The sequence below is a fragment of the Peromyscus eremicus genome, chromosome 1, assembly GCF_949786415.1.
Source record: "Peromyscus eremicus chromosome 1, PerEre_H2_v1, whole genome shotgun sequence".
Lineage (NCBI taxonomy): Eukaryota > Metazoa > Chordata > Mammalia > Rodentia > Cricetidae > Peromyscus > Peromyscus eremicus.
Window position 1 is genome coordinate 159,373,302 of NC_081416.1, and position 119,186 is coordinate 159,492,487.

Here is a 119,186-nt window from a genome sequence, read left to right on the forward strand (position 1 = left end):
GTCATTCCTTTTAACTCTGCTTCCTACCCAGCTGAACCTAAGCCTTTCCAAAGCCCTCCTGCCAGTCAGGTGCACCTGCTTTTTTTTTGGGGGGGGGGGTGTCTTGGAACTCGCTCTGTAGATCAGAGATCTGCCTGCCTCTGCCTCCTGAGTGCTGGGATTAAAGACGTGTGCCACCACTGCCCGGCATCAAGTGCACCTGCAATCACACATTTACCACAGCACAGGCAAGAGGCTGTGCCTAGCTCCGCCCCCACCTCCGTCATCCAGGCCACTCACCCACGTCTGGGTCCTTTGCTAGCTCCTCGTAGGAGCCATATGCCTTGGGGATGTTGTGTTTCTGGGCAAACGTCTTCGCCCTCTTCAGGTCCCTCGCAGCCACTGCTACCTGGTGTCAGATTCAAAGGCTTGAGGTGGGACCATTGTAGAGATAAAGTAGATGGGAGGCAAGCATGGGAAGAGGCTGAAACAGGGAGGCTAGAGCCTCCTCCACGACAGCTAGGGAAGATATTCCTGTCTGGAAGGAGGAGGAGGTGGATGGTGGAAAAGCCAGACTTACGCTGTGCCCAGGTTCAGGCCAGCCTCGGCTACAGAAGAGTCCAAGACCATCCTGGGTACATGGCAAGACTCTGTCTGAACAAGACGGGAGAGGAGGGCCCAGTCCCTGACTGCGCAACAGCTTCTCCTCCCTGTGGCTAAGATCCACCTCTGCAAACCTCGAGCACCTCAGCTTTAAGAGACTGGGGTGAAGAGGAGCGAGCTGAAAACAAGTCCCTTCTCCTCGCAGAGTCGCCCACCACCCGTCTCTGACCTAGGGACTCTCCACCCTCAGACTCTCATCCCTCAGACCAGGGACCTTGCTAAGGGCCCCCTCTTCCCTTAGACCGGGGTCTGGCACCTGATGCTCCGAGGGAGGCAGGGAGCTCAGCATGGTGGTAAAGTCGCTGGCGATTAAGCCAGCTGACACGATGCCCCAGCACAGCGCCGTCCTCACCACTGCCTGAGGTCTTCCGTCTGTGAGGAGCCGCCCCCGGTGGCTGTTAAAGACAGATTAGGCTGGACCTTCAGAGGAGCAGGACTTCACCTCTGCGTGTCTTGACTGAGACTTTGACCTTTAGGGACACAACTGAAGAGTTGTCAGAGAGAGAGAGAGAGAAGCAGGCATTTCTCCAGTGCTGGGCTCTGCTTCTCTCTCTCTCTCTCTCTCTCTCTCTCTCTCTCTCTCTCTCTCTCTCTCTCTCTCTCTCTCTCCAGTGCTTTACTCAGTTGCCCAGGATGGCCTGGAATTACCAATATAGCCCAGGCTGCTGACCTCAACTCAGGGCATTCCTCCTGCCTCAGCTTCCTGAGCGCAGGGTTACAGACGTACATCACCATACCTGTTTTTCAGGTGTCCTATCATTTTTTTTTTTTTTTTTTTTTTGTTTTGAAACAGGGTCTTGATATTGCTAGAAATTAGTCTGGGGTCTCAAGAAAATGATCACAGGATCCAAAGCATTTTTGGCAAGGCAAACCCTGTTGACTGGGGCATAGCTGTGCCAAGTCAAGCAGCAGACACTCCCAGCAGGGACTCACTGGGTTCATTTTGTTATTTAAAGTGTGTTAGTTTCATTTACATTCCCTGACATAGGGATCACAGGCTATGCTTGAAATAATCCTCTTGCCTCAGCTTCCCAAGCCTGACAGGCCTGGACCACAGGTGCTCCCGCTTCTTATGACTCTTAAGAGTTAGGGACAGAATCCTCTTCCATGTCCCTCTGTGCTTCTTCCTGGCTCAGGACTGGGAGGTCACAGTTCTGTTCTGGAAAACAGAATTACCCACAGTTTCTATTTACAGGAAATTCTTAAGAGAATTAACTGAGTTCTGTGGACTACTATGTAAAATATAAAAACTTATTCTCAACTGGTTGGCCAAGTCCACCTTCAGCAAGACGATATCCAGTTTCTCTTGCCTTGTAGACATTTATTTAAGACCTTGGTAGCTGGGGCCTGGAGAGATGCTCAGTAGTTTAGAGCATGTGCTGCCCTTGCAGAGGACCCGGGTTTGGTTCCCAGCATGCACATTGGGCAGCTTACAATCACCTCCAACTCCAGCACCTCTCTGAATTCTGTGGGTACCTGCTCTCCTGTGGCATACACACAGACACATACATACTAGGAACTAAAAATAAACCTTTTTTTAATGGGGGGGACTTGGTGGCACACACCTTTAGTCCCAGCACTTGGGATGCAGAGGCAGATGGATCTCTGTGAGAAGTGGTCTACAAATTCCCAAGCAAGCCAGAGCTGCGTAGTGACAGCCTGTCTCAAAAACAAACAAACAAAAGCAAAACAAACAAATGAAAAAGGCCTTGGTGTGGGCGGGACCCACAAGGCCCCGCCCCTCCGAGGATCTCTAGGCAGTGAAGGTTGCCAAGGGAGGAGAGGTGCATTTCTTCAGCAGTGTAGCTACTGTGTTGTATGGTGTGTGTTTGTTTTTTCTCTCTGAATCATTATTATTCATTTATTTATTTATTTATTTTATTTATTTTTTTTTTTTGGTTTTTCGAGACAGGGTTTCTCTGTGTAGCTTTGCGCCTTTCCTGGATCTCACTCTGTAGACCAGACTGGCCTCAAACTCACAAAGATCCGCCTGGCTCTGCCTCCCAAGTGCTGGGATTAAAGGCGGGCGCCACCACCGCTCGGCTACTCTGAATCATTATGTGGTACCATCTTGGAGAACAATGCATTGGCCCAGAAGCCGCGGTCTATGGTAAAGGAACTACCTGCACTCCCTGGTAGATAGAAGAGGGACAGTCTCAAGACTGGTTCCTACGATTCCGCCATTACTCCTTCCTGCGCAACCCCAACTTCAGGTGATCTTGAGAGGTGCTAAAGAACATGGACAGTGGAAGCTTAGCTGAGATGCTCTACGATGTGGTTCCTGTGAGGCCATCATCTGTGTGTGGTATGGTGAGACTCGGCGGAGCAGCGGTTGTGCGGGGAGCGGGGTGGGGTGCCCTTACGCTAAGTGATGACCCTTTCCATACACTAGTTCATCAAAGAATGTCCCCATTCCAGATGAGGACAAAGCACCACAGGTGGCCACCGTCATGGTGTTCTCATGACCAATGGGACATGAGTGGGAAGCTGCATGGGAATGGGCTTTGGGGAGCAGATTCTCCCACTAACAAAATCCAGACTGGATGTTGGTGCAGACGCGTGTGGTATCTGGAGTTCTCACAGCCATGTGTGACCATGAAGGGAGTATAGTGTCCCAGTAACTGAAACTGATAATGCAGATGGGAGACTGGAAAATTCCCTCATAATCCTGGAGCTAGTGTGTCTTAGCCATTTGTGTGTGTGTGTGTGTGTGTGTGTGTGTGTGTGTGTGTATGCAGGCCAGAGAGCCATGTTGGATGTGTTCGACATGCTCCAGTTTTACTGACAGTCTCCCTGAGGCTTGAGGTTGCAGAACTGGCTAGGATGTGGACCAGTATGGGACCCTACAACTAACTTAGTTTCCCAGTTTGAATCTGAAGTCTATTCTGAGTCAATAGAGTTCAAGCGTGCTCCAGGGCTGTGAGAAAGTCCTCATTAGCCCACAGAGTCCCCTTAAAGGGCTGTGAGAAAGTCCTGATTAGCCCACAGGAAGGAACACACTATCTAGCTAGACACAGGCTGCTGATGCCAGCTGGAGGTACATTGAGATAGAAAATGAAACTGCCTGCTCCTTGATGCAAGGCAGGATAGATAGTGGTTGAATGCCTGTGCTGTGCATTGTTCTACCTCTGTCCTTCAAAACTGTACATAAGCTGGCTGTGAAATAAACTCAGGGCTGTCCGACATTGACTGGCAGACCTCTGGACTCTTTTCTGTCTTCTTCATTGTCTCTACCATCCACACATCCTCACCCAGATACTCAGCTGACTCTTGGCAGGCTCTGACAGACCAGCAACCTGAAGGGGCCCACCTGTCTCTGCCTCCCCATTGCTGGAGTACAGATGTTTTATCCTGTCTCTGCCTCCCCATTGCTGGAGTACAGATGTTTTATCCTGTCTCTGCCTCCCCATTGCTGGAGTACAGATGTTTTATCCACGGGCCCGCAGGCTCACAGAAACACCTTTCCAACTGAGCCGCTTCTGTGGACAGGTTCTCACTGTGGACTCTTGGCTGCCTGAACGCAGGGATCTGCCTGCCTCTCTCTGCCTGCCCAGTGCCGAGAGTAAATAGGTACACAACCTGCCTGACTTTTCCACACACACACACACACACACACACACACACACACACACACACACACACTGTGCCCGCCCCATTTGGACACAGGGCTTCATATAGCTCAGGCTGGCCTTCAACTTGTACAGCTTAGGATGACACTAAACTCCCAAGGGCTAGGATTACAGGCATTCACTCAGATTCCCCATTTAAGCGGCCTGTGGGACACAGGGCCTCATACCTGCTAGGCAAGCATTATACCAACTGATCCACAGCCCCTTAATAATATATTTTTAAAATTATTTAAGCTATTTAATTTTTTTTCAAGCTCAGGCTTGGGTTTTCTGTCCCCAAGGCAAAAATGAAGCGATGTTGAGGCTATGCTGCCATGGGCACCCCGCCAAACCTCTCAGAAGTGAGTTTTAAAGAGCCCACAGGATGCCGAGGAGTCAAGTTGCGGCATGTAGGTTGGACTTCCAAGAGGGCAATATGTACACACAGACACACTAATGTTTATTTGTGCCAGGCTATATTTAAATGGAACTGGAGCATAGAGCAGGACATCATAGTGTGGCATGAAGCCAGGGTGTACCAATTTTCAGGAGCACCCAACGGGGGCTGAGGGTGGTTGAATCTCAGCTAGGTGTGCAGTCATATCTGGGTACCTTCTGGAGCCATGGGGTAGGTATTGGGCCCAGGAGGTCAGGGTATGGCTGGTGAGGTGGCGATGGAAGCCCAGGGTCCAGACAAAGGTGACGTTTATTTGAAGGACACCCCATGTCCCAAGCCTCCAGCCACTGAAAGGAATTGAGATCTCTGGCCCCACAGAACACAGAGAGTAAACGGGACCAAGCCAAGCTCCTGGGACCCTGTGACACTAGGCACAGGATGCAAAGTGGCTAAGCCTGGAACAGCCAAGAGCAAACCAGGAAGGCAGGCAGGCCTGGAGCAAGCACTCCAGGTACGTGAGGGTCTCTCTCAACTCCAGCTCCTGCAGTGAGTCCCTGACAGAGTAAAGAAGCCAGGAGACAGAAGGAAGGACCGGGACCTGGAGGCTGGGAGAGCTGAGAGGGGCAGACACAGGCACCTCTAAGGAACAGGGGAGCCCTGTTCTCCCCAGGAGACCATGCAGGCTCAGGCCTCCAGAGAGGCCGCAAGGACACTTCATCCAGCTTCCGTCGCTGTCTGTAGGAACTTGAGGGCTGGGGGGTCACTGAGAGATCATAAGTGCTGAGAATCCAGCTGGGGCGGCTCAGAGGGCTGTTCTGGGGCCTTCTTTTCAGAAGCAGCCACATCTTTCTGGTCACCTGCTGGAGCGGGGACAGGAGCATCATCTGCAGAGGAAATAGGAGAATATGTTAGACATGGTGTGGAGCCCACTGGGTTTCCTAGCGGCTGTACCCGGCAGGACTGCATGGGAGGTTGACTGGACCACAGGCCTGGGCACCAGGGGTTTGTAAGGGTCTAACTAGCAAGGGGGAGGTCTTTTGCTCCACCCCTTGGCATTGTTATAAATAGACCTTTGGAATAAAGTTATGGGCCCGTCTGGATAAGGATCCAGACCCACCGGAGTCTAACGTGTGTTTTCTCTGTTTCTCTCCCTCTATTTCTTTTCTTTTTCCATCTTTTTTATTTATTTATTTGGTTTTCATCTTATTTATTTATTTGTTTGTTTGTTTGTTTGTTTGTTTATTTGGTTTTTCGAGACAGGGTTTCTCTGTGTAGTTTTGGTGCCTGTCCTGGATCTCACTCTGTAGCCCAGGCTGGCTTCGAACTCAAAAAGATCCGCCTGGCTCTGCCTGTCGAGTGCTGGGATTAAAGGCGTGCACCACCACCACCCGGCTCTCCTTCTATTTCTAACTAAGTCTCTTATCCCCCAATCCTCAAGAGTTCCCGGGGTTAATAAGTGTGGGGGCTGGTCCCCCACACAAGGAACTTCCTAAACACAGAAAACAGGATTCCCCAACATAAGGCCCAGGTCCATCCCTCCTCACTCAGACTCAGGATCATAGTCATCAATTCTCTGACTCTGATTTAGGGGCCTGGGCCCTGCTCTTCCTCCTTCAGACCCAATGTACCTGTGTCTGCCCGGAACTGCAGCTGCCCATCAGGTTTGGAGGGCGGAGCATTCTGTTCCCGCTGCTGCTGCTGCTGCTGCTTCCTTTGCTCCATCTGCAGAACAGCCTGCAGGAGGTGGACAAGTGCACAGACAGGAGCTGACAGCCCAGAAAGACCCCACAACTGCCAAGTGGCCACAGTCCCTTTTCTTCCCCATGGCCTTGGTTCCTCTGCCACTGAGCTGGGATTCACACCAGTTAGCATTCAGTTCTCTCCTGCTGTGGCTTCGGTGTTCCCACACTGAACCCTTATCCTCTCCTCCTGGGCCTGACATCCTTCACTGGCCTCATGTAAAATAGCTGCAGTAGCATAGTCAGGCATGGAAATCCTCTGCCCTTACTAATGATGGAAGCTCCCACCTGCCCTTACTAATGATGGAAGCTCCCACCTGCATATATGTATCTACTATTATTAACGTGGGAGCTACAGGCCATCCCACCCTGAAGCCATCCTTTTGGCTAAAGACAAAGGCCCTATGAGATCCAGACGACGCCCCGATTCTCCAGCTGGTCACCTGCTGCAGCCCTCTCTTCTGAGCCTCCAGACGGTCCTGGGAGCGCCCCAGGGCCTCAGTCTCCTGGCTGAGGCGCTGGGCCTTGGCATTCAGCTCAGCCTCCCTGGCAGCAAGCTCTTCCTCAAATCGCCTCAGCTCCTCCTCTGTGTAGGCTGGATCCATTTCCACTGTCTGCAAGACACAGGACACAGTCAGTTGACGAAGGGGGCAACCCCAGCCCCACTGAGGTGGGGGGAGGGTGAGAGGCTGGAGTGCGTGTGCGTGCGTGTGTGTGTGTGTGCGTGTGTGCGTGCACGTGTGTGTGTGTGCGTGTGTGCGCGTGTGTGTGTGTGCGCGCGTGTGTGTGCGTGTGCACGTGTGTGCGTGTGTGTGTGTGCGTGTGTGTGCGTGCACGTGTGTGTGTGCGCGTGTGTGCGTGTGTGTGCGTGTGTGCGTGTGTCTGCGTGTGTGTGTGTGTGTGTGCGTGTGTGTCTGTGTGTGTGTGCGTGCGTGCGCGTGCGCGTGTGTGTGCGCGTGTGTGTGCGTGCACGCGTGTGTGCGTGTGTGCGTGTGTGCGTGCGTGTACGTGCACATGTGTGTGCGTGTGTGCGTCTGCGTGTGTGTGCGTGCACGTGTGTGTGTGCGTGCACGTGTGTGTGCGCGTGTGTGTGCGTGTGTGTGCGTGCACGTGTGTGTGCGCGTGCGTGCACGTGTGTGTGCGTGTGTGTGCGTGCATGTGTGTGTGCGTGTGTGCGTCTGCGTGTGTGTGCGTGCACGTGTGTGTGCGTGTGTGCGTCTGCGTGTGTGTGTGCGCGTGTGTGTGTGTGTCTGCGTGTGTGTGTCTGTGTGTGTGTGTGTGCGTGTGTGTGTGTGCGTGTGTGTGTGTGTGCGTGTGTGCGTGTGTGTGCACGTGTGTGTGTGTGTGCGTGTGCGAGTGTGTGTGTGTGTCTGCGTGTGTGTGTGTGTGTGTGTGTGTGTGCGCGCGTGCGTGCGTGCTGCTGGCACATACGCCAGCAACCTGACTGGCGGTGAAGTGTTTGATAAGACTAGAGACGGAAGAACAGAGGCCTAGAGATGAGGAGTGGGGGAAATGGATATGGGGAACCAGGAGGAGGACAGAGACCCAAACCGATCAGGACAGAGCCAGAGGCGCTGAAGGAAAGGCTGGAACTGGAAACTAGTATTAAGGTCGGAGAGTCCCCATGTCCTTACCTTCCATCCTTCCGCAGTGTCCCCAAACTCCTTCCTCTGTGTGGATGCCAAGAACTCCTCCAGGGTCACAAGACGGTCCTGGTTGGTGTCCACCTGGGGAGCCAGATCCAGGTTAGGGACTGTGCTGCCCACTCCGCCCACACCCCCAGCGTGGCTTCTCTCACATTCTTCATCACGTGCTCCCTCATCCGCAGCCGTTCCTCCTCCATCTCCCTCATGTCGTCCTCTTCATTCTTTGGGTCGTAAACCTTCTCCAACTGCAGTTAAGGGAGAAGCATGACGTGCTGAGAGGCTCAGGACAACCCACTCCTGGTTACGTTCTTCGCCTCCCAGAGGACCTTGGGGCTTGATGCTACAATTTGTTGTTTTTCGAGACAGGGTTTCTCTGTGTAGCCCTGGCTGTCCTGGAACTCGCTCTGTAGACCAAACTGGCCTCAAACTCACTGAGATTTGCTTGCCTCTGCCTCCCAAGTGCTGGGATCAAAGGCGTGCACCACCACCAGCTTGATGCTACTACTAACAGCTTTTTCCCAGGGTCTGCTGGGAGTTGTAGTTTTATCCTGCACTGTCACCGACAGGGATCTCTTAGGGTACGTGAGGCTAAATATGTCTAGCCCAGTAAGCTTCTAGCACACTCACCTCCTTGGTGAAGAGGGCTTCCAGCTCTTGCTCATCTAGGACACCATCGCTGTTGATGTCTGCAGATGAGATAAGATACATTAGGGGTCGGAGGGGTGGATGAGTCTGGTCCCCACAGTAAAAGCTGGTCAAGGAATTGTGGGTGCATGTGAGGTTTCTTAGCAGAGAACAAACACCATGGGGTCAGTATCCTGCAGGGCCTGTTGCTCTAAGAACCCATTCTGGGGCTGGAGAGATGGCTCAGAGGTTAAGAGCACCGACTGCTCTTCCAGAGGTCCTGAGTTCAATTCCCAGCACCCACATGGTGGCTCACAACCATCTGTAATGAGATCTGGTGCCCTCTTCTGTGTACATAAAAAAAAAAAAAAATTAAAAAAAAAAATAATAATAAAGAACCCATTCTGGTTGGGTGTAATAGCACATGCCTTCAATCTCAGCATTCCTGAAGTAGAGGCAGGCAGATCTCTTGAGTCCGAGGCCAGCCTGGTCTATAGAGTTCCAGGACAAAAGAGCTATACAGAGAAAGCCTACCTCAAAAACTAAACTAAACCAAACCAAACCAAACCAAAAATCACTCTGTAGCCAACAGGGGCCTAAGAATGGAGTCCAGGGGCTCTGAGAATCAGGCCCACACCAACTCCAGTGGCCTCCCTTGGCCAGGGAGGCCCCTGCATCATGGGCTGTCGTCCTGGCTTGCCAGCTTGCCCCTCAAGGTGATGTCTGACTCAGACCCACTTCTGTCTCCTACAAACCAGCCACCAGCGTTTCCTGCCATTCACAAGGCTCCTGGGTTTGGCCCTCGCCTGACTGTCCGGAATAATCCAGACAGATTCTGTTTAGCCTTGAAGGTGACTGCTCCTGACCTTCTCTGCAGGGCCGGCGGGGCGCGCGGGGCGCGGGGCCAGCGACCCCACCGCCTCTGCTCTAGTCCTTCCTTGCGCAGTGTGCACGGCAGCCCAGGAAACCCAGTGTCTGTGTGTGCCTGAGTTCCACTCAGCTGGAGAATTCTTCCCACGTGGCAGCAAGGACAGACCCGTCATTTCGGAATTCCTTGCTTTTGTTCTTTCGGAACCTGGGGCCTCGTGCAGGCTAGCCAAGCCCTCCACCACACACTGTATCCCCACGCCTCACTTCCCACGTGTGTCTACATGCTCTCTCTGGAACTCTTCTAACTCAGCAGCCATTGGTCATGTGACTAAAGTTACAATGACACCAAGTTCTGGGGCACAGGTAGCATTTACTCAGGGCACCTGGAGCCAGAATCAGAGCCAGGAAGCACAAGGGAAGACATTGACAGGGAACTAGGGGCTGGGAGGTGCGGTGAACTAGGAGCTGTCTGGTGGGTACAGAGGTCTAGTTCATTCATTGTTTTGAGACGGGGTTCTCTGTGTAGTCCTGGCTGTCCTGGAACTCCATATATCAGGCTGGCCTCAAACTCACATATCCGCTTGCCTCTGCCTCCCAAGTGCTGGGATTAAAGGCTTGTGCCATCATATCTGGTTTTTTTCTTTGTTTTGTTTGTTTTTTCAAGACAGGGTTTCTCTGTGTAGCCCTGACTGTCCTGGACTAGAACTGCCTCTGTAGACCAGGCTGGCCTTGGACTCAGATCTGCCTGCCTCCTCCTCCTGGGTGCTGGGATTAAAGGTGTGTGCCACCACTGCCCGGTGTTTTTTTTTTTGTTTGTTTGTTTAGATTAGGTCTCATAGAGCTTAGATTGGCCTCCAACTTGCCATATGGGTGTGGGTGACCAGAACTCCTGAGCCTCCTCCACATCTGCGGAGTGCTCAGGGGTCGGCTGTGCTTCACTGTAGGTGGCTCAGAGTCCCAGTTTTTAAGACTGAAAAGTCTGAGGGTTATGTGCACAGCCGCAGTCAAAGGTCAGGGCTACCTTTGCACTATGTAGTTTTCCTTATATTAGTTATAACTCTTTTGTTATTTTTAATTTATTAGAAAAAAAGGGAAATGTGGTGATACTTTATTTGTATGTTAATAAATAAAGTTGCCGGGAGATCAGAGGTAGCCAGCCATAAACAGAAGTCAGGCAGTGGTAGCACACGCCCTTAATCTGATCACATGGCAGGCAGAGTCTCTGTGTGTTCAAGGGCACAGCCAAGCGTGGTGACACACGCCTTTAATCCCAGTACCAACCACAGAGACCTGGAGGTCTGTACAGACAGGCAGTGACAAGGAAGTGAAGTGGCTGGGCTTAGAGCCAATGAGAAGGCAGAACAGCAAGGCAATAAAGGCGCAGGTTAGACCGGAAGAAGTGCTCTTTGGCAGCATGGTGAGCTAAGGTTAGCTGGTGGCTCTCACCCCTATATTTGGCTGTGTTTCTTATTTAATAAGACTGTTTAGAAATTTGTCTACAATTTCTGGTACCAAACCAAGCCAAATCCACTACTTGCTACAGAAATTCACTTAAAATTGTTACTGTGGGCATCTGAGCCTCAGACGTTTCCCCAGCTCTCTGGGTCACCCCTGTTCTTGGCACAGCATACCTTTGTCTTCCTTAATAAACTTCTTTCTTTTTTTTTGGTTTTTCGAGACAGGGTTTCTCTGTGTAGCTTTGCCCCTTTCCTGGATCTCACACTGTAGACCAGGCTGGCCTCGAACTCACAGAGATCTGCCTGCTTCTGCCTCCCAGAGTGCTGGGATTAAAGGTGTGTACCACCACCGCCCAGCAATAAACTTCTTTATAAATTAAAAAAAATGTTTTAATTATGCGTATGTGTCTGCATGTGGGTACACACATGAGTGCAGGTGCCTTCAGGGCCAGAGGCATCGTATGTCCCTGTGGCTGGTGTGTGACACACCAGGGGCTGGTGTGCGACAAGTGCTTGTGAGCTGCTGATGTGGGTGCTTTGTGTGCACTTGTGGGTGTGAATGCAAGCATGCGCAGCACAGCTACGGAGATCAAAAAGAGAAAAAAAAACAACAACAACAACGAAAAAAAACCCACATGTGCCGGGCAGCGGTGGTGCCCGCCTTTGATCCCGGCGATCGGGAGGCAGACACAGGCAGATCTCTGTGAGTTTGAGACCAGCCTGGTCTACAGAGCAAGATCCAGGACAGGCTCCAAAGCTACACAGAGAAACCCTGTCTCAAAAAACAACAAAAACCCCACATGTCTGTGGTCATTTTCTTGCAAAGAGGGCCTCTTATCGGTCTGGAACTGCAAGTTGGGCAGGCTGGCCGGCATGTGAGCTTGAGGGACCTGCCAATCTCTGCCTGTACTTCACCATCACTGGGTTATAGGTAGACACTACCTCACCTGGCTTATTGGGTTCTGGGGATCTGAACTCAGTTCCTTACACTTGCAAGGCAAGTGATTTACCAATTGAACCATCCCCTATTCCCCAAATTTAAAAAAAATTGTAAGCTGGGTTTAGCGGTGCACACTTTAATCTCAGCACTCGGGAGGCAGAGGCAGGCGAGTCTTTGTGAGTCTGAGACCAGCCTGGTCTACAAAGAGAGTTCCAGAATAGCCAGACCCTGTCTTCTTCTTCTTTTTTTTTTCTTTTCCTTTACGTCTCTCTATGTAGCTCTAGCTGTCCTGAAATTCTCTCTGTAGACCAAGCTGGCCTCAAACTCAGAGACCTGCCTGCCTCTGCCTCCCTAGTGCTGGGATTAAAGGTGTGCGCCACCACCGCCCAGCAAGACCCTGTCTTAAAGAAAACAAAACGAAAAAATTACATTTTGTTTAAATTGTGGGCATGTGTGCGCCTGGGTGTGGGTGCAGGCGTGGAGGTCAGAGTTGGTTCCCTCTTCCCATCATGTATGTTCCACAAACCAAACTCAGCTTGCCGGCCCTATGGCAGGACTCTTGGGAGGCCCAGGCTTCTGGGCTACTGTGGCAGCCAACATACTTCATTTTCTAAGGTCTAAGAACTTCAATTCCCAACAGTCCTGTGGCAGATTTAAAAAAAAAAACCCAAAAAAATTAATGTACATGGGTGTTTTGCCTGCAGGTATGTATGTGTACTATGTATATGTTCTATGTAATGCCCTCAGAGGCCAGGAGGGCACTGGATCCCCTGGAACTGGAATTAGAGAGCTGTGAGTGCCACACAAGTGCTGGGGTCCTCTGCAAGAGCAGCCAGTGCTCTCAACTGCTGAGCCATCTCTCCAGGCCCCCTACCTCCCATGCCACCTTCATATAGGCACTTTTTGTCTCTGTGGCTCTTGGGAGTTGTAGTTCTTCTGTATTCCTCAAGCCTGGTCTGCTCAGTTAGAGGACATGGCCATTCTTAGAATACAGAGGAAAAGAATATTGAAGAAGACTTGGCCCTTCCATGGAAGATCCCAGGCTTAGCAACAGGAAGTGGCAGCGTCTTTGGCCAGTCAGGATATGAAGGAGGCCTGGTAGGTTCACAAAGCCCCACTGGGAAGGGTAGACTTCCCATGGCATTCAGGCCCCAGGATCGTCAGGACCTCTCAGGTTCTGGAACACCCTCCCCATCTTACCATGTAGTATGAAGAAGGTCTTGGGGTTGAATCTATTAGGGTCCAATCCATCCAGCTCCTCCCACACCTCCTTCAATTGGGCTTGGCTGCCCTGTGGATAAGAACAGCAGCAGCTTGTGAACAGTGAGTATCAGGTCAGATAGCCCCATGTGGCCATCCAATAAACTTTAATCTTCCTCACGCAAGAACTACAGTTCCCAGCAACCCTTGGAGCAGTTTCATATAGGTAGATGGACTTTTTGCTTCAAGGCCTCTTGGGAGTTGTAGTTATGCATCTGCATTTTGTTTGTTTGTTTTTGTTTTCCTGTTTAGGAGTTGGACATGGTAAAGCATTCGTGGGGTCCTTACAGGGACATTGACTTTGGGGTGTTCCCGGTGTCTGCGCTGTTGCTCTTGTAGTTTCCTCTCAGCCTCCTTCCGCTGCTCCTCTCCCAGGGATTCCAGGTAACGTCTTCGCTCATGTTCCTTGAGCATCTCGTAGCGTTTGAACTCTTCATGATGTGCAGCATCATACTGGGCAAGGTCTCGGGTGGCCTGTGGAGAGGCAAAGAGGGTCATGTTCCTCCTGTCTTTCAAACACTTGGCATAACTTCACTTTCTTGGTCTCCATGGTTGGTCCCATCACAGCAAACCCTGGGCTGCTTTCCCAAAGTGATGATGTTTATGCAGTAGCGGCTTGGATGTGAATCTTCAAAGTCCTCCTTAGCTCGGCATTTCAGTAACGAGCAGGGGACGGCCCGTGAGGTGGGCTTAATAAAAACAGCAGCATAGCTTGGGTAGCCGAGAACATGTCAGGCAGAACCAATCCTGCAATCTCAACGCTTGGAAGGCTGAGACAGGAGGATGGCAAATTCTAAGCCAGCCTGGGCTACATATCAAGACACTGGCTCAAAACAAATCTCTCTCTCTCTCTCTCTCTCTCTCTCTCTCTCTCTCTCTCTCTCTCTCTTCCAGACAAGGTTTCTCTGTGTAGCTTTGCGCCTTTCCTGGAACTCACTCTGTAGCACAGGCTGGCCTCGAACTCACAGAGATCCGCCTGGCTCTGCCTCCTGAGTGCTGGGATTAAAGGCGTGCGTCACCTCCCCCCCCCACCCCCACCCCCCGCCTCGAATTCACGCTTTCTCAAGCTACTAAGTTGGTAACTAGCTATCACTCCGCAACAAGGCACTAACAGTTGTTAGAGGACAGCCGCTCTACCCAGGTGCCCACACACCAAGGACAGCCGTCAACGCCAGACAAGCTTTGCTCGCTGCATCAGGAAGTCTTAGGCATCTGGGGTAAAGCCCGGGACTGCTGCTGAGCACCTCACAGTGCAGAGAGCAGACTCCAGCACAGCCCTAGACACCTGCTTTCCTGTGGAAAAGCGGGAGGGCGTTGAGAGCTGACCCAGCCCCAGCCTCACTGCTCTCCTCCAGAACACCAGGAGGCAGGACCCACATCTTGACTCAGTTCCCTCCTCCTCCCTGCTGAGCACCTCAGCTGGTGTGGTCCTCACCCTACCGTCTGGATCAGCAACTCTAGGTCCCGAGCCTCAAATGTGTGCTGGTTCTGCGGGTCCAGGTGTTCAAACTGCTTCAGGAGGTTCAGGTGGTCCACCTGCAAGTCTGGATAAGGGAAAATCGAACAAAACAACACCCATCACGGCTTTCTGTCAGAAGCCCTGACTCAGGGCGGAGTGCAAAGAGGAAAGTCATGGAGGGCCAAGGAGGCAAGGAGAATGGCCCACGGGCCTGGGACAGTGCCTGAGGATGACGGAGGAGGTGAGCCCTCCACTGACTGTGATGCTTAAAGTAACAGTAACCATGACAGCGATGCCAGATGCTGCTCTTAATAGATCCTTAATACAAGTCCGCCCCGCCACTACAGCCTAATAACATGAGCCCCCTGAGTAGCCCTGATTAGTCTGTGGCTGTAGTGGTGGTGGTGAGTGTGCACATGTCTCATCCAGGTTGTATGTCTCTCATCAAGATGTTACTAAGGCTTGGGAGCAAGCATCTTACTGGCTGAGCCATCTTGCCAAGCCCTAAACCATTCATTCAAAGCATACAATTTGACGGTTCTTAGTACATCCACAGGTACGTGCAAACGCCGCCACCGTGACTTTTAGGATGCTGCTGTCATACCCCAAAGAGCACAGCCCAATCCCTTAGCTAGCACCGTCTTTTCCCATCTCCAGCTGCTGGCAGACACTCATCCCCTTCCCTTCTCTGGATTCGCCGACTGGGGACATTCCATGTGTTTGGTCGTCTCCTGTGTCTGGCTTTGTACAGCACCCTATTTCCAAGGGTTATTTCCCTTGTTCTGTACCCCAGCTTCCCATACCTTCTTAGGGCCGACTAATGTTCCATGGTGCAGTGCTGTGGGATGGTCTGTATGTCAAATGTGTTGCTGATTGGTCAATAAATAAATCACTGATTGGTCAGTGGCCAGGCAGAAAGTATAAGCGGGACTAACAGAGAGGAGAATTGAGAGAACAGGAAGCTGGGTGAGGGAGACACTGCCAGCCGCCACCATGACAAGCCACATGTGAAGATCCCGGTAAGCCACGAGCCATGTGGCAAGGTATAGATTTATGGAAATGGATTAATTTAAGCTGTAAGAACAGTTAGCAAGAAGCCTGCCACGGCCATACAGTTTGTAACCAATATAAGTCTCTGTGTTTACTTGGTTGGGTCTGAGCAGCTGTGGGCCTGGCGGGTGACAAAGATTTGTCCTGACTGTGGGCCAGGCAGGAAAACTCTAGCTACAGTGCAGACAGGCCACATTTGATTTATCCACCCCACAGCCGGTGGATATTGGAGCTACTGGTTCCTTTCGCACACGGGTGTACAGGAAGGAGCATGTCACAGATTTCATGTGATGGACAGAGGTCAGCTTTGTGGCGTGGGTTCTCTCTTCCTCAGCACGGTTCTGGGGATCGAACTCAGGTCATCTTGGGGGCAAGTGCCTTTACCCACCTCACAGGCCCTTATTATAGTTAAATAAGGATATTTAAAAGAAAAAGCAGCAATGTGTGGTGGCCTACACTAGCACTCTAGAGGTAGATGCAGAAGGGTCAGGAGTCCAAGGTCATCTTTGGCTACATGGTAAGTTTGAGGCTAGCCTGGCTGCATGAGACCCTGTCTCAGAAGGGCAAACTCACCACAGACCCTCCAGAAATAAACAAAAGGGGGAAAAAGCAGAGAGAATAATGTCAGTGAAAATGTGTCAGAGAGAAAAGAAAGAAATCCCAAGAGCCCACAGCGCCACCCGCCCGGCACAAAGCCACCCACGCTCACTGGGCTCCTGCTTTGCGTCCATCTTGGCCTTGAGCAGCATCCTCAGCCTCGATACCTCTTGTCGCTTGAGCTCGTCCAGCTTGGTGCGGACATGGTGGCTGACGAAGTCCAGCTCTCGGCTCAGCTTTCCACTCTTCAAGGACAGGGAAGGGGGCACCCCAGTCAGGCGGTGTCGGAGGTGTGTGTGTGGGGGTGTGTGCTGGGTAGTCCCACTCTATACCCGATACACCCAAACCCCCAAAGCTCCACTGTGCTCCTGTCTTCCTTTTCTGCAGCCAGCCCTGGTACCTGGAAGCCCACAGGACCAGGATGCAGCCCGAGCTTTGCAGAGAGGCCCAGCTCACCTCAGACCCAGCAGTACTGACTGGGAGTGCCCATGAGTATGTCAGTTCTCACCACAGGACCTTTGCCTGTGGCCACTGACTCGCCTGCCACCTCTTTCCAATCAATTCTGTCTTTCAATATTCACCTGAGGTGGCACATCCCCCTTAGGAAGTCATCAGACACCTCCGTCTCCCACCCACACAGAGGACTGAGTCTGTTGCTTCCTCTGGGCCTGGCATGCCCGATATCATCTTGACTCTGTATTCCTCCATCAGAGCTGACCCTGGCCTCTCCTGCTCACAGCACTCCAGGGCTCCCCAGTGTCTCCACTAGGTACAAGCCCCTGCGACCCTGCCCAGCCACCAGTGCCAAGGAGCTGCCGGCAAAAGCTGAGGCACCAAGAGGGCTTCTTCTGCAACCCAGATCTGTCACCGGGAATGCTCAAGACCATCAAGTTGACCAGATCTAGAATTATCCAGAGGACAAACATTTGAGCACGTCTAAGAGGGAGTTTCTAGACCGGGTTAATGAAGGTGGGAGACCCTCCCTAACTGTGGCGGTATCCCATGAGCTGGGCTCCAGAGCTGATAGAACGCAGAAGGGTAGGTGAGCCCCTATGCATCTCTTTGTGGACACAGCACAGAAGCCGTCATGCTCCCGATGCCACCTCTGTCTATGGTGGCCTGTGCCTGGGAACCGTGGACAAGTCCTTCGTTAGGTTGTTTTATTCAAGGACTCAAGGGGACCAGGGCTACCTCTTGCAGATGGGAAACTGAGGCACAGTAAACTGAGGTTCCATAGGTGGGGAGTGGAGAGCTGAGAACGCATGTCTATGTTTAAACACATCCTTGGGGGTCCCCAGACTCCTTCCCAACTGTGACCCCGAGAAACTCCCCTGAGCACGCCCTCCCCACAGCCCATGTCCAGCGCACCTTGATGTCCTCAGCGTTGGCGGCTTGCAGCTTCTCCCGGAAGTGCCCATCTGTCTCTAGCACATTGATGACCTCCTGGAGGTACCGGTGGTAGTACAGGCCTGTGTCCTGAGGGACAAGGGCAGACAGAGCAACACCTGCCTTACTCTCTAAGTTTCTTTCCCCTGGCCGGGACCAGCTTTACTGGCTGAGTACTCCAGAGCCATCCAGTCCAGTTCCAGCCCCTGACCTCCTGCCAGTGTCCACCCCCTGGAAGGGTCTATGGCACACAAGAAATGACCATCATATGGAGGAGCTGAAGAGATAGATGAGTAAGGGGTAAAACGCTTTCTGCCTAAGCATGTGTTAGAGTTCCAAAACCCACTTAACAGAAGAGTCAGGCACGGACTGGAGATGGCTCACGAGGTTAGAGCCCTGGCTGCTCTTGCAGAGAACCCGAGTTCTGTTCCTGGCACCCAAATCCGGTGGCTCAAGGACCGTCTGTAACCCCGGCTGCAGGGGATCTGACGCCCTCTTCTGGTCTCTTCAAGCACCTACATACATGACATACACATACACACACACACACACACACACACACACACACACACGAATATTTTTATTTATAAAAGCTCTAGAAAACAGTAAAAATAAATCTCCAGAGGAAGGCCACATACGGCAGTGCCTGCTTGCCTTGCCAGCTGTGGGGCTGAGGCAGAGGCATGTCTGGAGGCTCACTGGACCCACAGCCAGACCTACTTTGAGACTGTATCTTTTTTTTAAATGATTTATTTTAAATTTATTTCATGTGCATTAGTGTGAAGGTGGCAGATTCCCTGGAACTGGAGTTACAGAGCTGCTATGTGGGTGCTGGGAATTGAACCTGGGTCCTCTGGAAGAGCAGCCAGTGCTCTTATCCACTGAGCAATTTCTCTAGCCCTGCCTGACCTACTTTGAGAATTCCAGGTCCAAAGAAAAGACCCTGTATCGAAACAAGGTAGACAGCTCGGGAGGAGGGAAATCAGAAGCTGACCTCTGACCTTCACGTGCATCAGTACACACGTACATATGCATAAAAATCTGAACATACACATTTACACAAAAAATGAAAAGAAAATCACTGGGAGATGCCAAGCTTGTGATCTCAGCACTAAGGGCCTGAGACAGGAGGACTGCTTCAAGTTCAAGCACCTTGTAACCTGGGTTACAGGGTGAGATCTTGCCTTTAAAACAACCATAGAAATCTAAAATAGGGGTTGGGAATTTAGCTCAGTGGTAGAGTGCTTGCCTAGAGGCCCTGGGTTCGGTCCTCAGCTCTGAAAAAAAAAAAAAAAAAAAAGAAAAGAAATCCAAAATAAAACAATGAAAATCAGGACTGGAAATAATGGAAAGAGGCTCACCTGTGCCTTTTTGTGTTTGCAAAAATCCCGCAGAGCAGCAGATGCTCACAGACCTTCACCTTTGAGCCTGCTGACAGTCCTGAGTTCTCACTCAAAAAAGCACAACTTCTGGGGCTGCAGAGACGGCTCAGCTCTGGCAGAGGACCCACACTGGTCCCTCACAACTGCCAGTGCCAGAGGATCTGACCCCCTCTTTGGGCTTCCACATGAGGACCCGCACTAACATGCACATACCACACACATACAAAATAAAATAAAATAAAAGCCGGGTGTGGTGGTGCACATTGATGTCCGCATTCTCAGCTCCACAGGAAGGGTCTCCTTCTATACTACCCCTAACTGAGGGGCTTTTTTATTAAAAAGGGGGGTGGCTATTCTCATGCAATATCTGCTGGGAATCTCCATGTTATTTCCCTGTGATAAGGACCTCCATCGTGGGTTCTTCTTTCAACATATTGTGGCCTGGATAAGTAAGTCCTGAACAATTCTCTTCCCCTTCTGGGTTTCTTTTCAATCACTCGAGATCTTCACAGGAAGGAAATTAGTACAATATGAGAGGGCAATCCTACCTTTATTAAGCTTTATTCTATTTTAGCGACAGGGTCTCTTTACATGGCTGTCCTGAAGCTCATTATATAGCCCAGGCTGGCCTCAAACTCACAAGGATTCACCTGCCTCTGCCTCCCAAGAGCTGGGACTCAAGGCTTGTGCCACTGTGCCCAGCTGTTTACCTTTATTATTATTATTATTATTATTATTATTATTTAAGCTTCCTCCTCAGGGGCTGGAGAGTTGGCCGCATGGTTAAGAGTATTTGTTCCTGTGAAGAACTGAGGTTTGATTCCCAGCACCCACATGGAGGCTCACCAGTTCCTCAGGCACCAGGCATGTATGTGGGGCCCATACATATATGCAGACAAAGCACTCAGAGGAATAAAATAAATCTAAAACAAAGCTTGATCCTCAGGAACCAAGGAAACTTGTGGGTCCTGAGCCCCTCAGTCCCCAACAACTAAGGTAACTCCTGATCCCCAGGCTCCTGATCATTAAGTCTGTTGATTCCTATTGACTCAACTTCAGGATGTATTCTCCATTACTGGGAAAAATCTGATCTCCAATTTTTTGTTTGTTTGTTTGGTTGGTTTTTTTTGTTTTTTTTTTTTTTTGAGACAAGGTGTTATTGTGTAGCTCTAGCTGTCCTGGAACTCACTTGGTAGACCAGGCTGGCCTCGAACTCACAGAGCTCTGCCTACCTCTGCCTCCCGAGTGTGTGCACATGTCAGTATCTGAGTGGAAATTGAAGAACACCGTGCAGCACTGATTCTCTCCTTCACCATCCAGGTCCCAGGGATTGGACCTTTACCCAACTGAGCCATCTCATTGGCCCCACCATGTTTTTGGCAAACGGCTTTGGAATTAAATCTATGGATCATGGTGGAAATGGTTCGTGTCTATTATCGTCTAGGGAGTGAACCTGTTAACCTTTGGATATTTTATATTGAGCTGCTCTCTTAATTTTGTCTCCTGTCCTACCTTCTGATGATTCTATGAGGTCTAACTCCATCCAACCGTTTCCTTTGACCTTACTCCAAGGCCCAGGTCACTGTGAATGGAACCCCCACTTCAACTGTAAGGAGTCAGATCAACTCTACACTTAAACCTAGATACATAAACACTAAAATCTAAATGGTCTTAGGTTCTCAATTCTCGATGAGGGAATCAGGCAGGCTTAGGGGTCACTGAAGATAGACCCCTCCTTCATAACTGGCTTTACATCTTTAACATTTAAAACACCATATGAAAGGGAGCAGAGTGGAGAGAGAAGGACCATTAAAGGAAGCTACTTCCTCCTGGTCAGAACAGAATCTGGATTCGTTCTAAACAGCCCAAAACACTGTATACTTCTGTTGTCCCCTCCCTTAAGAGTCCATCCAAGGGCAGTAGTGGCACACGCCTTTAATCCCAGCACTCCGGAGGCAGAGGTAGGCAGAGTTTGAGTTTGAGGCCAGCCTGGTCTACAGAGGGAGTTCCAGGGCTACACAGAGAAACCTAGTCTCAGGGGCAGGGAGAAGAGTCCATCCAACTAGACCTGCCAGTCTAAGAGCCCATTGCTCAAGAATGCTGATTCACCTCAAGACATGCTTGATAGGAGTCAAGGCCATCTTCTTTCCAGGCCAGAAGCCCCTTCCCAGGTGTAGCTCTTCCCAGATCTTCACTGCTGAACCTGCCACTTTTCAGAATTCTCATTCAGAAGCGTAACATTTCCTTCCCTCCCCTCTCTGGGTATCAGCAAAAATCCTAAGCACGCTTGTCCCAACACTCAAGACTCTCCTGGATTTGCAGCTGCTCGTTGATCTACGTTGCTCATCCTGCTGTCTCTTCCACCCTATCTCAAAAAGCCTGGCTATCTCTTCCCTCAACCCTCTTCTTGGAACCTGCCAAGACTTACAACTTGACTGCCCTATTATTTTTCACTGAAACGCTAACAAAATGGTATTCAAGCTTCAAGATTCCACAGAGTACAGTACTAACACCTTACCGGAGGCCAGGCCACACAGGGGCTTGGAACCACCTGTCTCAGGAGCCAACCTCAGTTAACACTGACAGGGAGAGCCTTAGGAGAACTAGGCCCTCAATCAGGTACCTGGACTTTGAAAGATCCAACTCTCTCCTAAGACGAAAGCTTTCACAAGGTTCAATAGATATTTGTAGGAATGAGTAAATCAGCAGTCCCCCCAAGTCCTTTTCCCATTTAAACTACACCTCCCATGAGCTCTGTGAAGCAGGAATGCCCCAGCTAAGTAGTAGCATCCAACTGCCTATGGTGCTACTGGGAAATGTAGTTCTTCTTTTGGTTTCTCCATTCCTCGATAAGGAGAATCTTAAAGATCAGAGGAGTTTAGGGGAGGGAGTGACACGGGTTTTCATTTGGGATCTATCTTGATTTCCATATCTCGATGGCCAGGGTCCCGGGTCTGCTTGTGTGTTTCACCAACACACTACTGCAAAGGAAGGCAGGTAAACCGGAAGTCTCAGCGTGCTAAACAGGAGATCCCTGGAGTTTTCACCAGGGCCTTGGGGACAGCAGGAACTGCACCACTGCAAACACGCCAGAGCACAGGGCAGGGTTACTCACCGGGCTCTCAGTGGCCTGGCTGTCCTCCTGATGGGGCGCCGCGCGGTCCAGGGGCACCGCCAGCACAGCGGACAGCATCAGTAGAGGTGCTAGGAGAAGGAAAGGGGTCCCGTGGGGCGCGGAGGTAGGCATCGTGGCTGCTCTGCGCGGAGAGATGGAGAATGGGTTTTGGTTGTTTTGCTACGGTTTTTTGAGACAAGTGTTAAGTAGCAAAGGCTGGCTTTGAATTCCTGATCTTCCTGCCTCCCCCCCCCCCAACCCCCCCAAGCGACTTGTAGGCGCGCATTACTACGCAGTCTAGGGATGTCCTAACCCTGTATCCGGCTGGGCAAACGAGTGTGCACGCCATCCTCAGTGCCATTCCCATTTGCAAAAATGAAGACTCCACGCGTTTCGTCACCTGGAACCCAGGACGCCAGGCCTCCAGCCTCCCTTTCCTACAGCGCAGTCCGCAGACCTTCATCCTGTCGCCCTCAAAGTAGGGAATGTTTCCCGAACCGAGATCCTAGGTCCCTAGACTCCCTTTCTCACGGGACCACGGAGACCTGAAACCCTGCAAGTACCCGGATCTCCAGTCCCCTGCCCTCCGCTATCCAACGCCCCTCACCTCTCCTAGCGCAGAGGGCGTTTTCCCACGCTGGGACCTCTGCCGGATTTCTGGTGATTTCCCTCCTAAGTCACTCCCACTTTTCCACCCGCAGAGGACCTGCCCCCAGGATGCTGATTGGTCCACGCTGACTCCGAGCTTCCGCCCGCGTTTGCGGCCCCGCCCATTTCCGATGAGGTTCCCTTAATTTCGAAATTTCTCCTGCTTTAGTGGAAGCTCACATTTTTAAACGTGACGTTTCCTGCGTCGTTTTCTGATAAAAATCAAAGTCCTGCATGAGGGTGGGGGTGGAGAGGGCAACTTTTTCGGACACCATGCCGCTGTGTCTTCTGGGAATTGTAGTTTTCTCACTTATTATTGCTCCACAAGTTCCTGCAAGTAAGAGCTTTGGTGATAACCAACTGCATAGGATAATATCACTACTTTTTAGAAGGATCTCATTATATAGCCCTAGTTAGAACTGTATGTAGACCAGGCTGGCCTCAAGATCAGAGATCTCCTGCCTCTGACTCCCAAGTGCTGAGATTAAAATACCCCAACTCCCAGCCTCCTCCCTTTTTTCCCCCTGAGAAATGGCTTTATGCATCCCAAGCTGACCTTCTCCGTGATAGGAATGCTTGCAGAGGAGGAATGCCTCGATTCCTGGCACTCTGGTCTGCACCTCCAAGTGCTGGAATTACAGGCATGAGACACTAGGCTTATAAATTTCTTAAATGCCCTGTATGTAGAACTATATTGCTAGGTAGATACTCTTGGGTCCCTTTAAGGAATGCTGGCTTGCAGTTCCAATTCAGAACCCCCAGAACAAGGGATCAGTCTGCTTCAGTGGCCTGGAGGCATTACTCTGTTGGACATGGACCTTGAGGGGCCAAAAGGGCCAAGAAGAGGGCAAGTCCCTGTGGGAATCCCCCTTTCTAAGAAAGTGTTTGGCTGTCTTTAGAGTTCCAGCATCACAGCAAGGCTGTGAGAGCTCCAAGCTGGTGCTAGGGAGGGGTGGTTGCCTTGGGATTCCAGATAGGTGGATGCTGAGGAGTTGGGATTTGTGACCCTGAGCCACCAAGTCCCAATACTTAGAAGCAGGACCAGCCTTACCTGCTTGGTAGAGAGCTGGATTTTTGTGTTCCCAATAGTGCTTAAAGTTCAACACAGGCTACTAAGTCTCAGGCGGGCATTGGGGTTTGGGTTGTTAGGGTTCAAAATAAAAACGAAGGCAGATGTTAGGAATTAGAGGGTGGTTTCCATTTAGAAGTTGGGTCTAGGTCTGATTATGCCTTCCTAATCCTCTAGACTGTCTCAGGAAAATGAACCGTGGAAGAAAGAGTGAGTGAGGAAACCTAATGGGCAGCGGGTTGGGGAGAGGGGACCTAGATACCGGATATGCACAGCTTCGGGGCTCAAACTGTCTTCAGGATCAACACCATCAATCATAGAAGGGGGGGGGGTCTGGACTCCAGTGTCGGTGGCTCCCAAGAGAGCTAGGGCCTGGGGCCTCTGGTGGGGTCCTAAAGGGGAGGGGCTGGGAGAAAGAGTCATAACTGACCTAGAAAGCTCAGGTCCCTCACCTACTATGACATCACTGGCGCTCAGAAGCCAAATCGGTCAAGAGGAGGGGCTCTTGAACAGACAAAGCTGCCCTGCTGCCTGTTGTCACCAGCCTGTGTTTCTCTCAGAACCTTGGAGGATGAGTTCTCCGGTGTGAGGCTGCAGAAGCTGGAACAACAGGTATGGCCCCGATCCCACTCTTCCATCTTCCCAACCTTCCCAGGATGCTCAGAGACCCCAATCCCATGTTCCTTCTCTCTGAACTTCAGGTTCTCGAATTAGGAAAAGAGAAAGTAGGAATTCTGCTTTCATTTGAAACAAGACCTTGCTGCCTAGCCCAGGCTGGTCTCAAACTAGGATCTTGGGTGCTGGAATCACAGTTGTGAGCGATCACACTCGCTTTGTTTTGTTAAAATGCACTTACTCAGGGGTCGAGGACACGCACGCCATGGCGTGTATGTGGGGACAACTTGCAGGCCCGGTGCTCTCCTTGGAGGATTTGGGTCCAAGGGCTCAAACTCAGGTTGAAAGGCCTGATGGGAGCACAAGCGTCTTTACCCACTGAGCCCTCTCTCAGGCCCCAATTAGCTGCTCTGTAACCTATGCTGACCTCAAACTGGCTTCCACCCTCTTACTTCTATTTCTGGACTTACTGCACGTGTGAGCCTTTATACCCACCTTTGTATTTGGAAACAGGGTCTCACCAAATTGTCTAGGCAGACTTAAGTCCTTGTGCCTCAGCCCGGATGGCAGCCCAGGCTGAGGAAATGTTTAAACAATTCTAGAGGGCTGGACTCCTAGTTCTTGGAGGAGAAGGTGGAGATAGATCGGATCTGGCGGGCAAGGACTGGGTATCTGGGACCCTAATGGAGGAAGGGTACCTGGACTCTCCCAGGCCAACCCCAGCCCTGTGCCCACCTCACATCCCCTCTTGATCCTTCAGCAACAGCTACTTGAGAAGAAGCAGCGCAGGAAGCGCCAGGAGCCCCTCATGGTTCAGGCCAACCCTGATGCTTCCCTGAGGCACCGGCGACCAAGGCGTCGGGATGTTCGCTTCCACTGTGACAGCAGCTGGGGATTTGGTCTGATGGAAGGGATTTATGGGGACTCGGGGGCGGGGCCTAGTGAGCACTGGAGGGTGGAGCCTGGTGAGGCCCAGGGCAGGAACTGGGTGGATGGTGCTGGCTGCCAGAGGGATGGCCTTGTAGATGTCAGGAAGTGTCCTAATGGGACTGGAGGGGCCTAATTGCATCCAGATAGGGAGTTTGTGGTAGAGGATAGGAATGGGACTTGAGTGTGGGCCTTTATGAGGGAACAGGGGTGGGTTCTGGCGGATCCCCAGGCAGAAAATTGATTGGGCTGGGGATTTCTCAGGAGCCATTCCAATAAAGCTGGGCCCTTGAGATTACCCAGTCCTCTGACAATAAGCAGGCAGAGCTTAGACTAACTGGAGCACCAGACCCAAAAGATACCGGCGACTGGGTTTGTCAGAACCTAGTAGAGTCTGAGGGAACTCGGAGTGCCCAAAGACAGAAGTTCTGCGGGTAGAACAGGAGTCCATGTTGTTTGCTTTCTGTGGTGATAAGAGTCCAAACCGGGAGGGGGGGAGGGGAGATGGCTCAGAGGTTAAGAGCACTGACTGCCCTTCTAGAGGTCCTGAGTTCAATTCCCAGCAACCACATGGTGGCTTACAACCATCTATAATGAGATCTGGTGCCCTCTTCTGGCCCGCAGGCATACATGCAAGCAGAACACCGTATACATAATAAATAAATAAATCTTTAAAAAAAAAAAAAAGAGTCAAAACCTTGGGCTACATGCAACCGATCTTTCCTTACTACTGAGTTTTTGTTTAGAATTTTGGGGGGTGATGGTCCCCTGCTCTCAGAGGCTGGAACTTGTTATGTAGTGGAGGGTTTGAGGCAATCCTCCTGCCTTACTCAGTAGATCCTTTTAAAATGGGCCTCTCTGCACTCTCTCCCAGGTGCTGGGAGTCCTTTCCTCCAGGAGAATGTACCACAGGCTCATCTGCCCTCCAGGCCCCCCAGTGCCCTGGGCTCCATGAGCTATGTCAGAGATGGTGGTGGCCAGCGGGCCCCCCTTCTGCCACCCAAAGGAGCAGGTAATCTTAGGCCACTGATATTTAGGGCATGCGTCCTTAGAGGTTCAGGATTGGGTGCTTCTCCTCTGACATTGGGGTCAGGTCCAGAGCTTCCTCCTCTTGTACCAAAGGACCCCAAATCTGAAAGTCCTTTTTCTCTAGTGTATACTCAGGGTGATGGCGCTGCGGTCCACCGTCTGTGCTACCTCCCAGACAGCTCAGATTCAGATGTGGAGGAAGTGACCATGGAGGACATCCCGGTCATTCCCCCACCTCCCAAGACACATCTGGCAACCCGTTGCAGGGGCTGGTTAGCCTCCCCAGGACCTGGTAATTTCGGGGACAGGGGAGTGAAATCTGGCCCCTGGTTCACATGACACTTTGTCATTCTTGCTTTGTTAACAGCTTCATGTGGGATATCATAACTCGTGGGTCTCCCAGGTCATCTGTCAAGGTGTCTAGTCCCTGTCACACAGTGTACTCAGATGTAAAACCATCACCACATCAAATGCATGTGTTTAAACTGAGTTTAGGAAGGATGGAATGGATATCTATGTATCCCTGGGCTGGCCTTGAACTCACAGAGATCCACTGACCTCTGCCTCCTTGTGTGCTGGATTAAAGGTTTGTTGCACCACACCCAGGTTACTTATTATGGTTTTGTTTTGTTTTGTTTTTTCTTTTTCTTTCTTTCTGGGTTTTTTTTTTTTTTTTTTAACAGGGTTTCACTGTGTAGCTTTGGGGACTGTCCTGCAACTTGCTCTGTATACCAGACTGGCCTTGAACTCACAGAAATCCACCTGCCTCTGCCTCCTGAGCACTGGGGTTTAAGTCGTTTGCCACCACTGTCCTGCTATTTTGGTTTATTTTGGTTATTTATTTATTTAGTTTGGTTTTTTAAGACAGGGTTTCTCTGTGTAGACCTCTCTGTTCTAGAACTGGCTTTGGAGACCAAGCTGGCGTTGAACTCACTGAGATCTGCCTCCCTCTGCCTCCCAAGTGCTGGTATTTAAGGCATGTGCCACCACTGCCTTGATCAGATTATTTATTTAAATTCTTTTTACTTTGTGTATGTGCATCTGTGTATGTTTGTGAATGTGAGTGCAGTTCCCACAAAGACCAGAAGAGGAAGTCAGACCCACTGGAGCTGGAGTTGGATGTGTCTGAGAGCCATGAAACTTGAGAGCTGGGAACTGAACTGGGGTTCTCTACAAGAGCAGAATGTGCCCTTGACTGTTACTCTATCCCTCCAGCCCTTTAATTTATTTGTTGTTTTTTTTAACTTGTTTACTTTTGACCAGGAATTGTGACACATGCCTTTATTTCCAACACTGGAGGCAAAGGCAGGTGGATCTCTGTGTTCACAGGAAGCCCTGTCTAGAAATCGGTCTCAGGGGAGGCCAGAGCCACACAGTGAGACATTGACTCTGGGAGATGAGGACGTAGGTTTCATCTCTGTAGGTTCCATGTGCATAGGAAGTGCACAGAGGGTGGTCAGTGGAAGAGCCAGGCAGAGCCGCTGGGAACTGGAGTTCCTGTCCTGTCTAGCTGACAGTGCTGATCCTCCCCTAACTCCAACTCAGATGTCCTGACCTGTAACTGCTTCTGCCCCTTAGGGATCAGTGAAGAGGAAGAGGTTGAATCCAAGGATGCTGCCTTTGAGGCCAAGGCACCCAGTCCGGCCCTGGCCGCTTCAGTGAGCTCTGGTAGGGTTCAGGGACTCTTGGAATCCTGTGAGGAGGAAGAAAACACAGCACAAAAGGATACAGAAATAAGGAGACCAGCCTCTGGCCTCGGGGTAGGTGGAACTCAAAATCTGCAGCCCAATCTACAGGGCCTTTGACTGGCTGAAGGAGCAACAACCGTGGTGAAAATCTGTGCCCAGCAGTGCATGCTTGCATTTCTTGCAGTCAGGAGGCTGCCAGGGGCTGAGAGTTCAAGGCCAATCTGGACTCCATAAAGAGACTCTCTCCCCTAAAAAACAAATACCCGTGGACAGGTGCCAACTTATAGAGAGTATAAAGCAAAATTTCGAAGATCTTCTTTGTAACAGCCCTAGCTGTCCTGGAAATCACTCTGTAGACCAGGCTGGCCTTGAACTCACAAAGATCTGCCTGCCTCAACCTCCCGAGTGATGTAATTAAAGGTGTGACTTGCAAGGCTCATTTTATAGTAAACATGGTCAAATACTTTGCTAGGATCAAATACACCTGATCCCCTCAGTGGGAGAGTCTAGGCAGGGTTGCTATACTACTCAGTAATGCCCCAACAACCTCCCTGGCATGTTTTGGCAGGATCTCTGGGTTTACAGGTTCTAGAGTATGATCTCACAGTTCATGTGAGCTAATGAGGTTGCACATTTGACTCATCAGCAGATGGGCCAACTTGGTTGGGTGGGTTTGCTGACATGCTTGACCAACAAGAAGCCATGGGTCCTCAAGGGTCATCCCTTAGCTGACAGCCGATCAGTCTGCAGGGCCAAGCTGACTGTCCCTCCCTCGTGGATTTGCACTTGAGCTAGGATGAAGATCTGGAGAAGAAAGAGGGCCCCGAGGCCTCCTCCACGTCTACAGGGACAGACAGCGCCCCAGGGGCGTCCAAGGTCTTGCAAGACAATAAGGACCCATGCAAGCACAGTGCTTGTAATTGGACCTGCCCCCCGCCCCGGCCCCCGGGCCCTCGGCTGGGGGAGGACATAGAGGCTTATGTGCTGCTCCCCGCCCCTCGAGACCACGTGGTACAGTGTCGCATCATCCGGAACAAGCATGGCATGGACAAGGGCTTCTTCCCTTCCTACTATCTCTACCAGGAGGCCGAGGACGGTGTGACAGTAAGCTCCAGCCCTGGTGGTGGGGAGCCTTCCCACTGGGGTGACAGATGAGGAAGACAAGCCCCAGTTTTGAGCAGCATGTCCCTCCCCTTTTTGGACAAGGTTAAAAATTGCTGGAGCCAGATGTGGTAGCATCAAACTGTAAACCTAATCATATATGGGAATTGGCGGCAGAGAGGGTCAGGAGAGCAAGGAGGAGTTCCAGGCCAGCCTCCTGACCTAACTGGAGACACTGTTTCAAACTAAAAAGAGCCAGGTGGTGGCGGCAGATACCTTTAATCCCCCACACTTGGGGAGCAGAGTTGGAGACCTCTGAGTTGGAAGCCAGCCCTTTCTAAATAAGTTCCAAGCCAGCCAGGGCAACACCGTGAGACCCTTTCAAGGCTTTGTTTCCCCCTGGACTCGGGCCTGTGTCACTTACTTAGGACCTGTCAGGTCTAAGTCCTGCCCACCTCAGCACTTCAAACATTTTAGAACACAGTAGCTCAGGTCCTTCCTACCCTATAGCCAAGCCTTATCCATTCCACCACACCTCCCTCCCACTTGAGTTAAGTGAGTCTCTTCTCTGTCCATACAAATGAGTCTTCTTGGTGGCCAAACCCCACCCAATCCTGGTGTAAACTGGGACCCTCAAAGCGTTTCCATTCTATAGCTAAGCTACACCCCTCTCCCGCTGACCTGTCTCCTCCCAGTGCGGCCTTCTTCGCCTCCACAAATAGTCCTTCCCTTATTCAGAGCTGGGTTCAGGACCTTGGCTCTAGACAGATGTCAAAACTCAATCCTGAAGTCTCTTCTCCGATCTGCAGCATTTCCTTCTGGCTGGGCGGAAAAGGAAAATATGCAAAACCTCAAATTATCTCATCTCTCTGGATCCCAGAGATATGTCTCGCAACGGGAACAACTTTGTGGGCAAAGTTAGGTAAGTGAAGCCTTCTTGGTGCGTGGCGCTCCTAGTATGTGGAGAGGCAACAGGTGGCAGGAGCCAAGGAGAGACAGGCAAATGGACTTCATTTCCCAAGAGGCCGCAGTGCACAACACAGGACCTGCACTAAAGCCTGATGGGTTTTGTAGTTCTGCAGGTTGTATTTCCACAGGTGGGAAAGAAAACACATGAAAGCTTTGGATGCCAAGAATACAGGCTGGCATTTAAGATGTTTAGCTTTTTGATAGGCAGAGAGCTGGTACCCCTCAGTTCCTGTGGGGAAAGAGGTCTGGAGTGTGTGAGTTCTTGCTTCCTAGATGGAAGAGGGTTCCCAAGGAGTCAATGTAGCATGCTAGAAAGACACAAAAATCAGAGGGCTGGGACTGTGATTTCTTAGAGGATGGTTTGAGAAAGCACTGAACACACAGTAGCAATCACCATCTCGGTTTCTGTTACTCTCCCTCCTGCCCTCCTGGGGCAGATCCAATATGTTGGGCACGAAATTTACCATCTTTGATAATGGGATGAACCCTGAGAGGAACTACTGGATCCCAGACAGTACCCGGATCAGAGAGAAGCTGGGAGTTGTGTGTTATGTGAGTATCCTGGCAGGGGCCTAGACGAATGGGGGTGCCAATAGGTAAGAAAGCACAGGGAGCTCTGCTAACTGCAATATAATCTAATTAATCCTGCAGGAAAGCAATGTCTTGGGGTTCCGGGGACCTCGGAAAATGACTGTGATACTTCCAGGAATTGACAGGCGGAAGCAGAGGATGAGAGTCCAGCCACAAAATGTGAGTCTTAAGGTTGTGACTAGCAATACTAAGAGAGGAGAATGGGTTAGAACCCATGACTTGCAGGTCACATTGAATGGCTTTGCCAGAGTCCCTTCAGGAAGTAAAGACTAGAGACTCAAAATTCTGGGTCCAGGGCTGGAGAGATGGCTCAATGGTTAGCAGAGCATGTATTGCTCTCCCAGAGGGAGAAGAAAGACAGACCATGTAAGCTGGAGGCTAGCCTCATCTAATTATCAAGTTCCAAGATAGACAGGGCTAGAGAGTGAGACCTTGTTTTTTTTTTAAAAAAAAATTGTTTTTATTTTCAGCACTTGGGAGGCAGAGACAGGTAGATCTCTGTGAGTTTGAAGCCAGCCTGGTGTACAGAGCAAGTTTCAGGACAGCCAGACTACACAGAGAAACCCAGTCTAAAAACAAAAACAAAAACAAAACAAAACAGTTTCTGGAGTTGCTTCCCAGACCCATGTCAGGTGGCTCACAACTGCCTGTAACTGTAGCTCCAGGGTACTTACTGCCCTCTTCTGGGCTTTGAAGACAACTGCACTCACAGGCACATAATCCTCATATACCAGCACACATATATTACATCTAATTAAAAGAATTTTTTTTCTTCCAAGAAAGGCGCAAAGCTACACAGAGAAACCCTGTCTCGAAAAACCAAAAAAAAAAAAAGAATTTTTTTTCTTGTTTTGTGACAGTTTTTGTGTTGTAGCCCTGGCTATCTGGAAATCACTCTGCAGCCCATGCTGGCCTCAAACTCAGCGATCCTTCTGCCTCTGCCTCCCAAATGCTGGGATTAAAGCCATGCACTACCACCAACCAGTTTAAGCTTGGCCACTTTCAAACTGTGTCTAACAATGTATGCATAACAGATTATACATAATGACCTGTATGTCTTTATGAATAATTATCAATAATTTTTTTTACCTATCAATAATTTTTGCAAATATGTATATGTAAAATTTATCTAGGGAGTAACATACATAATATTGGAGATATAGAATCAGCACGGAAAGAGAGGTGAGAATTTCCAAAGCTCAAAGGTGAAAGAAGTTTCTTCTGTCTGCTCAGTACTCTCATGCATTCTTCTCTAAAGTCCACCAAGGAGAATCAAGTACTGACCACAGTGTTGAAGTCAGAACTCTCCCTCAGAAAAGTCACCACAATCCTGATAAAATCTTTAAGGTCTCCATTCATAGTCATAAACAAAAGGTAGATGGTAAACAGCAAGTACCAGCTGCAAATCGAAAATATAAAATACCAATTACAAGTAGGTGGTGGCACACTCTTTCAATCCCAGCACTTGGGAGGCGGAGGCTCAGGGCTCACTCCTTTATCAAAGATGGTGACTTCCGTGTTCAAGACATTGGATCTGCCTCGGGAGGGCAGTGGACAGAGTAATAATAACCGTGATAGTGATCGTTACTCTGTGTGAAGTGCTTTCTCAAACCCATCCTCTAAGAAAAGAAATTACAGCCCCAGCCCTGTCTACAGAGCTAATTCCAGGACAGGCAGGGCTACACAGAGACACCGTCTCCAAAAACACAAAAGGGTAAACCTGGCAATCTAGCGACACTGTTCTCAATAAATAAGTAAATAAATAAAATAATACGTGCATCTGGACTTAAAGGCAGGCTGCAGGTAGGCTAACAAACGATGCCCCTACTGTATCTCCAAGGATCAGGATTCGATACCGAGTCGTCTACAAAAGGGTGCAAGACAAGGGCCGCTCCTACTGCACAACAAGGCCCCATCCTGGAGCGACGAGAGCGGCGGCTACGTGCTCAATTTTCACGGTCGCGTCACGCGAGCTTCGGTCAAGAACTTCCAGATTGTGCACCCCGATCTACGTGAGCTCTAGCAACCCGAAGACCTGGCCTTGGGGGCGGAAAGGGGGCATTAAGAACATCTACTCCCACTTACGTCTGTGGGCCGGTCCCTAAAGAGGGCGGGAGCCTCGCTGCCGCAAGGTCTATTGGGAGATGTAGTCTCTAGGCTCCTTGAGTTTCCTAGCTTGGTAAGTGTGCAGCTGCGTGGTGGCGCCATAGGACGGAGTTTAACTAAATCCTATTTCCTGATTTTCTCATCAGCGGACTACCTGGTGCTCCAGTTCGGCCGCGTGGCCCCAAACATATTCACTATGGATTTCCAGTATCCTCTTTGCCCGCTCCAAGCTTTCGCTATCTGCTTATCCAGTTTCGATGGGAAACTGGCGTGTAATTGAATAAAATATCATCCCTCACCAGCTGTCCTGTGCGTTTGCAGAAAGCTTCACACCATGCTTCCTTTCTTTTTAGTTTTTTGATAGTCTGATCTCCAACAACGTAGCTGACCCTGGCCTCGAACACCCCATCCTCCTGCCTCCACCTCCGGGGTGCTGGGATAGCAAGCGTGCCCCTTTGTGCCTGGCCTTGTCTTTTAATAAATCTTCTATTTTTAGTGCACATAATAGTGGGCTTCATTTTTAGTCCTGTCGTCGGGCTTGGCTTTGCTCCATCTACCACCCTCCCTTTTTTTTTTTTTGAGGCAGCTGTCCTCCATGGGTTACGCCTGCCAGTCCTTGGAACTCATGCCAATCCTCCTGCCTCAGCTTCCAAGTGCTGGGACTAGTTGTGTCACTTTACACTATGTAGATCAGGCTGGTCTTAAACTTCGGTTTGGACCCAGAACTCATTTTTGCCTCCCTTGAAGATCCAATACACCCTGACGATTTGATCACTATAAATCAAAAGGCTTTATTTCTTATTAAAAATAAATAAATAACAGGAAACTACTTGGGGTTAGCCACGCCTTCCACCGAAGTCCAGGCTGGCAGGAGGGGCCTCACTGGGAAGGGCAGAGGGTGTGGTCACAGCTTGGCTCAAGGGCGTGGCCTCAGAGGAGGAGCGAGGCCCGGGCTGTGGAGGAGCTGGGGTGAAGGCCTGTGGGAGGGGTGGGTTTCCAAGGCGTGCCCAGGCTCTGGCCCGGAAGGCAGGGGTGAGGTAAGGACCCAGCTTCTCCTCCACCTGGGCAATGCGGCGGGCAAAGCGGCTCCGATCTCGTGCGAGCTGCTCCCAGGGACCTCGGCGGGCAGCCTGGGCTGGTCCTGCCCAGACAGCAAGGAAATGGATGGTGACTCTCTCAGAAAAGCGCACCTGGACAGATGGGCAGAGGCCAGAAATAAAAATTAGTCCTGCAGTAACACTTGGTATTGAACAGTCATCTGCCTGCCACCTGACTGCCCCTGACTCACCCTGACACCAGGAGCCACAACTGCCACTATCCCTGCCTCTTACAGGAGATTGCAGCAGGGTGAACGCAGCCTTCCCATGTAAGAAGTTGCAACACACGGGTCCCTGGAGTGCGCACCTCCAGCACCCCACTTTAGGGATTTCAGGTCTCAGGCCCCTCCTCCTAACTCAGAATATAAGCCCTTTGTATGAATAATATATTATGTAAAAAATAGCACTTTGGAATCTTATTGTAGTCCCAGCACTATGGCTGCAAATTCCTGAGCTACACGTTCTTAGAAAAGGAATGCAGCCCCCTGGCCCTCACCTTTCTGGTGTGTAGAGGAGTCTCGGGGTCCTGATCCCGGGTGGGGGTTCTGAACAACCTGAGTCTCCTTTGCAGTCGAAGGGGCAGTTTAGGTTCAGGCCAAGGTGGTGCTGGCTTCTCTCCAGGTAAATAGAAGGCCACCTGAAAGAAAGAGGGGTCTGCTCCCACACATCCCTGTGTCTGTTCTCCAGGTTGACAACCCTGGGCCTGAAGGCAAGGACTCCTGCCTGGGGCAGCTGCTTCTGAATCATCTGGAACCACACTCTCCGAGTCATCTTCCGTGTCCTCTCCTGGGCAGTACACCCAGGCCTTCAGAAAGGCACTTGTATGGGGGGTGGCACAGGTCTGAACTACACTGTCTTCTCCAGCTGACCCCCAGTCACTGTCATCCTCATCCTCTGTGTCCTCTCCTGGTCGACACACCCAGGTATTAAGGAAGGCATGTGCAGGAGAGGTAGGGGAAGACAAGGCCTGGCCTTCTTCCTCTTCTCCAGCTGACCCCCAATCACTGTCATCCTCATCCTCTGTGTCCTCTCCTGGTCGACACATCCAGGTATTAAGGAAGGCATGTGCAGGAGAGGTAGGGGAAGACAAGGCCTGGCCTTCTTCCTCTTCTCCAGCTGACCCCCAATCACTGTCTTCGTCCTCGGTGTCTTCTCCTGGGCAGTACACCCAGGACTTCAGGAAGGCCTTCCCACTACAGACAGACAAAGATGAAGCCTCAGGGTTTCCCTCTTCCTCAGCGTCTGCATTCTGACAAGGCTGATCCTGCCCTGCCCTGTGTGCCTCTGGGTCGGCTTCTCCCTCCTGCTTAGAGCCCTCTCCAGAGTGGAACTCCCAGACTCCGGAGTGGGAGCCTAAAGGAGAGCTGGGCGGGTCAGCTTTATCTTCTGTTCCTTTTCCCTCCGTGGCTTGAGGTCCTGCCTCCCCTGGGCAATACTCAGAAGTGCTGGGCTTGTGTCTTGGAATTAGGTAAGCCTTCTTCGCAGTTTCACCATCCTCTTCATCCTCAGCGGGACAGCCCTCCCAGTGTGAAGTGGGATAAGCCAGCTCAGTCACTGCCTCTCCTCCGGCCCCCACCTCCCCAAGGCTCTTATCGGCACCTTGCAGGCTAGGCGGCAGCACAGGCAGGGCTGCTGTGTGTTCCCTCTCCTGCTCTCTAGGGCCATCCTGTTCTTGCTTCTCACAGTGTTCACCATCTGAAAGCCCCCAAGTTTCAGGAGGGGAACTGCTGGCTTGCACATCAAGGCAGGGCCCCTGGGCTGCTTTACCCTCTTGAGGAGCTCCAGTTTCTTCGGCCTCCCGCCGAGGAAGGTGGTTCCCAGGGACGAGGGGTGGGGTCAGCAGAGTCTTAGCTTCTGTCTGCTCTGCTGCTGTTAGTGTTTCTGCCAGCCAGGGCTCTGGGGTTTCTGGGCCCCTCAGGCGGCTCCAAGCCCGGCTGAGGAAGCCCATCAGTGGAGACAGGAGGTAGAAGGAGTGAGCATCCCTCCAGTGCAGGGTATGCTGGGGTCTTGGGCTTGGGGCCATGTGTCTGGGCTATCAAAAGGAGAAATTGTTTAGAAGCCACTCTGGGAACATATCATGCCACAGCCATGAGTCATGGTCATATAAATAGTCACAGTAGCAACATGAGATTCCTAGTAGCACTGCTCACACCCACCCGCGTCACCTGCTTCCATTCTCTCAATACCCCACAGTCTGGGCCCCGGGGTCTACAACCTTACAACCAAGAGCCCACCCTCCTGGACCTTTCTTCAGCCCTGTCAACCATTCCTGCCCGGCCCTCCTCCGACTTGCGAGTCTGGCGTCTGAGGACCCCTCTCCCCTCCGGCTTATGCGTTCACGCCCCTAGTTCCTTCTCCTGCCTCCCTCTGGACCCCGGCCACTCCTCCTGAGTCCTTCCCTTGACTGACCCGGCTCTACACAGGTCCTAGAGTCCTAGATCCGGCCCCCTTCCCTCCAATCGTCGAGTTTACACTTAGACCCGGGGTCGGGGTTTTTCCCAGCTTCCCTCCCCCGAGGCCGCCCCATCCCCCACGCACCGGCGGGCTGCGCGTCACCCCGGGGGCAGGAGCGCCGGTTCGGGCTGCCAGAAGCGGTCGCGGTCGTGGGTCCGGAGGTCTCGCAAGGCCGGCGCGTTCATGTCGCCCTCAGGCGTGGGGCTCGGGGACGCGAGGTGTCACAGGCTGCGGCAAGCAGTGTCCCGACCAAGGGATGCGGGGTCGAGCGGGGTCTGGCATGCAATCGTCACAGGTCGAATCCGGGTCAATCTGCGCAGGAGCCCCACCGCCGCCTTTATAGCCCGACCGCCGCCGTGTGACGTCACCGGCGGGGCGGGGCTTCGGAAGGCCCGGGGAAGGGTGGGAAGAGGAAAACAACCCCAGACTCTCGCGGACTTTCCGGGCGCCGTGACGTCGCCGCCGCCGCTTTCCAGGCGTGGCCTTGGCTCAAGCCTTGCGAGCTGTCAATCTTAAAATAACTTCTGAGCACGCGCCTGGACTTCCTCAGTCACGCACACGTCTTCCCAACCCAGTTCATTTCTTTTCTTTCTATTTCTTTTTATTTTTTGGTTTCTCGAAACAGGGTTTCTCTGTGTAGCTTTGCGCCTTTCCTGGATCTCACTCTGTAGACCAGGCTGGCCTCGAACTCACAGAGATCCGCCTGGCTCTGCCTCCCGAGTGCTGGGATTAAAGGTGTGCGCCATCACCGCCCGGCTTCTTTTGCTTCTTTTTAAAAAGACTTATTTCTATTTCCTTTGTTTTGTTTTTGTTTTTTGACAGGGACCCATTTTGTATTCCAGGATTGCCTGGAACTTACTCTGCAACCCAGGCTGAACCCCACCTCTGTAGCCCAGGCTGTCCTGGAACTCTCAACAGCCCTACCTCAGCTTTCCTGATACAGAGGTTACGAGTATGACCTCAATAAATACTGTATGGAGAACACTGCTAAACAGACTTCTGCGCCTTCATAGGCAGGCTTCTGCATCCTTCACTGCTTCAAAATTATATGAAGGCTCTGTTTATGCAATTTGACATTCTGATTGGGCTGCACTCTGGTGGGGGTGGGGCTCTCTTTAAATCCTGGATCTAGATCCAGAGACCCAGTTCCCACCTCCCCTCCTCTCCCTACTTAGTGTGTTGTGTGTGTGTGTGCTGTGGGTATGTGTGTGTGCTGTGTTGTGTGGTGTGTATGTGTGTGTGTGTGTGTGTGCTGTGTTGTGTGGTGTGTATGTGTGTGTGTACTGTGGGTATGTGTGTGGTGTGTTGTGTGTGTTGTGTGTGCCGTGTTGTGGGTATGTGTGTGTGTTGTGTGTGCCGTGTTGTGGGTATGTGTTGTGTTGTGTGTGTGTTGTGTTGTGTGTGTGGTGTGGGTATGTGTGTGTGTGGTGTGGGTATGTGTGTGTGTGGTGTGGGTATGTATGTGTGTGGTGTGGTGTGTGTGTGTGTGGTGTGGGTATGTGTGTGTTGTATGTGTGTGTGTGTGTGTGGTGTGGGTATGTGTGTGTGCTGTGTTGTGGGAGGTGTGTGTGCTGTGTTGTGTGAGGTGCGTGTGTGTGGTGTGGGTATGTGTGTGTTGTGTGTGTGTGGTGTGGTGTGTGGTGTTTCTGGGGATAGATCCCAGGGCCTCACATACCCTGGGACAATGCTTTCCTGGAGCTACACTCTGAGCTCTGGTCTGTAGTTTGTTCTTCACAATATACAGGCACCATACCTCCCTCCTAATAGGTTATCAGTCTGCCCTGAGGGAAAAATTTCAAACTGGTCACTTAACTGTGTCCTTGCCAGACCCAGTACTCTGGGACTGCCTTCCACCCCTTCCAGGACCAGTGCTGACCATCACTGCCTCGTCTGGTCCAGGCCACACTTGTGGACTGTGGGTACACAGTCCTGACTTCCAGCTCAGACCTCCCTGGCACCCACCAGCCAGGCTGTATCCCAATTTCCCAAGGTTTCAGGAGTTGGAGTCCCCATTCTTCCAAAGACCCAGGACACCTCTCTTGAAGGTGCCCAGAGCTCAGAACCCCAGTAACAACAAACCCATGTATCCTGGTGTTCAAGTCTCTGCTCCAAACACTGAGGAGTTCCAGCCACAGCTTAGGGGAGCCAGGAGTTGGGGGAGCCCAATCCCTCCCCTTAGCTGTGGGGGCAGCTGAGCCAGGGGTCAGACTGTAGTGGGGAGGCCAGAAGAGGCGGGGACAGCCAGGATTGGGAGGGGAGGCAGCAGCGTGGGCGGGTGAGAGGGAAAGCCCAGCAGAGAGGAAAGAGAAACCGGGAGAGGGAGGAAGAGAGAAAGTGAGGAAGAGCACTTGAAAGAGAAGAAAGGAAACAGGGGTCTGGTCAGGGAGAAAGAGGAAGACTGGGTGTGGAGAGAGGGAATAACGGAGGGAGATAAGACGGAGGGGGGGTTAGAGAGGAGCAGTAAGGTAAGGAGAGGGACTGGAGAGAGGAAGTGACAGGCAGACCAGGGGAGAAGAGAGAGAGAGAGGAGGGTGAGCAGGCAGGAACTCACAACCAGGACAGGGTTAGGTGAGGAGAGACACCTGTGAGAGGCAGTGTCTGAGACACAGAGGTGACAGACCCTGTCACTGGGACACCAGAGCTGGTAAGTCCCTGCCTGGGCTGGGAGGAGCTTGTCTGTGTCTGGATGCTCATTCCTGGAGGACTTGTCTCGGGGAGCTGGCAAACATGGTTTGGGGGTTCATGAGAGAAGAGAGGGACAGGTAGCCCAGGGCACCCTGAAGGAGGCAGGGAGTAGAATCCCTATGCATAGAGGGGTCACATTCCTAGGCAGAGTTCAGTGGGCAGGAAGAAAGGAGCCCCTATTCTGACGGCCTGGCTGCAGACAGCTGCCCCCTCCCACAGCTGCCAGAGCCGCCCACCTCCCTTGGCACTGCTCTTGGTATGTGATCCCTGGCCATGGCCTCCCCCAGCCCCTCAGTCCCCAAACAACACTTTCTTTCTCCTCAGCGTTCTCTGACCTCCCACTCCTGACCCCAGCTCTGTCCTCAGCCCCCATCAGTGGAGAGACACAGCCCCTTTCTCTTTCTCCCAGAGCTCTCGATGGAGCAGGGCCGACCCCGGAGCCGCCTGAGTCTGGCCAGCAGCACCTCCACCACATCGTCCCTGAGCAGCCCCAGCACCAAGGTCCTTGAGCTCGAGATGGGCTAAGGGAGGAGGGGGCGAAGGGTGGTCCTGGCCCGTTCCTAACTGTGGGGTCTGTGCCTCACAGGGACCCCGGTGGTCAACGGCAAGGTTCCTTACTGATTGGGCCTGCCAGACCGGTCCCTAGTTGAGCATCAGCTGCAGCTGGGAATTGAGAGACATTCCCGCTCTGTCCCCACCCTTCTTAGTCTCTCCTAACTTTGTCAGGAGAATAAACGTAGACTGAGAGAAGGTGGCTGCTCTTGACTGGACTAGGGGACTTCCTCCCTAGTCTATAACCCTCAAACCCACCCACTAACAACCAGGCATGGTGGTTCACAACTGTAATCCAGTACTGAGGAGGTGGAGGCAGGAACACAGATCGGGCTAGCTGAGACCCTGTCTCATGCAAGACAACAAAATCCCAAGCCAGAGGCAGCACTGGGGAGGCAGAGGCAGGTGGATCTTGGTGAGTTTGAGGCCAGCCTGGTCTACATAGTGAGTTCTAGGACAGTCAAGGCTACAGAGTGAGACCCTTTCTTGAAAACAACAACAAAAACACCACATGACAGAACAAGCCAGGTATGGTAGCACACACCTCAAATTCCAACAGTCTAGAAGTAGAGGCAGGAGGATCTGAAATTCAAGGTCAACCCTGGTTACATAGTGATTTGAGGATAGCCTGAGCTACATAAGTGTCACCTAGGACAAAATTCACTATACTCCCTTAAGTTCAGAGCCCAGACAGAGATTTGGTCCAAGGCAGCCTGTGTTTCGACAGGTGCCCCTTGTGAGGGAAGAGAGGGATGAGAAGCTCCATCTCCACTTGAACTTGCTTGCTGAGGATCTCTCTGCTGCAGCATCAAAGCTATCCTTCTGTTCTTCCATTTACTGGGACTTCTGTTTGGAAGGTGCTCCTGTGGAGAACTCCCGGCCCACACTCCCGGGTGGATTGCAGAGGTTCTTTGGCATCCCTGGCTGTGATGGCCAAGAGCGTGTTCTTGCTGGGGACGCCTCTACAGGGTCTCATGGAGCCCAGGCTGAACTTGAACTTCCCATGTAGCCAAAAAAATGACCTAAAACTTGTTGTCGTCAGGGTCTCACTCTCTAGCCCTAGTTGTCCTGGAGCTTTCTCTGTAGACCTGGCTGATCTCAAACTCAGAAATCTGCCTGTCTCTGCCTCCTGAGTGCTGGGTTTAAAGGTGTGCACCATCACCTTGACCTTCCAGTTCTGCCTCTGCCTCCAGAATGATGGGATTAAGGTGTGAACAACCACCCTTGGTTTATGCAGTGCTGGGATTTGAACTCACACTTCATGTATGATGAGGAAGCGCTGTGTGAACAGAGCTAACTTGTGTTGTTTGTTTGTTTGTTTGTTTGTTTGAAGACTTGGTCTCAAACAGCAGACTGTCCTGGCACTCACTATGTTAAGTCCTGACCCTCCTGTATCAACACAACGCTGGTTTTACAGCCGTGTGCCATCATCCTCAGCCTCCTTGCCTGGCTTCTAGCCAGTGCCAGGAGAAGCCCTCATTCACTTCTGTTCCTATTGTACCTCAGAAGCCTACTCGTGCCGTCCATAAGGTCCATGCCTTTGGGAAAAGGAACAACGCACTTCGGCGCGACCCCAACCTGCCCGTGCACATCCGTGGCTGGCTGCATAAACAGGTAAGGCTGGAGGGAAAGCTGTGGTCCCTGGATGCTGAGTCCTGCTCCTGAGTTTCCTTCCACACTCCCGACACGATCCGCTTCTTCTGCCTCATCCTCCACCTGCTGCTGTTCCCTCCACGCCTTAACCATTCATTCCCCGTCTGTGTTTGAATATTTCACGTTCCTGCCCCAGGACACAGGGTATACACATATAAGATGAACAAGTATCTAAGCCATATTTAAGATCATCAAAGTGGGACGTAGAGCATGAGGGCACGCGCCTTTAATCCCAGCACTCCTGAGGCAGAGGCAGACAGGTCTCTGGGAGGCAAGTCTGGTCTACATTGCAGGACAGCCAGAACAACATAGAGAGACCCTGTCTCCAAAAAAAAAAAAAAAAAAAAAAAAAAAAAAAAAAAAAAAAAAAAATCAAAAGATAACAAGAAGATGATCAGGGTGAGGCAAGAATTGTGTAATGGATTAGTAAATAAATAAATGGACATGCCTATAATCTCACTACTAAGGATACAGAGGCAGGAGGACCTTTTAGCTACAGAGCAAATTCAAAGCCAGCCTGGGCTACTTGAGACAAACAAAATTCACAAAATTTTGAATAGGTTGTTAGGAGTTTGTAGAGAAGGAACAGCACATGATAGGGAACCTTCTTCATCTTAGACTTTGAACATTTGCACAAAGTTCCTGTATATGAAACCTCTGTGGTGAATCACCTCAACCAAACCTTCCAGAAATTCCTAAAACCTCCATGGGAAGTCAGGTCCTAGTAGAGGTATGACTTTTCTTTTCTTTTCTTTTCTTTTCTTTTCTTTTTTTTTTTTAGACAGGGTTTCTCTGTGTAGCTTTGGAGCCTGTCTTGGAACTTACTTTGTAGACCAGGCTGGCCTCAAACTCACAGAGATCCACCTGCCTCTGCCTCCCGAGTCCTGGGACTAAAAGTGTTCGCTGCTGCCACCACCACTCTTCGAGGTAATACTTTTCTAAGGTATAGTTTAAAATTGGCCAAGCTTAAGCCGGGCGGTGGTGGCGCACTCCTTTAATCCCACCACTTAGGAGGCAGAGGCAGACAGATCTCTGAGTTCGAGGCCAGCCTGGTCTACAGAGCGAGTTCCAGGACAGCCAGGGCTACACAGAGAAACCCTGTCTCAAGGGGGAGAAAGTGGCCAAGCTTAGAGCCAGATGCCCCCAGCTTTCAGCTATATGAATCCATCAAACCAACACCTGCCTATGCCCTGCCCCCCAGTCCCTCTGCCCGCTCCCCCTTTCCTCTCCCCCTTTCCTCTCTCCCTCTCACCCGTGTGCCTGCCTCTCTCTGGGTCTCTGCCCCCCATTTCTCTTTCCTCCGGGCTCTCTGGACTTTGTCCCCGTCTCCCCAACCCCAGTCTCTGTCCCCCGGGTCACTTTCTCTATCTAGCTTTTTCTCTGTTCAGCTTCTCCCTTGTCTCTCTCCCTAGGATAGCTCAGGCCTTCGGCTGTGGAAACGCCGTTGGTTCGTCCTCTCCGGCCACTGCCTCTTCTACTACAAGGGTCAGTGTCCCAGCTGCCCATTTCCCACCAGTACCTCTCCCTCTCAGGCTTCCAGCTGCCCTGACACCTGCCTGACCTCTGCCCCCAACCCCTCTCTGCAGACAGCAGAGAGGAGAGTGTCCTGGGCAGTGTACTGTTGCCCAGCTACAGCGTCAGGCCAGATGGGCCAGGAGCCCCACGTGGCAGGCGATTCACCTTCACAGTGAGTATGTTTGTGGCTTCTTGTTAGGTGGTAGGCCCGAACTTGAGGTGACCATGCCTTGGGGCTTCCACATTTGAAGAGGTCTTACCATGCCTGCTCTGAGTTCCAGTCCCCAGCCTCTGTCCCTTGCAGGCGGAGCACCCAGGCATGAGGACCTATGTCCTTGCAGCCGACACATTGGAGGACCTAAGAGGCTGGCTGCGGGCTCTGGGAAGGGCCTCTCGTGCTGAGGGGGAAGACTGGTGAGTGAAAGCCAGGCTTGTTCCCCATCAAGCTTCTCCTTTGTAGGACAGTCATTTAAATATGCAATTACTAGTTATCTCCTAATAGACCCTACCATTAAAGACACCAGCCCCCCAACACACACACACACACACACACACACACACACACACACACACACACACACGCAAGGAACTTCCTCCAACAGCAAAAAGTTTTTCTCTTTTAAGATCTGCCCACTTGCAGGCTGGGTGGCTGTGCCTCACGCCTTTGATCCCAGCACTGGGGAGGCAGAGCCAGGCGGATTTCAGTGAGTTGTGAGTTTGAGGCCAGCCTGGTCTACAGAGCAAGACCCAAGACAGGAACCAAAAGTACACAGAGAAACCCTATCTTAAAAAACTGGGGGGTGGGGGGGAGATCTGCCCACCTTCTTGTCCAGCCTGACTCGCAACTGACATACTCAGTAGACATTCTCAGCTCTGCCCAAGGAGTTAGAAACATTTTCCACTCTCAGAACACCAAGTCTTGGCTAATAGTGTCTACTAAACAAAGTCAGCTTGGAGGCCATGCCACATTTTTAAAAAGACTAGTTTCTTTTTATTTCATGTATGTGTTTCTTAGCATGAATGTATGTGTACCACATATGTGCATGGTGCCCTCAGAGGCCAGAAGAGGGTGTCAGATCCCCTGGAATTGGGATTACAGTTGTGAGTTGCCTCAAGGGTGCTAGGAATTGAAGCCAGGTCACATTTAAAAATGTCTGTAAATGAATTTATTTATTTATTTATTTATTTATTTATTTATTTATTTATTTTAAAGACTTATTTATTTATTATGTATACAGAAGAGGGTGCCAGATCTCATTACAGATGGTTGTGAGCCACCATGTGGTTGCTGGGAATTGAACTCAGGACCTCTGGAAGAACAACCAGTGCTCTTAACCTCTGAGCCATCTCTCCAGCCCCGAAATTATTTATTTATTTTTACTTTTTTTTTTTTTTTTGATGGAGGAGCCATATAGTCCTGGTTGTTCTGGAACTCTATGTAGACCAGGTTGGCCTTGAACTCACAGAGATCTGCCTGCCTCTGCCTCTGGATTAAAGGCAGGCATGTACAACCACACTATTTTTGTTTTTTGAACAAGGTCTCGAATAGTCCAGACCAGCCTAGAACTCGCTGTGTAGTTGATCACCTTGAACTTCTGACCAGGCTGGTTCCACTTTTCAAGTGCTCGAATTCCAGATGTGGGCTGCCACACCAGTGCTGTAGGGACTTGTCCCCAGGAATTCTTGTATACCACTAGGCAGGCACTCTACCAACTACGCCATACCCCCAGCCCTGTGTGAGTTTTTGTTTGGTTGTATGCCTGTGTGGGTCTGTACACTTGAGTTTGGTTGCTGGTGGACGTTAGAGGTGTTGGGTCCCTCTGGAACTAAAGTAGTTAGAGGTGATTGTGAGCTGCCCAATGTAGGGGCTAAGAGCTGAACTTGGATCCTCTGAAAGAGCAGCAAGTACTCTTAATGGCTAGGCTACCCCTCCAGTTCCTGCTTATTTACTGGGGATTGAAGCCAGGGTTTCATACTTTAAGCAAGCTGTCTAGTACTGAGCTACCTCCCCAGCCCTATTTTTGAAGGAAGTAAATGTGTGTGTGTGTGTGTGTGTGTGTGTGTGTGTGTGTGTGTGTGTGTGTATGTGTACAACTGCATATGCCTGTGTCAGTGCATGTGGAGGCCAGAGCAGGGCATCGGGTGCATTTTTCTGTTGCTGTCCATCTATAAACAGGTCTCACTGAGCTGGAAGCTTGCCTTATTAGGCTGGCTGGCCCATAAGCTCGCAGGGTCTAACTGTCTCAGCTCTCCAGTTTCCTTGGGTATTGACACACAGAGTCATGCCTAGCTGTTTGTTTGGTTGGTTAGTTTTGGGTTTTGTGACAGGGTCTCACAGTATAACCCTGGTTGACCTGGAACTCAGATCCACCTGTCTCTGCCTTCACAGGGCTGGGATTAAAGGTGTGCACCAACCTTACTCTGATTGATTTGATTTTTTTTCTCTTTTCTTTGTGGCGGGGGGAGGGTTCCATTTGTACTCACCCACGATGGCCAAGTTTTAAAATTTAAAAAAAAAAAAAAATGTGTTCCTGACAGTTCTTGGGAGACTAAAGCTGGATAATCACAAAGAATTCCAGGCCAGCCTGGGCTATAAAGATGCTTGCTTCAAAATGACATCACCTCACCCCCCAATTCTCCCTCCCCCCAAATATCAGACTGTCTCAGACATCTTCCCAGCTTGCCCCAGTTTCTAGACCACAGGGCACTGAGTCCTGTACCAGTAGACCCAGTGACCTTTTTTTGGAGCAAGAGTGATGTCACTCTATGTGCCCGTTTGCTAGTGGACTACCCAGGTCACCTGTACGACCCCAGCCCGGGGAAGGACCCGGGGGACCCGGGGGGCCCCCAGAGGTGAGCAGAAGGGAAGAGGGGCGCATCTCGGAATCACCAGAGGTAGCTCGGCTCTCCAGAGGTCGTGGCAGACAAGGAATGTACACGTCCAGCCCTGCAGCTGATCTTCAGTCCGACACATGGAGTAGGAGGACCAGGAGCCCAGAGTAAGTAGGAACACGTTGGGAGCTTAGGGCGGAGCCCTGTCATTATCAGGGCGTGCCATAAGGGAAGGAGGAGTTGGGCCAGTTGCTGGTTGGTGGTCTAGGAAAGAGGAGCCAGTTGGAGGCGTGGCTTCAGGGAAGGACGAGGCCTCGAGAGACCTCGGTGGTGGCTTGGTCCTTTGCAAGCGGATGCAGGTGTTCCCAAAGGGAACTCACCCACACTTTGCCCCGCAGAGAGGGGCAGGGAATCCTTGATGGGTAGCGGACTGGGAGCAGGGGCTCCGACTAACTCGGTTCCCTGATTCTCTCCTCTCCATAGGCTGTTCTCATCCCTCTCCCGCCCGCCCTCCCCTCTGAGCCTTCCCCGTCCTCGTTCTGCCCCGGCGCGGCGACCCCCGCTCTCAGCAGGAGACATATCATTTCCCGCCCGGCCTCACACTCCCCTGAGTCGCATTGATGTCCGACCTCCTCTGGATTGGGGACCCCAAAGACAGACCCTCTCCCGACCTCCCACTCCGTGCCGAGGACCCTCCTCCGAAGCAGGCAGAGGACGGCCACCCAGGAGTCCCCAGCCCCGGAGACAGGAGCCTAGAACTCAGGTGCGCGGAGAGAGCGGGCTGCGTTTCCCGTTAGGCTTCAAAGCTCTCTTTCCAGGCCAGCAATCGAGTCACGCCTCATGGACATTGTGGGGATCAGAGTTCACAATGCAACTGGTTTCCCCAAATCCAAGGCTAGTGGATTTCAAGTCCCATCAGGCCTCAGGATTACTGGTGTGCCGTTGTTCCTGTGCATTGTGGGTATTGTAGTCCACAATGCGCTACATCAAACTGAGGCAGTTTGGTTTCCAGTTATTATTTCAAGATAGCCAGCCTCTTGATAATTTCTCTAAGACTCACAGATTTATAGCCCAGAATATCTGCAGCTAACTTCCCACAGCCCCTAGAGGCTTGGCCAGGCTCGTCCATTTTCCCTGTGTGTGGAGCCAGTAGAGTTGAGGACCTGTATGTGCTCCAAACCCAGAGCCTGGCCGCTCTAGGCAAGTACTCTACCACTGACCTACTCCCCAGTACCTTTTTTACTTCTTCTTCTTCTTCTTTTTTTTTTTTTTTCCTCGAGACAGGGTTTCTCTGCATAGCTTTGCTCCTTTCCTGGAACTCACTTTGTAGACCAGGCTGGCCTCGAACTGAGATCCGCCTGCCTCTGCCTCCTGAGTGCTGGGATTAAAGGCATGTGCCACCACCACCCAGCTACTTCTTATTTTGAGACGGGGTCTCCTTAAGTTGCCCAGGCTGGCCTTGAACTCACTCTGTAACCTAGGCCTCCAGAGTGGATGAGATGACAGCCCTTGCCACTAGGGCCTAACAAGACGCTTCTAAGCATTTTTGTTTCAGTCTACCCAGGCCTCTTCTGGTTCTTCCACCTATCTGCAGCTGCCCCCCAGACCCCCTGGGACCCGGGCCTCCATGATTTTGCTGGTAGGTTTCCTGCAGCCCCAGGAACCCACTGCACTCCCTCTCTCGCTTGACCTCCCCACTCCCCAGGATGGTTGTCTCCTGGACAAGGAACCTTGAAAGGACCATTCAGGAGCCTGGGTAGGCTCTCTTACTGTTTTCCCATGGCTGATGAAACAAGGCATTGAGTGAAAAAGTGAGCACATGACTGTGCCTAGGTGTGGGTCCAGGAGAAGGTTTATTGTGGATATGAGGGAGAGAACAGTCAGAGGCATCTGGAGGAGTCCACACTGAACAGGGCCATGGGAGGAGAGTAAGGGGCAGGGGAGACAGGAAAAGAAAGCCGAGGACGAGAGACCAAAAAACCGTGTGGCTGAGGTTATATGGGAATCAGAGACGCTGGCGGAAGGGAAGGGAAGCTCCAGGGTTGGAGAGGTTCAGGTTAGGGGTGGGATGCATTGCTGAGGCTGCTGGCCAGCGTCCTCTTTGCTGTGTTAAGTAGGCACCTCAGGCTTTTGCCCCCAGTTTCCTTGAGACCTAACAAGTGTCACTTGGAATTCATTCCCACATTGTTCTTGCTGTAGTGTTCGAAACCACAGGGGAAGACCAAAGATTTAGACATTTCAAATTTGGATTTAAGGAACTGATTCTTACTGCTAGCAGAGAAGATGACAACCTTAGGGCCAAAAAGCATGCCGTGCCAAAGGGGGCTGACGGAAGGGTTTATAAAAATGGGCATCAGAGCCCTTTGACCCTGGAATTTTCTCCTCCTTAGCCAGGGCCCCCAGCAGACTCAACTTTGCATCAGAGCTTGGAAACAGACGTAAGTTCTCCCAGATCCAATCCCTGTCCAGTTCTCAGAGTCGAAGAGAAAAAGGTCTAGACCAGCTGTTCTCAATCTGTGGGTCCAGACGCCCTGGGAGTTGTATATCAGATGTTCACATTACAGTTCGTAACAGTAGCAAAATTACAGTTATGAAGTAGTAACAAAGTAATTTTATGGTTGGGGGTCACCACAGCATGAGAAATATATTAAAGGGTCGCAGCCTTAGGAAGGTTGAGAACCACTGTTCTAGATGGAGCTGGGAGGGGAAAAGCCAGGTGGGGTCCATAAACACTTCCTTCTCAACTTCTCCCAGACCCTGTTGACCAAGCTGTGTGGGCAGGACCGGCTCCTGAGGCGGATCCAGGAGGATCTGGACAAGAGGCAGGAGGAGAAGGTGCAGCAGGGAGAGCCGGAGCTGCTCATGTCTCACCCAGGCGTGAGAGTCGAGACGCTTCCCACAAGGAGGGACTGGCAAGCACACTCATCTTCTTGGGTTGGAAGTGGCTTCAGAAGTCTGACCACTGTTCTCTGTGCAGGAGCAGCTAGAGGCAGCCTTGGAGCTGACTCGGCAGCAGCTGGGCCAAGCTACCAGGGAGGCGGCGGCTTCGGGGAAGGCCTGGGGTCGCCAACGCCTTCTGCAGGACCGGCTGGTGAATGTGAGGGCCGCTCTGTGTCACCTGGCTCAGGTGCGCATCTGGGAAGGGCAGGACTCTCGGGCTTGTGCCTGCTGCAGTGGAGACTGTATGGGCTTGAGGGTCACGCTTGAATCATCAGCCAGGTCACAATTTCAAATCTGTAATCTTTTAAAAATGTGTTCTGCCGGGCGGTGGTGGCGCACGCCTTTAATCCCAGCACTCGGGAGGCAGAGGCAGGCGGATCTTTGTGAGTTCGAGGCCAGCCTGGTCTACAGGGTGAGTTCCAGGAAAGGTGCAAAAGCTACACAGAGAAACCTTGTCTCTGAAAGAAAAAAAAAAAAAAGGTGTTCCTATTACATGTGCGTGTGTGCACACACACCAGTGTATCCCATGGCATCCATGTGAGGGTCAGAGGACAACTTGAAGGAATCGGTCTCATCGTCCATCTTCCACCCTGCTGGTCCTGGGGACCAGACTGAGGCCACCAGACTTGGCAGCAAGTGCCTTTATCAAATGAGCCATCTTATGGCTTCTTTAGCCCATAGTCTTGATCATTATAGGTGAGGGGCAAGCAACCAAGCAGTAACAAAACTTTAGTAGCTTAACAGGATGATGGTGATGGTGATGATGATGATGATGGTGATGATGATGATGATGATGATTGTTTTATTGAGACAGAGTTTCTCTATGTAGCCCTGGCTGTCCTGGAACTCACTATGTAGATCAGACTGGCCTTAAACTCACAGAGATCCACCTGTCCTTGCCTCCGAGTGCTGGGATTAAAGGTGTGTGCCGCCACATCTGGCCAAGAGGATGATTTTTACAATGAATTTATTATTTTCTATTATACATATGTGTAATATGAACATGTATGTAGGGTGTTGGGTGTTCTGTGTTGCATGGGTCAGTCGAAGAAAGAGAGTCACTCCAAGATGTAATTTAGGCTCTCTATGGCAGCAGGAGGAATAGTTTCTATGAGCTGAACCCCAAGCAGCCCTGCAAAGGTGTATTGATTGATTGTTACACAAAAGTTGTTTTTTGGGTAAAACAAGTTCGTCATCCCAAAGCCTGATCTAATCTGTGTTTCGTGAAGGAAAACATCACAAGCCTGCAGCTTTGGTCCTTATTGTGCTGTGTGCTGTTTGCAGTACCTGATAATGCAAGACACGCCGGGTGCTCCAGGACTGTCTTGTGACCAAAGTCACGCAAGGGCTGTCAAGCTCCTTCAGAAAAACAGCTCTGTAGATAGGAGAAAACAATCTCGTTTTCTACAGTGATTCCTTCAAGATCTAAGGACTTATGCATAACAACTATTCATTTGTTTACCCTAGATATAGTAAACACCACTATCTCCTTCTCATGTTGAGATACTGTCCTAGATTTCCCACTACACGCATACATGTGAACCCAGGCCCTCAATCACAAGATGATCTGATTTGACTTTATCGTATTTTTTTAAATAGTCTCACTATGTATTCCCAGCTGGCCTGGGACTCACAGAGTTTTGCTTCTTCTGCCTTCCTTCTGCTGGGATTTAAAGCGTGTGCCACCATGCTCTGCAAAGTGAAACCAAAGGGATAGCTTATTGTTGTTGTTGTTGTTGTTGTTACTACTTATTCTGTGTGTTGGCTTGATGAGATGTCTCAGCAGGTAAAAGCACCTGCCCCCAAGCCTCAGGACCTGATTCTCCGAACCCACATGTCCGAAAAGAGAGCCAACCCCCACAAGCCATCCTTCCCACTCACACATAAAAATAATCATTTAAAAATGAATTGTGGGCCGGGCGGTGGTGGCGCACGCCTTTAATCCCAGCACTCGGGAGGCAGAGCCAGGCGGATCTCTGCGAGTTCGAGGCCAGCCTGGACTACCAAGTGAGTTCCAGGAAAGGCGCAAAGCTGCACAGAGAAACCCTGTCTCGAAAAACCAAAAAAAAAAAAAAAAAAAAAAAAAAGAATTGTGTGTACATGTGCCAGTGTGCTGGTGGGTCAGAGAACAGCTTGTAGGAGCTGGCTGTGGCCTTTCACTGTGTGGTTTCTGGTCAGGCTTGCTACCGTGCACCCTTTCCTGCTGACCTCACTCGCTCTCCGTAGGTGATTTGACATGGCTTTCTGGCTTTCAACGAACGCTCCCTCAATGTTACTATGACCTTAAAAAAGTTATCTAAACATTCGGGGCATTTCTCTAGATAAGAAAAATAGTATTTGAAGAGGCAGAGGATTTCTGTGAGTTCGAGGTCAGTCTGCCTGGTCTATAGTGAGTTCCAGGACAGCTAGAGTTACATAGTGAGACTGTCTAAAAAAAAAAAAAAAAAAAAAAAAATGTATTGGAGAGATTGCTCGGTGGTTTAGAGCACTTTTGCTCTTCTAGAGGACCTGGGTTCAATTCCCAGCACCCACATGTTGGCTCACAGTCATCTGTAACTCCAGTGCCAGAGGATCTGACATCCTCTTCTGTCCTCCATGTATACGATGCCCACATACACACAGGCAAAACACTCATACATATAAATAAACCTAAAAATTAACAAAATAAATAGTATCTATTTCATATGATGCTTGTGAGGACTGTGTTAAAACACAGAAATGAACAGATACTTAAAATTTTATCTGTGGGCTGCTAGGCTGAGTGGCTTTGAGGATGTGCCCATGTCCACAGGGATCACATGTGGCATATGGCCTGGGGTTCCCAGCAGTTTAGACAAAGAAGATCATGGGGTTGAAGTCCATCTGGAGTGAGACGACCTGGAGGGAGCCCCCCTCTTCCTCAGCTGGGGCAAGATCTGGTGGTTTGAGGGACTAATCTTGTTTCTCCTCCTTTTTTTGGGACTTTAGGAGCGAGAGCAGGTTTGGGACACGTACAGCGGCCTGGAGCAGGACCTGGGCACCTTAAGGGAGACTCTTGAGTACCTCCTGCACCTCGGGTCCCCCCAGGTATACCCCCACCCTCCCCTCCCTGCCCACAGCACCAAAGCCACCTGGGAACGGTGGATGCTCCAGCAGTGTCTGGGAGCCAGAGTCCCACCCGTTCGATTAGTGACTTTCTTCTTGCTGTGACCCTAATACAGACAAGAAGCAATCACGGGAAATGTGTTATGTTAGGTTGTGTTTTGGTTTATGTTTGAGGATATGGTTCTTCACTGTGAGGGAAGTAAGGCAGAGTTCATGTTGGCAGGAGTAGAGGAGGATTTCTCAGATCTCAGCGGATCAAGACACAGAGAGTCAGGGCTGGAGAGATGGCTCAGTGGTTAGAAGCACTGGGAAAGACGCAGCGCAGTCTGGCGGTGTTCTCTGGAGAACTCTGCTCCATCTACCTCCAGCGTCCAGGGTCCAGGAAACAAGAGAAGCGGAGCATCCGGATCTTGGGTCTTCAGGGCCCTCTCTTGGCCCCGCCTTGTAGGCGTGACAGTTACCGAAGCCTCAATGGGGGTTGGAACTTCCAGACCAAAGCTGGAACGGCTACCCATACAGAGTCTCAAATTGGTCTGTTACTCATCAAGCAGGCACTAGGCTCCTCGGCTAGCGAGCCCCAGGCATCTGCCCGTCTCTGTCTCCCCAGTGCTGAGGTTTCCTGTGCCTCTGGTCTGGCTTTTTGAGTTTTAGGTATGAACTCAGGTCCCTAGGCCTGCACAGCAAGCCCTTTGTGGACAGGGCCGTTTCTCTTGCACTCTCTGTTTCTGTTGTTGGTTTTTTGGGGGCGGGGATGGTATGAGACAGGGTTTCTCTGTGTAGCCCTGGCTGTCCTGGAACTGGCTCTGTAGATCAGGCTGGCCTTGAACTCACAGAGATCCGCCTGCCTCTGCCTCCCGAGTGAGTGCTGGGATTAAAGACCTGTGTCACCATGCCTGGCTTTCCTCTGTTGGTTTTTTGAGACAAGACCTCACATTGTAGCCATGGCTGGCCTTGAACTACATAAGCTAATGTGGCTAGAAAAGAAGGTGATCCTCCTGCCTCTGTCCCTCAAGTGCTCATCACACTGGATCTGTTTTAGGCCTGATGGAAGCAGCCTGTTGTGTGCACCTGTGTGCTTGGCCTCTCGCCTCTTTCCAGGGTCTAACCTGAGCTACATAATTCCAAATTATGTCTGGAGGGATGTACACCTGTAATGTAGTCCAAGCAATCAGGAGACAGAGGCAGGAGGATTCTAAAATGAGGAGCAGAGCTGGGGTTTTCAAACAAAGGGCTCAGTTGGTCAAACTCTTGCCTAGCATGCACAAAGACCTGTGTTTAAGTCCCAGCACTGTGTACTGCAGGTGCTGTAGCTCAGGCCTACAACTCCAGCACTCAGGAAGTATAGAGACAGGAGCATCACAAGGTCAAGGCCATCATGATCTATACATGAGAACTTGTCTCAAAACAAAAGAACAAGAGGGCTGGAGAGGTGGCTCAGCAGTTAGGAGCACTGGCTGCTCTTGCAGAGGACCCAGATTTGATACCCAGCACCCACATTCTTCCGTAACTCCAGTTCCAGGGGATCTGACACCCTCTTCTGGCCTCCTTGAACACCAGGCATGCATATGGTGCACAGACATACATGCAGACCAAACATCCATACACAATTTATTTATTCATTTGTCTACATCTATCTATCTATCTGTCTATCTATCTATCTATCTATCTATCTTTTGGTTTTTCAAGAGAGACAGAGTTTTGCTGTGTAGCTTTGGAGCCTGTCCTAGGACTCGCTCTGTAGACCAGGATGGTCTCAAACTCATAGAGATCTACCTGCTCTGTCTCCCAAGTGCTGGGATTAAAGGTGTGTGCCACCACTGCCCAACCACAATTTATTTTTAAGTAAAAAAATGTATTATGAACAGGACATGTCAAAATAAAAAATAATTAATTAAAGGCTTGTTGGACCTGCCATAATGGGACAATGTCTCAAAAACAAAACAAACAAAAAAATGGACTTTATAATGAAATGATAAATACCTACGGTTAAATCTAGCGAAGGGTAGTGTAGCTGGAGAGTTTCTCTCCAGGTCCCACCAAGCCCCCGCAGCCACTCAGACCCAAATAAACACACAGACGCTTATATTATTTAAACTGTTTGGCCTAATGGCTCAGGCTTCTTGCTATCTAGTTCTTATATCTTAAATTAACCCATTTCTATTCATCTATAAGTTGCCACATGGCTTGTGGCTTACTGGTACCTTATATTTTGCTTCTCATGGTGGCAGCAGCTGGCAGCATTTCCTGACTCAGCCTTCCACCTCCCAGAATTCTCTTCTCTCCATATACTGCCTACACTATTCTTCCTGCCTAGCTACTGGCCAATCAGCATTTTATTTATCAGTCAATCAGAGCAAAACATTCACAGCATCCCCAGCACTTCCCCTTTTCTTTTTTCAAAAGGGGAGGTTTTAACCTTAACAGTAAAATTACATATAACAGAACAATTATCAAGCAAGAATTACAGTTACAGGGTAGGCCAGACATTGCTGAAAGCCACAAACATTATTAGTTATCATTAAAGCAGTATAAAACAGGGGCCGGAGAGAAGACTGCTCTTCCAGAGAACTCCGGGTTCAATTCCCAGCACCCACATGGCAGCTCACACCTCTCTGCAACTCCAGTTCCAGGGGATCTGACCCCCTCACACAGAAACCAATGCAGACAAAACACCAACAAGGGGGCAGGGGTGGGCAGGAAATGCCTTGACACACTTGTATCTTTAAAAAAAAAAGCTATATAAAACATAGAGATGTACCATGTTCAGAGATAGGAAAAAGCAGTGTGAGATGTAGGCTCTCCAAATCGGTTTCCCCAGTGGCAATGGGCAGGTCTTGTATACATTGGAAAGCGTGGGGCTGGGGCGCATGGCTCGTTGGTTACAGCACTTACTGCTCTGTCAGAAGGCTGGAGCTCAGATTCCAGCACCCACGTGGGATGGCTCACAAACTCCTCCTATAACTTTAGCTCCAAGGGATCTGATGTCCCTCTCTGGCTCTGTGGGTGCCTCCACATACATTATCACATACCCAGAGAGACACACACATACATACAGATGAATAAAAAATAAATAAATCCTTAAAATTTGGGGGGCTGGTGAGATGGCTCAGTAGTAAAGGCACTTGCTGCCAAGACTGATGGCCTAGGTTCAGGGACCCACATAACAGAAGGAGAAAAACAGTTCCCACATGCAGTCGGACCATAAGGCATACATGGAATTTGTCAATAGAGGACAGAAACAGCCAAGACAACCTCCATGCAGCTGCCTTTAGAGCCTTCCGGGTGGGGCCCATCTGCTGCTGCTAGCCTTGTATTTTCTCTTCTTGAACAAACAAACCCCTTTCCTTCCCCTAGGACCGAGCAGCTGCTCAGCAGCAGCTGTGGATGGTGGAGGACACGCTGGCAGGTCTAGGTGGCCCCCAGAAACAGCCCCCACATACTGAGCCCAAGTCTCCATCCCCTGCACCCCAAGCAGAGGAGTCCTCGGAGCGGGAGGTGAGATTTCCAGCTCCTCCTCAGTTTCCTATCTCACCTGTCCTAACCCGGTGAGTCCCACACCCACCTCTTTCCCTTAATCACCTACCAATCCCATGGCAACGGGGGGGGGGGCATTGAATCCCCTGAAGTCTGCCGTCGTGTAAATGCTGGGACTTGAATCTGGGTCCTGTGCAAGAACACTGTGCTCTAACCACTGGACCATCTCTTCAATCCCATCCTCTTCTATTTGCTCCCAGGACCCAACCCCAGGCAATGGTACCCCCTTTCAGGCCGGGTCTTATGCTATCAATGAATGTAATCAAGACAGTCCCTGCAGACACGCCCACAGCCAAGGAGATCTAGATATTCCCTCACTGTCAGTGTGTGTACACTTTTGTGTGGGTCGTGTACTCATGTCACAGTGTTTATGTGGAGATGAGGGATAATTGTGGGAAGCAGTTCTCTCCTTCCACAATGTAGACCCTGGGGATGGAACTTAAATCATCAAACTTGGTGGCAAGTACCTATATATATAGCTATTTTGGGGGAGGCTATTTTTTGTTTGTTTATTTTTTGAGACAGGGTTCCTCTTTGTAGCTTTGGCTGGAACTTGCTCTGTAGACCAGGTTGGCCTTGAACTCACAGAGATCCTCCTGGCTCTGCCTCCCGAGTGCTGGTATCAAAGGTGTGTGCCACCACCACCTGGCCAGTTTCTAATCTACTCTTTACTGTATGTTTTCTGAAGGAAAGCATCACACCTCCACCACTTTAGTCCTTACTGTGTACCATTTGCAGTGCCCAATAATGCAAGAGCCTCGGGTGTGCCAGGAGCGTCTTGTGACCAAAGTCATGCAAAGGTTGTAAACCCCCCGCCCCTCAGAAAAAACAATTCTACAAATCATGGAAACCAATCACTGTTTTCCACAATGATTCTTCAAGGTCAAAGTACTTTTAGAAAATAACTATTTGGGGCCTGGAGAGTTGTCTCAGTGGTTAAGAGCCCTGACTACTCTTCAGAGGACCTGGGTTCAATTCCCAGCACCCACATGGCAGCTCACAACTGTCTGTATCTCCAGTTCTGACACCTTCACACAGACACACATGCAAGCAGAAACACAAAACACAGAAAACAACTGTTCACGCCCGTGTTTTACCCTGGATACAGTGACTGCTGGATTCCTAGGACACTATCCATCTGTCTCCTGACTTTCTGTCCACCCCCGCTAGAAAGGGCATCGACACCAAAGGAAACTTCATCAAGTGTTTAGGGGTTAATTACAGGAGCACGAATGTGTGACTCAGAGGCAGCTGCTCCACTGGGAAGCCCCCAGACACCACATAGCATGGCGCCCAGTGCGTGCTCCTGGGAAGCCGCTCACTAAAAGGTGGAATACTTTTCATGTTGAGCAACTTGTTTAACTTGAGAGGGTAAGAGAGGTTAAGCAACTTGTTCAAAGTCGCACAGCTAATAAGTGGCAGAGATGTGATCTGAAGCCAGTACATCTGGCTCTGAGTTTTTAATCTTAATATTTTCCATGCTGTGCCTCAGTTGGTAAATACTTGAAAAATTGTGGTAGTTGTAATAAGAAGAACAACAATATTTGATCCCCATTTTTTTCCTTCCAGAGCCTTCCAGAGTCACTGGAGCTTAGCTCCCCTCAGTCCCCTGAGGTGGACTGGGGTCGACCCCCAGGAGGTGACAGAGCCCTCCTCAGCCCTCGCTCAGGTGAGCACCCTGGTAGGGTGGGACTGCTCTGTGTTCTTATTCTAAGTCCCTTTCTGTTCTTCAAGGTGTTGGGTCTCCAAGGGTCTCACGGGCATCCAGCCCCGAAGGTCGTCCACCCTCATCCCCACCGCTGAAAACTAAGGTAGACTGTCTCCGAGACACCTTAAGTCTGCCTTATAACTGTGCTTGATCACCTCTGACCTCCCAACACTAGTTGTGTGAAGATGCTGTGTGATTTGGGGTAGTCACTAAGCCCCTCTGAGCCTCTATGCTTCTCATCTTTGTAACGGCACTAATAGGCTTGCAAGGACATGAGATTTAAAACAAAATAAACAGGGGCATGGCTTGGTGGAAGAGCCCTGCTTACAACCCCCCAGTGAGGGGCTGGGGGGAGGTTCAGCGGGGAAGCCTGGGAGGCGGGGGTTCATTCTGCAGCGCTCCTCTGGTGAAAGAGCTGGTGTTTTCCACTCATGTCAAGTTACTGGGGGAAGCAGACATGCCTAGGAGGCGGGACGCTTCCTTCTCCATAAGGTGGGGCAGGTGATGGAAGGCGGGCTGCGGAAGCCTTTGTCCCCACTGCTGGTCATGTGTCCGGGCCAGGGACGCAGCAGGCTCTGGAGTACAGGGGCCTCAGGCTCTGTGAGGGGGCGCCAGGCTGTGGGTGGGAAGTTCCTAGGGCAGAAAGAACGAGGAAACCGAAGGTTAGGGTCTTGTCTGTCTCTCCCCAGGCCCCGGTGGCGCGGCCTCGCATGAGTGCGCAGGAGCAGCTGGAGCGCATGCGCAGAAACCAAGCCTGTGGGCTTCCTCTCCCTCGCCCTGCCTCCCCGAGGCTCCTGACCCTGGGGAGGACACTGTCCCCAGCAGGACGCCAGCCTGACTTGGAGCAGAGGGTGAGGAGAGTAGGGTCTTGGACTGGGGAGCAGGGTGGGAGAGGACCCTCTGTTCCTAGATTGAATCTCCCTCCCTCCCTTCCTCCCTCCCTCCTTTCTTTCTTTCTTTCTTTCTTTTTTTTTTTTTTTTTTTTGACAGGGTCTCATGTATCCCAGGCTAGCTTTGAACTTGCTACATAGCTAAGGTTGGCCTTGAACTCTGGCCTCCGGCCTCTACCTCCCTTGTGCCATGATTACAAGCTGTGCCACCATGCCCGGTTTATACAGTGTCAGGGGTGGAGCCTGGTAGGCGAGTGTTCTGTTGATCAGCCACACCCCAGTCCCTGCTGCCTTTCTAAAATGGGAATACTTCCCACTATCGTTGATGTGAACTAAGTCATCCCACCCTGGACTTGTTCCTCCTGCAGTGGGAGGACACAGTGAGGAGGTGTGTGAGAGGCTCCTGGGGAGATGTAGCATATACTCAGGTTCCCTCAGCCCGGAAAGGGACCTCATAACAGACTACAGCAGTGACTGCACCCCAGTCCAGCCTGGAGAACCCATGAGGTTTCATGGGGTGTGTGAGGGGTTACCTACAGTAGCAGAAATGACCTAAACACAGCCCCATTGTCAAAGCCCTCCCCGCGTGAGTGACAGCTCACCAAAGCTGCAGTGGCCGCGCTGTCTGAGGAACGAGCAGGCAGGCACTCAGTGGTTCTGAGAGTCTCTCTGTAGCGGGGCTGGCTAGTCTCCTCTGCCCGCCGTGTTTGCTGTGCCCATCCTTCAGTCGTGGAAGTTTCCATAACTCAGCAAGTTTCAGCTTTCCCAGACATGTGAAGCTGGCTCATCTCCTCGGGCTCAGGATTCTCCCTGCTCCTACAGGGAGTGTTTCAGTTCAGAGGAACAGGTCTCTCTCGGGTTTCTGTGTTGGAACTCAGGCTCTCTTAGTTGCTATGTGGCACGGAAGAGGCTGTACCTCCTGTAGCTCACTCTTCCATGCTCCCTGTGCACACACTATGCCAAACTAAATCATGTGATCTGAGGGAGAGGGAAGGTAGAGAGACAGGCAGACTGAGTAAGGATGTATCTTTCCTCTCCACACCCCTCTCCAGCTAGGCCCCGCTTGCTAATGGTACAATTAGCCATAACTCCTGTTTCCTAATGTTAGGAGAGAGGACCACCTGGTCCTGAAGGAAGCTGACATATAACCCCATCGATGAAGACTATAGTAGCAGATCCTCAAGGCCATCGTTGGCCGGAGCTGCGAAGGGGAGCGTTGACAGAAACGGAGACCTAACACAGTGGGGCCTCAGAGGGGAGGGGAGACTGGAGCCATGGCTCAGTGGTTAGGAGCACTGGCTGCTCTTCCAGAGGACCCATATGGCAGCTCATAACTGTCTGTCATCCAGCTCAAAGTGATTTGACACCTCACACGGACATAAATGCAGACAGACACCAATACACATAACATAAAAATTATAAACAAAAAGTGAGAAAGAGCAAAGCACCGAGAGGAGTGGTGGAGGGTGGGAGGCCAGAGGAACCTCTTCAGAGAGCAGCCTTCCCTCCCTTGAGGAATCTCAGACTCCTTCCCCACCAAAGCATAGGTCTGACTTTTTATAGCTTTTTATAGCCATAGCCAGGCTAAAGGAAGTTCCAGATGATGTGATTTTGTTCCATGTAGTATATGTGACAGGGAGCATGGAGGAGCCACGTGCCACGGATTGTAAGCTGTCAAGTCACAGCAGTGACTCCTTAATTGTGAACTTCAGGGAGGCATGGCCTGATTCAGGCTGTGGAGCCAGGCCTAAAAGCACAGGCCTATGTTCTGTCCCTCACTGTGGATGGATTCATTGGTCAGATGAAACATTCTCATGGTCCAATCACATCTCAACAGCACCATAGGCTGGGGACCAATCCTGTGACATATAAACCTCTGGGGATATTTATATCCAAATCAGAGAAGCTTTAGTAGGGCAGGATTGGACCCGCTGTAGGTGTGGGCAGAACTTCGTAAGCCTGTAGGTGTGGGCAGAACTTCGTAAGCCTGATGTTCTCAATGAGGACAGGTGAATTCAAGTATCAAGTTTTTGGGCCATTTCATTCTGAGACCCCCACCTAGCATCACCATAAAAATGGGAAGTGGGACATCAGTGGAGCTGATGCACAGCTCCCGCCCCAACCCTGAGGAGATGGAGGCTGGAGGATGAGGGGTTTAAGGCCATCCTCATCTATATAATGACTTGGAGGGCACTCTGAGCTACATAAGAATCTGGCTGAAAATGTGAGGGCAGCCGGGTAGTGGTGGCACACGCCTTTAATCCCAGCACTGGGAGGTGGAGCCAGGCGGATCTCTGTGAGTTCGAGGTCAGCCTGGTCTACAGAGTGAGTTCCAGGAAAGGCACCAAAACTACACAGAGAAACCCTGTCTTGAAAAACCAAAAAAAAAAAAAAAAAAAAAAAAAAATGTGGAGGGAGCCAGGGCGATGGCTCTGATTGACTTTGGAGCCTCAGACTGTTGTATAAAGCCTGGGCCAACAGTGAATGCCTGTAATCCCCCTGGCATGGAGATGGGAGGTGGAGATGGGTGGAACCCTGGGAGCGGTGGATCAGTTAGTGTATTGAGTCTTTCTCTGTCTTGCCAGCCAGCTCCCAAATCGGAGACTCGTTATTAATTATGAAAGCTTGGCTGATAGCTTAGGCTTGTTTCTAACTAGCACTTATAACTTAAATTAACTGTTACTGTTCATCTATGTGGTGCCACGTAGCTCGTGGCTTTTACCTCTCATCCTGCATGTCTTGCTTCCTCTGCATCCCGCCGGCAACTCCCTTCTTTCCAGTGTCCTCTATGTCCCAAAAATCCTTCCTAGCCATTGGCCTTTCGGCTTTGTATTAAAGTGACACATATTCACAGTATACACAAATATTGTTCCACATTTCCCCCTTTTTGTCTAAATAAAAGGAAAGGTTTTAACTCTAACTGCTGAGCCACCTCTCCAGCAAGGTTTTAACTCTAACAAGGTAAAACTATATACAATAAGAACAATTATCAGGTAAGAATTACATTCACAATGTCCAGTCCATTTGTATTTGGCATATTTGGAGAAAATACTCCATTATTTATTCTATCTTGATGAGGTACATAGCTCTGTACCTAATTTGCCTTCTATCATAACTAAGGAAAACTGCAGCTATAACTCCCAAGTCTTCAACTCCATGAAAGACCCCAAATAGATACAACATTACCTGAGTAAACAGGAAGTGTAATGCAAGCCACTTCCAAACCTATGGAAATGACAGACATCTGGCTGACTAGACAGTCACCCAAGGTTCCTGTACAACATTGGGGCAGCCAATCTCCAGCCTACAGGCCTAGAACATCTAGCAGACTCTTCTATGAAGCAGGAATTTTGAAGGACCATCCTGCCTTGTTTTGATAAAGTTCAGCAGTCACTTTCTTATGTGTCTTACAGAATGTCTGGCAGACTTTTCTCCCTTTTTTTTTTTCTGTTTTGTTTTGTTTTGTTTTGTTTTTCCAGACAGGGTTTCTCTGTTAGCTTTACACTTTTCCTGGATCCCACTCTGTAGACCAGGCTGGCCTCGAACTCACAAAGACCACCTGCCTCTGCCTCCTGAGTGCTGGGATTAAAGGCATGCACCACCATGGCCCGACTTTCTGGCAGACTTTTCTATGAAGCAGAAATTTTGAAGGACTGTCCTACCTTGTCTTGGCAAAGTTCAACAGTCTTTTTTCTTTGTGTCCTGCTTGTCCAGCTGTACAGCACATTGTCAGCAGTCAAGACAAGCAGTTTTTTACCCCAAATGGCTAGTTTTGCCACATTGAATGCAAACTCCATATGAAGTTTCTTCGATGCCCATCATCTTCTCTGAAGTAAATTGGTGCTGCCAGGAGCAGATGTCTCATTGTCATGAAAAGCTCATTTTTTAAAAAATTATTTGGGGTTGGGGATTTAGCTTAGTGGTAGAGCGCTTGCCTATCAAGCACAAGGCCCTGGGTTTGATCCTCAGCTCCAAAAAAAAAATTTATTTGTTTATGTTTATTTTATGTGCTTTGGCATTTTGCCTGCATGTATGTCTGTATAAGGGTGTCAGTTCTTGGAGTTACAGACAGTTGTGAGCTGCCATGTGGGTGCTGGAAATTGATCCTGGGTCCTCTGGAAGAGCAGTCAGTGCTCTTAACTGCTGAACCATCTCTCCAGCCCCCATGAAAACCTTACGTTAACAAAAAATTTAAATGTCATATTCTATATGTCTTTGAAGTTTTTGAAGACCATCTATCTATCTAAAATATACCTCTGTTTGACCCTGAAGCCAGGATTTTCAGGGGTCTCCCTCAATCAAACCTGATCTCTGTCAACCTTGAGTGAATCCACAGACTTTGGTTTCCTGTGAAACAAAGCACAACCTCTTCTATAACATAACATTTTGACTTTCATTTTGAAGTGAAGACATGTTTAAAATATACAAGTTGGTTTACTTTGGCAGTTTTTGTAATCCAGTGTCAGCAGCTATTGTTTGCTCATCAGCAATCAAAAAATTTAAGCTGGGTGGTGGTGGCGCACGCCTTTAATCCCAGCACTCGGGAGGCAGAGACAGGCGGATCTTTGTGAGTTCGAGGCCAGCCTGGGAAACCAAGTGAGTTCCAGGAAAGGTGCAAAGCTACACAGAGAAACCCTGTCTCAAAAAACCAAAAAAAAAAAAAAAAAAAAAATTAAAAAAAACAACAACACAGTAACATACAGGATCCAGACTCCCTGTGTATTTCCCATCTCCTCATGGCTTATTCTTTTTTTAATAAAGACTTTATTATTTTTAAACTATTTTTTATGACTATCTATATCCTTTTTCTTTTTTTTAAGATTTATTTATTTATTATGTATACAGTATTTTGCCTACATTGTGTCTGCACACCAGAAGAGGGCACAAGATCTCATTACAGATGGTTATGAGCCACCATGTGGGTGCTGGGAATTGAACTCGGGACCTCTGGAAGAGCAGCCAGTGCTCTTAACCTCTGAGCCATCTCTCCAGCCCTCTTTTCTTTTTCTTAAGCCTACACACATTGTTAAACACATTGTAACCTGTTTAGAGTTTTTTTCTTTTCCTCTGAACCTGCTTTACTGCGTGTATCTGTAACCTTTTCTGTCTTTATGAGCAAAACCTAGAACTGCCAGGCAACTTAGCTCAGCTTATGTCCTGTTGGCAGCTCAAGCCCTCAGGCTGCAGCCAGGAGATGTGTCTCTGTACCTCAGCCTGCATGAGAGACTGCGGGACTAGGAAGCCACATTTGACTCCATTTTTGTGTGGTTGGAACCTTTTTTGAAGCTTTCTCAGGTCTTATATAGAAATATGTGCCTTGACATTGGATGCCATTTGAAGTCAGGCTTTTCTTTGGGCCACCATCTCAAATAATGACACAGAGACTTATTAATTATGAAAGCTCAGCTGATAGCTTAGGCTTGTTTCTAACTAGCTCTTATAACTTAAAATTAACCCATTGCTGTTCATCTACGTGGTGCCACGTGGCTCATGGCTTTACCTCTCATCCTACATGTCTTGCTTCTCCTGTGTCCTGCTGGTGACTCCCCTTCTTCCCAGCATCCTCTCTGCCTCCCAAAATCCTACCTAGCTATTGACCATTTAGCTTTTTATTAAATCTGTCAGAGTGACACATATTCACAGTGTACAAAAAGTTTATTCCACAACAATTTGGTCTGGCCAACCTGCTGGTTCCAGGCCAATGACAGATCTTGTCTCAACGTGGAGGACCAGAGGAGAGACCCAGGTGATCCTGTGACCTTCCTAAGTATCTGCATGTAGGTGGGTGGGGAGGGGGACCTGAGGAGGAGAGGAGAAAGGGAGGGAAAGACTGGGGAAAGAGGTGACGAAAATAGAGCCTTCAATGGCAAGAGTTCTATTTTCTGTCTTCCTTCCCTTCTTCCCTCCCCTCCACTTTTCCTTTTTTCTCCCCTGCCCCTTTTCCCTACCAAACTCTCCTCTCTTCTTTCCATCTGGACACAATCTTGTCATGTACTCAGACCAGGCTGGCCTCGAACTTGTGACCATTCTCCAAGGCAAGAATTCTAACCACCTAATTCCTTCCAGCCTGTTGTAGGAGCTGCGAAATGGCTCAGGAGTTCTGGGTCCTGGAGTAGGTATGGATCTAGAGTGGTGAGTGGAGATGGGGGGATCTGGATGCAGACAGGGAAGCAATGGCATTGTCATAGTGTCCTGTGTACCAAACAAGTCTCCAAAACTCCAGAGTCCCTTGAGTTCCTGTGGTATCTACAAAAAAGCCAGGAAGCCCCTCATGCCCAGTCAGGAACTGCAGCGCTTCAGTGGCCTGGTTCATCTAGTGAGGGACGACCGGACTGCTGGTCTACCTGTGATGCACAGGGCCTCGGTTTAAAGTCCTCTAGATGCAAGCCAAGAAGCACAAATCCCAGCAGGCCTTGGTGGCCCCTTTGACACCGTGGCTTATTTTCTGTAGTCCCAGGCACTCTACAACCTACATGCCAACATCTGGAGGCCACCGGGAGCGGGTCCTCAGTCTCTCCCAGGCTCTAGCTACAGAGGCTTCCCAGTGGCACAGGCTGATGATGGGTGAGGTGCCAGGCTCTGCGCCCCTGGGTCAGAGGGAGGAGGACTGGAAATGTGGGGTACAGATGTCTAAGTTAACAATTCTCGTTTCCCTTTCATGCTCTCCAGGGGGAAGCTCAGACTCCAGGGGAGACTGTCTCCCGCCAGGCTCACAAACTCCCAGTGAAGAACTGCCCCAGGTCACCTTGTCCCCAGCTTCTCACAAGGCTGACTCTTCTACCACAGGGTTCCCATGCCCAGGGAGCCGGCCAGGCCTGGCCCAGTGGGAAGCGGGCTGGGACCCTGGGAACACCCCTCCCACTCCGCTGCAGGATGAGGGGACATGGCCCTTGAGAGTCACTCTGTTGCAATCCAGCTTTTGACTTGCCTCTTTGACACAAGCTGGGAGCACGACCTTGAGGTGTGAGATCATTCAGGACCACAGGGGAGAAGTTTGTTCCGTCATGTGTTCTAGGTGGGCCGGGCTACTATGGACAAAGGTCGATTATCCTAACACTATCCAAATTTGGATTAAAACTTTAAACTATTAGTCAATACATAGCTTTATTCTCTCTGAGGTTGTGACATTGTGTTCAGATTCACAGGTAATAAGGAAACTGCCTGACTCCATTTTGAAGTCAGGAGCCATTATGCTGTGTTTTTTAAAAATAAGTTTCTATGTACTGTGAGAGTAGAGTTGCGCTGTTTCCTGAAACTTGACCTTCCCCAACCCATGACCTTGATTTGTTTTTGAAAATACCCTGACCTCTCCCTAATCACATGGTGGGTGACCATATGATGTTTCTTTAAGGTTTTTCTATATTTTATTACCCCATTGTCTCCCTTCTGTAAAACTACTCCTGATTTTACTCCTTAAAAGGGGCCTAAGAGGTGGATTTGCTGCTGCGCTCTGTAACCTGACTTAGGAGGAGACAGTCTCTGGCCAGCTCTTGGGTACACCCCAATAAAAATAAAGCTTGCTTCAACTTTGACTCAAATTGTGGCCTTATTCTCACCGTTTGGGATTAACATTTTCTGAAGGTCCCAGTGAGATTCGCTCCAGAACTCCAGGGGGTTGGGGAACTGCCTCCAGGGGCACGTGCCTTGAGCCCTTCTAAGGCTCCGGGGCTGTCTGCAGTTCTCTGACTGTCCTGATGAACAGAAAAGCAGCAGGCATCTACGGAGGCTGCCTGGGGAGTCACAGTCTGCTTCTGTTTTGCAGGATCCCTATCTGGGTTGTGGAGGGAGTTCAACAGGATCCCAATAGTCTCCCTTCTAAGGCAAAAAGCGGGTTGTCACGTTGCATCCCCGACCTGAGGTTCTTAGTCTGGTTTTGTGTCTGTTTGTCTGTCTTATCTTTGGCTTCATTTTTACTGTCCTCTTTCTGCCTTTTGACTTTCTGTGTTCATTGGTTGATTTTGGCGTTGGGTCGACTGAACTGATGGACGGTGTGGGTAATAAGACTAGCAAGACTAACAGCCCTCTAACTTCATCCCCTATAGTTAAGGAGGATTCTGATTATCTTATCACCAAGAGTCACCTCCGAACATTCTGTGAAACTGAGTGGCCCACATTCAGGGTTGACTGGCTCTCCCAGGGTACTTTTGATTCTCAGATAGCCTGGGCAGTGGTTCATGTCACCATAGGTAAGCCCGGTCACCCAGATCAGATTAGATTCATCTTGCCTTGGGCTGAAGCAACTTCCAACCCACCCCCTGGATGAAGGTCTATAGGGTCCACAATGGGCAAGGTGCCCAAGCCCTGGTTGTCGGCAGATAGACCTTTCAAGGGCCTGTAGCACAGACCGAGGAGCCCCTCTGAAGACGGTTCTGCAGGGCTCACAGGAGGAAGAGTCCCTTCTCCCTCACATAACCATCTTTACCCTCTTCTCCCCCCACCCACCTCCACCTTTGCCACCCTAGTCCCCACCACCAAGGCCTCATCTGCCTCCCATCTGCACCTGCCCCCACCCCACCGTCTAGTTCTTCCCGACCTCCGCCTATTTTCTCTCCACCCCAGATCTTCCCTACCGCCCCTGTGTTTTCCCCTCCCCACTCCCGCCAGAGAGTCCCATACCGCCCTCACGACTCCTCTGACTCTGGTTCAGGGTAGCACCTCCTTCAGCCCTCACTCTGCTACGTCACTTCCTGACATATAGGTCGTTACTTGTGTGTCCCTTTCTCCACCACAGATCTCTACAACGGGAAGAACCAGAACCCCCTTTCATCACTAGCCCTGATTCCTTCATTTCTCTAATTGATTCTTTTTTAATCATCTCCCCACGTGGGACAACTGTCAGCAGATTCTCTGTACCCTCTTCACTACTGAAGAGAGGAAACGGATTCTCGGGAAAGCAACTGATGCACTCCCCGGAATAGCTTCAGTGGCTGATGACCAGAGGGCAGAGGTGACCGACCGTGCTCTGCCAAGATGGAGACCCCAAGGGGACTACAACACAGAGAGGTCGGAGGTCACTCAGTGCCACCAGGTTCTGCTGGAAGGGGTGAAATGGACAGCCTGGAAGCCCACTAACCTATCTAGGGTAACAGATGTGAAAGAGGGCCCAGATGAATCGCCTTCAGCTTTCCTGGAGCGCCTCCTGGATGCCTATTGATTATACACTCCTGTTGACCCGGAGGACCTGGCACAACTCAAGGTGACTAACCTGGCCTTTGTTACTCAGTCAGCCCCTGACATGCATAGAACAAAGGATGAGTGGGTTTGCAGGAAAGAGCAGGTCAGAACTATTAGAGAGAGCCCAGAAGGTGTTTGACGGAACAGACAGCAAAGATCTTCTGATAAAGATGGGGTGTGCCACTGTGGCTGCGCTACAAGACCCAGCTGCTCTCAGCTCTGCCCATGCACACCATGATGAATGGAGGAGACCTTTACAAAAGGACCAGTGTGCCTACCGCAAAGAAATGGGTCATTGGAAAAATGATTGTCCTTGCTGGAAACAGGTAGCCTCCCCCAAACCCAGGCCATCCTAGCTCTGGAGGATTAGTGAGGCCAAGTCTCCTTTGAACTAGGCCCGGAGGAGCCTATGGTAACCTTTACCGTAGGGGGCCAACTTGTAAAATTCTGATGGACACAGGGGCTACCCATTCGGTATTACAGGAGGCCCTGGGACCCCTTACCAACCAAACAATGGAAGCACAGTGGACAACAGGAGATGTCAAGGAGTACAAACAGACCACTGACTGCACTGTTAACCCAGGACAAGGACTGACTCATTCTTTTATTGTTGTTCCTGAATGTCCCTTTACTGGGCAGGACCTTTTGAACAAGCTCCAGGGAACAATAGCATTCCCAGGAGACTCTCCCAGGTTGCAGTTGGGAGGCCCTGCTAAGGCTTTAACTATAACCTGCCCAAAAAGTGAGAAATATCGGCTCCTCTAAAATACAACTCATTCCCAGGCCGGGGAATGGAAAAAGTTTCTGACCCAGGAAATCCCTACAGTTTGGGCAGAGGATGATACTCCTGGCCTGGCAAAACATGCGCCCCCATCACAGTGCGACTAACATCTGGGGCAATGCCCATTCGGGTAAAGCAACACCCATCAGTTCAGAAGCCAGGGAAGGGATTCACATCGGGAGCCTCCTTGAAGCAGGCATACTTACTCCTTGCCAGTCAGCCTGGAATACCCCCTCCTTGCCTGTCCAAAAGCCTGGAGCTTGAGACTGTAGACCAGGACACTTGAGGGAAGTGAACAAGAGGGGAGAATCCGTTTACCCAACAGTTCCAAGTCCCTATGCTTTGCTTAGTTTATCACCACTAGGGCATAAAGTTTACACTGTATTGGACTTAAAAGAGGCATTCTTCTCCACCCCTCTGTCAAAATTAAGTCAGCCCATCTTTGCATTTGAATAAGCTGACCCTGAACTAGAGATATCAGGAGAACTAACCTGGACCAGACTGCCTCAAAGGTTCAACAACTCTCCCCCTATCCTTGATAAACACTCACCCAGGATTGAAGTGTTGTGGAATAATCCTCTGTACGCTGTAAAGATTTGTCACTCAAATTGGTTTAATAAAATGATGATTGGCCAGTAGCCAGGCAGGAAGTATAGGTGGGGTGACCAAACTAAGTAGGCTGGGAAGAGGAAGGGCGGAGTCAGGAGTGGCCAGCCAGACACAGAGGAAGCAAGATGAGAAAAGGTACCAAGCCACGTGACTAAACATAGATAAGAATTATGGGTTAATTTAAGTATAAGAGCTAGTTAGTAATAAGCCTGAGCTACTGGCCAACCATTTGTAAGTAATATTAAGCCTCCAAGTCAATTATTTGGGAAGCAGCTGCTGGGTATTTGGGAGCTGCTGGTGGGACAGGAACTTCTGTTTATGTTTAAATCTCTTCTGTAGTAAGTACCCTGGGGTAACCTTGCAATAAGTAGATGATTTATTAATAGCTGCTAAAGATGAGGACTGTTTGAGAGCTACCAGAGGCCTTTTGGAAACTCTAGCCCAGTAGGCTATAGAGTTTCTAAAAAGAAAGCTCAGATTTGCTCACCCTAAGGTACTTACTTGGGATGTGAGCAGAGAGAAGGGTAAAGACTGTTGTCCCAAGTCTGTTTAGCAGCCATACTGCAAATCGCAGCTCCAACCACCAAGAAGCAATTAGGGAATTTCTGGGAGCTGCTGGATATTGCTTGCTTGCTTGCTTTCTTTCTTTCTTTCTTTCTTTCTTTCTTTCTTTCTTTCTTTCTTTCTTCCTTCCTTCCTTCCTTTCTCTCTCTCTCTCTCTCTCTCTCTCTCTCTCTCTCTCTCTCTCTCTTCTTTCTTTCTTTTTCTTTTTTTGGTTTTTTGAGACAGGGTTTCTCTGTGTAGTTTTGCGCCTTTCCTGGAACTCCCTCTGTAGACCAGGCTGGCCTCGAACTCACAGAGATCCCCCTGGCTCTGGCTCTGCCTCCCAGTGTTGGGATTAAAGGCGTGCACCACCACCACCCGGCTGGATGTTGCTTTCTTTGGATTCCTGGGTTTGCTGAAATTGTCAAACCCCTGTACTCCGCTAGGGCTGGGGGCAGCACCCCTTGGAATGGACTGAGGAACATGAACAGGCCTTTAAGAACTGAAAAGAGGGGCTGGAGAGATGGCTGAGAGGTTAAGAGCACCAACTGCTCTTCCAGAGGTCCTGAGTTCAATTCCCAGCACCCACATGGTGGCTCACAACCATCTGTAATGAGATCTGACACCGTCTTCTGTATACATAATAAATAAATAAATCTCTAAAAAACAAAAACAAAAACAAACAAACAAACTTAAAAGAGGCCCTGGCACAGGCCCCCACATTAACTGCCCCTGATGTCTCCAAGCCGCCCTTTCATCTTCACGTCCATGAAAGGAAGGGCATTGCCAAGGGAGTCCTGACTCAGACCCTGGGTCCCTGGAAAAGGCCCACAGCTTACATCTCAGAGAGACTGGACCCTGTAGCCTCTGGGTGGCCCCTTGTTTAAGGGCCCTCACAGACAGACACTGCAATTCTTGTAGAAGAAGCTGAGAAGCTCGCGTTGGGACAGATCCACACGCTGTGGATGCCCTGCTGAGATGCCACCAACTGGCGAATGTCTAATGCCCGTCTGACCCTGTACCAAGCCCTTCTTTTAGATGAGGACAGACGGAGTTTTTTTTTTTCAGTATTAGAAGATTGCTTCTTATTTTCTTTTTAAGTTTTGAGAGGAGGCTTTACTGTGTAGCCCTGGCTGACCTGGAACTCTTTATTATTATTATTATTATTATTATTATTATTATTATTACTAATTTTTTTCTACTATCGGCTTGATACTGTACAAATTCTTACCCTAATAGTGAAATGTTTCAATGAAGCTTGCCCAGTGATTGAGTAAAACCAAAACTTATTATAAGCCACAGTCATCCTAGGGTCCCCACCCTACCCCCACCCCACCACCCCCACCCCTACCCCCACCCCAGCTCTGTAGCCTCCCTGGTTCTGTGGGTTGCAGTTTGATTGTTCTTTGTTTTATATCTAGTATCCACCTATGAGTGAGTACATACCATGTTTGGACAGAGGGACTTTTGATAAATCCTTGGCAATTAATCCGGCCTCAGTGCTGCCGGATGACAACCCTGAGGAGCCCACCCGTGATCACCTGGAGATGCTGGACTTCACCCAAGGTATGCGACCTAACCTGACAGATGTTCCTCTTACTGCCATGGATACAAATCTCTATCTGGACGGCAGCAGCTTCATTCAAGAAGGAACTAGGTATGTGGGGGCAGGTGGGGTGGCAGTGGTTACAAGGCCAAAAGGAGGTCATTTGGGTGCAAGCCTTGTCCTGGGGCACATCTGCCCACAGAGCAGAAATAATTACTCTGACACAGGCTTAAGATGGGCTGCAGGAAAAAAGGGGAACATCTACATAGACAGCCAATATGCTTACGTTCAAGGACAGATATATAAACAGAGGGACTTACTAACCTTGGAGGGAAAGACTATTAAAAATAAACATGAAATTGTCCAGTTGCTGGAGGCCATCTGGATACCAACTAAACTGGCCATTATTCACTGGCCAGGACACCAAGAAGACAAAAGGCCCCAAGCTCAAGGTAACGACCATGCAGAAAAAGTTACCAAAAGAAGCTGCTCCTGGGGAACCCAAACCCCAGACTTTCCTGGAACTGTCTGCTGTCCCCGAGCTCCAACTGTGCCTCAGTGAAGACGTTCCTGAGTACAGAAGACATCAGTCATATTCTGACTTGGGGGCTCTGGAGAGACATAATGGACGGTAGATCCTGCCTGACAGGAGACTCTGCATGCCAAAGGTACTGGGCCAAAACTGGCCAACGGCCGTGCATCACACCATACACTTGTCACCTAAAATCTCAGAACTCATCTCCCCTCACGTCTGGTTATCTGGACACCTAGAAAAACTTCAGAGCATTTCAGACCACCACCTGAACTGTACCCAGGTACATGCAAAGGACATGCTTCCCCCAGGCCAACAGCATCAAGGTACAGTACCTGGTGAATTTTGGGAAATGGACTTCACTGACATCAAGCCAGGACTCTATGGCTACAAATATCTGCTGGCTTCTGTCATTACCGTCACAGGCTGAGCCCTTTCCAACCCTTAACGGAAGTGGCCTAAGTGGTAGCTAAGAAATTCATAATGGAAATTATTCCCAGATTTGGCCTCCCCATATTTCTGGGGTCTGACAACAGCCCGGCCTTCATGGTCAAGTTATCTCAATTGCTTTCTAAGACTCTTAACATAAATTGGAAACTTCATTGTATGTATCATCCCCAGAGCTCAGGAAAAGTAGAGAGGATGACTAGAACTTTAAAGGAAATTTTTTTAAAACTAAGTATACTCTTTTTCTTTTTTTCTTTTCTTTTCTTTCTTTCTTTTATTTTATTTATTTATTTTTTATTTTTCCAGACAGGATTTCTCTGTGTAGCTTTGAGCCTTTCCTGGAACTTACTCTGTAGCCCAGGCTGGCCTGGAACTCACAGAGATCTGCCTGCCTCTGCCTCCCGAGTGCTGGGATTAAAGGTGTGAGCCATCACTGCCTGGCACTAAGTATACTCTTGAGAAACTGGGTTGACCTTTGACCTTATGACCTTCTCAGAGTCTGAGAAGGACATAATGTCCCCATTGATAATGTCTTCTTCCTACATGGTTTATGTTATGATTGCACAAGAGTCCCTTCTTATTGTAAGTCCACTTCTTATCACACCCTCCCCAAGGAAAGTTCACTCTATAAGAAACAATCCACCTCCCATGATCCCTTGGGTATATGCCAGACTGTTGTCAAATTGCCCCACTCCAATCTCTGAGTCCTTAAAAGGATTGCAATTAACATTGGATGAGATTCTGTCTCAGGCCCAGGCTGCTGAACCTGTTGGGTCCCAGCCATGTGATCACCCATTCCAGCCCAGAGATGTTGTATTAGTCTGCGGCTTCAAAGCTGACTGGCTTGAAGCTAGATGGACAGGACAGAGAGACCAAGCTCATGATTCTCCAGACTCTACTGCTGATTCTTCAGGCTCCTGCTGCTGTTAAAGTCACTGGTATTTCTGCCTGGATTCATCACTGACACCTCAAGAAGGCACCCGAGGAACCCACGAAAGGCAGCCCAACCCCCAGAGGTAGAAAATGACTGAAAAAGGACGGTGGAAAATCAACCTTCCTAAGGTTTGACTGTCTAACACTGTGTTCTTGCTGTTGAAACTGGCAACATGATTATTCTATGGCTAACAGTTTTGTTTTACTTTCAACATATACAAACAGAAACTAAATGCATCTTGACAGGGGAAATAAGAGGCACCCCTATCATAGGAAATACCCTGATGTTGTCTTGCCATGCAAAAGATTGCCTTTACCCACCAGGGTAAGGTAAAGGGGAAGGAAGGAGTCATTAATCACTTCAGTTGAATTTAACATACCCAGAGTTACCCTATCTGTAACTGATAATGTGGAATATAATCTCTGGGTCCATCTAGCACTAAAAGTGAAACTCCTGTGTCAGAGGAGATCCCTCTATTCCTGGGCTCCTAAAAAGAAACTTATATGGAATAGGGATTTCTTAGGAAAATTATACAAGACTAACAGGGGACAAAATGAAGTATGCCCTCCTATTGTTGAAGGGCTGTGGCTGATGTCCCCATTGATAATGTCTTCTTCCTACACGGTTTATGTTATGATTGCACAAGAGTCCCTTCTTATTGTAAGTCCACTTCTTATCACACCCTCCCCTTTGGTAAACAACTTTAGGATGGATCTTTTTCTGTGAAAATAATACTTATTCTGCACTCCCAGCAGGATATGAGGGTTTGTGTGGGATAGGATGTGTTATACCCATTTTACTCAGCAAATCTTTACAATCGGTTAATAGAACTACAAGAGCTCTTCCCAAAAATGTGATGATTCCTCACATCTACTAAATCCCACCTTACCTGGTGCTACCTTAGCCTTTCTGTTACCTGTCCCAGGACTTGTTGTTGGACATAAAGAGAGGTTTCTAAAATAGCCTGTCTAATTTCAAAAACTACTAATACTACAGCAAAAATATTAGCAGAAATTAATCAAGAAATGGGAGAGCTGAGCCGGGCGGTGGTGACGCATGCCTTTAATCCCAGCACTCGGGAGGCAGAGGCAGGTGGATCTCTGTGAGTTCGAGGCCAGCCTGGTCTCCAAAGTGAGTTCCAGGAAAGACACAAATGCTACACAGAGAAACCCTGTCTCGAAAAACCAAAAAAAAAAAAAAAAAAAAAAGAAAAAAAAAAGAAAAAGAAAAAGAAAAGAAAAGAAAAAAGAAAAAGAAATGGGAAAGCTGAGAACTGTTATGCCCTGATCTCAGGGACCCCAAAAGACCACCACGAAGACCAAATCCCACATGTAAAAGCAAAGAGTCTTTATTATCTTCAAGCTCCGAGCTTGGTCTCTCTGTCTGTCTGACGCAGCGGTGAGAACCGAGAGCCCCGAACTCAGGTGGGGTGGGGTTTTTATCATAGCAGAGGTTGGGGTGAGGGGATTTCTAGGGTTCAGGACCCTGATTAGCTGACAATTGTCTGGGGGTATCTGTAAAACAAAAATAGGTGTGTGCTAGACTCAAGGACGTCTGGCCACCTTATCTAATGTTTGGAATGTTTGGGATGTCAGGTACTTCCTCATGCCTGGGTAGATCCCTGGGTGGTATCTGAAGGCTTTTCCTGGATCTGGGTGTTGCCCGCCAGTAAGCCTGTCACAGAAGCTGTGTCTAGGCCCCTAAGCCTGTCTTGGCTGCTGCTGGTCAAGCTGTTTTGGGGCCCTCCTCAAGAACAACCATTCTTCCAAATAAAGCTACTGTAGATTACCTGTTACTTAGACATGCTCTTGGTCATCAGCAATTTCCTGGAATGTGCTATCTCTGATTTCTCTCATACTATTGACAACCAAATTGATAATCTACGTAAAAAAACTAGACAAAACCTCTCAAACAAATTTAGACTGGCCAATATGGCTAAGTTGGTCTCCCCCTTCATTGGCCTGATAATATTATCTGTACTAATTATCACAATCGGGTCTGTGCCCTCCAATGTGTCATTGACTTGATCACCCATCAGATTAACAATTCTAGACTCATTCCTGCTCGACAACATTATTAAGACAGCCCCCTACCAATGATTTGACCAGGAGACGTAAGCCAAGTGGGAATGAGGAACCTGCCTGACTCCATTCTGAAGGCATGAGCCATTGTGCTGTATTATTAAACATAAGTTTCTATTTACTGTAAGAGCTGAGTTGTTCTCTCTTTCCTAGAACCTGACCTTCCTGAACCCATGACCATGATTTGTTTTTGAAAATATCTAACCCTCCCTGACCCCTCCCTAATCACATGGTGGTTTTTCTGTATTTTATTACCCCATTGTCTCACTTCTGTCAAACTACCCCTGATTTTACTCCTTAAAAGGGGCCCAAGAGGTGGATTTGCTGCTGTGCTCTGTAACCCGACTTAGGAGGAGACAGTCTCTGGCCAGCTCTTGGGTACACCCCAATAAAAATAAAGCTTGCTTCAAGTTTGGCTCAGGTTGTGGTAGTGGTCTTCTCAGTGTTTGGGGTAACAGTATGAGGAAGTTGGGAGCCAGATACTCAGACTGGGTCTGAGGGAGAAGGCTGAAACCTCGTGTCTGAGAGAGGAGGCTGGGGACTGGTTTTCTAGGTCAGAGGAAGAGGTGCTCTTACCGGTCTGAGGGAGCAGGATTGGCGTCAATCTGAGCTGGGAGGGCTGGGGTCTGGACCCCAAGTCTGAAGGAGGATTGTCAGAGTGGGGACCCCAAGAGAAGGGCTAAGACCCCATCTCCAGGTCTGGTACAGAAGAGCCCTCTCAATTCCCGCAGGTGCGTGGCCTTCCTGGGAACACCCCCTCCCAGGGCCAGCCTTCAAGGACCCAGCCGGCATATCTGTTCCATCTCACTGCTCCTCTGGCCTTTGGAGGTGGAGAGAGGCTGTGAGGGTGTGGGAGACAAGTCACTGGGGATGGCTGCTGAAACCCGATACTCCGGGAAGGTGGTGGTGGTGACTGGGGGTGGTCGTGGCATCGGAGCTGGGATCGTGAGAGCCTTTGGTGAGTAAGGGTCTTCTTGTTTGGTGTCCGAATTTTTGGAAAGGACGAGTTGACAGGTTCACAGAGTGGAGAAAGAGACTCAGTTTCATTTTTTTTTTTTTTTTTAGTGATCTATTTTTTTTTTTACTTAAGTGATTTGTTTATTATTTTTTTTCTGTGCATTGTTTTTGTGTTTGTACGAGGGTGTCGGGTCCCCTGGAACTGGAGTTACAGACAGTTGTGAGCTGCCACATGGGTGCTGGGAATTGAACCTGAGTTCTCTGGAAGAGCAGCCAGTGCTCTTAACCACTGAGGCAGAGGCAGGCGGATCTTTGAGTTCTAGGACAGCCAGGGCTACACAGAGAAACCCTGTCTTGAAAAACCAAAAAGAGTTCTTCCCCTGATGGGTCTCTAGCTACAAACGATAGCTTTGAGGAATATATTTCTTGTAGGTTTGGGGTTTTTCTAGAATCCAGGATGGCGGCCGAGCAGCAGCTGGATGAAGAAGGGGAATTTGTCTCTCTGCCCTTTGAGAGGAGTGTCATGAGACAGGTCACGAGAGCCAGGTGCTCTGTGTGGCCACAAGAGGGCAGCAGAGGCAGCGACCCAAGTCTACAGCCTCTAACCTTTCTGTCTCTCTGTTGGCAGTGGACAGTGGGGCTCAAGTGGTTTTCTGTGACAAGGATGGTGAGTAAGTAAGTCCTCAACTCCGCCTCTCCTCCACTGATGCAGGGACCCGAGCGTAGCCCTCCTCCCTCAGACCCACATGCCTAGACCCAAGTCTCCTCCCCAGACCTCTACCCTCAGACTGGCGTCCAAGCCTCAACCCTCCTCCCTCAGACCCAGAGTCTTTCTCTTGCAGCGGCCAGGGGCCGGGCTCTGGAGCAGGAACTCGTGGGCACTGTCTTCGTGCCCTGTGACGTGACTCAGGAGGGAGATTTGCAGGTGAGTGTTCCCAGCCCCTACCCAGCACCCAGCACCCAGCACCCAGCACCCTCTGCATGGCCTCTTTGTCGGCTCTGTACACGTGGGTCCTTCTGCTCCTTCTCTCTCGGGTCTTTAGGAACGAGCAGAGCTTGAAACCCACACTTCCTGTAACAATTTCTGACTCCCCTGCCGCAGAATCTGTTCAGTGCCCTCAGGTCTGGCCCCAGTCTGGGCCTCCGCTCTCTCTGCCTGTCTGCTCCCCACCCTCCTCTGGGTCTGTAGCCTGAGTCTTCTGCCCTCACAGTCTTCCACAGTGGCGGGCTGGTTGCTGTTTTATCCACTCGACACAAGCTAGAGTCATTTGGGAAGAGGGAACCTTAGTAGCAAAGATGGCCACGCCACACTGGCGTGTGGGCGAGCTCTGGTGCGTTTTCTTAATTAGAAATTGGTGTGGGAGGGCCCAGCTCCCTGGGGTTGTGACCTCCCTGGGCAGGTGGTCCTGGATTGTATGGGTTGAACAAGCTGTAGGGAGCCAGCCAGTGAACATGGTGTCTGATTAGTTCCTGCCTCCAGGTTTCTGCTTTGAGCTCCTCAGTGACCTGAGAACTGTAAGCAGAAATAACCCTTGCCTCCCAGGTTGCTTTTGGTCATGGTGTTTTGTCACAGCAATAGAAACCCTGACTATGGCAAATGGTAACTGCGTCCCCCCGCTTCCTGCTTCCTCTCCTCTGGACCTATCCTGTGACCCTGATCCCACCTCACTCTGCCTTGTCCTCCTCAGCTGAGCTTGTCCAAGGCTGTCACCTCACTGCTCTCCTCCTGACGTTTGTTATCTCCTCAGACTCTGATTGCTGAGACCCTCTCTCGATTTGGCCGCTTGGATTGTGTGGTGAATAATGCCGGCTACCGTAAGTCGTGTGGCTTGGGGGCTAATGTCCTCTGATGTCTACTTATATCCGATTCTCCCATCTCCCCTCCCTTTTTAAATTTATTTATTTTTATTTTACGTGCATTGGTGTTTTGCTTACATGTCTGTGGAGTTACAGACAGGTGTGAGCTGCCATGTGGATGCCGGGAATTGAACCCAGGTCTTCTGGAAGAGCAGTCAGTGCCCTTAACCACATCCCTCCAGCCCCATTTCTTCCCCTTAAAAATGATTACATTTGACTGGGCGGTGGTGGCGCACGCCTTTGATCCCAGCACTCGGGAGGCAGAGGCAGGCGGATTATCTCTGTGAGTTCGAGGCCAACCTGGAACAGAGTGAGTTCCAGGACAGGCTCCAAAGCTACACAGAGAAACCCTGTCTCGGAAAAAAAAAAAAAAAAAAAAAAGTTTAAAAAATTATTACATTTATTTGTATGTGTGTGTAATATGTGGGTGCTACACAAGTAAGCAGCACACACTTGTGTACAGTACTTGTGTGGTGTTCAGAGTACAGGAGGGGATTTGCTCTCTCCTTCCACCATGTAGGATTGCGCTCAGGTTGTCAGGATTGGCAGCAAGTGCCTTTACATTTGAGCCGTCTCAACAGCCCTAATCTTTCCTCTGAACTATAGTTTACCCCTCCCCCAGGCCACAGCCCTCTCCGTGTGTGTGTGTGTGTGTGTGTGTGTGTGTGTGTGTGTGTGTGTGATTATGTGTATTTCTACTTGCATGTATGTCTGTTCACTTGCATGTCTGGTGCCCACAGAGGTCAGAAGAAGCAGCTGGATCCCCTGGAACTGGAGTTACAGACAGTTCTGAGCTCCTGTGGGTGCTGGGACTTGAACCTGGGTCCTCTAGAAAAGCTGCCAGTGCCCATAACCACTAGGCCAGGCAGCCAGCCTTCCCCCACCTTCACACATAGCTCTCGCCTGAGCTTCTGTCCTCTTTGTCTGCCATGTCCTCAGGCTCTGCTCTCCCCTTCTCCGAGTCTCAGCTTCCATCTTTGGAATAAGAGTTATCACCTTTTCTGTTGGGGTGCTGCAGTCTCTAAAGGAGACAGTGTCCCTTAGGTTATTCCCAGAGCCTGTGGAGCTCCTGCTTTGCTGAAGGCCCAGGCCCTTGCTGGTGACAAGGACACCCCAGGCACACTTTATCAGACACTAGGGGGTGTGGCACTCTGGAGTTTTCCACCAGCCTAACAGCTGCACTGTAAGACAATGTGTCCCCATGGAAACTAAGGCTCAGAGAGAGCGCACCCAGGCCCTCCGGAGTCCCCTCCAAAGACGGAGGTGCAGAGAACTGCCCCGCCAGCAGGGCTCCCTGTCTTAGCTGCCTTTCTTCAGGTCATGGTAAGGATTCACAGAGCTGCCGGGAGCTCATTGTTATCTGTGTCCTTCTTTTCTTAGGCTGAGGGGTATTCAACACAGCCACAGAAACAAATTTCCTTGTGGGGAGTGCGGGGAAATTCACATTCCACAGTGAGGAGAACAGACATGAGCTGGGCTGGGCTCAGAGACTTTAGTGCTGGAATGGCGGGGGAGGGGGGGGTGCGGGTGGCGGGGGTGGCGGGGGTGGCGGGGGTGGCAGGGGTGGCAGGGCAGCATGCCTCCTCTGCAGAGACCGCCGTCAATCACAATTACCATATGCAGCCTCCTTCCTTGGCTTGCTCCCTAGGTCTTTGCCTCTTCTCTGGTCATCACCCGTCTCCTGCTCCCTCTTCCCTTCCCGGCCTGGCCTCATTCTCCCCTTCCCTTTAGACCCACCCGCGCAGTGGCCTGAGGAGACTTCTGCCCAGGACTTTCGCCAGCTGCTGGAACTGAACCTACTGGGGACGTACACGTTGACCAAGGTGAGACAGGCACAGTCCGCTGCAGTTGGCGTGTGTCCCTCTTCTTATCAGGAGTCATGGTTTTGTGCCCCTCATCTTCCTGTCCTGTTCTAGAGCGGCGGTTCTCAACCTGTGGGTAGCAACCCCTTTGGGGGTCGGTGACCCTTTCACAGGGGCTGCCTAATGTCATCAGAAAACATAGATATCTACATTAAGATTCACAAGCTAAGTGTGGGGGCAAATGCCTTTAATCCCAGCACTCGGGAGGCAGAGGCAGGCGGATCTCTGAGTTCAAGGCCAGCCTGGGCTAGAGCGAGTTCCAGGACAGGCTCCAAATCTACACAGAAACCCTGTCTCACCCCGCCCCCCCAAAAAAAGACAAAAAAAAGATTCATAACAGTAGCAAAATTACAGTTATGGAGTAGAAAGGAAATAATTTCATGGTTGGGGGTCATCACACCATGAGGAACTGTGTTAAAGGGTCACAGCAGCAGCATTAGGAAGGTTGAGAATCACTGCTCTAGAAGGATCCCGTTCTATGTAGGAAACAAATAGGCACAGATCTGCATCCACCTGCAGCTACAGCCTCCTCGAATCTTCCAGAGCCTTCCAGCCCTGCTCTGAGGTGGCAAAAGAGGTGGGGCCGGGCTCAGATGGTAGAGTGTTTGTCCAGCAACCACGGAGCTGTAGCGTGACGGTGGAAACTATGATCTCAGCACTTAGGAGGTGGAGGCAGGAGGATCAGAAGTTCAAGGCCAATCTTGGCTACACAGTGAGATTGTGTCCCAAAAAACAAACCAGGAAGGAAGGGGTGGGGAGCTCGGGGTGCTTCCATAGGGAAGGGCCTATGAAGGGTCAGTAAGAATATTTGCTGGTGTTGATGGGTGGAGAGAGAGGCCTTAGATGTAAAGGCCATGCTGGCAAACCCAGTCTCCCAGCACTCAGGAGGCAGAGGCAGTCAGATCTCTGTGAGTTCGAGGCCAGCCTGGAATACATAGTGAGACCCTGTCTGAAAAAAACAACAAAAAGGAGTGGGGGCATGGGAAGGGTTTTTTCTCCCACAAATATTATTCTGGCCACACTTTCTGTCACAGTCCCTTTTGAGAGGAGAGGAGGGGCCTCGGTTGTCAGGAGGGAGTCCTTTTACTCAGGATAGTCCCATTGCAGAAGTGATCAGTTACTGGATCGGAGGGCATGTGACAACCCAGAACAGTCACCAGGGTCCCCTCATCCCTAGGCAAGCTGACACGGTCACTATGTGAACTGTGTGGCTTTCTCAGGATGGAGCAGTCCAGACAGAGGCTCTCGGGTTGCAGTGTCCAGGCTGCATTTGGGAGTGGTGTGGTGAGCCACAGACCCTTTTAGGTTCCTGTTCTAGGAGGCTCCGGGTGCTGGTTTGTGCTCAGTCATGTTTATTGGTAAGAGCAGGCTGTGCCTGGTCAGCTCCAGTGCCCAGGGCACTGGGAAGGAACAGACTGAGCTTATCTAGGTCACACCTGGGGAGGAGTGGCCCGAGAAGGTGGCAGAGAACAGGACCCATCTCCCGAGGCTTCCCACATCACATTCTGACCACAGAGTTCTTTGTACAACCCAGACACACCATCTCCCTCCATGGGATCAAAGATTTTCTCCTAGTTGTGCCGAACAGGCAGGGTTCTGCACGGCGCTAGGTTTTCCTGGCTTGGTGAGGGCTGGACATGGAACGGCAGATGAAAACTCAGAGAGGAGAGAGGAGAGAGGACAGAGAGGGGAGAGAGGGAACTAGAAAAGACACAGAAGTCTTTCCGAGAGGTGCTCTGGCATACCATAGACATGCCATTGCTGTGCCTCTGCCCAGAGACCCACTGAGAACATGGGCGATAGTCTCAGTCCCATACCTAAGGGTGCTGCTGGCCGCTCTCCAGGGACCAGGTGCAAAGGGCTGATGTGTCTGTCTCCATAGCTTGCCCTCCCCCACCTGCGGAAATGCAGAGGCAACATCATCAACATCTCCAGCCTGGTTGGGACCATCGGCCAGTCTCAGGCAGTTACCTACGTGGCCACCAAGGTAGGCCAGCCCCCCTCCTCCCTAGAGTTCTTTCCTGGCTCTTTGGGCCTCAGCTTTGAGCCTGTATCCTCTCTGGTTTTTTTTTTTTTTTTTCATTTCTTGTTTTAAAAGTGTGTGTGTGTGTGTGTGTGTGTGTGTGTGTGTGTGTTGGTCAGAGGATAACTTGCAGGAATCAGCTCACTCCTACCACATGGGTCTCAGGATTGAAATCAGGAACTCAGGCCTAGCAACAAACGACCTTATCCTCTGAACCATCTCACCAGCTAATTTTATTTTATAATTTCTATAGTCTCATTATATAATTCTGGTTGGCCTGGAACTCACTCTGTAGACCAGGCTAGCCTAAAACTCAGAGATCCTCCTGCCTCTGCGTCCTGAGCAATGAGATTAAGGTGTGTGCCACCACACCTGACCTGTTTTTGTTGTTGTTTTAAAGATTTATTATGTATACAGTGTTCTGCCTGCAGGCCAGAAGAGGGCGCCAGATCTCATTACAGATGGTTGGGAGCCACCAAGTAGTTGCTGGGAATTGAACTCAGGACCTCTGGAAGAACAGTCAGTGCTCTTAACCTCTGAGCCATCTCTCCAGCCCCTGTTTTTTTTTTTTTTTTTTGTTTGTTTGTTTGTTTTTTGAGACAGGGTTTCTCTGTGTAGCTTTGATGCCTTTCCTGGGACTCACTCTGTAGCCCTGGCTGGCCTCGAACTCACAGAGATCCACCTGCCTCTGCCTCCCTTGTGCTGGGATTAAAGGCGTGCGCCACCACTGCCCAGCCTGTTTTGTTTTTTTTAAAGAATATTTTGGGGTGGACTAGACAGATAGCTCAGCAGTAAAGTGTGCTTGCTGCTCTTTAAGAGGACCAGAGTTTGGTTCCAAATACCCACACTGGAAGGCTCACAGCTGTAACTTCAGCCCCAAGCATCTGGTGACCTCTTCTGGCCTCTGAGAGCATTTGCATATCCATGCCCTTGTACATATTTAAAAGATAATATTTGTACTTCTTGAACACTTTCATACATATGTACACTCTATCTTGATCATACTCACCTCCCCTCACCTCTCTCAAACCACTGTGCCTCTAACTCGTCTCTCTGGTGTCCTCTGTGTCTCTCTCTCTCTCTCTCCCTTCCTCCCTCCCTCCCTCTCCTCTCTTGTTTTTTAAGTAACCCACTGAGGGCATCCACTAGAGCATGGGCAACCTACCAGTGACCACACCCCTGATCCCCAGCGGCCGTCAGTTACAATATTCTTCATTAAGGGGTGTGGCCTCATGAGCCCTCCCCGTCACCCTGGAATGATAACTGCTTCACCTTGTGCGAGTCTCCTGCAGGAAACCATAGCTGAAGTTAGTTCATGAAAACAAGGGCCGTGTCACGACCAGAAGACAGCATTTCACGGACTGCTCTCTGCCCCCCAGAGAGCCTTCTCTTCCATGTTGACCCCTGAGCTACAGCACGGGGTTGCTGTGTGGGTCTCTCTCATCTAGGGCTGAGCACTCAGCAGTCACTAATTCTCAGCGTGTGAGTCTTCACATTAACTGTTGCACGCGGCCAACAGGAGCTTCTCACTGGGCGTGGTAGGGCTCACATTCAATGCCAGCACTCAGGAGGCAGAGGCAAGTCTTTCCCTGTCTCTCTAGCCAGCTCCCAAATAATGACATGGACACTTGAAAGCTTGGCCGTAGCTTAGGCTTGTTTCTAACTAGCTCTTACAACTTAAATGAACCCGTTTCTATTAACCTGTGTTCTGTCACTCATCCTGCTTCTCCCATGTCTCCTGGCATCTCTGCTGCACCTAGATTTATCTCCTACTTCCTCTCTCTCTGCCTGGAAGTCCTACCTATACCTCCTGCCTAGCCATTGGCCTTTCAGCTCTTTATTAAACCAGTCACAGCAATATACCTTCACGCCCTGTACAAATATCCCACCACAGAGGTAGGCAGATCTCTGTGAGTTCGAGGGTGGCCTGGTCTACAGAGGCTGTAGTGAAACCCCGTCTCAAACATTAACAACAAAAGAGCATTTTGACTGAGGCTGAATTGTGGTGGGTTTGCCCCTGGGGGCTGTGACCTCCTGAGCCATGGACTTTTGACCAGGTTTACAATATTAAGCATGAATTCTCTCTAGAACTGGCTTCGTAGCCAAGCAGAAAGCAGTTAGGACCCCCATACCATGAATGCCGCTACTGCACCAGGCATATCTTCTTGCTTGGCAGGTCAGTACTTCAGCACACAAGGTCTGTGTCTAGGTAAATCTGATGATGACTTCTCTTCCCCAGAAACCAAAGTTGCATCTTTAGCAGTGAGGTCACTAAAACGATACACTCTGTATTTTGTGAGTGTTTCGTCCGCATGTGTGTATATGCACTGGCCTTTCTGGTTCATGTGGAGTTCAGAAGAGGGAATCTGATCCCCTGGAACTGGGCCGTCATGTGGGTGCTGGGAATAGGACCTGGTTCCTTGCAGGAACATCCAGTCCTTAAGTGCTGAGCCATCTCTCCAGCTGGAATTTTTTTAATTACATTTTTATTTATTTCACATGTGTCTTTGTCTCTGTGTATCTCTGTGCATATGTGTGTGTCACAGCACACATATGGAGGTCAGAGGACAACCTGGAGGAGTCAGCTCTCTCCTTCCACCATGTGGGTCCCAGGAATCAAACTCAGGTTGTCAGACTCGGCAGCCAGTGCCTTTAATACTGAGCCATGTTGCAAGGCCCTTCTTGATTTTATTTGAACCAGAGTCTCTCCCTGCAGCCTGGGTTGGTACTAGAGATTCATGGCAATCCACTTGTCTCTGCCTCCCAAGTTCTGGGACCATAGGTGCCTAGGCCCAGAAATGTCCCACACTACCCCCTTCATTTAGTCCTGAGTTAGAGCAACCTGTAACAAATTGGTCTGCACAGAGTCCATGCACAGGGAATGTCTGCAAGATGGCTGAGACTAATCTCACCGAGGCTAAAGTTTGCTGCCCCCCTGCCTGGAAGAAGAGGATGGGAGGGCCTCCATCTTCAGAGACTCAACCCTCTCTGGTCTCTGCCCCTGCAGGGGGCAGTGACAGCCATGACAAAAGCTCTGGCCTTGGATGAGAGTCGATATGGTGTCCGTGTCAACTGGTAAGCTGATCAAAGCGGACAGGGGCTGGGGCAGCTGGGGATGTCAGGACAGAATTAGCATACCCTTCATCCTTCCTTCTCTCCCTTACCCAGCATCTCCCCAGGAAACATCTGGACTCCACTGTGGGAAGAGCTGGCAATGTCAACTCCAGACCCCAGTGCCACCATCCTAGAAGGGACCTTGGCCCAGGTAGGAGGGGTTGAGAGTTGGGAGGGATGAAGGTACCAGGGTGTGTGTGTGTGTGTGTGTGTGTGTGTGTGTGTGTGTGTGTGTGTAGATCAGGTCAGGTCTTTCTCCTCTTCTCTCCTCCTCCTTTGTCTGTCTGTCTCTCAGAGCTTCATATAATCCAGTCTAGCTTGGACCTTGATATGTAGCTGGGAACATCCTCGAACTTCTGATTTCCCTGCTTCTGTTTCCTGAGTGCTGGAGTTACAGACACGTACCATTCCTTGTGTGTGTATTCACTCGCACACTTGTGTGGCCATCTTACTCTCTAGCCCAGGCTGGCCTTGAACTCAGGGCAAACCTGTGGAGTAGGCCTCCCTTGCTGAGATGACGGGTATGAGCCAACATGCCCGGCGGGAGGCCCCTCTTAGTTCTCCTCCTGCCTTCTCTCCCCAGCCCCTGGGCCGCATGGGCCAGGCCGCCGAGGTGGGGGCTGCAGCCATCTTCCTGGCCTCTGAAGCCACCTTCTGTACAGGACTCGAGCTTCTCGTGACAGGGGGTGCAGAGCTGGGGTATGGATGCAAGTCTAGCAGGAGCAGCCTCGCGGAAGCCCCTGTCCCCCCACTGTAATTTCCACCGTGTTATGTCCTATCCATCCCTCTTTTCCTTCCTTTCTCTGTGGTACTGGAGATTAAACCTGGGACCTCTTTTGTGCCAGGCAGGGGGTCTACCACTGAGCCACACCCCCAGCGCCTCACTGGGGGATTCTAGGCAGGGGCTCTACCACTGAGCCACACCCCAGCCCCTCACTGGGGGATTCTAGGCAGGGGCTCTACCACTGAGACACACCCCCAGCCCCTCACTGGGGGATTCTAGGCAGGGGCTCTACCACTGAGCCACACCCCAGCCCCTCACTGGGGGATTCTAGGCAGGGGCTCTACCACTGAGACACACCCCCAGCCCCTCACTGGGGGATTCTAGGCAGGGGCTCTACCACTGAGCCACACCCCAGCCCCTCACTCGGGGATTCTAGGCAGGGGCTCTACCACTGAGCCACACCCCAGCCCTTCACTGGGGAATTCTAGGCAGGGGCTCTACCACTGAGCCACACCCCAGCCCCTCACTCGGGGATTCTAGGCAGAGGCTCTACCACTGAGCCACACCCCAGCCCCTCACTGGGGGATTCTAGGCAGGGGCTCTACCACTGAGCCACACCCCAGCCCTTCACTGGGGAATTCTAGGCAGGGGCTCTACCACTGAGCCACACCCCAGCCCCTCACTCGGGGATTCTAGGCAGAGGCTCCACCACTGAGCCACACCCCAGCCCCTCACTGGGGGATTCTAGGCAGGGGCTCTACCACTGAGCCACACCCCAGCCCCTCACTGGGGGATTCTAGGCAGGGCTTTACCAAGGAACTGTCCATTCCCAAAGACACTCAGGACGAATGGCTAGCTGTGGTGCCTGTTAGCATACCAAAGGACAGGCTGGCAGCTGGCTCCCTCAGTACTTCTCTCCGTTGTTCTCACACTTGTCTCCTATTTTAAGCCTCTCCAGCCCATTACTTAGCTTCTGACTCCCATCCAAACCAGCCAGTTCGGACCTGCCTACCCCTGTTCCCCTCATCCTCTCTCCTCTTCTCTCCCCCCTCCCTCAGCCCCCCTAGCCCAGTTCAGTCTGGACTCTTCCAGATGCCTCTGGCTGTATTCTTCTTATATATAATAAAACCTTCTTCTCAACCATACCTTGCTGTGGTCACATCATCATTTCATTCATGACCACAAACCCAGCCCCTCACTGGGGGATTCTAGGCAGGGGCTCTACCACTGAGCCACACCCCAGCCCCTCACTGGGGGATTCTAGGCAGGGGCTCTACCACTAAGCCACACCCCAGCCCCTCACTGGGGGATTCTAGGCAGGGGCTCTACCACTGAGCCACACCCCCAGCCCCTCACTGGGGGATTCTAGGCAGAGGCTCTACCACTGAGCCACACCCCAGCCCCTCACTGGGGGATTCTAGGCAGAGGCTCCACCACTGAGCCACACCCCAGCCCCTCACTGGGGGATTCTAGGCAGAGGCTCTACCACTGAACCACACCCCAGCCCCTCACTGGGGGATTCTAGGCAGAGGCTCTACCACTGAGCCACACCCCAGCCCCTCACTGGGGGATTCTAGACAGGGGCTCTACCACTGAGCCACACCCCAGCCCCTCACTGGGAGTTCTAAGCAAGGGCTCTACTACTGACCTATAAGTTGCCCCTCCCTCATCTAGCATTCCCCACCCCAAATTCCAACCTGCATCACCTACCTCCCAGGTTTGCCCCAACACCTTAGACTCTACCCCCTTATCATTGGTCCTGCACTCATGAAAACAACTTGTATCCAGAAAGGAAACATCATATTTATTTCCTGTTCTTTACACAAGTCTGTCCACACTAGTATTGTCTCCTTCCCAGTTACCTTTAGGCCACGTGGGTATTCCTGACCCCTGAAGAACTCCAGGAGACCTTGCAGAGTCCACACTAGTATTGTCTCCTTCCCAGCTACCTTTAGGCCACGTGGGTATTCCTGACCCCTGAAGAACTCCAGGAGACCTTGCAGCAGGAGCGAGAGGTGCTACCTTCTGTCGCTAGGGGGCGCAGTTCTGCTTCACCTGGGCGCAAATTAAAAGGCCCGCTGGGGAGAATAAATTAAGTGGTAATTGGTGGCTAATGAAGGAGCCTGCCTTTATTCTTGGTCCTCAGGGGAGAGGGGTTTTGCACTCTTTGCCAGTGAGGAGGCTGGAGGAAGAATCTTGAGCGCTGAGGTGGTGTGGAGTTGAGACATGTGGGTCAGAGGGCGGAGGCTGGGACTTGCATTGCTGGGTTTGGGACTGAAGGACACTGCGGGGGTGCGCTGGGGAAAGAGCAGGCCCTGGACACTCCCCAGGTTGGGCGCGGGCGCAGCAGCGTTCCCCGCACCCCAGGTAGGGGGTGGAACTGTGAGGCTGCTGTGGATTGGCCAAGGCCGGGGTGTGCGGCAATCGCTGATTGGCTGTGGCGGGGGCGGTTGCTGCTGTAGGGTCCACCCTGCAGTTCCGAGGTGGTGGGGAGGAGGGAGGGCTTAGCAGCAGAGAGCCTGAGATCCGGGGTGGGGTGGGGTGGGGTGTGTGTGTCTGTGTGTGTGTGTGTGTGTGTGTGTGAGAGAGAGAGAGAGAGAGAGAGAGAGAGAGAGAGAGAGAGAGAGAGAGAGAGAGAGAGAGAGGGCCTAAGTGACTAAGTGACAGGGGCTAACCTGTGTATAGTGTGAGTGTGTGTGTGTGTGTGTGTGTGTGTGTGTGTGAGACTTCTGATTGGGAAGAACCTGTGGCATAGTGACCAGGAAGCACAATCGATACGGAGGAACGCTGCCACAGGTTTAAATTGCAGGGTATAGCTGGGCTAGACAACTGTAATCCCTATGCTTGTGAAGTTGAGGCAGGAGGATGGCAAGCTTGAAGCCTGCCTGGATTACAGAGTGAGGCCCTGTCTAGATGTGTTATGTGTGTGTTAAGTAGGTTTTTAAATGATGCTGGCAGCAGGGAGCTCCTGATACACTAACTACCCCCGAAACCCTAAAGTTGGGGAGCTGTGGATGACGAGTGTGGCTCATGCACCCAAGCTGTAGGCTGATGTGAGGGTCTGTAGTGAGCTGCTGAGAGACACTCTAGCTTTCTTCTCTAAGGAGGCCGGAAGGAGGGCACAATGAACTGTCGTTACAAAGAACACGTTGTCTCCTCGTGCAGAGTGAGGAGTCTTCTATCCCTGTCCACCATCCTCTCCCCAAAGTCCTGTTCTTCTTGTTTCATTTGTCTGAGGCAGGAGACTAGCTCTCTCACCTAGGATGCCCTTACATTTGCAGCAAATCTCCTGCCTCAGCTTTCAGAGGGTTGGTGCTACCAGGCCCAGCTCCCAAGGGCTTTTCTCTGCACCCGCTGACATTGACAGTGGGCTTTTCCTCTTTATCAGAGTGACCAGAAGAGCTCTGTGACCCTTGCTCTGATGACTCTGCCACCGACAAAGTTCCTCTGAAGATGCATTTTTTGTTGTTTTATTTATTTTTAGAATTTTTTTTCTCATAGAGACTGTTATATAAATAATCCTGGCTGTCCTGGATCTCGCTCTGTAGACCAGGCTGGCCTCGAACCTCACAGAGATCTGCCTGCCTCTGCTTCCTGAGTGCTGGGATTAAAGGTGTTCACTACCATCCCCTGGCTGGAAAATATTACATTTTTATTTTTATGTGTATGAGTGTACTGCCTGCACATATATAAGTGTACCGTGTGCATGCCTAGTGCCCGCAGAGTTCAGAAGAGGTCGATGGATCCCTTGGAACTGGAGGTACAGACAGTTGGGGGCCACTATGCGTCTACTAGGAACCAAACCCAGTCCTCTAGAAGAGCAGTCAGTGTTCTTAACTGTTGATCCCTCTTTCCAACCCCTGTCTGTTTTAAGGCAGGGTCTCACTATATAGCCCTGGCTGGCCTGGAACTTATTAGGTGGAGCAGGATGGCCTTGAACTCACAGAAATCCTCCTGCCTCTGCCTCAGAAGTGCTGGGATTAAAGACATGCTCCACTACATTCAGCAATTTAAATTTTTTTTAAAGGTCTGGAGATGTAATTCCAGTGGTTAGAGCGCTTCCCTAACATACATGAGGCCATGATGGGTTTAGTCTCCAAGTCCTGCAAAACAAAATCCAAGGCAAATGCCTGGCTGGGCACGAGTGTGGCCGGGGCGGAGCAGGACAGGGTGGAGGGCAAGATGGAGCGAGTGTATGACAATTCTGGACTGTTCCAGGATTATGTTCTTTGCAGCAGAGCCTGGGTCCCTGAGGTCCTATAACTCAGAAAGGCCTGGCAGAAGTGAGGCCCGCAGAGAGCAGCCAGCTGCGGGAGGGGGCGTGACAGGGCGGGGCCGGAATGTCTTTCGCCAGGCCGCGCCCTAGGCGCGCACAGTTACCGGCCCAAGCACGGATCATGGCTGCAGCAGTGCTACGGCAGGTGGGTGCGCGGCGGACCGGCGCTCGAGCCTCTGGGGAAGCCGATGGGGGCACACTTCCGGATGGACCACTGGCGTGCAGCCTTTCCGGCTTGGCGTCGTTCCTCTGCGCCTCGGGTTCCGCCGCGGGACGCAGAGGCGGACGGGGCCCCTTGGAAAGGAGTGCCGGTCTTTTTAACGGGCGGCAGAGTGGGGAGACACGGGTGGGGTGCGGGGGGGTACCTGATGCGAGGATCCGTGGACCGGGAGGTCGGAAGTGGGGAGCATGGAGGAGGGCTGTAGAGGGAGAAGCACAGGGTGGAGGGGATGCGAGGAAGTTTTGGCTGGGGCATGCAGCCCGCGGGTTTTAAGGGCCAGTCGCTCTTATGTTCCTTTAGACGAGGGGCCCAGAACTTCTGGGGCTTGGTGTATGACTAGGCACGGAGTCTTGGCTGGGAATTGGAACCAAGGTCTTATTTCTTGGAACAAAAGGCACATAAAGACGTGTGTAGTGTCTGTTTGAGGCTCCGTACCTGGTTTTGTAATCCGAAGCAAGCGTCTGTATGTCACAGCGACACAGATCCTCCAGGCAAGAGTATTTTGGTGCTTACCGATGGTGGCAAGCAGCAGAGTTTGGGAGATTCTATGATCTTAAGAGAACATGATTTATAAATGAGGGCGCAAACAGCTGGGCCATTGGGAAAACGTTTGTTGTTAGCTCATTCCTGACTCTCTGACACTCTTAGTCCAGGCTTGTGAATTCCTGAACAGACCTTTACATTTCCCAGTTCTTAATGATGGACACTGTCTTGGGATAGGATAGGGACAACAATCTAGGCTCTGAAGGTGTGGTGTTTTGGGATGGGTACAACTTTGCCACACTGGGCCAGTCTCCAATTCTAATGGGACAGATCTGGGCTCTGAGGAAGGTAGTTTTATCCTGTAATGTAGACGCTCCAAAAGGAGCCTGCTCAGAGCTATGAGCGCCTGGTGGTGAGTGCCCCCTCGGGGAAATCCTGGATTATAAGGAAGACACTGCTGGCCAGGGTTTGGCCAGGACTGTCCTGTAGGGACTAGTCTAGATTGACATTGGAATAGTTCTTGGGTCTGAAAGAGACAGTCCTAGGCCGTAGAGGGGGAACATGTTGTGTTTGGAATGGGGCAGGAAACAGCCCTGTGTTAGAACAGCACATGGCTCTGCAGGGGACGGTCCTGAGGTGACAGGGGTTGTAATACCGAGAGCACTGGACTTTCTGCAAGTCTGGTGGAAGTATAACTGACGATCAGGAAGGCCTGGGCTATGGGAAGAGCAGATCTGGAATCTGATGAGAGCGTGGTGTAGGACAGTTACCTGGGATAGGGCAGCGCTGTACAGTGGTCTTAGTACTTTGCTGACCTGTGGTGGAGAATGGAGCTCTGACAAGACCCCCCTGATCTTTGATGGACATCTGGGCTGTGTTGAGGTTCAGCATTCGGGGCTGCCTGGGACATGAAGGGAACACCACCATGTCAAACAGAACCCTGCCCTGCACACTCGCCTTTAATTTTTTAACTCTGCTTCTATCCGTATTACACTTCATTCCTGCAGCCCACCTGCCACTTAGGTGCCATCTTTGGACTTAATTCCCAAAGTGTAGTGGGGGACGGGGTGTTCTTTGAACCCAGAGAAAACCGCGGCCTCAGAATTGCTCTGAGAAGAAGAGAATAGCACATCGTTGTCACCAAGGCTCTGTGGCCAGTTCAGACTAATCTCTGGGCCTTGGCATAGTGCCTTCTCTGTGCCTCGAGGCCTCTAGACCTTGTGCTCTTCCTGCCTCAGCCTCCAGAGTTCTGTGACTAAGGTGTGTACCGTCAAACCCAGTTTAGAATTTCTCTGCCACGATCTCTGCTTCTCCCTCCTCCTAGTGTTACTCACCTGCCCCGTTCCCTGCTACATTTTTATTTATTCCGTATGTGCACGTGTGTGGACCCACGTGTGTCATGGTGCCTGTGTGGAGGTCAGAGGGTAATGAGTCAGTTCTGTCCTTCCATTGGCTAGAAGGAGTGGGTCCCAGGTACTAAACTCAGGTCCTCAGGCTTGTGGACAGGTGTCCTTACCCAGTAAGTCACCTCAATAGCCCTCTCTTTGTAATCCTATCTATTTTGACATCTCTTGGCCTCCATTTCTTTCTTTCTTTTTTTTTTTTTTTTTTTTTTTTTTTCCCAAGACAGGGTTTCTCTGTGTATCCCTGGCTGTCCTGGATCTTGCTCTGTAGACCAGGCTGGCCTCGAACTCACAGAGATCCACCTGCCCCTGCTTCCCGAGCGCTGAGATTAAAGGCGTGCGTCACCGCTGCCTGGCTCTTCTTTTTGAGACAGGTTCTCAAAATGTAGACCAGGCTGGCTTTGACTCAGAGATCTGCCTGTCCCCGTCTCCTCAGTAATGAGATAAAAGGGGTGCACCCCCGCACCCTGCTCCTTCATTTCATTATTATTGAGACAGGATCTTATCTAAGCTAGGCTGGCCTCAAACTTGCTACATAGTCAAGGATGGCCTTGGGTTCCTGATCCTCCTTTTTCTCCTTCCCAAGTGCTGGGCCTGCAAGGCTTGTGTGCCTGCCAGGAAGAAATAAACCCAGGGACTCTGCATCCTAGGCAAGCATTCTACCAACTAAATAAACCCCCAGCTCCATTTTTTTTTTTCAGTTCTTCATCTCAATATCTCTTTTCTGCATTGTTCAGCTTTTCTGGCTCACTCTATTAAACAAAAACATTTTTTTTTTTTTTTGGTTCCCTCTGCTTCCGCCTCCACACAGGCTGCCCTACCCAGTGTATGGTCTTCCCGTACTATGAGCGTCTGATGCGGGTGGTAGTGTTGGGCAAGCTTCATGTCACCACCCAGAGACATGGGGGGGGGTGTCACCCCCAGATCACCCCAGAAGCCCTCAGCCACCACACCATCAAGACCATATCTGAGGGCTGGAAGGCATGGGCACAGTTGTGAAAGTGCTTGCCACATGAGCATGGAAACCTGAGTTTGATCCCTGGAACCCAAGTGAAAAAAAATAGGTGCAGTGACTCACCTTTAACCCCAGCACTCGGGAGGCAGAGCCAGGCGGATCTCTGTGAGTTCGAGGCCAGCCTGGTCTACAGAGCAAGATCCAGGACAGGTACCAAAACTACAAAGAGAAACCCTGTCTTGAAAAACCAAAAAAAAAAACCAAAAAAAAAAAACCCAAAACATATATATATGTCATCATCATTGGTGAGGTGGAGACAGGAGATTCCTGAACCAAGTTGGTAAGCTCCAGAACCCAATCATAGTGCCTGTCTCAAGAAGCAGGATGGGCTGTGGGGTGAGGGTTGTGCACACCTTTAATCCCAGCACTCGAGAGGCAGAGGCTGGTGGATCTCTGAGTTCAAGGCCAGCCTGGTCTACAGAGTGAGTGCCAAGACAGCCAGGACTATGCAGTAAGACCCTGTCTCAAAACAAAAACCAGGATGGGGGTGGGGGTGGGGCTGGAAATGTGTCTCAGTGGTTAAGGGCATTGGCTGCTCTTCCAGAGAACAATTCCTAGCACCCACATGGCAGCTCACAAGTATCTGCAACTTAGTCACATCTATTGGATGTGACTCCCTTACACAGACATCTGCAGAGCAAACACCAATGCACATAAAAACAAACAAAAACCAGGATGGATATCACCTGAGCAATGACATCTGAGTTTGTCCTCCATATGCGAGTGCGCGCATGTACACACACACACACACACACACACACACACACACACACAGAGCTTATCTGAGCCAGGTGTGGCACACATCCCTATCATCCCAGCTAGTGCAGAGTCTGAGGGAAGAAAATCATGACTTCAAGCACTGGGCTACAGAGTGAGTTTGAGGGTGATGAGCAGCTTAGGGAGACTCTGTCCCAAGCTCCCTCCCCTCAAAAAAAGAAAAAGAAGGAAAGAAAGAAAAAGTCTGCTTCTGGCCCAGACTCATCCACATGGCCTCCAGGACTCACTTACTGACCTGTGACCTCTGCTGGACCCCCTCACTCATTGGCCATCATCAGCTCTCCCAGCAGGAGCAGGCTATTTTCCTGTCTTCCTCAAACTCAGGACCCGATGCTTCTCCGTGGTCTGCAGAGAAAAGCATGAAGTCAGAGGTCAACAGGAAGGGGCCTCCTGGGCATAACTAGTTCTGCATTCCATGTAACCTCAGGGAGGATCAGCAGAGATCTGTGCATTGAGTCTGGCCAAGGGCAAGCACAAGGTGCCCTTCAGCCGTTGACCGTGAAGAGCACAGCACTGGCTGCCCGGGTGAGGGTGTTCCAGCTGTGTGCCCGGGGTTGTAGCAGCTCTTTAGATATTCCCAAAGAGTAAGCATTAGGACCCTATGTCTGAGGGAGGAGGGCTGGAATCTTGCACTTGTGGGTCTGAGGGAGGAAGGTTAAGGAGGACCACTGGGTCTGAAGGAGGAGGGCTGGGGTCTGAAGCTCTGGGTTTGATGGAGAAGCACATGGCCTTTAGGCCTGGGTCTGAGGGAGGAGGTCCGGGGTCTGGGCTGCTCACTTCAGGGATAAACAGGACCCATTCTTTTCTAACTCTCCTCGGGTTTTGGGCCCCCAGACCAGGAGTCTCCCCTTACCTGCTCACTGTCCCTGGTCGTTGTCTAAGTGGTAACAAGCGGTGGCCAAAGTTCTCTAGCAGGAGGCACGCCTCTCTGGACTTTGCTCGGCATGGTGGAGGGGCGGGAGCTGACTTTGGTCTTTCTAGGGATAGTCATCCTGATAGGGACTTGGGCAGAGCACAGGGTCTGTCTAGAATGTGCTGGAACTGTGACAGAGCCAGCCTCATGGGTCTCCCAAACAAGAGGGGGGAGATGGGTGCCAGGGCCCCTGCTCTTCCTGCCTCTTGCCTTGGTTATATTTATTTCTCTCCCCACCCCAGGTCTGGGCTCAAAAACTTCTCCCTGTCCCCTGGCTTCTATGTGGGTCCAGAAGATGTGTGTCCTCCAACTTCAAGGTAAAAGGGGGCCCTGGGTCTAGGGGAGGAAGCCTGGGGTCTGTCTGCTGTGTCAGAGGGAGGCAGGTCTCATCTCTCTCTCTGAGGTCAGCTAGTCTGCTCTCAGGTGTTATAAAGAGATAGTGTTGCATTTCTCAGAAGCCTGGTGGCTCCTGGTCCTCCGTGGGCCTGAGGCGGGGCCATGGGAGCTCTAGTCTCTCAAGTTGCGGACTGCAGTCCCTCTGTTGTTGTTGATGTTGTTGTTGTTGTTGTTTTGTTTTACTTTCCTTTCAGGCTGCAGACCTCCAGGTCCAGGTGACCAGAGAGCCACAGAAGAAGCCGAACGCTAGCCAGCCACTGCTGTTCGGAAAGACATTCACAGACCACATGCTGATGGTGGAGTGGAGCAAGGAGACCGGCTGGAGCCCTCCCAGGATCCAGCCCTTCCAGAACCTCACGCTGCACCCAGCCTGCTCCGCCCTGCACTACTCTCTACAGGTGGGACCAGCTGCTCCTGCTGCCCGCCCTGTGGCATCTTCTCTCTGCTTGGCATCTGGCTGAGGTCACCTCTCCGGCGTGTGGCACGTGTCTTCCTCTGTGGATCTGTCTTCTTTTCCCGAGGTCACCTGTGTTCTGGGACCCAAGCTAGGTGACAGTCAGTTCCTAAGATGAACAGATCTTGGCTTTGTTGGAACTCTGTGCTCTGAAAGAAAGTGGGGTTCTGGCAAAGATAAAAAACAGGACAGGACAGCTTATGCGGTCAGAAGAGCTAGGTTGGCAGACACCGTGGGGTCTCAGAGTGGCAAAGGAGGCCTAGGATGTCAGGAGAGCCACAGAGAGGAGGAGCTTTGGAGGAGCCTGGATATAGTAAGACCTCCACAGGCCCTGTGGGAAGTAGTATAGTTCCAGCATTCAGGAGGTTGAGGCAGGAGGACTGCCGTGATTTGGAGGCTAGCCAGGGCTATAGCTGGAATTGAAAAACCAGCAACCCTATTTCCTGTGACACTCCTTGAGGAGTCTTGGCCGTCTTTGTTGCCGAAGAATATTCCATCCAACAGGAGGTCTCATTAGACAGTGCCTACTGTGGGACACTTGGCCCTTTTCAGCCCTGAGGTGTTCTAAGGAATGTTGCAATAACAACCAGGTGCCCATATTGCTTCCTCTAAATGCAAGCGTATCTGCCCAGTGCCTAGAGCTATCGGGTCAAAGGGCACCTGTGAGTTCAACAGTGTTACTGTGTTCTCTCTGTAGAACTTGTACCAGATTCCACACTCACTGCCCAAGCCTGTTTCCCAGAAAGAAGCCTTGCCAAACTTGTAGAATTCTTCCAATCGCCCGAAGAGGTTTTGAAAGTTCTCAAAGTGGCTGGGCAGTAGTGGCGCATGCCTTTAATTCTAGCACTCGGGTGGCAGAGGCAGGCAGATCTCTGTGAGTTCGAGGCCAGCCTGGTCTACAGAGCGAGATCCAGGACAGCCAGAGCTACACAGAGAAACTCTGTCTCGAAAAAAGGAGACAACAACAACAAAAATTTCTCAAAGTGATTTTTTCCCTGTGTGAGTGTGGAGGCAGTGGTTGACAGCAAGTGTCTTTCTCAATCGCTCTGCAGCCTGTTTGAGGCAGGGTCTTTTCCTTCCCTCCCTCTCCCTCTCTCTCTCTCCCTCTCTCTCTCTCTCTCTCTCTCTCTCTCTCTCTCTTTCTTTCTGAGACAAGATTTCTCTGTTTAACTGCCATGGCTGTACTGGAACTCACTCTGTAGACCAGGCTGGCCTTGAACTCACAGAGATCCACCTGTTTCTGCCTCCTGAGTGCTGGGATCAAAGTGTGTGCCACCACCAGCCATGGGCCAGCATCTCCTGGCTATTTTATTTATTTTTATTTTATGTGTACTAGTTTTTGCATGCATAGAGTTGTGTCTGAGTGTAACTGTGCATGCAGTCCCTGCAGAGGTCAGAAGAGGGTATCTTGGAGCAGGATTTACTGATGATTGTGAGTCACCATGTCGGGGCTGGAAACTGAACCTTGCCATCCCTCCAGCCCCCTAGAGTAGGCTTTAAAAACTATGTAGGAAAACTTTTTTTTTTTTTTTTTTTTTTTGGTTTTTCAAGACAGGGTTTCTCTGTGTAGCTTTGAAGCCTATCCTGGAACTCACTTTGTGGAACAGGCTGGCCTCGAACTCACAGAGATCCGCCTGGCTCTGCCTCCCAAGTGCTGGGATCAAAGGCGTGCGCCACCACCGCCCGGCTTAAGAAAACTTTGTATATTATGAGCTTTTTTTTCTTGCGTGGGGTGATTTTGAGACAGGATCTCACCCTGTGGGTCAGGCTTCTCTCAAGCTGGCCTTAAGTGGGCATGCTCCTGCCTCTGCCTCCTGCGTAGTTAAGGTAACAGGCTTGAACTACACGGCTGCCTTGCCCTGTGCTTTCTGAAGTCTCCAAGTCTTTGTCTCCATCACTCTGCCCTTCTCTGTCTCCATTTGTATCTGTGTCTCTTGCTCTCTTGTTGCTGTGGGACTTGGCCCTGAGCAGTCCTCCTCCCCTGTCTGTCCTGCAGCTCTTCGAGGGCTTGAAAGCATACAAAGGCAGAGACCGGCAGGTACGCCTCTTCCGGCCGTGGCTCAACATGGACAGGATGCTACGTTCTGCAAGGCGCCTCTGTTTGCCAGTGAGTGGCCAGTCTGCCCTAGAAGGAGAGAGGGCAGAGGGTGGTTGGGAAATCTGGACCCCTGACTCCTTTGGGATCCACCCAGGACTTTGACAAGCAGGAGCTGCTGGAGTGCATCCGCCGGCTCATTGAGGTGGACAAGGACTGGGTTCCTGATGGCAATGGAACCAGCCTCTATGTGCGGCCTGTGCTGATTGGGAATGAGGTGGGCATTGCTTGGGGAGCTGCTAGTGTGGGGCCGTGCACATCCACATCTGTGTCAGAGGGACAGACAGGCTGAGCCTGGACCCCGGGTTCTGGGGGAGGAGGTTGGGCCTAGAGCTCTGAGTCTAAGGGAGGAGGAGGCTGGAGTGTGGACCCCTTGGTCTGATGCTGCCCTGTGCACACCATAGCCCTCGCTGGGTGTTGGCCTGGTCACACAAGCCCTCCTGTTCGTCATTCTTTGTCCTGTGGGATCCTACTTCCCTGGAGACTCCATGACGCCTGTGTCCCTCCTGGCCGACCCCACATTCATCAGAGCCTGGATGGGTGGGGTCGGCGACTACAAGCTGGGGGGGTGAGTAGCTCCCCACATCCGTGAGTAGTTGTGCGAGCGGGGGGGGGGGGGGGGGAGAGGATGCTAAAGGTGAGCCGTAGTGCTCCCCACACTTCTTGGTCGGGCTGTGCCGGGGTTCCGGGTGGGAAAGCTCTTCTCACTGACTCTGTAGTTGGGCTCCGGGCTTTCTTTGTGTCCTTTGTTATCCTTGGTGTCTGAAACCAAAAACAGAGGAGGATGGGGTGCCTTCCTATGGACAAATGAGCTCAGAGATGGAAGCAGGAAAGCCGAGCCCGAGCCCATGGAAGCCTCTAGAAGGCAAGATTGCCCCTGGCTCTTTCTTCCCTGCTTTGACATCTCCATGCAGAGCTCCGTGTCACTTGGCCCTCAGTCCCCATTCTCACCCTCTGGGCTTCCCACTGTTCTGTGTTGCCCACGGCCTTGGCACAGGACCTCCCGGGGTCAGGTCAGGTGCAGGCGACTGGCATGCTGGACCAAGGAAGTGTGGTGACACAGGGCCGCCCCTCGGGTCCTCTCAGAACAACATGAGGTCTTCCTGGTGTCAGGCCCTGAGCTGGCTGCAGCTGGGCTGCTGGGAACGCTCGTGTCCCGACCACACGAGCTCTAAGGCAGGATTCACAGAGCCGTGTGGAAGCTCCACGTAAGAGGTGGCACTTCATTTGTGGTTTCTTGGCTGCAAAGGTAGTGGGAGAAGCCAGGTGTGGTGGCATACAGCCACGTGTGCCATGTCGTCACCGATCCTCAACCAGCTGAGGCAGGAGGACTGTAAAAGGAAGCTAGGGGACAAGGATCAGCAGTAGAACCCCTGCCTAGGATCCCCAGAGAGTTCAGTGATAGTGTTTACCTAGCATGTGAGCAGTCCTGAGTTCAAACCCCACCACCCAAAGAAAGAAAGCAGTGGCACTGATTCTCTAACTCTGGGCCCTGGTAAATGGGCTGGTGGGATAGGGTCACAGTTGGCACAAGGGAGGCAAAGAAGACCAGTGTTTGCACAAGGCTCAGAACATGGCTTGGGATCCTGTCCTGAGACAGTGGGAGCCTGGGGCGACGTGGAGTGAGTAAGAGGTGAGGTCTGGTGTGGGTAACACCCTCAGGTTAAAACAGGATGAAAGCCGGTGTGGGGTGTGTAGCTGTGACCCCAGCACTTGGGAGGTGGGGACAAGACTAGCTCCAGCTACATAGTGCTTTTGAGGCCAACTTCTGCTCAAAGAGACCCTGCCGCCCAGACCCGCTGGGTGTGGTGGCACACGCCTTTAATCCCAGCAATACAGATGCACAGGCGGCCTGGTCTACAGAGTGAGTTCCAGAAGAGCTGGGGCTACACAGAGAAACCCTGTCTCAAAAAATGTAAAACCAAAAATAGGAAAAGTGGAGTAAAATAAGCCAAACCACTGGCATCACTATGCCCTAGTCTAAGTACTCTGGGGTAGAGAGAGGAGAAGCTGGAGAAGCAGGAAAGGGGGCCCACCAACCACACAGGGCCCCAACCTTGACCACAACTGTTAGGTTAAGAATTCTGTCTTGCAGGTTTGGGGATCCCCCACAGAAGGGCTGTAAGTTGGGGAAGGAGACTCCTCCTTGGTTGTGTTGTGGGGAGTGTGGGGGGTTCTCTGCCCAGTCTGACCAGGCTGCCCTCCAGGAATTATGGGCCCACTGTGGCTGTCCAACAAGAAGCCCAGAAGAAGGGTTGTGAACAAGTCCTCTGGCTCTACGGGCCCGACCACCAGCTCACCGAGGTGGGCACCATGAACATCTTCGTCTACTGGACTCATGAGGACGGGGGTGAGCTGCTTGTGACCCAACCCACACCCTGTATGATGGCCTGCCTAACTCCTACCGGGTTGCAAGGTCTCCGGGTCCTGGGCAGGTTGCTTCTGAAAGAAAGGGGAGATCATTTAGGGGTGGGAGGCAATGACACCCATCTTCATCCCTGACTTAGTACTGGAGCTGGTAACTCCCCCGCTGGATGGCATCATCCTGCCTGGAGTGGTTCGACAAAGCCTGCTGGACCTGGCTAGGACTTGGGTAGGACCTGCATCTTGGGACCATAGCATCTGAGCTGTGTCGCTGTGGTGGCTGCTGGGCCCACTGCCACGCCCTCTCTTCTCTGGGTCTGTCTCCCACGCATGGGCCTCTGTCTTTCCCCGCAGCTTTAGGGAGGGAGAGATGGTGGTCTGCAGCGGGACAGGAGTATGGGGACTGGAGTGTTTCTGGCCCCTTGTTATGCAGGGTGAGTTCCGGGTGGCAGAGCGCAAGGTCACCATGAAGGAACTGCAGCGGGCGCTGGAGGAGGGCCGGGTGCGGGAAGTCTTTGGCTCAGGCACGGCTTGTCAGGTCTGCCCAGTGCATCAAATCCTCTACGAAGGCAAGGTGAGGCGGAGATGCCAGGGGAGGTGGGAGAGAAAGGGGGGGCGCCCCATCCTCATGGCTCCTTTTCCCCAGCAACTCCACATTCCCACCATGGAGAACGGGCCGGAGCTCATCCTGCGCTTCCAGAAGGAGTTGAAGGCTATTCAGGTGAGCTCATGAGCACGGGAGCAAGAGCTCTCATAATGGGTCCTTCCCCCTGAATACCTGTGGCCAGAAGCATAGGCATTTTCTGTACTTCAGGTAGACGCCTTTCCATGAGTCTCTGCGGCTCTGGGGCCTAAAGGGATAACCCCTTTTTTCGTGAGCCTGCCACGACTCCCTGGGGCCCTGGGCTGTCCCTATGGCATGATGAGCCGTCCTCCCTTGCCCCTCCATGGCCTGGAGTATTCCCATTCTTGTGAGCCGAGACCTTCCAGAGGACCTCTGGGCTCACTTCCCGGTGAGCTGGACCTGAGGTGACTGGGTATCCTGGCCCCGTGCTGGCGCCTAGCACTACACATTTGAGCTGAAAATGACTTTTCCCAAGAGCCTTCAAGGCTTTGCAACTCCCTGCCTTGATGTCCCTCTGGACTTGTTGGCGAGCCTCTGAGTCTAGGACTACATTTCCCATGAGGCACTGAGGCGCAGCTCTGTGAGCTGTCAGTTGCGACGTTGCGGAGCCTGCTGGGAGTTGTAGTGCAGCTGCCTCACTGCTGCAACTCCGTTGTCCGGCAGTACGGAGTCAGTGCCCACGATTGGATGTTTCCGGTGTGACGCTCCCTGCTGTGCCCTCACGGATTGGATCCGCGGACCTGTAGCATCCAATCCAGAGTCCGCGCCTCTCAGACTCACGAGAAGTGCAATAGAAAAAAGGTCTGGCCAGACACCTGGGTCTCTGGCGCCCTCGCGTGGTCACTGCACTCCAAAGCCTTAAGGGCGGGACCCAGACGATTTGAACCCCGCCTCAAGGGTTGGGTCTCAGGGCTCAGATGCCTCAGCTGCTTTGAAGGGGGAACCTTGGCATATCATTCTCAAGCTGGATCCCCGGTGCTCTCCATGATTCATTTTTTCCCCTCTCTGCCCTTGCTGCAATTTTGAAATAAAATGCCAAAGAACAAGAGATTGTCATGTTCAAAGCGCCGCCCTGGGACCCCAGGGGCTCATTTTATTATCAGGGATTCAGCACAGAGGTGTCTCTGACCTGAGGGTTACTGCTGTACGTTAGTACCGAACCCCACTTAGTGGATTCTCCCTGCCACACCAGATGTCTCAGGATCTTCTCTCTTCTTACAGGGCATTGGTGCCCAAGCCCTGTTCCTGGAGCCCTTGATGGCTCTGTCCTTTCTTGTGTCCTCCTTGGCCTGACCTCCCAGCCTGGTCTTCTGCCTGTCTCTATGTCCCAGCTTCCTCTTTGTCTTCCTGGCCTTCATATGCTCCCATCTGACACAAAGGCTGTTTGTATAATTGTGCCTATCTTAGGGTTTCTATTGCTGTGAAGAAACACCACGACCATGACAACTCTTATAAAGTAAAACATTTCACTGGGGTGGCTCGTTTGCTGTTCAGAGGTTTAGTCCATTATCATCATGCCATGAAGCATGGTGGCATGTAGGCAGACATGGTGCTGGAGTAGTAGCTGAGAATTCTATATCTTGCAGGCAACAGGAAGTCAACTGAGACACGGGGCAGTATCCTGAGCATAGGAAACCTCAAAGCCCACCCCCACAATGGCACACTTCCTCTAGCAAGGCCATACCCACTCCAACAAGCCACACCTCTTTTTTATTTTTATTTTATTTGCATTGGTGTTTTTCCTGCATGTATGTCTGTGTACGTGTGTCATATCTTGGAGTTACAGACAGTTGTGAGCTGCCATGTGGGTGCTGGGAATTGAACCTGGGTCCCCTGGAAGAGCAGTCAGTGCTCTTAACCACTGAGCCATCTCTCCAGTCCAAAGCCACACCTCTTAATAGTGCCACTCCCTATGAGATTATGGGGGCCAATCCAAACTACCACAGTCTACCTCCTGGCCCCCATAAGCTTGTAACAATATCATAATGCCAAATGCACTTAGTTCAACTTTAGAAGTCTCCGTAGTCTATCACAGTCTCAACAATGTTTCAAAGTTCAAAGTCTCTTCTGAGATTCATTCAATCTCTTAACTGTAATCACCTGTAAAGATCAAAATAAAAAAGCAGGTCACATACTTGGCACAGGATATACATTACTGTTCCAAATGTACGGAAAGGAGCATAGTGAGGAAATACTGGATCAAAGCAAGACTGAAAACTGCTTGGGCAAACTCCAAACTGCATCACTGTGTCTGATGCCAAAATTCTCTTTAGATCTCCAACTCTGTTCAGTTTCGTTGTCTGCAACACACCTCTCTCTCTCTTGGGCTGGTTCCAATCTCTGTTAACAGCTTTCCTCAGCAGGTATTCCACAGCTCTGACATCTCTAACCTCTTGGGGACTCCAAGGCAATCCAAACTTCACCTTCACAGTTTCACAAAATGGCCTGTCTGGGCCTCCATTCAGGGACACCCGACACATGCCTGGCCTCAGTGGCTTTATTCCATAACTCCTTTCTTCTATCCTTAACTGTAAACCCAGAACCACGTGGCCAAAGCTGCCAAGTTCTGCTGCTTGCTGGGGCTGGAAGATGGCCCCCTTGTTCAATTACATCTTCACAAGCTTTTTGTCTTTTACTGCCTAAGCTTGGCTGCCCTGAAACTTGCTCTGTAGACCAGGCTAGCTTCAAAAATCAGATATCTGCCAGCTTCCACCAGTGCTGGGATTAAAGGGGTGCACCACCACACCCTGCTCTAAGCTTTTCTTTAGTTCCTTTTCACTAGTTGGAAATTTACCTGGGTGGGATCTTGCCCTGAGGTCATTACTCCCTTTATTCCATGTCTTAATTTGTTTATCTCCTTGAACATAGGATTTAGCTTCTTTCCACTTCCTGGTGCCCTTTTCTCCTCAAATTGTACATTTTGTAATTTTCCCTTCTCAGCTTGCTCAAGTTTTCATTATAAATCTTCCTTAGAGTTACCACTAATAACCACACAACAGAGTCCATACTTGGCTGTTTTGAAATTTCCTCTGCCGAGGAAATTAATCCCAAACTCTTCACTCTAGCCTCAGGCAGATTCTTCAACAAGGGCAAAAGGCAGCCACATTCTTTACCAAAACATCACTAGAATGATCTCTAGGCCACATGTTAATATTCTCCTCTGGAACCTGAGCAAGCACCCCCCCACACACACACACACGGTTCATCAAATCACTGTCAGCCGTCTTCCATGCTTCTACTAGTATGCCACGTTAAGCAGGCTTACAGTATTCCACTGCTTTCCTAACCCAAACTCCCAAAGTTCATATTACTCCAAACAAAAACATGATCAGGCCTGTCACAGTAATACCCCGGTCCTGGTACCAGCTTCTGTCTTAGTTAGGGTTTCTATTGCTGTGAAGAGACACCATGACCATGGCAACTCCTATAAAGTAAAATATTTCATTGGTGAGGCTCACTTACTGTTCAGAGGTTCAGTCCATTATCATCATGGTGGGACATGGCAGGCATACAGGCTGACATGGTGGAGAAGTAGCTGAGAGTCCTACATCTTGCTGGTAACAGGAAGTTGACTGAGACACTGAACACAGGAAAACTTAAAGTGTGCCCCCACAGTGACACGCTTCCTCTAGCAAGGCCACACCCACTCCAACAAAGCCACACCTCCTAATAGTGCCACTCCCAGTGAGATTAAAGGGTCTAATTACATTTATACTACCACAGTCTCTCTTAGGGATGTCAGCTCCTCCGACAGTGGGGCAGCAAACCTCCAGAAAAGGTGTAAAGCGAAGCTCTAATTCTCTGACTGCTACAGGAGTTAGAAGGATCACACCTCTGTTCCCATTCTGGCTCTTGTGACTCTGCGGGTCTCAACCCTTGCCTCCTCACATGCATGCAGACTTTAATAAGTACCACATGTGCCTGCAGAAACTAATTCCTGGCACCCAGCTGCAGCTCCGCATTCACATCCTGCCCCTTTTTTTCTGCTAGCTTTGATTTGGAGCAGGACATTTTATTGCTGATGAAGTTAGCTGGAGAGAAAGAAGAGTCTGCAGCACCATGCGGCAGATGTGATTGGTGCACAGCAGCCAGCAGCCTTGGGACTGGAAGTCTGACTTCTTAGGGCACCAAACTGACCCATTGCCACATCTTGTTCTCTTTTTGCCAATTATTGCTCAAGCGAAGGTTAAGGGCTAAGGGGACCCACGGGAAAATCCGCAGGCCCCTGGGAAGCTTTCTTCCCTCCTTCGAGAAATCCAAAAGGACTACCTCTTTCTCCTTTTTTTGAGACAAATTAAATAAGCTTTATTTTCTGCAATAATAGGTTTTCTCTCTAATCCCAGGTTTGAGAGAATAGCCAGGAATATAGGGGAAGTGGGATTTTTATAACCCAAAATATGCAAGGGTAAGAATTTTCCAAGGGTTGGAGAGTTCCAGATGAAATTTGGTAATGTAGGATCTCACCAGGAGCCAAAGACAAACAGAAATAGTGTTTGAGAGTATACCTGACCAGGTCCATGAAGAAAGCAAAGATTACCTGTCAGTTTACTTAGTGTTGCTCAGCTGTCCAAAGAGCCAAGTTTGGGCAAAGACTTGGCTTCACTGGAGCCATGACCCCAGACATAGCCCTCAGCAGCAGTCAGGGCTCAGATGTCACCATGGACCTGGGTGGCAGCACAGTCCTGTTTGTGTGGCATGGCCCCTGTATGCAGACTTATGTCTGAGTCTTCCATTCAATTCATGCCAATAACATGGTATTTTATTACCATAGCTTTGAAGTACAATTTGAAATCAGGAATAGTAAGACCTACAGCAGTTCTTTTATTGTTCTGGAATGTTCTAGCTCTCCAGTGCTTTTTGTATCTCCATGTGAAGCTGAGAATGGTGTGTAAAAGGTATGGAAGGAGTTGTGTTGAAATTTTAAAACAGATTGCCTTGAATCTGTAGATTGCTCTTTGTAGATGGCCTTTTTTATACGCTAATCCTACTGACCAATGAGCATGGGAGCTTTTTCCATTTCCTGATATCTTCTTCAATTCCTTTCTCAAAGACTTGAAGTTTTTATCATACAAGTCTTTCACTTGTTTTGTTAGAGTTACCCACAAGGTATTTCATATTATTTAAGGCTATTTTGATAGTTTTTGCTCTGATTTCTTTCTTTCTCTTATTTACTTTTGGTTCCTCTTAGGAACCTTTGGCAGATGACTAACTGGTAATACCAGTGACTGTTCCTCATGGATTTTGGTCAGAGTGGCAGGTACTGCTTCCCACAAACTCTCTGGTCCTGGGCTTTTTTTTTTTTTTTTTTTTTTTTTTGGTGGGGAGACTTTTAGTGATTATGCTTTTTTTCTATTATCAGCTTGATACAGTATAAATTCTTATCCTAATAGTGAAATGTTTGATTGAGGCTTGCCCAGTAATTGAGTAAAACCAAAACTTATTATAAACCAGTCATCCTAGGATCCCCCCTGCTATATAAAGCAAAGAACAATCAGACTGCAACCCACTGATTGTTCTTTGCTTTATATCTAGAATCCACTTATGAGTGAGTATATACCATGTTTGTCCTTCTGGGTTTGGTTTACCTCACTCAGGATGATATTTTCTAGTTCCATCCATTTGCCTGCAAATTTCATGCTGTTATTGTTTTTCTCTGCTGAGTAGTACTCCATTGTGTATATGTACCACATTTTCTTAATCCATTCTTCAGTTGACGGGTATCTAGGTTGTTTCCACGTTCTGGCTATTAAGAATAATGCTGCTAGGAACATAGTTGAGCATGTATCTTTGTGGTATGATTGAGCATTCCTTGGGTATATGCCCAAGAGTAGTATGGCTGGGTCTTGAGGTAGTTCGATTCCCAATTTTCTGAGAGACCGCCATACTGATTTCCACAGTGGTTGTACAAGTTTGCATTCCCACCAACAGTGGAGGAGTGTTCCCTTTGCTCCGCATCCTCTCCAACATTGACTGTCATTAGTGTTTTTGATCTTAGCCATTCTGACAGGTGTAAGGTGGTATCTCAGAGTCATTTGGTTTGCATTTCTCTGATGATTAAGGATGTTGAGCATTTCTTTAAATGTCTTTCAGCCATTTGTGATTCTTCTTCTGAGAATTCTCCATTTAGCTCTTTAGCCCATTTTTTAAATTGGATTGTTCAGTATTTTGATGTCTAGTTTCTTGAGTTCTTTATATACTTTGGAGATCAATCCTCTGTCAGATGTGGGGTTGGTGAAGGTCTTTTCCCATTCTGTAGGCTGTCTTATTGATCATGTCTTTTGCCCTACAAAAGCGTCTCAGTTTCAAGAGGTCCCATTTATTAATTGTTGTGCTCAGTGTATGTGCTGCTGGTGTTATATTTAGGAAGTGATCTCCTGTGCCAATGCGTTCAAGACTACTTCCTACTTTCTCTTCTATTAAGTTTAATGTAACTGGATTTATGTTGAGGTCTTTGATCCACTTGGACTTGAGTTTTGTGCATGGTTACAGATATGGATCTATTTGTAATCTTTTACATATTGACATCCAGTTATGCCAGCACTTTGTTGAAGATACTTTCTTTTTTCCATTGTATACTTTTGGCTTCTTTGTCAAAAATCAGGTGTTCATATGTGTGTGGATTAATGTCAGAGTCTTGACCGATTCCATTGGTCTCTATGTTGGTTTTTATACCAGTACCAAGCTGTTTTTATTACTATAGCTGTATAGTAGAGCTTGAGGTCAGGGATGGTGATGCCTCCAGAGGTTGCTATATTATACAGGATCCTTTTTTTTTTTTTTGGTTTTTCGAGACAGGGTTTCTCTGTGTAGCTTTGTGCCTTTCCTGGAACTCGCTTTGGAGACCAGGCTGGCCTTGAACTCACAAAGATCCGCCTGGCTCTGCCTCCTGAGTGCTGGGATTAAAGGCGTGCGCCGCCGCCGCCGCCGCCGCCGCCGCCGCCGCCCGGCTATAGCCATCCTGGGTCTTTTGTTTTTCCATATGAAGTTGAGTATTTTTCTTTCCAAGTCCGTGAAGAATTGTGTTGGAATTTTAATGGGGATTGCATTGAATCTGTAGATTACTTTTGGTAGGATTGCCATTTTTACTATGTTAATCCTACCTATTCATGAGCATGGGAGATCTTTCCATTTTCTGATATCTTCTTCAATTTCTTTCTTTAGAGATTTAAAGTTCTTATCAAAAAGATCCTTCACTTGTTTAGTTAGTGTTATCCCAAGGTATTTTATATTATTTGTGGCTATTGTAAAGGGTGATGTTTCTCTAACTTCTTTCTCAGCCCTTTTATCATTTGTGTATAGGAGGGCTACTGTTTTGTTTGAGTTGATCTTGTATCCTGCCACTTTACTGAAGGAGTTTATCAGCTGTAGGAGTGCCCTGGTAGAATTTTTGGGATCACTTATGTATACTATCATATCATCTGCAAATAGTGAAAGTTTGACTTCTTCCTTTCTAATTTGTATCCCTTTGATAACCTTTTGTTGTCTTATTGTTATAGCTAGAACTTCAAGTACTATATTGAATAAATATGGGGAGAGTGGACAGCCTTGTCTTGTTCCTGATTTTAGTGGAATCGCTTTGAGTTTCTCTCCGTTTAATTTGATGTTGGCTGTTGGCTTGCTGTAAATTGCCTTTATTATGTTTAGGAATGTTCCTTGTATTCCTGATCTCTCTAAGACCTTTATCATGAAGGGGTGTTGGACTTTGTCAAAGGCTTTTTCAGCATCTAATGAGATGATCATGTGGTTTTTTTTTCTTTCAGTTTGTTTATATGGTGTATTACATTGACAGATTTTTGTATGTTGAACCATCCTTGCATCCCTGGGATGAAACCTACTTGGTCATGGTGGATAATTTTTTGATGTGTTTCTGGATTCAGTTTGCCAATATTTTGTTGAGTATTTTTGCATCAATGTTGATGAGGGAGATTGGTCTGTAATTCTCTTTCTTTGTCACATCTTTGTGTGGTTTGGGTATCAGGGTAATTGTTGTCTCATAAAAAGAGTTTGGTAATGTTCCTTCTGTTTCTATTGTGTGGAACAATTTGAAGAGTATTGGAATTAGTTCTTCTTTGAAATTCTGGTAGAATTCTGCACTGAAACCATCTGGTCCTTGTGGTGGTATTGTGTTCCCCAAAATATTGTGTACCCTAATAAATTTATCTGGGGTCAGAGAACAGACAGCCACTAGATACAAAGGCTAGAAAATGGTGGCACTCACACTTTTAATCCTAGCACTCCAGAGGTAGAAATCCCTCTGGATCTCTGTGAGTTCAAGGCCACATTGGAAAATGGCCAGGCATGGTGACACACGCCTTTAATCCCAGAAAGCTACCCTTTAATCCCAAGGAGTGGTGGTAGAAAGCAGAAAGGTATATAAGGCATGAGAAACAGAAACTAGAAGCATTTGGCTGGTTAAGCTTTAAGGCTTCTAGCAGCACAGTTTAGCTGAGAGCCATTCGGATATGAGGACACAGAGGCTTCCAGTCTGAGGAACAGGATCAGCTGAGAAGTTGGCCAGGTGAGGTTAGCTGTGACTTGTTCTGTCTCTCTGACCATCCAGCATTTCACCCCAATACCTGGTCCGGGTTTGTTTTATTAATAAGAACTTCTAAGATTCCTGTTACAGGTCCTGGGCTTTTTTTGGTTGGGAGACTTTGTTTAAGATTTATTTATTTATTATGTATAGAGTGTTCTGTCTGCATATACACCTGCAGGCCAGAAGAGGGCACCAGATCTCATTACAGATGGTTGTGAGCCACCATGTGGTTGCTGGGAATTGAACTCAGGACCTCTGGAAGAACAGTCAGTGCTCTTAACCTCTGAGCCATCTCTCCAGCCCTGGTCGGGAGACTTTTGATGACTGTATCTATTTCTTTAGGGGTTAATGGTCTATTTAAATAGTTTATCTGGTCTTGATTTAACTTTGGTATGTGGTATCTATCCAGAAAATTGTCCATTTCTTACTGGTTTTCTATTTTTGTGGAGTACAGGTTTTCAAAGTATGACATGATGATTCTCTGGATTTCCTCGTTGTTTGTTGTTATGTCTCCCTTTCCATTTCTGATTTTGTTAATTTGGGTGCTCTCTCTTTGCCTTTTGGTTAATTTGGCTAGGGGTTTATCTATCTTGTTGAGTTTTTCAAAGAACCAACTCTTTGTTTCATTGATTTTTTTGTATTGTTCTCTTGGTTTCTATTTCATTGATTTCAGCCCTTAATTTGATTATTTTCTGGTGTCTATTCTTCCTGGGTGACTTTGCTTCTTCTTGTTCTAGAGCTTTCCGTTGTGCTGTTAAGTCACTAGTGTGAGATTTCTCCAACTTATTTATGTGGGCATTTAGAGCTATGAATTTTCCTCTTAGCACTGCTTTCATAGTGTCACATAAGTTTGGGTATGTTGTACTTTCATTTTCATTGATTTCTAGGAAATCTCTAATTTCTTTCTTTATTTCTTCCTTGACCTGTTGGTGTTTCAGGTGGGCATTATTCAGTTTCCATGAGATTGTAGGCTTTCTATAATTTTTGTTGTTGTTGAAGTCTAACTTTAATGCATGGTGGTCTGATAAGATACAGGAGGTTATTCCAATGTTTTTCTATCTGTTGAGATTTGCTTTGTGACCAAGCAAGTGGTCAATTTTTGAGAAGGTTCCATGGGGTGCTGAGATGAAGGTGTATTCTTTTGTGTTAGGATGGAATGTTCTGTAGATGTCGATTAAGTCCATTTGAGTCATAACATCTGTTAGGTCCTTTATTTCTTTGTTAAGTTTCAGTCTGGTAGATCTGTCTTTTGGTGAGAGTGGTGTGTTGAAATCTCCCACTACTAATGTGTGGGGTTTGATGTGCAAATTAAGCTTTAGTAATGTTTCTTTTATGAATGTGGGTACCTTTGTATTTGGGGCATAAATGCTCAGAATTGAGACTTCATCTTGGTGGATTTTTCCTGTGATAAATATGTAATGTCCATCCTGATCTCTTTTGATTGATTTTAGTTTGAAGTCTATTTTATTAGATATTAGGATGGCTACACCAGCTTGCTTCTTAGGTCTGTTTGCTTGGAAAGCCTTTTCCCAGCCCTTTACTCTGAGGTAGTGTCTGTCTTTGAAGTTAAGGTATGTTTCTTGTATGCAGCAGAAGGATGGATCCTGTTTTCGTGTCCATTCTGTTAGTCTGTGTCTTTTTATAGGTGAGTTGAAACCATTGATATTGATGGATATTAATGACCAGTGATTGTTAATTCCTGTTATTTTTTGTGGTCGTGTTGAGTTTTCCTTCTTTGGTGTTTGTTGGTGTGGGATTATTATCTATTGCCTGAGTTTTTATGGGTGTGTTTAGCTTCCTTAGGTTGGATTTTTCCTTCTAGTGCTTTCTGTAGGGCTGGGTTTGTGGATAGGTATTGTTTAAATCTGGTTTTATCATGGAATATTTTGTTTACTCCATCTATGGTGATTGAGAGTTTTGCTGGGTATAATAGTCTGGGTTGGCATCCGTAGTCTCTTAGTGTCTGCATAACATTTGTCCAGGACCTTCTGGCTTTAAGTGTCTCTATTGAGAAGTCTGGTGTTATTCTGATGGGTCTGCCTTTATATGTTACTTGGTCTTTTTCCTTTGCGCTCTTAATATTTTTTCTTTGTTCTGTATGTTTAGTGTTTTGATTATTATGTGGCGAGGGGACTTTTTTTTTTTTTTGGATCCAGCCTATTTGGTGTTCTGTAAGCTTCTTGTATCTTCATAGGTATTTCTTTCTTTAGGTTAGGAAAGTTTTCTTCTATGATTTTGTTGACTATATTTTCTGTGCCTTTGAGTTGGTATTCTTCTTCTTCTTTTATTCCTATTCTTAGGTTTGGTCTTTTCATGGTGTCCCAAATTTCTTGGATCTTTTGTGTTACGACTTTTTTGTCTTTAGTGTTTTCTTTGACTGACGAATCTATTTTCTCTATTGTGCCTTCAGTGTCAGAGATTCTCTGTTCCATCTCTTGCATTCGGTTGGTTATGCTTGCTTCTATAGTTCCTGTTCGTTTAGTCAGGATTTCTATTTCCAGCATTCCTTCAGTTTGTGTTTTCTTTATTGTCTCGATTTCAATTTTCAAATCTTGAATTGATTTCTTCCAATTTGTTTGTTTTTTTTTTTTTCCTCCATTTCTTTAAGGGAGTTTTTCATTTCCTCTTTAAGGGCCTCTATCATCTTCTTCTTCTTTTTTTTTTTTTTTTTTTTTTTTTTTTTTTTTTTTTTTGTTTGTTTTTCGAGACAGGGTTTCTCTGTGTAGCTTTGCGCCTTTCTTGGGACTCACTTGGTAGTCCAGGCTGGCCTCGAACTCACAGAGATCTGCCTGGCTCTGCCTCCCGAGTGCTGGGATTAAAGGCGTGGGCCACCACCGCCCGGCTTCCTCCTTCTTTTATTGATAATGTGGAGCTGCCCCACACTGAACCGGGTGGTGCCCTGAAGAGTCTCTCTACCTTCCTGTAAGAATTCTCACTTTGAAGCCAGGCGGTGGTGGCACACGCCTTTAATCCCAGCACTCGGGAGGCAGAGCCGGGTGGAACTCTGTGAGTTCGAGGCCAGCCTGGGCTACAGAGTGAGTTCCAGGACAGGCACCAAAACTACACAGAGAAACTCTGTCAAAAAAAAAAAAAAAAAGAAAGAATTCTCACTTCTGGCTGGTGGTGTGGCACATGCCTTAATCCCAGCACTCGAGGCCCAGGCAGGCCTGGTCTACACAGTGAATTCCAGGAGAGCTAGAGCTACACAGTGAAAGTCTGTCTTGTAAACCAGAAAAAGAAAAAAGAAATAAAAACAGACTGAAGCAGGTCTCGGTGAGGAGCTGGCGCAAGCGTTTTGAGCGCTCATCTTTCCCTCGGTTTCTGGTCCTTCAGGGCTGCATCAGCCTCTTGTGTCTAAAGCACTGCATTCTTTCTCGAGGTCGTCTGTGTATCCGGTACGTGGCATTGCTGGATTGTTTCGTTTTTCAAAAGTCAGAATAAAAACCTACTTAAGCCATTTTTGTCAGGTCACGTGCGATTTGAGTCACGGCTGTTGGCAAAGCCGTTGGACTTCTTTGTATCCTCTGGCCAGAGCTGGTTCAAAAGTGGCTGGCTGATTACCTACACGATACACGGGGTCTGACCAGCATCCCTATGGAAGGATCTGGAAAGGACAAGTAGCTGTACCGACTGAGCCATGTCCTGGCCCTTGAACTTAGGTTTTGAAGGTCACTTATTATTAAATAAGTCAATTAAAAAGGACATATAATGGGTTAAATATTGATTTTTAAATGAATCGACATTTTCTTTATTTTGTGTTTTAATTTGATTTAGTGAGCATCCATAGGTGAAACCCACACAAAGGAATGTTCTTGGGGATCCTCAATGCTTAAAAAAAAAATCTTTTTTTTAAATGAGCATGGCTGTTTTGCCTCTATGAATGTCTGAACTACATGGGTGCCTAGTGCCTGGGGAGGCCAGAAGCCCACTAGAGTCTCTGGAATTGGAGTTACAGATGGTTGTGAATGGCCACGTCGCTGCTGGGAACTGAACCCAGGTCCTCGGGGAAGCAGTCAGTGCTATTAGCCACTGGATCATCTCTCCAGCCCAATGCTTTAAAAACAAACAAACAACAAACAAAAAAAACAGTGTTTTGCTATGTAGCCCAGACAGGCCTCATACATGAGTGAGTGTGTATGTGTATGTGTACAACACACACATATATATGTATGTGTATATAGATAATGTATGTATTTAGATTATACATACACACAGGTAGGCAAGCACACATATATGGAAAGAATTTTTCTCAAATTTTAAAATGACATGTATTTATTTATTGTGGAGATCAGATGACAACTTTCTTTTTTAATATAATTTATTTTTTTATTTCATGCACATTGCATATATGTGTGTACAAGGGTGTCAGATCACTGGAATTGCAGACAGTTGTTAGCTGCTGTGTGGGTTCTGAGAATTGAACCCGGGTCCTCTGGAAGAGCAGCAAGTGCTCTTAACCGCTGAGCCATCTCTCTAGCCCCCCAGATGACAACTTTCAAGAGGTCGAATTGAGGTTGTCAGCCTTGGCGGCAAGCGCCCTTACCTGCTCAGCCATCTCACGGGCCACAAGCCAAAGATTTAAAGGAAAATCCAGGAAACAGAGCCCTTGGGGAGCGCCCAGTTCCAACACAGCGGCATGGTGCTGAAGCGCCACCTGGAGGCCAGTGTTGGGCATGCCGTCCTGAAGGCCGGTGTGGGGCATGCGGTCCTGGAGGCCGGTGTGGGGCATGCCGTCCTGGAGGCCGGTGTGGGGCATGCCGTCCTGGAGGCCGGTGTGGGGCATGCGGTCCTGGAGGCCGGTGTGGGGCATGCCGTCCTGGAGGCCGGTGTGGGGCATGCGGTCCTGGAGGCCGGTGTGGGGCATGCGGTCCTGGAGGCCGGTGTGGGGCATGCCGTCCTGGAGGCCGGTGTGGGGCATGCCGTCCTGGAGGCCGGTGTGGGGCATGCCGTCCTGGAGGCCGGTGTGGGGCATGCCGTCCTGGAGGCCGGTGTGGGGCATGCCGTCCTGGAGGCCGGTGTGGGGCATGCGGTCCTGGAGGCCGGTGTGGGGCATGCCGTCCTGGAGGCCGGTGTGGGGCATGCCGTCCTGGAGGCCGGTGTGGGGCATGCGGTCCTGGAGGCCGGTGTGGGGCATGCCGTCCTGGAGGCCGGTGTGGGGCATGCCGTCCTGGAGGCCGGTGTGGGGCATGCCCTCTCTTGGGAAGAAAGTCATTTAGGAAGGTCAGTTAACAGAAGTTAACAACTGTCTACGTGTCAATAGTTAAACAAACGTCTGTATTAAAACCATCTCAAGGAGTTTTGAAATAACTCTAAGTGATGTTTGAACAGGCAACTTCAGGCATGTAAGTCCATGACTGTGATCCCGGTGCTCTCATGTGGAGGCTGGAGGATGCGAAGCTTGCCTTGGCTACATACGGAGTTCATATTTCAAAACAACAATTAAAAAAAAAAGATGATCATTAACTAGGCTCTACTGTCGGCCACTGACTGCTCAACACTGGACACACTTATGGCTTTTCTTCCTTCTAAAGTTTGACATTTTTTCTTATTTATGTGTATTTTTAACACTAATATCAGAAACTGCAGATGCTGCCAGCTGCCAAGACTGAGGGCCTGAATTTGATCTCTGGGACCCACATGGTAGAAGAGAGAACTGATGTGCGCTCTCTCTTCACACACACACACACACACACACACACACACTCAAATATACACCTCAAATGTCCACCAACAGATGTAATAATCAAGAAAAGTTCTATCAACCGCGTATAGCAAGACACACCTTTAATCCCAGCTCTTAGGAGGCAGAGGCAGGTGGATTTGTGAGTTTGAGGCCAGCCTGGTCTACATAGTGAGTTCCAGCACAGCCAGGGCCATGTAGAGACCTTATCTCAAAGAAACATTTAAAAAAAAAAAAAAGAAAGAAAGAAAATATGTTATATCTACAACAATGGAATAGAACTTGTTTTGAGGGTTTTTTTTGGTGAGAGGGGGTTAATGTATGTGTGTGTGTGTGTGTGTGTTCTTGCACATGAGTTTGCAGGTGTGTGCTTCAGTGTGCATTCCTGCAGGAGTGAGAGTGTTCATCTGCTGTGTGCATTCCTGCAGGAGTGAGAGGGTTCATCTGCTGTGTGTATTCCTGCAGGAGTGTGAGAGTGCATCTGCTGTGTGCATTCCTGCAGGAGTGTGAGAGTGTGCATCTGCTGTGTGCATTCCCGCAGGAGTGTGAGAGTGTGCATCTGCTGTGTGTATTCCCGCAGGAGTGAGAGTGTGCATCTGCTGTGTGCATTCCCGCAGGAGTGAGAGTGTGCATCTGCTGTGTGCATTCCTGCAGGAGTGAGAGTGTGCATCTGCTGTGTGCATTCCTGCAGGAGTGTGAGGGCTCATCTGCTGTGTGCATTCCTGCAGGAGTGTGAGAGTGCATCTGCTGTGTGCATTCCTGCAGGAGTGAGAGTGTGCATCTGCTGTGTGCATTCCTGCAGAAGTGAGAGTGTGCATCTGCTGTGTGCATTCTTGCAGAAGCCAGAACAGGAAAAGAGGTGTCTGCATCTATCATTGTCCACCATGTTACTTAAGACAGGGTCTCTCACTGAACTTCAGGATCATAGTTTTGGCTGCCTGTCTAGGGAGCTGGGGCATACATGTGCAGCCATGCTGGGCTTTTTACATGGGTGTAGGGGACTCTAACTCAAGTCCTCAGGCTTGATTGTTTCTGGGGTCTGAAATATTCCAGGCTTGCCCCACACTGTGTGAAGTAGAGATAACCCTGAACTGCTGATCATCCGACTTCCACCCGCCAAGCACAGGTCAGCTCACAGTGGAGTGGTAGTCATCCACTAAAATGAATGAAGCCGTGACACAGACGGCAAGAAGCACCTGGGAAACACTGAGGGGCGGCAGCCAGGCACCAAGGCCATTGTAGACATTCTGTTTAAATGAAATATCCAGACTAGGTAAATTTGTAATGGTGATGGTGGCGTGTCCAGCAGGGAGGAGACAGTGTAACAGGGGTGCAGTTACCTTTTGGGATGCTGAGGATATTTGGGAGCCAGACAGAAATGATAGTGGCATGATTTTGTGGTTGTACTAAACACCCAGCATTGTGGTATTCCTTTCATCTCTATTTACAGATTAAAAACTCTGGCTGGACGGTGGTGGCGCACGCCTTTAATCCCAGCACTCGGGAGGCAGATCCAGGTGAATCTTTGTGAGTTCGAGGCCAGCCTGGTCTACAGAGTGAGATCCAGGACAGGCTCCAAAGCTACACAGAGAAACCCTGTCTCGAAAAACCAAAAAAAAAAAAAAAAAAAAAAGAACTCTGTGATTCTGGTACAGTGGCAGGCGGCTGAGGAAGTCCAGGCCCCATCTCAGTGTCTATATGGTCACCTTAGAAGCCCGTGGTTGCCTGTGATTTTATTTAATATTTGTAGTACTGAGGGTTGAACCTAGCACCCCTCTCATGCTGGGAAAATTCTCTACCAGCCCCCATCCTCTTTTATTTATTTGTTTGTTTGTTTGATTGTTTACTTTTTTATTTATTTTGTGTTTGTTTGTTTGAGTCACATATAGTCTAGGCTGGCCTGGAAATCATATGCAGAGCTGACCTTGAACTTCAACTCTTGATAAAAATTATAATTCAAGGGCTGGAGAGATGGCTCAGAGGTTAAGAGCACTGGTTGTTCTTTCAGAGGTCCTGAGTTCAATTCCCAGCAACCACATGGTGGCTCACAACCATCTACAATGAGATCTGGTACCCTCTTCTGGCCTGCAGGCTGAGCATTCACTGTATACATGATAAATAAATAAAATCTTTTTTAAAAAAATTATCAAGCCAGGCAGTGGTGGTGCACACCTTCAATCCCAGCACTCGGGAGGCAGAGGCAGTCAGATCTCTGTGAGTTCGAGGCCAGCCTGGGCTACAGAGTGAGATCCAGGAAAGGCGCAAAGCTACACAAAGAAACCCTATCTCGGGGGGAAAAAACAAAAATAAACAAACAAACAAAAAACACCACCAACAAAAACAAAATTTAAAAAAAAGAAAAGAAAAAGGGAAAAAAAGAAAAAAGAGTAATTCAACCATGATCATTTAACACTTGGCTGAACCCCTAATTCCTCTGTCCGTCCCACTTCTCAGGTGGCACAGATGCTTGGGTTCCCTGCCTCCTCAACCTGGTCTATTTCTTCAGAGTCCATCCAACCAAAGGGCTGAATACACGTGACATCACTGATCACTAGGCAGAGTTACAGACCTTGAAGCGAGCGGGTATTTTCTAAATGCATTGGTGCAGAAGTCTGCAGGGGTAGATGGACATGGCCTCCTCTTTCCCCACCAACTTAGATGCACAGGACCCAGAGACTCGGCTTGTGAAGAGTATTTGTGGTGATATTTTATTTGTATGTTAATAAATAAAGTTTGCCTGGAGATCAGAGGACACAGCCAGCCATAAACACAAAAGTCAGGTAATGGTAGCACATGCCCTTAATCCAATCACTTGGCAGGCAGGGTCTCTGTGTGTTCAAGGACACACTAGGGAACAGCAAGTGTGGTGACTTACGCCAGTACCAACCATAGAGACCTGGAGGTCTGTACAGACAGGCAGTGACAAGGAAGTGAGGTAGCTGGGCTAAGAGCCAATGAGAGGGCAGAACAGCAAGGCAATAAAGGCTCTGGTAGACAGAAAGTAAAGCACATTTTGGGAGCTGCAGAGCTGGAGAGGTAAGGTTGGTGGCTATCACTATTTCCCTGATCTCTAAGGTTCTCACTCCTGTATTTGGCTCCGTGTTTTTTATTTAATAAGACCGTTTAGAAATTCGTCTACTGCTCAGCTCCAGGGGCTGGGGGGCGGGGAGAGAATAGAAATTCATCTACAAGTATTCATTAGTGTAAGATGGGGACACACCCCCAAATGTGATATACCTACACCCTACGCATGAACACACACCCTACATGAACAAACACCAAACTCCTACATGCACACACACACACACACACACACACACACACACACACACATACTCCATACATGACCCTCATCTCCTCCAGTGGATAGGACACTTGCTGTCCAAGACACTGTGTGAACAGAGCAAGGACCATAGTGCCTGGCCTTTTCAGCCGCAGCAAGCCAGGCTCAGTGGCGGAGAACGTGGACTTTGAGGCCAGCGTCCGGTGACATTTACCTTGGTGGCTTGGCAACTAGAGTGATAGTCAGTTCACACGTCAGCACAGCCAGACAGTCCGCCATGTGGTTCAGTTGAAGGAGGATCTGAGGGTCACTGTAAACATGTCTCCTGGAGGTGTGAATGACATCATCAGTGAGCATGAGCATCACAGTCCAGGGGGAGGGATCTGACCACAGAGTGACTTTATGAGCAAATCTGAGGTCCTCTCTACAGAACAGATGGGTGTCAGAGACCAGAGAGAGGCAGTTTAGGGTCCTGGAATATCGTTGAGGGCAAAAGTCTTGACCTTTTTCTCCATGTGTGGGAGCTATGGTGACAATCCTACTTTGGAGTCCAGGAAGAAGACTTGAGGGCCACACCTGGCATGTGGGAGAAGGAAACCACAGAAACTTCACCAGCTTCACGTTCACAGGCGAAAGGACCAAGTTCACCCAGCCCGCTGGGCAGGAGAGAAGACTTAGCTGGTTTTCATGGAGAAACAGATCACAAGGCCACGGCCAGACCCGGCATTTAGTAAGATGAGACTGCCTCAAACACGAGAGGCCAGAGCGCTCCGCAGGCAGGCACAAGGACTTGAGTGTGATCCCTACCACTCACGTAAATCCCTGGGTACAGAGGCGAGCATCTGTCACCCGAGCTGCAGGACGGGGACAAGCAGAGTCCTGGAGTTCGTTGGCCAGCCAGCCTAGAGGAACCATTGAGAGAGGTGAGTCAGCAGAAAAAGGCTGTGTAAGCCCAACAACCTGGCTTTGGTCTCCAGAACCAACAGTGGAAAGAGAACTGAATCCGGAAAGCTGTCCTCTGATCTCCAGGCCCATGTAGTGACACGTGTGTGCCCACGCTCACACGTACCTATCACACACACACATACACCAATAATAAACAACACTTTAAAAAATTTATAAGCCGGGCGGTGGTGGCGCACGCCTTTAATCCCAGCACTCAGGAGGCAGAGCCAGGCGGATCTCTGTGAGTTCGAGGCCAGCCTGGGCTACAGAGTGAGTTCCAGGAAAGGCGCAAAGCTACACAGAGAAACCCTGTCTCGAAAAAAAAAAAAAATTATTAAACTGTTTAGTCTGGGGAAAAAAGGTAAAGAATTATTAAGAAAGATACTCAACACTGACCTCTGACCTCCACATGAACACACATGCACATATGTGCACACAAGGATACATACATATTCCACATACACAAAATCTAGAAGGTAAAAAGAGAGCTGGGATGCAGCTCAGCAATACAGCCCTGTCTAGACTCTCCCAGTGAGGGACTGGGGGTGTGGCTCAGTGGCTGAGCACATGCTAGAACCTTCTGTTGAGGGGCTGAGGTATGCCTTGATGGAAGAGTGTTCAGGTGGCATGCTAGAAGCCCTGGGGTTCAATACCCACTGTATCTCAACAACAGAAATA

General features: G+C 49.8%; 6 protein-coding genes across 8 annotated transcripts; 4 read left to right on the forward strand and 2 right to left on the reverse strand.

Moving 5' to 3' along the window:
* Window positions 1-4,689: 4,689 nt before the first annotated feature.
* Nucb1 (nucleobindin 1) lies at window positions 4,690-24,112 on the reverse strand. 2 transcript variants are annotated; one of them, XM_059276725.1, is made up of 13 exons: window positions 23,872-24,112; window positions 22,173-22,314; window positions 17,658-17,765; window positions 16,402-16,534; window positions 14,624-14,727; window positions 13,472-13,657; window positions 13,124-13,214; window positions 8,660-8,718; window positions 8,185-8,277; window positions 8,021-8,113; window positions 6,830-7,000; window positions 6,276-6,381; window positions 4,690-5,531 (listed from the first exon to the last, which is right to left on the reverse strand). In XM_059276725.1, exons 2-13 carry the CDS (start codon window positions 22,302-22,304, stop codon window positions 5,419-5,421), a joined length of 1,389 nt encoding a protein of 462 aa, XP_059132708.1. In that variant the 5' UTR covers window positions 22,305-22,314; window positions 23,872-24,112; the 3' UTR covers window positions 4,690-5,418. The 2 variants fall into 2 exon arrangements, with proteins under 2 accessions (XP_059132708.1, XP_059132701.1); XM_059276718.1 differs by lacking the exon at window positions 23,872-24,112 and adding an exon at window positions 22,780-22,949.
* On the forward strand, window positions 23,568-33,245 carry LOC131921988 (tubby-related protein 2-like). Its single transcript, XM_059276730.1, has 13 exons — window positions 23,568-23,667; window positions 24,067-24,099; window positions 24,450-24,501; window positions 25,265-25,403; window positions 26,306-26,443; window positions 26,585-26,752; window positions 28,039-28,220; window positions 28,944-29,252; window positions 30,059-30,171; window positions 30,656-30,770; window positions 30,870-30,968; window positions 32,650-32,821; window positions 33,062-33,245. The coding sequence occupies exons 1-13, from the start codon at window positions 23,633-23,635 to the stop codon at window positions 33,193-33,195; spliced, it is 1,689 nt and encodes a 562-aa protein (XP_059132713.1). The 5' UTR covers window positions 23,568-23,632; the 3' UTR covers window positions 33,196-33,245.
* Window positions 33,246-33,681: 436 nt separating this feature from the next.
* Ppp1r15a (protein phosphatase 1 regulatory subunit 15A) lies at window positions 33,682-36,814 on the reverse strand. Its single transcript, XM_059276712.1, has 3 exons — window positions 36,551-36,814; window positions 34,509-36,044; window positions 33,682-34,105 (listed from the first exon to the last, which is right to left on the reverse strand). The coding sequence occupies exons 2-3, from the start codon at window positions 36,033-36,035 to the stop codon at window positions 33,752-33,754; spliced, it is 1,881 nt and encodes a 626-aa protein (XP_059132695.1). The 5' UTR covers window positions 36,036-36,044; window positions 36,551-36,814; the 3' UTR covers window positions 33,682-33,751.
* A 1,948-nt stretch (window positions 36,815-38,762) lies between these two features.
* On the forward strand, window positions 38,763-65,372 carry Plekha4 (pleckstrin homology domain containing A4). Its single transcript, XM_059276736.1, has 20 exons — window positions 38,763-39,110; window positions 39,561-39,652; window positions 41,210-41,317; window positions 42,769-42,841; window positions 42,943-43,043; window positions 43,176-43,285; window positions 45,655-45,870; window positions 46,187-46,466; window positions 47,259-47,342; window positions 48,094-48,141; window positions 48,458-48,538; window positions 48,681-48,830; window positions 51,611-51,709; window positions 55,082-55,222; window positions 56,831-56,930; window positions 56,996-57,072; window positions 57,659-57,820; window positions 63,926-63,975; window positions 64,311-64,423; window positions 64,529-65,372. Exons 2-20 carry the CDS (start codon window positions 39,569-39,571, stop codon window positions 64,780-64,782), a joined length of 2,331 nt encoding a protein of 776 aa, XP_059132719.1. The 5' UTR covers window positions 38,763-39,110; window positions 39,561-39,568; the 3' UTR covers window positions 64,783-65,372.
* A 9,933-nt stretch (window positions 65,373-75,305) lies between these two features.
* Hsd17b14 (hydroxysteroid 17-beta dehydrogenase 14) lies at window positions 75,306-85,350 on the forward strand. Of its 2 annotated transcripts, XM_059276744.1 has the most exons (9): window positions 75,306-75,464; window positions 76,092-76,130; window positions 76,306-76,388; window positions 77,212-77,278; window positions 79,052-79,143; window positions 81,065-81,169; window positions 84,213-84,280; window positions 84,374-84,470; window positions 84,903-85,350. In XM_059276744.1, exons 1-9 carry the CDS (start codon window positions 75,377-75,379, stop codon window positions 85,074-85,076), a joined length of 813 nt encoding a protein of 270 aa, XP_059132727.1. In that variant the 5' UTR covers window positions 75,306-75,376; the 3' UTR covers window positions 85,077-85,350. The 2 variants fall into 2 exon arrangements, with proteins under 2 accessions (XP_059132727.1, XP_059132733.1); XM_059276750.1 differs by lacking the exon at window positions 76,092-76,130.
* Window positions 85,351-89,340: 3,990 nt separating this feature from the next.
* On the forward strand, window positions 89,341-101,110 carry Bcat2 (branched chain amino acid transaminase 2). The gene is made up of 11 exons (XM_059276755.1): window positions 89,341-89,464; window positions 94,373-94,447; window positions 94,721-94,924; window positions 96,977-97,087; window positions 97,173-97,292; window positions 97,480-97,643; window positions 99,283-99,425; window positions 99,583-99,668; window positions 99,873-100,013; window positions 100,086-100,160; window positions 100,728-101,110. Exons 1-11 carry the CDS (start codon window positions 89,384-89,386, stop codon window positions 100,764-100,766), a joined length of 1,239 nt encoding a protein of 412 aa, XP_059132738.1. The 5' UTR covers window positions 89,341-89,383; the 3' UTR covers window positions 100,767-101,110.
* Window positions 101,111-119,186: the final 18,076 nt, after the last annotated feature.

Excerpts from the sequence above, each read along its gene's own strand:
- Nucb1 (XM_059276725.1), bottom strand. The coding sequence starts at position 22,304 with ATGCCTACCTCCGCGCCCCACGGGACCCCTTTCCTTCTCCTAGCACCT. Across the intron at positions 8,278-8,659 it reads AAGCCCTCTTCACCAAGGAG|TTGGAGAAGGTTTACGACCC; the intron begins GTGAGTGTGCTA and ends CCTTAACTGCAG. Across the intron at positions 6,382-6,829 it reads AGAAGAGAGGGCTGCAGCAG|GCTGTTCTGCAGATGGAGCA; the intron begins GTGACCAGCTGG and ends CACCTCCTGCAG.
- LOC131921988 (XM_059276730.1), top strand. The coding sequence starts at position 23,633 with ATGGACCTTGAGGGGCCAAAAGGGCCAAGAAGAGG. Across the intron at positions 24,502-25,264 it reads TGCAGAAGCTGGAACAACAG|CAACAGCTACTTGAGAAGAA; the intron begins GTATGGCCCCGA and ends TTGATCCTTCAG. Across the intron at positions 30,771-30,869 it reads AGCTGGGAGTTGTGTGTTAT|GAAAGCAATGTCTTGGGGTT; the intron begins GTGAGTATCCTG and ends TTAATCCTGCAG.
- Ppp1r15a (XM_059276712.1), bottom strand. The coding sequence starts at position 36,035 with ATGGCCCCAAGCCCAAGACCCCAGCATACCCTGCACTGGAGGGATGCT. Across the intron at positions 34,106-34,508 it reads CTCCTCTACACACCAGAAAG|GTGCGCTTTTCTGAGAGAGT; the intron begins GTGAGGGCCAGG and ends CCATCTGTCCAG.
- Plekha4 (XM_059276736.1), top strand. The coding sequence starts at position 39,569 with ATGGAGCAGGGCCGACCCCGGAGCCGCCTGAGTCTGGCCAGCAGCACC. Across the intron at positions 39,653-41,209 it reads TGAGCAGCCCCAGCACCAAG|AAGCCTACTCGTGCCGTCCA; the intron begins GTCCTTGAGCTC and ends ATTGTACCTCAG. Across the intron at positions 45,871-46,186 it reads AGGAGGACCAGGAGCCCAGA|GCTGTTCTCATCCCTCTCCC; the intron begins GTAAGTAGGAAC and ends TCCTCTCCATAG.
- Hsd17b14 (XM_059276744.1), top strand. The coding sequence starts at position 75,377 with ATGGCTGCTGAAACCCGATACTCCGGGAAGGTGGTGGTGGTGACTGGG. Across the intron at positions 77,279-79,051 it reads GGTGAATAATGCCGGCTACC|ACCCACCCGCGCAGTGGCCT; the intron begins GTAAGTCGTGTG and ends CCTTCCCTTTAG. Across the intron at positions 81,170-84,212 it reads TTACCTACGTGGCCACCAAG|GGGGCAGTGACAGCCATGAC; the intron begins GTAGGCCAGCCC and ends CTGCCCCTGCAG.
- Bcat2 (XM_059276755.1), top strand. The coding sequence starts at position 89,384 with ATGTCTTTCGCCAGGCCGCGCCCTAGGCGCGCACAGTTACCGGCCCAA. Across the intron at positions 94,448-94,720 it reads GTGTGTCCTCCAACTTCAAG|GCTGCAGACCTCCAGGTCCA; the intron begins GTAAAAGGGGGC and ends CTTTCCTTTCAG. Across the intron at positions 99,426-99,582 it reads CTGGACTCATGAGGACGGGG|TACTGGAGCTGGTAACTCCC; the intron begins GTGAGCTGCTTG and ends TCCCTGACTTAG.